The sequence below is a fragment of the Cherax quadricarinatus genome, chromosome 92, assembly GCF_038502225.1.
Source record: "Cherax quadricarinatus isolate ZL_2023a chromosome 92, ASM3850222v1, whole genome shotgun sequence".
In the NCBI taxonomy this organism is placed as follows: domain Eukaryota; kingdom Metazoa; phylum Arthropoda; class Malacostraca; order Decapoda; family Parastacidae; genus Cherax; species Cherax quadricarinatus.
In genome coordinates, this window is record NC_091383.1 from 2315811 (window position 1) to 2459989 (window position 144179).

Consider the following 144179-nt stretch of genomic DNA (forward strand, 5'->3'; position numbering starts at 1 on the left):
GTCAACACCATCAAGACTAGTAGCCATCACTATCAGGGCTAGTAGTCAGCATCTTCAAGTTGGTTAGACTGATTACATCATCTCTGGTCTGCAGTAAATAAACTCTGTATTGACTTAAAAAAAGTTGCTGGCTTGTGAAAAAAATATTAAAAATAAATACCCAGGTGTTTTACATACAGTAAACTTTGAGTATAATGGACTAATCTGAGGCGGGATTGTCAGAGTGTCCATCAAGTCGGATAAATGTTGAAAAATTTTAAAATATGTAACGAAGTACTCTACTGTACACCTAATGTAGTACTGTAAACATTACAGGAGTTAAAAGTACAATTTATCCAGTAGACTCTACTCATAATTTTCAAAGTCCAATATATCGAAGGTTTACTGTACATCTTGATCCATCAGCTTGTTGGTATTGCATACCATTAATATTAAGAGGGGAACATTGGTCCAATGAAGGTTTGTTCTGCATTATGGGGTCTTTCCATCACTTGCTGGCAGTGCGAGCGTTGCATCTACATTATTAACTCGTATGTGATATTAGGTAACAATCTTAGTTCTGTGATGGACGCTTTTTGTATGCTGGAACTCGATGAATAATTCACATTGCTTACTAGAGATGTAGCTAATTACTTTTCTTCCTTGTATGAAACATTTGCCTGTACTGTACCTACTAGGAGTTGAGATGAGGATGTTGAGTCAGGATGAGTAAGATAGGCGAGTTGGAATGAGTAACGTAGGTGATTCGGGATGAGTAAGGTAGGCGAGTTGGGATGAGTGAGGTAGGTGAGTTGGGATGAGTAAAGTAGGTGAGTTGGGATGAGTGAGTTAGGATGAATATGGTAGGTGAGTTAGTATTTTTCACTTTAACCCTTAAACGGTCCAAACATAGATATACATTCACTCGCGCAGCGCCCCAAATTTTTTGAGAGAAAAAACAAAATTTTTTAATAGGAAAAAAGAGTATGTGGTACCCAGGCGTTCCCAATTTTTTTCATATGGCGCACACTGAGTGCACACACCCATTCTCTCATGTCTAGGCATATCGTGCCAATGTTGAATGAATGACGAAGGAAACGTATATATACGTTTGGGGTGCTACGTGAAAGAACGTATATATACGTTTGGACCGTTTAAGGGTTTTTATTAATAAAGACTAAACTTGCTTAAAATTGTTTTAAATGTTGTAACATTACTGGACCCTTAGATAATTAATGAAAACAACCAAGGGAGGGTGATCCAAGAAGAAAACACACTTACCATCACTCATCCAGTAGCTATCTTGCCACAAGTGTGTACACATCATAATTCCAGTAATACTACTACCCAACATCTTTGGTTATCATTCCTGTGTTGGTACTAAAGTTTTTTTTCCTTCTCCAGAATCTAAGGTTAACCAGTTTTGTCTTCAATCCCTTCATAAGTGTTACCTTGCTCACACTCAGTGGCACACCAAGCCATAAAAATCACTAACCAAACTCCTATCAAGTACATTCATAAGCACTTGAAGATTCCTTTACCTCCTCCCTCCAAAATTTTTTGTTTATGATCCCTATTCCCTCCTTTTCTCTTCCCCCAAGATTTATATGCCCTCCTAGCTAGTCTGTTTATCCATCTTTTCTGAATATGCAAACCACCTCAACAACCTCTCCTCAGCCCTCTGAATAATACTTTTCATAATCTCCAAGCTCTGAATTCTCTGCATGATATTCACAATATATTGCCATCAAGCACATCTTCACTACCTCCAGCCTCCTCACTGCAGTGTTGAAAACCCATACCTAACACTTTACAAGTGTTCGTACCACTATACAGTGGACCCCCGGTTTACGATATTATTTCATTCCAGAAGTATGTTCAGGTGCCATTACTGAACGAATTTGTTCCCATAAGGAATATTGTGAATTAGTCTGTTTTAGACCCCCAAACATACACGTACAAACGCACTTACATAAATACACTTACATAATTGGTCGCATTGGGAGGTGATCGTAAACCGGGGGTCCACTGTACTTTGGTATAGTCCCCCTTTTGCCTCCATGGATAAAGTTCTTAAATCTCTGCAGATATATCAGTGTACCACCCATTTATGTTTCCCTTATCAGTTTTATGGTTTGCCTCTTGCTTCATAGATCCACCTGCCAATAAGTTGACTCCAAAATATTTAAATACATTTACTTTGGTTATTCCAAAATTCCTGAGCATATTTTGAAAGAAATTCTACAGCTGAATTTTTATTTAATAGTGTTGTTAAGTCAGAAGAAAATGGACACATAACCAGACATAATGTGGTGAAGGAAGGATGGTGTAATGGGGTGATACATACTAATAGGTTCAAACAAGGTTGCTTCCACCCAGAGAAAAAAGCTGGTTGGTTGGTGGTGAATCAAAGGTGAGAGAGAGCCAGAGGAGGCTTGTGATTGGTGAGGGATCAAGAGAGAAAGAGAGAGAGAGAAGACTTGAGTGGTGGTGGATCAAGGTGAGAGAAAGGCAAAGCTCGTGATTGGTGATGGATCAAGCATGAGAGTGAGATGATGAATCAAGGGTGAAAGACAGAGAGGTTTGTGAAGGTGATGGTTCAAGGGCTTGTGCTCTGATTGGTGGTGTCAAGGGGAAGAGAGAGGGCTTGTAATTGATTTTTGGATTTTCTCTCTTGCTTTTTTGGCTCAAATTTATTTATTTTTTGGTTGTCTGGTACCTGTGTAGAATTTTTTCCAGTCTTGCAATACATATTGGGAATATGAATTTTGATCTTGACCTGTTTTCTTAATTGTTTCATTTGTGTTGATAACATGACCAAGTTGACTTGGTGGGAACATCAGTGCCTGCACTCTGAAGGAGGGGCTGGGATGTTGCAGTCAGTGGGTGGGGATGTTGCAGCCACTGGGTGAGGATGTTGCAGTCAGTGGGTGGGGATGTTGCAGCCACTGGGTGGGGATGTTGCAGTCAGTGGGTGGGGATGTTGCAGCCATTGGGTGGGGATGTTGCAGTCAGTGGGTGAGGATGTTGCAGTCAGTGGGGTAATCTAATTGTGGTGTCAACCTATCTGTGGAAAAACGGAGATTGAATGAACGCTGGGAATGTTTTCTTCTTTGGGTCACCCTGACGGAACATAGCCATGGTCCTACAAAACATCATTCACCCTTTTGGGTTTAGCCAGGGAGACCTGAAGTAAAAAGTCTTGGATATAGGGACCTAGTAAATACAAGGAAGTACAGTAACTTAGTTGTGCATTCTTAGGGTCCCAGCAATTATTGTTACAATATACGAGGCAGTGTGGATAGCATAGTAAGGTTCATCTTGGCATCTTTGGTTTAAAGAATGTATGTATATGTAGTACATATAAAACACACAGACAAGCAGTTAATTCCTGTACATACAGAAGGTTGTTAATTTACAAAATCCCACTAAGTTGAATATATGCAGTTCCTTGCATCCTTATTCACTACTTTTATTAATTACTTTTTTTTTGCAGTCACTTATTCCCTGCAAACCTGTCAAGTCTCCTATGTTTTTCACTATTATTTTCTATACAAACATCGTGTGTGCAAGTTTCGACCCCTGGTGCCCAAATTGTAAGTCTGGCACCATCTCTCTAGGTATATTTTTGAATGGCGTTTTGAAGACATTTTTATTTTTGCTATTCTTAAGATTTGATAAATTGTCCATTGCGCCTCTTGTTCACACCCAAACTTAGACAAAAATAATAATTTTGCCTTTTATTTAAAGGCCTCTTGGTTCATTTTGATTATGATCTTGTCTTGGTTAAATCAGTGTAATTGTTTTATTTTGCTTATTATCATTAACGTTTTATAATTTTTCCTCTATTGACAGTTAAAATTATATTTGGCTGTCATTGCAAGCGGTGAATTAATACAAAAACAGTCATTGATTTATCTTAGAAAGATCCAATTAAATTTACACTTAAAACGTAAGGAGCACTGCAGTAGGCCTACTGGCCTGTGCTCGGCAGGTTCAAGTCTATGGTCTTGTGCCAGAAGACACAACTGTTGGTCCATTCATTGATTAAGCTTTAAGGATTCAGGTTTGAATTTTTTGTTCAGTAATTGTGTGTATTTTACAGTAATTTTGCAGTAATATAACCTGCTGCACTAAGTCATCTTTTGAGTTATAAAAGAGCCATGTTTTTGATATTCTTGAATACTCACTCAAGGTGCTGAAAGAGGGAAGTAAAGTCAACTTTTATTAATCTCTATGTAGTGCATTTCTCTTCTTCCAAATGCATATGAAAATGTGGACTCAGAATTGAGTAGTATGAAGTGTAAAGGCCATTTCGTGTGCTATTCAATTTTGGATGAGTTTTTAATTGCATTTAGAAAATATTACACAGTACAGTGGACCCCCGGTTAACGATATTTTTTCATTCCAGAAGTATGTTCAGGTGCCAGTACTGACCGAATTTGTTCCCATAAGGAATATTGTGAAGTAGATTAGTCCATTTCAGACCCCCAAACATACATGTACAAACACACTTACATAAATACACTTACATAATTGGTCGCATTGGGAGGTGATCGTTAAGCGGGGGTCCACTGTATTACACAGTATAGATGAGCTTTACGAGAGCTTACAGTATGTCCGAGTATTAAGTATTCTGGAGCTTGTATGCCAGTTTGCTTCTGTGTATCTTAAGTCGCAATGCTGCGGCTGCAACACTTCACAACTAACCTGCATTTGGAGATAAGTCTTTAGACATTGCTTTAGCCATAACACAAATACCAGACTCTCAAGGTCTTTACACACTTGCAAAGAAATACAGAACTGGTAGGACTTGAATCCATGGCTAGTGGGTCCCAAAACTATCATGTCAGTGTGTTATCCACTGGACAATACAGCCCCAAGAAGAATCGTCCAACTAGGTATATTTCTGTATACCATAGGGAGGTTAGCATGGGCCACCACTGTGACCACAAGTGCAGGATTTTACAGCTGCATCCCACACCTGCATGGCTAGAGCACACCACAGCCAAGCTGGTGGGAAATTCATCTAAAAATCTGCATTTGTGGTCACAGTGATGGCCCATGCTAACATTCCTATAATGTACAGAAATACACTTAGCTGAACGAATCTTGTTAGGTAAGTATGGTCCATAGCACACTGACCTGCACGTTTAAAGACCCACCGTGCCATGAGTTCAAACCCCACCCATTCTCTGACTTGACGTTAATATTTATTCCATGCAGTTTTTGCAAAACTGGATGCCTTTAATAGACATGAAACTCCCTGATTATGAATAGCATTTTGACAAGTTATAAACCAAGATTAATGGAACATAAATACATATTTTACTTACCATATGCGTATTCAAAGTTATTAATATATATTTTTAAATACTGGCCGTCTCCTGTATAAATAAATGTAAAAAGTTTTTATTTTTACTTTTAGTAATTTTTACAGGAGTTACTAGCCCCTCGTTCCCATATTAACAATATACATAGTATAAAATGATTACTTATGAATATAAGGATAAATATACCTAAACTTAGATTAAAAAAAATGAAGCGTGGCACTGTGGTTTAGGGTGGATCAAAACCATGTAAAGACCCTTATGGGTTTAGCACATAGTTTTGATTGTAATAATAAAACCATATGTAAAGATTTATCTCTAATTTGTCAGTGTAGAATATCTCTCTCCCTGTTCTAAGTATATAATATACTATATGTCTTCCCTCTTTAAATTTTGTAATGCACAATTTAGTTGTACATCTTGAAAGTTTTATTAAAAGTTCCATATTAAAGTCAGCCGTGATTGAAGTTCTTTATCAAGTTTTATTCTTTATGATGTATTCCTGTGAATGTTTATGCCAAGTGTGTAAGTGAGGTAGCCGATGAAGTTGTATGAAATCCGCATCGTAGCGGAGATAGTTAACGGTCTGATGGCGTGTTAATGGTGTTGGAGTCTGTGTTTCTCTCTGTAAACAGGAAAAAACTAATTTCTTTCGTTAATTTTATATTTTTTAAGCAACTCTTAACAATGGTCAACTTTTCCTCCTAGTGCCGACTGGTTTTTATGCTAAAACCAATTTCTGTACGTGTGTTATTTTGGTCAGTATGTTAATAAAACAGTATGTGGTTTATGGCATTTTATTGAAAGTTTGTGGTCCATCAGGGATGTTACTAATTCTCATCCTATCAATAAAATGCCTTAGACTTTATTTTGTATCTCACTGACACACTTCTTGGTGCAGTCCACCCTCGATATAAAAATTTGATGAGCCAAGTTTGACCACTTACAATATTTGCATCATCGTCAACAAAAGTAAGAAAGATTGTTGTGCTAAACAGTCACTTGACTGACAATCTTGAGTCAGGGATGTATGGGAGGATAAACTGTTTGTTGTGGGGATGAACAACTTGAAGTTGATTAGCAGGGAGATATTTTAAAATTGTATTTGAGCTTCCTGTCTGCTTCTGGGAGCTGGATGCCAGTCTCAGTGAGCTGGACGTTGATTCCTGGGGGCTGGATGCCAGTCTCAGTGAGCTGGACGTTGATTCCTGGAGGCTGGAAGCCAGTCTCAGTGAGCTGGACGTTGATTCCTGGGGGCTGGATGCCAGTCTCAGTGAGCTGGACGTTGATTCCTGGGAGCTGGATGCCAGTCTCAGTGAGCTGGATGTTGATTCCTGGAGGCTGGATGCCAGTCTCAGTGAGCTGGACGTTGATTCCTGGGAGCTGGATGCCAGTCTCAGTGAGCTGGACGTTGATTCCTGGGAGCTGGATGCCAGTCTCAGTGAGCTGGACGTTGATTCCTGGAGGCTGGATGCCAGTCTCAGTGAGCTGGACATTGATTCCTGGGAGCTGGATGCCAGTCTCAGTGAGCTGGACGTTGATTCCTGGAGGCTGGATGCCAGTCTCAGTGAGCTGGACGTTGATTCCTGGAGGCTGGATGCCAGTCTCAGTGAGCTGGACATTGATTCCTGGGAGCTGGATGCCAGTCTCAGTGAGCTGGACGTTGATTCCTGGAGGCTGGATGCCAGTCTCAGTGAGCTGGACGTTGATTCCTGGAGGCTGGATGCCAGTCTCAGTGAGCTGGACGTTGATTCCTGGAGGCTGGATGCCAGTCTCAGTGAGCTGGACGTTGATTCCTGGAGGCTGGATGCCAGTCTCAGTGAGCTGGACGTTGATTCCTGGAGGCTGGATGCCAGTCTCAGTGAGCTGGACATTCGTTCCTGGGGGCTGGATGTTGGCCCCAGGGAGCTGGACGTTGGCCCCAGGGAGCTGAACGTCGGCCCCAGGGAGCTGAACGTCGGCCCCAGGGAGCTGGACGTTGTATTTTTTGTATCTTTCCTCTTCCACCAAGGTGAAAGACCATGAAAAAGAAACACTTTTACAAAAACATCATTCATTTGCTTGCTGTCTTTCCTTGTGTAACAATAACAACATTAGATTTTAAGTTGATGTTCCAAATGTACAACAAAATACTGAACCAGTTTGTCTAAATATCCAATTTACTTCATTCATTTGGTCATTTTTGGCTAGTCATTTCTTAAACATCTGTTAAGGATAAAGTATGTATTTTACTCTATTTTTTTTTTAAATTACTGATACTTATTAAGGACCTAATGGTAATTTTGGGCAAAACTTTGGTGTTTTATTATTTTTTATTAGAGTTTAGGTCAGCATTTGGTGGTCAGTTTGCCAGATGATCCATTGGTCTTTTGAGATAATGGTATCCATTTAGGGCAGATAATGGCATCCATTTAGGGCAGATAATGGTATCCATTAAGGGCAGTTGGTCACTGAAAAGTACTGGTTTGGCCCTTAGAATTTTAACCTACACATTGTACACACATCAGAAGAACATTGTACACACAACACAAGAACATTGTACACACAGAAGAACATTGTACACACAACACAAGAACATTGTACACACAGAACAACATTGTACACACATCAGAAGAACATTGTACACACACAGAAGAACATTGTACACACACAGAAGAACATTGTACACACACAGAAGAACATTGTACACACACAGAAGAACATTGTACACACACAGAAGAACATTGTACACACGTCAGAAGAACATTGTACACACATCAGAAGAACATTGTACACACGTCAGAAGAACATTGTACACACGTCAGAAGAACATTGTACACACGTCAGAAGAACATTGTACACACGTCAGAAGAACATTGTACACACGTCAGAAGAACATTGTACACACAACACAAGAACATTGTACACACATCAGAAGAACATTGTACACACAGAAGAACATTGTACACACAGAAGAACATTGTACACACACCAAGAGACCTAAACTGGCGTGTGAACACAGCCAGATTTATGGGGTTTAATCTTGCCAAGTCATTTAGTAATTTGAATAGTGGGTCCCAAGAGCTGGAGCTAAACTCTAAATTACACACACAAACTTTACAAATACACACCAACTTGTACAACAACTTGGCATGTGCACAGCTTACCTTCTTTAGTTACAAACTGTTCATATACCAACACAAACAGTTTGCTTTATTTGAAGAAGACTCACGGCAAGACTGGTCATACCATTGATGCAGTTCACTCTATTAAAATTAAAGCAATAGTTCAAATCATAGGTTTAAATATGTTCACTATTATATAAATTAAATATGACTGAAGTCATAATGTAAATTAAATATGACAAAGTCTTAAAAATTCCTAGTTATTGATGTGTTACAGTACAGTGGACCCCCGCATAACAATTACCTCCAAATGCGTCCAATTATGTAAGTGTATTTATGTAAGTGCGTTTGTTCGTGTATGTTTGGGGGTCTGAAAGGAATAATCTACTTCACAATATTCCTTATGGGAATAAAATCGGTCAGTACTGGCACCTGAACATACTTATGGAGTGAAAAAATATCGTTAACCGGGGGTCCACTGTATATTGTTGCCTCTATATTTTTTTATCATTTGCAAATGTTTTTTATATAAATTTCATTTAGTACCTGAGTCTTCATTAAATAGTAAGTGTTGAATCTTAAATATTATGTATAATTTCAAAAAGGAAATTGATCTTTAATAGATCCTGGTGGGTTGTTGTGTGACCCCCAAGGTGAGTGCTGGAGTCAGGAAGCTGACAAAGACTCGGCTGCACTGATTGAGAGTTTTAAAAGCTGTGTATGTTCTTTATTGTATGTGTACGAAGCTTTGTGATAGTGCGTACACACTACCAGTTAATTTTTATTATTATTATTATTATTATTATTATTAACACATCAGCCGTCTCCCACCAAGGCAGGGTGACCCGAAAAAGAAAAACTTTCATCACTCACTTCATCACTGTCTTGCCAGAAGCGCACTTACACTACAGTTATAAAACTGGTACATTAACACCCATCCTTCAGAGTGCAGACACTGTACTTCCCACCTCCAGGACTCAGGTCCAGCCTGCCAGTTTCCCTGACTCCCTGCATTTAATATTCTTAGGAAAATGCTTCGTCTCACTAATGATAGAGCGGCAGGACTTTGCAGTGTTATATAACGGAGAAGTGTGAGGGGCATACATTCATGGGGGGGGGGATGCCAAGCCCATAGGTAACAAACATCTGGGGAATAGGTAATTAGGCTTGTAGCCATTTCCCTTGAAAAGGATTTAGGCATATTGTGAGTTAGTTTTGTTTAAAAAATCTGGTGCAAACTACCACATGGAGAAATTCTGGAGTAATGTTTTCTGTGTTGTGTAGGCATTGGTAAGTGTGTTGATAATGGTATAAAATACCAACAAGTTGATGATCAAGACACACGTTCAGCAGTTGGGTATGTTTATTGTTGAAATGTTTCACCTACACAGTAGACTTGTTTAGTCAAATACAGAGGCAGCAGAGTGGTAGTGGAATGAAGATAATACAGTGGACCCCCGGTTAACGATATTTTTTCATTCCAGAAGTATGTTCAGGTGCCAGTACTGACCGAATTTGTTCCCATAAGGAATATTGGGAAGTAGATTAGTCCATTTCAGACCCCCAAACATACACATACAAACGCACTTACATAAATACACTTACATAATTGGTTGCATTGGGAGGTGATCGTTAAGGGGGGGTCCACTGTATAATCAGTCCATCACCCTTGGAGAAAAAAGTTAATGGTCTAATTACATTATCTTCACTACTACACTGCTGCCTCTGTATTTGACTTAACAAGCCTACTGTGTAGGTCAGACATTTCAACAATAAACATACCCAACTGCTGCCCATATTTTAATCATTATTGATGAGTGCAATTGTCTCACGCAGAAAGATAAAGTATAAAAGATATACTAATTAGAAACAATGGCAGGTGATGGTAATTAGGTACAGTACTAGGTAGCATTTCAGGGATATCCTCTGCTCACCTAATGTGTTTATTCCAAAGAAATGATTTAATTCTTGGTTAACAACCTTCATTATCATTTTCTGTAAACGAAGAGACTTTGTAGAAACAGTTTTGTGTGAACAATGTTTTGCTCTAGAACTTGATCAAGTTGTGATGAAACATTACACTGAGTGAATGATGAATTGAACACATGTTCAGCATGTATTCCTTGATGTTGCTGTGTCTGACAAGTTGCATATCAGTGGTATTTGATAGCAACAAGATGATGAATTAGACGCATGCTCAACATCTGGGGGATTCCTTGATGTTGCTGTGTCTGATGAGTTGCACATCAGTGGTATTCATTAGCACCAGATGATGAATTAGACACATATTCAACATACGAGTGAAATATTACCCCTGTTCAAGCTTCTACAGTCTCTACTATCATTGGCAGTAGGTCATTTTGACCTATCATTCTCTGTAGTGATAACCTACCATTAATGGTCTGATTTTTGTGTGTAACGAGCAGGTTTAAGCTGAAGATTACTGTTACATCCCTCTCAATGCTGCTCATAGCAGTGATGTGGAATGTTTGTGTTTATTTGCTAGTTATATTGCAAGTTAAAATGTCTAGCATGACAGTCTGTTGACTTACGCCAGTTGCAACAAATAACATGCAAGTATCAGTAATGTGAGGTGCAAAAGGTTTTTGGATGCTGTTAAAACCCTAGACAATGTTTTGATATATGTATGTACCTTTTGTATATGGCCAGTGTATTGGAAGAGTGACGAGAGGCAACACTGTAGTCCTCTTCTCCAATATACTACAGTGAAACTGTAAAACATTGTGAATATCATCCTATTAACTGTATCATGTGGTGCTACTAAGATGGACAAATGGCACTTGTGAAAATGTATATTGTGAAAATAGTTGGGCCTTAAGCTGTAGCACCACCGTCAGGCTTGTTCATCGGATACACGGCATTGCTCACTATGTCATTAACAACCCCAAGGTAAAAACCTAACGACTGCCGTTGAATAAATGAAACACTGGATGGAGACTTGACCCAATAATTTATACTTATAAACCAGGGAATAGGTTAGGTTTGAATTTATGGCAAGTGAGTCGTAAAACTCCAGGCTTGTGCGTAAACCCTGGTTTATTTCCAGTCGTGTTATTACGATTTTGAGAGTCACGCTTTTAGCAAACCCAGCACTGCCACCTCAGGCTGAGTGGTTGCAACACCAAGTCAGCAATGTCGGTGGACTACAATTCACATCTCCATCCAGACTTTCATTTATTCACGTCTCGAACAAATTTGTAGTTGGTTCTTCCTTGAATAATTTAGATTGAGGCTGTTTTGAATGTATATCAGATATGAAGACATGATGATAGTGTTTCTCGGTGATTCCCATGAACAAGTTGTTTTCATTTCATCTATGTTACAAATCATATAATCTCCCCAGTTGAACATAAACCCATACCATGCCTTTAAATATCTGTATAGCAACACTTAGTTTCCTTTGCATCAAAGACCATATCATTTTCATATATTTTTAATTTATCTTTCTGTTTTGACTATTATTTCTTTACACTCTGACTCAGGTGAGAGATAACTTACACTGGTCCAGGTGAGAGATAACTTACACTCTGGCCCAGGTGAGAGGTGACTTACACTCTGGCCCAGGTGGGAGATAACTTACACTCTGGCCCAGGTGAGAGATAACTTACACTCTGGCCCAGGTGAGAGGTGGCTTACTCTGGCCCAGGTGAGAGATAACTTACACTCTGGCCCAGGTGAGAGGTGGCTTACTCTGGCCCAGGTGAGAGATAACTTACACTCTGGCCCAGGTGAGAGATAACTTACATGTACAGTACTTACTTTCACACATTCCTTACCTACATAACCTGTCCAAATATCCCTTACATATATACCCTGTCTCCACATACCAACATACCCTGTCCTCCACACACTGGACCTACGTTGTCATTATTCCCATGAACCTCCAAGACCTGCACCACCATACATTCACAAATCATTCTATTTCTTTTTCCAGTTCAGGCAGTGTTAATTTATATCCCTTTCGAAAGATTATAAATTCTGTATTTTCCAGCACATAAGGCGCACAGTGTTCCCAAGCAGTTGTAATGTTAGTAAACATCTGATAAAGCCTAACTTGAGGCCTACCCTTGATCCTGATCTTCACTATATAAACCTCAGGCTGACTTTCCAAGACCTCTTTATATGGGTGGGGAAAAGCGTGCCTTATATGCAAGAAAATACAGTACTGCCTCTGATCTTAATTGTGTGTGTGTGTGTGTGTGTGTGTGTGTGTGTGTGTGTGTGTGTGTGTGTGTGTGTGTGTGTGTGTGTGTGTGTGTGTGTGTGTGTGGATGTGTGGGTGTGCAGGTTCTGTCTTAATCTTGCAGTAAGTTATTTCCCCATTACGTACATTCTCTTCCTTCACTTCAAAACATGCTTCATGGCGCAAATGAATGTAAGAGATTTTCTTCTTAATAAAATTGTGATGATAATTGTTTTTTCATTTCCTTATACCGCTATGTTACTTTCAGAAATATGACTCAAATAAAATACAAATGAAAAATCTAAATCTGATTTTAAATACAGTGGTTCCCCGAGTTACGAACTTAATTCTTTCCAGAAAGCTGTTCCAGTGCCATTACCGAATGAATTTGTACTCAGAAGGAATAATGTAAATTAGATTAGCCAATTTCAGACCCCCAAAAATACATAAAAGCACTTACAAAAATACAGTGGACCCCCGCATAACGATTACCTCCGAATGCGACCAATTATGTAAGTGTATTTATGTAAGTGCGTTTGTACGTGTATGTTTGGGGTGTGAAATGGACTAATCTACTTCACAATATTCCTTATGGGAACAAATTCGGTCAGTACTGGCACCTGAACATACTTCTGGAGTGAAAAAATATCGTTAACCGGGGGTCCACTGTACACAAAAGCACTTACAAAAATACACAAAAGCACTTACAAAAATACACAAAAGCACTTACAAAAATACACAAAAGCACTTACAAAAATACACAACAGCACTTACAAAAATACACAAAAGCACTTACAAAAATACACAAAAGCACTTACAAAAATACACAAAAGCACTTACAAAAATACACAAAAGCACTTACAAAAATACACAAAAGCACTTACAAAAATACACAAAAGCACTTACAAAAATACACAAAAGCACTTACAAAAATACACAAAAGCACTTACAAAAATACACAAAAGCACTTACAAAAATACACAAAAGCACTTACAAAAATACACAAAAGCACTTACAAAAATACACAAAAGCACTTACAAAAATACACAACAGCACTTACAAAAATACACAACAGCACTTACAAAAATACACAAAAGCACTTACAAAAATACACAAAAGCACTTACAAAAATACACAAAAGCACTTACGAAAATACACAAAAGCACTTACAAAAATACACAAAAGCACTTACAAAAATACACAAAAGCACTTACAAAAATACACAAAAGCACTTACAAAAATACACAAAAGCACTTACAAAAATACACAAAAGCACTTACAAAAATACACAAAAGCACTTACAAAAATACACAAAAGCACTTACAAAAATCACTTTTACATAATTGTTTGAGGTGGGAAGTGTTGGAAATTCGAGGTACCACTGTACACAGTTTAGAGAAACCATTAAGTTGATAATCAAGATGTTTGTGCAACATATCTTTGTAGAAACATCAGGGCAGCCAGTGGCTTGTTCAGTCCAATGCTCAGCGTTCTATAACCCTGTCGGGTTTAGTGCATAATTTTGATTATACAGTGGACCCCCGCATAACGATTACCTCCGAATGCGACCAATTATGTAAGTGTATTTATGTAAGTGCGTTTGTACGTGTATGTTTGGGGGTGTGAAATGGACTAATCTACTTCACAATATTCCTTATGGGAACAAATTCGGTCAGTACTGGCACCTGAACATACTTCTGGAGTGAAAAAATATCGTTAACCGGGGGTCCACTGTAATAGGTTCAATGCAGAAAAGTTGGAGAATAAGAAAATTGAGATAATCAGTCCCTCAGGCTGGAGTCAGTGTGTTCATCAGTTCCAGGCTGAGGGACTGATTACTTCAAACAACAACAACAACTCACATATCACCTTTCTCTGCACTGGACTGATGAAGTCACCGGCTGGTGAAACTTTCCCAGAATAGTCTCTTATTGACTCTAGATTGCAATATTACTCACCACTAAGAGATCACCCACACCATGGGTATGTGGGCACTACCACCCACACCATGGGTATGTGGGCACTACCACCCACACCATGGGTATGTGATCACTACCCCGCACACCATGGGTATGTGGTCAATACCACCCACACCATGGGTATGTGATCACTACCCCACACACCATGGGTATGTGATCACTACCACCCACACCATGGGTATGTGATCACTACCACCCACACCATGGGTATGTGGGCACTACCACCCACACCATGGGTATGTGATCACTACCACCCACACCATGGGTATGTGGGCACTACCACCCACACCATGGGTATGTGATCACTACCACCCACACCATGGGTATGTGGGCACTACCACCCACACCATGGGTATGTGGGCACTACCACCCACACCATGGGTATGTGGGCACTACCACCCACACCATGGGTATGTGGGCACTACCACCCACACCATGGGTATGTGATCACTACCACCCACACCATGGGTATGTGATCACTACCACCCACACCATGGGTATGTGATCACTACCACCCACACCATGGGTATGTGATCACTACCACCCACACCATGGGTATGTGATTACTACCACCCACACCATGGGTATGTGGGCACTACCACCCACACCATGGGTATGTGATCACTACCACCCACACCATGGGTATGTGGGCACTACCACCCACACCATGGGTATGTGATCACTACCACCCACACCATGGGTATGTGGGCACTACCACCCACACCATGGGTATGTGATCACTACCACCCACACCATGGGTATGTGATCACTACCACCCACACCATGGGTATGTGGGCACTACCACCCACACCATGGGTATGTGATCACTACCACCCACACCATGGGTATGTGGGCACTACCACCCACACCATGGGTATGTGATCACTACCACCCACTCCATGGGTATGTGGGCACTACCACCCACACCATGGGTATGTGATCACTACCACCCACACCATGGGTATGTGGGCACTACCACCCACACCATGGGTATGTGATCACTACCACCCACACCATGGGTATGTGGGCACTACCACCCACACCATGGGTATGTGGGGTATGTGGGCACTACCACCCACACCATGGGTATGTGGGCATACCACCCACACCATGGGTACACTACCCCCACACCATGGGTATGTGGGCACTACCACCCACACCATGGGTATGTGTTCACTACCACCCACACCATGGGTATGTGATCATCACTACCACCCCCACACCATGGGTATGTGGGCACTACCACCCACACCACGGGTATGTGATCACCCACACCATGGGTACCACCCCCACACCATGGGTATGTGATCACTACCACCCACACCATGGGTATGTGGGCACTACCACCAACACCATGGGTATGTGGGCATTACCACCCACACCATGGGTATGTGGGCACTACCACCCACACCATGGACATGTGGTCACTACCACCCACACCATGGGTATGTGGTCACTACCACCCCCCCATGGGTATGTGATCACTACATGGGTATGTGGGCACTCCACCCACATCATACCACCCCCCACACCATGGGTATGTGATCACTACCACCCACACCATGGGTATGTGATCACTACCACCCACACCATGGGTATGTGATCACTACCACCCACACCATGGGTATGTGATCACTACCACCCACACCATGGGTATGTGGGCACTGGGTATGTGGGCACTCCACCCCCACACCATGGGTATGTGATCACTACCACCCACACCATGGGTATGTGGGCACTACCACCCACACCATGGGTATGTGATCACTACCACCCACACCATGGGTATGTGGGCACTACCACCCACACCATGGGTATGTGATCACTACCACCCACACCATGGGTATGTGATCACTACCACCCACACCATGGGTATGTGGGCACTACCACCCACACCATGGGTATGTGATCACTACCACCCACACCATGGGTATGTGGGGTATGTGTGCACTACCACCCACACCATGGGTATGTGATCACTACCACCCACACCATGGGTATGTGGGCACTACCACCCACACCATGGGTATGTGATCACTACCACCCACACCATGGGTATGTGATCACTACCACCCACACCATGGGTATGTGATCACTACCACCCACACCATGGGTATGTGATCACTACCACCCACACACACCATGGGTATGTGGGGGTATGTGATCACTACCACCCACACCATGGGTATGTGATCACTACCACCCACACCATGGGTATGTGATCACTACTACCCACACCATGGGTATGTGATCACTACCACCCACACCATGGGTATGTGGTCACTACCACCCACACCATGGGTATGTGGTCACTACCACCCACACCATGGGTATGTGGTCACTACCACCCACACCATGGGTATGTGATCACTACCACCCACACTATGGGTATGTGGGCACTACCACCCACACCATGGGTATGTGATCACCACCCACACCATGGGTATGTGGTCATTACCACCCACACCATGGGTATGTGATCACTACCACCCACACCATGGTTATGTGAGCACTACCACCCACACCATGGGTATGTGGGCACTACCACCCACACCATGGGTATGTGGGCACTACCACCCACACCATGGATATGTGGGCACTACCACCCACACCATGGGTATGTGGTCACTACCACCCACACCATGGGTATGTGATCACTACCACCCACACCATGGGTATGTGGGCACTACCACCCACACCATGGGTATGTGCGCACTACCACCCACACCATGGGTATGTGATCACCACCCACACCATGGGTATGTGATCACTACCACCCACACCATGGTTATGCGAGCACTACCACCCACACCATGGGTATGTGATCACCACCCACACCATGGGTATGTGATCACTACCACCCACACCATGGTTATGTGAGCACTACCACCCACACCATGGGTATGTGGTCACTACCACCCACACCATGGGTATGTGGGCTCTACCACCCACACCATGGGTATGTGGGCACTACCACCCACACCATGGGTATGTGATCACTACCACCCACACCATGGGTATGTGGGCACTACCACCCACACCATGGGTATGTGGGCACTACCACCCACACCATGGGTATGTGGGCACTACCACCCACACCATGGGTATGTGGGCATTACCACCCACACCATGGGTATGTGATCACCACCCACACCATGGGTATGTGATCACTACCACCCACACCATGGGTATGTGGGCACTACCACCCACACCACGGGTATGTGATCACCACCACCCACACCATGGGTATGTGATCACTACCACCCACACCATGGGTATGTGGGCACTACCACCCACACCATGGGTATGTGGGCACTACCACCCACACCATGGGTATGTGGGCACTACCACCCACACCATGGACATGTGATCACTACTACCCACACCAGTGGTATGTGGTCATTACCACCCACACCATGGGTATGTTGTCACTACCACCCCCACCATGGGTATGTGGTCACTACGACCTACACCATGGGTATGTGGGCACTACCACCCACATCATGGGTATGTGATCACCACCACCCACATCATGGGTATGTGATCACCACCACCCACACCATGGGTATGTGATCGCTACCACCCACACCATGGGTATTTGGGCACTACCACCCACACCATGGGTATGTGGTCACTACCACCCACACCATGGGTATGTGATCACTACCACCCACACCATGGGTATGTGGGCACTACCACCCACACCATGGGTATGTGGGCACTACCACCCACACCATGGGTATGTGATTACTACCACCCACACCATGGGTATGTGGGCACTACCACCCAAACCATGGGTATGTGGGCACTACCACCCACACCATGGGTATGTGATCACTACCACCCACACCATGGGTATGTGGGCACTACCACCCACATCACGGGTATGTGATCACCACCATCCACACCATGGGTATGTGATCACTACCACCCACACCATGGGTATGTGGGCACTACCACCCACACCATGGGTATGTGATCACTACCACCCACACCATGGGTATGTGGGCACTACCACCCACACCATGGGTATGTGATCACTACCACCCACACCATGGGTATGTGGGCACTACCACCCACACCATGGGTATGTGGGCACTACCACCCACACCATGGGTATGTGGGCACTACCACCCACACCATGGGTATGTGATCACTACCACCCACACCATGGGTATGTGGTCACTACCACCCACACCATGGGTATGTGGGCACTACCACCCACACCATGGGTATGTGGGCACTACTACCCACACCATGGGTATGTGATCACTACCACCCACACCATGGGTATGTGATCACTACCACCCACACCATGGGTATGTGATCACTACCACCCACACCATGGGTATGTGGGCACTACCACCCACACCATGGGTATGTGATCACTACCACCCACACCATGGGTATGTGGGCACTACCACCCACACCATGGGTATGTGGGCACTACCACCCACACCATGGGTATGTGGGCACTACCACCCACACCATGGGTATGTGATCACTACCACCCACACCATGGGTATGTGATCACTACCACCCACACCATGGGTATGTGGGCACTACCACCCACACCATGGGTATGTAGGCACTACCACCCACACCATGGGTATGTGGGCACTACCACCCACACCATGGGTATGTGATCACTACCACCCACACCATTGGTATGTAGGCACTACCACCCACACCATGGGTATGTAGGCACTACCACCCACACCATGGGTATGTGATCACTACCACCCACACCATGGGTATGTGGGCACTACCACCCACACCATGGGTATGTGATCACTACCACCCACACCATGGGTATGTAGGCACTACCACCCACACCATGGGTATGTGGGCACTACCACCCACACCATGGGTATGTGATCACTACCACCCACACCATGGGTATGTGATCACCTCCCACACCATGGGTATGTGATCACTACCACCCACACCATGGGTATGTGATCACTACCACCCACACCATGGGTATGTGGGCACTACCACCCACACCATGGGTATGTAGGCACTACCACCCACACCATGGGTATGTGGGCACTACCACCCACACCATGGGTATGTGATCACTACCACCCACACCATTGGTATGTAGGCACTACCACCCACACCATGGGTATGTAGGCACTACCACCCACACCATGGGTATGTGATCACTACCACCCACACCATGGGTATGTGGGCACTACCACCCACACCATGGGTATGTGATCACTACCACCCACACCATGGGTATGTAGGCACTACCACCCACACCATGGGTATGTAGGCACTACCACCCACACCATGGGTATGTGATCACTACCACCCACACCATGGGTATGTGGGCACTACCACCCACACCATGGGTATGTGATCACTACCACCCACACCATGGGTATGTGGGCACTACCACCCACACCATGGGTATGTGATCACTACCACCCACACCATGGGTATGTGATCACTACCACCCACACCATGGGTATGTGGGCACTGCCACCCACACCATGGGTATGTGATCACTACCAACCACACCATGGGTATGTGATCACTACCACCCACACCATGGGTATGTGGGCACTACCACCCACACCATGGGTATGTGATCACTACCACCCACACCATGGGTATGTAGGCACTACCACCCACACTATGGGTATGTGGTCACTACTACCCACACCATGGGTATGTGATCACTACCACCCACACCATGGGTATGTAGGCACTACCACCCACACCATGGGTATGTGATCACTACCACCCACACCATGGGTATGTAGGCACTACCACCCACACTATGGGTATGTGGTCACTACCACCCACACCATGGGTATGTGATCACTACCACCCACACCATGGGTATGTAGGCACTACCACCCACACCATGGGTATGTGATCACTACCACCCACACCATGGGTATGTGATCACTACCACCCACACCATGGGTATGTGATCACTACCACCCACACCATGGGTATGTAGGCACTACCACCCACACCATGGGTATGTAGGCACTACCACCCACACCATGGGTATGTGATCACTACTACCCACACCATGGGTATGTGGGCACTACCACCCACACCATGGGTATGTGATCACTACCACCCACACCATGGGTATGTAGGCACTACCACCCACACCATGGGTATGTGATCACTACCACCCACACCATGGGTATGTAGGCACTACCACCCACACCATGGGTATGTGATCACTACTACCCACACCATGGGTATGTGGGCACTACCACCCACACCATGGGTATGTGATCACTACCACCCACACCATGGGTATGTAGGCACTACCACCCACACCATGGGTATGTGATCACTACCACCCACACCATGGGTATGTAGGCACTACCACCCACACCATGGGTATGTGATCACTACTACCCACACCATGGGTATGTGGGCACTACCACCCACACCATGGGTATGTGATCACTACCACCCACACCATGGGTATGTAGGCACTACCACCCACACCATGGGTATGTGATCACTACCACCCACACCATGGGTATGTAGGCACTACCACCCACACCATGGGTATGTGATCACTACTACCCACACCATGGGTATGTGGGCACTACCACCCACACCATGGGTATGTGATCACTACCACCCACACCATGGGTATGTAGGCACTACCACCCACACCATTGGTATTGATAGAAAGTGGCAGCAAAGTGGATAGATAGATCTTGTGGGTAATAGACATGTAGATAGATAAATTAATAAAGTAAAAACTAGTGTAATAGATAGTAAATAGATAAACAGGTAGATATAGAGATCTATAACTATATTTATATACCTGAAATAGACGTTTATAGTTACATATAATTAATTCCTTTTTACACATTATTAAGATTAACTCGTATATAATTAGTTATGATAAAAATTAATATTAACTCAGAAAGATTTATGTAATAATTAAGAATTAAAACAAGTTTATTTAATAATTAAAACAAGTTTATTTATTTAATAATTAAAACAATTTTATTTAATAATTAAAACAATTTTTCAATATTTTGTTTCATTTTCGGCTAATTTGTACGTCGCGTTGTCAAGGTCATTATATCCGGTTTATGTAATAGTGACTTTAATATTATTCTATTAACTTTTATGAACTTTTAAGTGTCCTAATAGGAAAGTTTAGTGTTAGTTTATTTGTTTGTGATAGTTAAATGTGGAAAACTGTGTTTATTAGGTTTATTTTGTGTTAAAATAAGGAAAAAACAGGTGAAGTAGAGGTTGTGTAAGCTGGAAATAATTAGTAAAGTGTTGACAAGTCTGTCTTATATTATCCTCAGATATTATCCTCTGGTCAGTATTACCCGCTATATTACCCTATTTTCCTGCTATGTTACCTCCCTGGAGCGCTAAACCCTCACGTTGCTGCCCTGGAGAGGCCTAATATAGGCCGCTAAGGGCTTAAAATTGTCTTAATAAAGAGGTTAGACAATATTGTCCCTTGCGGGTTTAGCGCTTTTCTATAATAATTGTACCTTGGAGGTTTAGCGCTTACTTTCGTGTATTAATAATTGACCCTTGCAGGTTTAGCGCTTACTTTCGTGTATTAATAATTGACCCTTGCAGGTTTAGCGCTTACTTTCGTGTATTAATAATTGACCCTTGCAGGTTTAGCGCTTACTTTCGTGTATTAATAATTGACCCTTGCAGGTTTAGCGCTTACTTTCGTGTATTAATAATTGACCCTTGCAGGTTTAGCGCTTACTTTTGTATTATAATGCTGGACAATATTGCTTTGCGTTACTCCTGAGGCTCTTCATCCGAGGAAGTGGAGCTGATCCTCTCCTCTTCCTTGGATCAAACATGACCTTCTGTTCAGCAGGCGCTATGCACCTCCCTTAAGGGTTTAGCGCTTCCCCCTGAATACATGTTGATGAGGTTATATTTAAGTGGGTTGGGGAGGTTATAAGTGGGTTAGGGAGGTTATAAGTGGGTTGGGGAGGTTATAAGTGGGTTGGAGAGGTTATAAGTGGGTTAGGGAGGTTATAAGTGGGTTGGGGAGGTTATAAGTGGGTTAGGGAGGTTATAAGTGGGTTAGGGAGGTTATAAGTGGGTTAGGGAGGTTATAAGTGGGTTGGGGAGGTTATAAGTGGGTTAGGGAGGTTATAAGTGTGTTAGGGAGGTTATAAGTGGGTTGGAGAGGTAATAAGTGGGTTAGGGAGGTTATAAGTGGGTTGGGGAGGTTATAAGTGGGTTAGGGAGGTTATAAGTGGGTTAGGGAGGTTATAAGTGGGTTAGGGAGGTTATAAGTGGGTTGGGGAGGTTATAAGTGGGTTAGGGAGGTTATAAGTGGGTTAGGGAGGTTATAAGTGGGTTGGAGAGGTTATAAGTGGGTTAGGGAGGTTATAAGTAGGTTAGGGAGGTTATAAGTGGGTTGGAGAGGTTATAAGTGGGTTAGGGAGGTTATAAGTGGGTTAGGGAGGTTATAAGTGGGTTGGGGAGGTTATAAGTGGGTTGGGGAGGTTATAAGTGGGTTAGGGAGGTTATAAGTGGGTTGGGGAGGTTATAAGTGGGTTAGGGAGGTTATAAGTGGGTTAGGGAGGTTATAAGTGGGTTGGGGAGGTTATAAGTGGGTTGGGGAGGTTATAAGTGGGTTAGGGAGGTTATAAGTGGGTTGGAGAGGTTATAAGTGGGTTACGGAGGTTATAAGTGGGTTAGGGAGGTTATAAGTGGGTTGGGGAGGTTATAAGTGGGTTAGGGAGGTTATAAGTGGGTTGGAGAGGTTATAAGTGGGTTAGGGAGGTTATAAGTGGGTTAGGGAGGTTATAAGTGGGTTGGGGAGGTTATAAGTGGGTTAGGGAGGTTATAAGTGGGTTGGAGAGGTTATAAGTGGGTTAGGGAGGTTATAAGTGGGTTAGGGAGGTTATAAGTGGGTTAGGGAGGTTATAAGTGGGTTAGGGAGGTTGTAAGTAGGTTAGGGAGGCTATAAGTGGGTTGGGGAGGTTATAAATGGGTTGGGAGGTTATAAGTGGGTTGTTAGGTTAGTGGGTTAGGGAGGTATAAGTGGGTTGGGAGGTTAGTGGGTTAGGTTATAAGTGGGTTAGGGTGGGTTAGGGAGGTTATAAGTGGGTTAGGGAGGTTATAAGTGGGTTGGAGAGGTTATAAGTGGGTTGGGGAGGTTATAAGTGGGTTGGGGAGGTTATAAGTGGGTTAGGGAGGTTATAAGTGGGTTAGGGAGGTTATAAGTGGGTTAGGGAGGTTATAAGTGGGTTGGAGAGGTTATAAGTGGGTTAGGGAGGTTATAAGTGGGTTAGGGAGGTTATAAGGGGGTTAGGGAGGTTATAAGTGGGTTGGGGAGGTTATAAGTGGGTTAGGGAGGTTATAAGTGGGTTGGGGAGGTTATAAGTGGATTAGGGAGGGTATAAGTGGGTTGGGGAGGTTATAAGTGGGTTGGGGAGGTTACAAGTGGGTTGGGGAGGTTATAAGTGGGTTAGGGAGGTTATAAGTGGGTTGGGGAGGTTATAAGTGGGTTGGGGAGGTTATAAGTGGGTTAGGGAGGTTATAAGTATGTTAGGGATGTTATAAGTGGGTTGGGGAGGTTATAAGTGGGTTAGGGAGGTTATAAGTGGGTTGGGGAGGTTATAAGTGAGTTGGGGAGGTTATAAGTGGGTTAGGGAGGTTATAAGTGGGTTGGGGAGGTTATAAGTGGGTTGGGGAGGTTATAAGTGGGTTGGGGAGGTTATAAGTGGGTTGGGGAGGTTATAAGTGGGTTAGGGAGGTTATAAGTGGGTTAGGGAGGTTATAAGTGGGTTAGGGAGGTTATAAGTGGGTTACGGAGGTTATAAGTGGGTTGGGAGGTTATAAGTGGGTTGGGGAGGTTATAAGTGGGTTAGGGAGGTTATAAGTGGGTTGGGGAGGTTATAAGTGGGTTGGGGAGGTTATAAGTGGGTTGGGGAGGTTATAAGTGGGTTAGGGAGGTTATAAGTGGGTTGGGGAGGTTATAAGTGGGTTAGGGAGGTTATAAGTGGGTTGGGGAGGTTATAAGTGGGTTAGGGAGGTTATAAGTGGGTTAGGGAGGTTATAAGTGGGTTGGGGAGGTTATAAGTGGGTTAGGGAGGTTATAAGTGGGTTGGGGAGGTTATAAGTGGATTAGGGAGGTTATAATGGGGTTAGGGAGGTTATAAGTGGGTTAGGGAGGTTATAAGTGGGTTGGGGAGGTTATAAGTGGGTTAGGGAGGTTATAAGTGGGTTAGGGAGGTTATAAGTGGGTTGGGGAGGTTATAAGTGGGTTGGGGAGGTTATAAGTGGGTTAGGAAGGTTATAAGTGGGTTGGGGAGGTTATAAGTGGGTTAGGGAGGTTATAAGTGAGTTAGGGAGGTTATAAGTGGGTTGGGGAGGTTATAAGTGGGTTAGGGAGGTTATAAGTGGGTTAGAGAGGTTATAAGTGGATTAAGGAGGTTATAAGTGGGTTAGGGAGAGTATGAGTGAGTTGGGGAGAGTATGAGTGGGTTAGGAAGAGTATAAGTAGGTTAGGGAGAGTATGAGTGGGTTGGGGAGAGTATGAGTGAGATGGCCAGAGTATGAGTGGGTTGGGGAGAGTATAAGTTTGTTAGGGAGAGTATAAGTGGTTAGGGAGAGTATGAGTGGGTTAGGGAGAGTATGAGTGGGTTAGGGAGAGTATGAGTGGGTTGGGGAGAGTATGAGTGTGTTAGGGAGGGTTAAAATGAGTTAGGGATGATTTAAATGGGTTAGGAAGGGCTTAACTGGGTTAAGCATTGTGATCCAAGGAAGTAGATCCACCCCTAACATTCCTTGGATCCAACCTCACTGATCTCGTCCAAATTTAAAAGCTGTACCTATAAAATGCAACGTTCTTTAAGCTTTTGAGCGATGTATGACCCATGTGGGTTTACCACTTACTTATGATTATAATAATAATGTTATTAAAATATTTATTTCCGTGTTTTGCGGCTTATAAGACTTGTTTTAGTTTCGACGGCTCGGCATCGGATGTAACTGAGAGAGCTACAGACCCCCACCCCCCACCCCAGACTTGTAGCTCCCGTCACTGACCTTCAATATATAAGAGATAAGATAAGATTTCGTTCGGATTTTTAACCCCGGAGGGTTAGCCACCCAGGATAACCCAAGAAAGTCAGTGCGTCATCGAGGACTGTCTAACTTATTTCCATTGGGGTCCTTAATCTTGTCCCCCAGGATGCGACCCACACCAGTCGACTAACACCCAGGTACCTATTTGCTGCTAGGTGAACAGGACAACAGGTGTAAGGAAACGTATCGAAATGTTTCCACCCGCCGGGAATCGAACCCGGGCCCTCCGTGTGTGAAGCGGGAGCTTTAGCCACCAGGCCACCGGGCCACCGGGCCACACATAGGATGCAGGCTGGTTTTTGGAGACATTTTATGGGAAAAATCATGCGTCTAATATGCCATGAAGTACGTTAATTCAACATGATACAATTTCATATTCATTACCAAGTCACTTTATGCAAAGCATTTCTAGCACACTATTACTAGTAACATTTATGAAGGGGTTCAGGGAAACCGGCAGGCCGGACTTGAGTCCTGGAGATGGGAAGTACAGTGCCTGCACTCTGAAGGAGGGGTGTTAATGTTGCAGTTTAAAAACTGTAGTGTAAAGCACCCTTCTGGCAAGACAGTGATGGAGTGAATGATGGTGAAAGTTTTTCTTTTTCGGGCCACCCTGCCTTGGTGGGAATCGGCCAGTGTGATATTAATAAAATAAAATACAGTGGACCCTCGACCAACGATGGCATCGACTAACGTTAAAAAACTCGACTAACGATAATCGTTCTCGGGTACCAATTAATATCGTTAGTCGAGGGTCCACTGTATTACTAGTGCTAGTTTAAGTGGTTAGGTACAGGTACATATACATACAATTATCATACATAGTGTAAGTTACCCACCAGGATAATCCCAGTGGAAGAAAGTCACTTTGACTTTCTTGGGTTATCTTGGTACGTAATTTACATATACTATGTTGCTGTGTACGATAATTTCTGTGATTGTATTTGTGTGTATCTGAGTAAACTAACTACTAACCCAAAAAGGTCCTGGAGTGTACCTTACATAATTGTTCGAGTTGGGAGCTGTATGGAACTCTGGGTACCACTGTACTTATGTGTACCTGTGCTTGAATAATCTTACATTCCTATCATAAGCATGATGGGTCATGATTGATGATAATGATATTTTTCAACTTTTTCAAAGCTCTTGTTTGATGTAATTCTAAATGGTAATGCATCTTCTTGTTTTTCCAGATGTCATCCAAGCCCAAATGACTCCATTTATTTCATAACAAATCAGCATGGATGAGCACAAGCTTGAAGACCAGCTGAGACCAAATATTGATAGAAGTGTGGATGGTGAACATTCATCCACGTCCTTGGAAATTGTGGTTTCTTGCAATACTCCAGAGACGAAAATTGAGCGGGATATATCCAATGCAGAGGATTTAGGAGACTGTCAGATTTCTGCTAGTGATAATTGCACTCTGCCAGATGTCGAGTCGTGTATTCATCCATTGGGTTCTATAAAAGCTGATACTGCTAGAAGTTGTCGGTTGAATGCTGCGAGTGTGTCGGAAAAATTAACTGAATCAGGAGCCGGGGAAGAGGACAGAATATTAGACAAAGATGACAAGGATTTAGAAAGATTTTCCATCAATAGTTTTTTAAATGATGATAGTGTTGTGGAATTTTCTGTTGAAAATACTATAAATACAGAGCCAGAAGAAACCAAAATATTTTTCGAGCAAAAAACAGAACGTGAAAGTCACGACACTGAAACAGATAAACTGAGTCGGCCCAGCTCTTCCGAAAGTGATAAAATATCATCATCATCATCGCGTTCAGTTCATGATGAGCCACAAAATTCAAACTATCTTCTCACAGAGATTGAAAGTCTGTTGACTGCATCGGATGGATGCAGTCCCGACTCTGACTTTGAGATCAGTAAAGTTGACTTCTCTTCCGCCCCCAAAGAAAATCTGATGAAAATTTTGTCGTGCTTGTTAGATGAGTGTGATTCATTAAAGAGAGATAAAGCAAGGTAAAAACTCCCATAACGAATGATTCCTTTAGGGTTTAGCACTTTCCACAAATGTACAATATATATACAGTGGACCCCCGGTTAACGATATTTTTTCACTCCAGAAGTATGTTCAGGTGCCAGTACTGACCGAATTTGTTCCCATAAGGAATATTGTGAAGTAGATTAGTCCATTTCAGACCCCCAAACATACACGTACAAACGCACTTACATAAATACACTTACATAATTGGTCGCATTTGGAGGTGATCGTTATGCGGGGGTCCACTGTAGTTAGTTCTTCATGATGTTAATGTGTTCTTGAAGATCATTTGGAACTTGAAACCTATTGTCCCATAGACATCCATGTTACAATCAGAGATGTGTTCCTGACTTTGTCCCATAGACATCCATGTTACAATCAGAGATGTGTTCCTGACTTTGTCCCGTAGACATCCATGTTACAATCAGAGATGTGTTCCTGACTTTGTCCCATAGTCATCCATGTTAATAAGAACATAAGAAAGGAGGAACACTGCAACAGGCCTGTTGGCCCATACAATCAGAGATGTGTTCCTGACTTGTGATAGTACTTATCTAATTTTTGTTTTTTTTGTTTTCTAAAAATAAAATAAAGCATTAAACAGGACTCCCTCCCTCCCTCCCTCCCTCCCTCCCACTTGCTTATTGTCTTTCCTCTTGCATTCTCTGCCTCATATTTCCTCCCTCGTATTCCCTCCTTTGTATTCCTTCCCTCGTATTCCCTCCCTCATATTCCCTCCCTCGTATTTCCTCCCTCATATTCCCTCCCTTGTATTCCCTCCCTCGTATTCCCTCCCTTGTATTCCGTCCCTCGTATTCCGTCCCTCGTATTCCCTCCCTCGTATTTCCTCCCTCATATTCCCTCCCTTGTATTCCCTCCCTCGTATTCCCTCCCTTGTATTCCGTCCCTCGTATTCCCTCCCTCATATTCCCTCCCTCGTATTTCCTCCCTCATATTCCCTCCCTCGTATTCCGTCCCTCGTATTCCCTCCCTTGTATTCCCTCCCTTGTATTCCGTCCCTCGTATTCCCTCCCTCATATTCCCTTCCTCGTATTCCCTCCCTCATATTACCTCGTAAGTATTCCCCCTCACCTAAGATTCTCTACATAACCAGTCACTCCCATGTGTAATATTAAATATCATAATTTTTTGCACAGACAATGTATCATATGGAGATAAAGAATTGTAAATTAGGAGACGTGAAGTAGCACAGGCCACAGGAAGATAATTCTCACAACAAGCAGCAGATACATTTTTTAAATACATTTTTTAACTTACAGGTTAGAGGGAGAGGTGGACAGGCTGGAGGCCGACCACTCCTCCCAGGTGTATGAAGCACAGATACAAGCGTTGGAGAAAACTCTAGCACAAGTAAATATTATAATAGCTACACCTACCATCCGACTTACGACCTGCTCGACTTACGACCTGCTCGACTTACGACCACTCGACTTACGACCGTGTTTTTTATGCCAAATTTCTGGGAAATAAATGACTGTTTGTGTTGTACACAGTGTTTATCCTAAACCTTACAGTATAAAACACAGTACTAACACCATAAAAAGTAAAGTGAAACATGAAATACCAAAATAAAACAATAAAATAAAGTCATTACAAAAATGTTTTATTGATATTCGGTAGTAAAGTTCAACTTACGACCATTCCGACTTACGACCGGTTTCTCGGAACCGAATTCGGTCGTAAGTCGGATGGTAGGTGTATTTGCTAAATATTTGTATTTCTCATATGTTGCAATAATAGAAATATTGTTCTATTGTGTATTAATGTGTATTTGTGTATATATATATTTGTGTGTATAATTACCATTCTTTATATGTAAGCACTAAATGTATGTATATTTTATATAGTATGTATACAAGTACAGTAATGTGTATGTCCGCTTGGAAATACATGCCAATTAATGTATATTTGAACTGTGATGTCAACACTTATAACACAGCAATTGATGTTGAATGAGTTTCCTCTTTTTTTGGGTCACCCAACCTTGGTGAGAGATGACCAGTCTGTTAAAAGTACAATGATAATGATGACAATAATAATAATATATATGCACACAAGCTCTAGGTTGCAAGAACAACTGTCAACGAATAAACGGAAGAATGGACGAGAAGCTTGAACCACGGTCCGGAAATTGACATTCCAACGCTCTACTGTCTAGGCTAACCCAGACCTTTAATAGGATGTGACCTTGAGGGGGATAAGAATAGATCTACTGTTCCAGCTCCTGGGCCCAGGGAAGAAATTCAGTTGGGTTACAGTTGGTGCCACTGACGGAGAGTAATACTGTAAGTACGTATTACCTCCGAATCCTTCCTGTTAGAGGCCTGGGTTAGCCTCAACGGTAGTGTCAGACTGTCAATTAACCCTTAAACGGTCCAAACGGTTAATGTTGCAGTTTAAAAACTGTAGTGTAAAGCACCCTTCTGGCAAGACAGTGATGGAGTGAATGATGGTGAAAGTTTTTCTTTTTCGGGCCACCCTGCCTTGGTGGGAATCGGCCGGTGTGATAATAATAATAATAAAAAAAGTAGATCTACTTTTTTTTACAATTTTTCAAATATAACAAAAAAAAAAGTAGATAAAAGTTTTTTTTACACATTTTCAAATGTAAAACAAAAAAGATCTACATTTTTACATACTTTCAGATGTTGAAAAAACGTATATATACGTTTGGACCGTTTAAGGGTTAACAGACTGCGGTTCAAGCCTCTTGACCTTCTGTTTGTTATAACATAATTAGACTTTATTTGTATATATTATTAACATCATCGCTATCATTGTACTTTTAACAGACTGGTCATCTCCCATTAAAGTGCGGTGACCCAAGAAAAGAGGAAACACATTCATTCATCATTCATTCAGTTGCCCTTTGTCCACCCTTCTGTTTATTCACAAATGCACTTATATATACGTAGGCACAAGCTGACTCGTGCAGCTGGCAAGAGAAACTACAACAAGCTGAGGAGAATTACATGAAGGAAAATATCAAGATTCGGTGCGACCTGACGGCTCGTCTAGAGTACATGACCAAAGAGTACGAAGCTGCCAACAGGGACAAAGAGTCCATGGTGATTAAATATGCTACATCAGAGAGAGAGGTTAGTAGTACTCTGGCAGTGAAATAAAATATGTTAACTTAGTAATGATGATAGAATTACTGACAAAATATTAGGTAAATAGACAGTAATGGAACTACAATGGACCCCCGGTTTACGATATTTTTTCATTCCAGAAGTATGTTCAGGTGCCAGTACTGACCGAATTTGTTCCCATAAGGAATATTGTGAAGTAGATTAGTCCATTTCAGACCCCCAAACATACATGTACAAACGCACTTACATAAATACACTTACATAATTGGTCGCATTGGGAGCTGATCGTAAACCGGGGGTCCACTGTAATGTGACATTTTATTGTGGCATCGTTTTGCTCTCCAAATTCCCTCGAGGGAAGTTCCTTGATGCTGGTGAGGGGCTCTTGATCTAGGGAATTGGATCTGTGCTCCGGTTCCCTGAATTGTCTCAATACCCTCCATCCCTTTCCCCCACGTGCGCTGTATAATCCTACGGGTTTAGTGCTCCCCCATGATTTTAGTAATAATATAATGCTCTCCAAATTCAAAATTCAAATTCGGATTTTTGTTTCTTTGCATACTGTACAATGTGTGATTACAGAAAGAAACACATATCTGGGCAGAGGTGCCCAGATATGTCAGTTTAGATGTCACTCCAAACAGCCAATATCTCAAACCTCTCCTTTAACCCTTAAACTGTCCAAGCAGATCTATGTTCACATGCGTAGTGCTCCAAAAGTAGATCTACGTTTTTTTTACATACACTGGACCCCCGCCTTACCATCAGCTCCCAACTCGACCAATTATGTAAGTGTATTTTTGTACGTGCTTTTGTACGTATATTTTTGGGAGTCTGAAACTGACTAATCTAATTCACAATATTCCTTATGGGAACAAATTTGGTCGGTAACGGCACCCGAACAGACTTCTTGAATGAAATAATATCGTAAGGCGGGGGTCCACTGTATTTTCAAATATAACCAAAAAAAAAAGTAGATCAAAGTTTTTTTACACGTTTTCAAATGTAAAAAAAGAAAAGAAGATCTACTTTGTTTTACATACTTTCAAATGTTGAAAAAACGTATATATACGTTTGGACAGTTCAAGGGTTAAAGTGCAGGCATTGTACCTCCCACCTCCAGGACTCGAGTCTGGCTAACCGGTTTCCCTGAATCCATTTACGAAATATTACCCTGTTCACACTCCAGCAGCTCGCCAGGTTCCAAAAACCATTTGTCTCCATTCATTCCTCTCTGTGATTATTATTTCCTCAGGTAATAGTGGCCAAGAAGCAGAAGGAAGCAGTTGAGAAGAAGATGAAGGAAATGGAGAAGGAGAGAGAGCAACTAGTCAGTAAGAACAAGATGTTGATATCAGAGCGCGCTCGTATCTGCCAGACTCTGGACACTAAGGTGGGTCACAAGTGGGCCACAAGTGGGCCACAAGTGGGCCACAAGTGAAGCACCAGGCCTCAGTCCTGGAGTGGGTTAGACATTGAGTTTGTTACCTTACGCCTTATGGGTTCTTCGATGTTGTAGGTACCTCACATCTAATCCTCAGGTTCACTTAAAAGTTACTAGGTACCTGGGTGCTATAGATTCTTCTTATTGCTTCAACCATTTCTATTTCTGCTACTACTTCTACCACTGTAGGACCCTTGTGGGTCCAGCACTTAGTTTCAATAATAATAATACAGTGGACCCCCGACTAACGATCAGCTCCCAACTTGACCAATTATGTAAGTGTATTTTTGTAAGTGCTTTTGTAGGTGTATTTTTGGGGGTCTGAAATGGACTAATCTAATTCACAATATTCCTTATGGGAACAAATTCGGTCTATAACGGCACCCGAACAGACTTCTGGATTGAAATAATATCGTTAGTCGGGGGTCCAATGTACTTCTACCATTTCCAGTAATAATAATAATGGAGCTAGTAACCACTTCTCCTGTATAAATTACTAATTTAATAAGAAGAAAACTAGACCTAAATAATAATAATAGAAAAAACTAGACATTGAATAATAATAATACTAATAATAATATTTTGACAGGTGCAGAAAAATAATTGGTATCAACGGGAGGTGGAGAGGCTGAAGGAAGATATCAACAGCCGAGATATCAAGATCAAATGGGCGCAGACTAAGCTCAAGGCTGAGATGGAGGCACACCAGGTACCAGCACTTTTGCTTAGGGTCAGCTGGCCACCACTAACAGCCTGGTTGATTGTGCACACTGTACTATATTTAGTGGATGGAGGATCAAGCCTTTGCCACTCGTGTGATGATTGATCTCTAAGAGGTTTCTCTGTTTCCTTTGCTCACACCAGTACCTTTGCTCACACCAGTACCTTTGCTCACACCAGTACCTTTGCTCACACCAGTACCTTTGCTCACACCAGTACCTTTGCTCACACCAGTACCTTTGCTCACGCCAGTACCTTTGTTCATGCCAGTACCTTTGCTCACACCAGTACCTTTGCTCACACCAGTACCTTTGCTCACACCAGTACCTTTGCTCACACCAGTACCTTTGCTCACACCAGTACCTTTGCTCACACCAGTACCTTTGCTCTCACCAGCACCTTTGCTCTCACCAGTACCTTTGCTCTCACCAGTACCTTTGCTCACACCAGTACCTTTGCTCTCACCAGTACCTTTGTTCACACCAGTACCTTAGCTCACACCAGTACCTTTGCTCACACCAGTACCTTTGCTTACACCAGTACCTTTGCTCACACCAGTACCTTTGCTCTCACCAGCACCTTTGCTCTCACCAGTACCTTTGCTCTCACCAGTACCTTTGCTCACACCAGTACCTTTGCTCTCACCAGTACCTTTGTTCACACCAGTACCTTAGCTCACACCAGTACCTTTGCTCTCACCAGTACCTTTGCTCTCACCAGTACCTTTGCTCACACCAGTACCTTTGCTCTCACCAGTACCTTTGTTCACACCAGTACCTTAGCTCACACCAGTACCTTTGCTCACACCAGTACCTTTGCTCTCACCAGTACCTTTGTTCACACCAGTACCTTAGCTCACACCAGTACCTTTGCTCACACCAGTACCTTTGCTCACACCAGTACCTTTGCTCCCTCAAAAGCCTGAACCTACTAAATGTACGAGACATACACTCATATTATTATGCCTACTATATATACAGAACATTAAACCCCAATATAAACCCTCCAGTTAAGCTTCACTTTGATAGCTATAACAGAACGCATAGTCACAATACAAGGCACAAGGCACTCTTCAACATCCCTCGTGTCCGTCTTGCACTACGCAGAAATGCAATGTTGGTAGGTAAGACACATAGGCAACATTTAGGAAACTTTATTTTGAAACGTTTCGCCTACACAGTAGGCTTCTTCAGTCGAGTACAGAAAGTAGGCAGGAACAGTAGAGATGTGAAGATGATGTAATCAGTCCATCACCCTTGAAGTCGTAGATTTGAGGTTGTCAGTCCCTCAGCCTGGAGAAGTTCTGTTCCAAAGTCTGGAACTATCTGAAGATCAAGCGACAGTGAGGAGACTTAAATACTGTCGGAAGGAGAGGTGCAGAGTAGTAGTAGTAGTGAGAATGTACATTAAGGGCTCGAAGATCTGAAATTCACTACGTGAACCGGTAAAGGATCCCCCGACAACATACAAATTTAAGGCTATGTATAAAAAAAATCGCGTCTCTCAATACTAACTAAACCAACCTAAATAACTTTTAATTGATTTACCTGGAGTTTACCTGGAAAGAGTTCCGGGGGATTGTTTTTCTTATGTTCAACTTCAAGATAATTATTCGTATTAACCTCCACCTTGACTACCTCATATTAGTATTAAGATAAAGATTTATTAATATGTTAATCACTCTTATCTAATAGTGAGTTTCTTTGTACTTAACAAATCAAAATTGTAATTACACTTTGTAATCTTTGCAAAGAAATAAAATCTTCATTCTTTCCTTTGCTGACTCTGGCCAGACACAGTCACACGAGCTTGCTTGGTGCTCAAGCTGCTATCATTTAAAACCACTTCTACTTAACGTTATCATTCATAAGAAAAAACGACCACAATAAATTGAATTTTGAGCAGTATAAAGTCATGGAGTTGAAAAATTATCAAATACAGTGGAACCTCAAATATCGAACTTTCTTCGGTCCAGAAGTCTGTTCGAGTGCCTTTACCGAATGAATTTATTCCCATCAGGAATAATGTAAATTAGATTAGTCCATTTCAGACCCTTAAAAATACACTTATAAAAGCACTTACAATAATACACTTACATAATTGGTTGTGTTGGGAGCAGTTCGATTTTTGAGGTTCCACTGTAAATGAATTTATTGACTGGTTGCACTTCAAATTAAAACTGAAATTGTTTAATTCTTTTCTGCAGTACAGTCTCTCCTCACTTAGCGACGTACTTGTTTATCAACGCCTCGGACTTACGACAGGCTGACTGACCAGTATTTATACCTAAATAATGTATATTAGAGCTGATTTTCTCTGTTCTGTTTATTACAGTATACAGTACACTACTGTATAAATATTTAGAAATATACCAGAAATGTTATAAATAGTGCAAAGGTGGCATTAAAACAACATCACAAAGGTGGCATTAAAACAACATCACAAAGGTGGCATTAAAACAACATCACAAAGGTGGCATTAAAACAACATCACAAAGGTGGCATTAAAACAACATCACAAAGGTGGCATTAAAACAACATCAAAGATGGCTGACACAAACCCACTACCATTATAGTATGATCCTCACTTAGCGACAAATTTGTTTACCGACGTGGTCTTAGGAACAGAACTCCGTCATTCAGTGATATCAGATAATATACTTTACATGTCATAAAGTATCGTAAAGTAGAAAATAAAGGCGTTAATATGCAGTGCATTTTGGATAAACTGATTTTAATTCTTAAAGACTGCTTAAGAACTAGATACAGTCAATTCTCTTATAAGCTCCTCTATGTAGTGCAGTGTTTTATGAGATTATTTTTTTTTTTTTCCCAACAAGTCGGCCGTCTCCCACCGAGGCACGGTGACCCACCGAGGCAGGGTGACCCAGAAAAAAAGAAAATCCCCCAAAAGAAAATACTTTCATCATCATTCAACACTTTCACCACACTCGCACATTATCACTGTTTTTGTAGAGGTGCTCAGAATACAACAGTTTAGAAGCATATACCTATAAAAATACACAACATATCCCTCCAAACTGCTAATATCCCAAACACCTCCTTTAGAGTGCAGGCATTGTACTTCCCATTTCCAGGACTCAAGTCTGACTATATAAAAATAACCGGTTTACCCAAGTCCCTTCACTAAATATTACCCTGCATGTGCATCTGAAATTGAAAGGTGTATATTTGCTGTTTAAAGTGATGTCTAGACTGGTATCTGCGTGCCTCTGGCAAGACAGTGATAGTGTGAATGATGGCGAAATATTTCTTTTTCGGGTCGCCCGGCCTCGGTGGGAGGTGGCCAGTGTATTAAAAAAAATATTCTGTAAAGCTTTTCCATTCACTGTTCAATATTATATATACTTTTTCAGTGACGTCTACAAAAAACCTGTGCTGTTTAGAGAGCCTTTATAAGAGTTTACTGTAATTGCTACTCAGAATTTGTTGGGATAACTGAGGTAATTTCCCCACCATAAATTAATAGTGGGTATTTACTAATGAAAGAAATGTGATTATAGACTGTTACATACTTGTATTATTAGTTAATGATCCAAGTGGGCCATTAACAGGGTTTGTGTTATTAGTTAATGGTCCAAGTGGACCATTAAATGTTTCTATTATTAGCTAATGGTCCAAGTTGAACCCAAACGTTGTCATAAGTTTTAGTCTATGGTTTAGTGCACCTCGTGAATGTAATAATGAACTTTGTTTATACAGGAAGGCCCCACTTACACAGCAGGTAGGTTCTTGGTTACTGTAGGGCCCCACTTATACAGCAGGTTAGGTTCCTGGCTACTGTAGAGCCCCACTTATACAGCAGGTTAGGTTCCTGGCTACTGTAGAGCCCCACTTATACAGCAGGTTAGGTTCCTGGCTACTGTAGAGCCCCACTTATACAGCAGGTTAGGTTCCTGGCTACTGTAGAGCCCTACTTATACAGTAGGTTAGGTTCCTGGCTACTGTAGAGCCCCACTTATACAGTAGGTTCTGAGCTACTGCTGTAAAGTGAAACATATCCTAATATTTTTTTTTTTAATGCATATTAAGACCTAATAACATATTTACACTGTCATATAATAAGCTAGCATAGAGCTAGGCCTAAAAAATGCATATACAGTAAACATAACTTACCTTAAAATATTTTTGTTCTTAGCTTATGGTGAATATGTTGTAGGAAGTCTAAATAAATGAAGACTGGGTATAATTGAAAACTGCTGTATTAGTGAAACACTGTAAAGCAAAATGCTGTAAAGTGAAACACTGTAAAGCAAAATGCTGTATTAGTGAAACACTGTAGAGCAAAATGCTGTAAAGTGAAACACTGTAAAGCAAAATGCTGTAAAGTGAAACACTGTAAAGCAAAATGCTGTAAAGTGAAACACTGTAAAGCAAAATGCTGTAAAGTGAAACACTGTAAAGCAAAATGCTGTATAGTGGAACACTGTAAAGCAAAATGCTGTAAAGTGAAACACTGTAAAGCAAAATGCTGTAAAGTGAAACACTGTAAAGCAAAATGCTGTAAAGTGAAACACTGTAAAGCAAAATGCTGTAAAGTGAAACACTGTAAAGCAAAATGCTGTAAAGTGAAACGCTGTAAAGCAAAATGCTGTAAAGTGAAACATTGTAAAGCAAAATGCTGTAAAGTGAAACACTGTAAAGCAAAATGCTGTAAAGTGAAACACTGTAAAGCAAAATGCTGTAAAGTGAAGCACTGTAAAGCAAAATGCTGTAAAGTGGAGCACTGTAAAGCAAAATGCTGTAAAGTGAAGCACTGTAGAGCAAAATGCTGTAAAGTGGAGCACTGTAGAGCAAAATGCTGTAAAGTGGAGCACTGTAAAGCAAAATGCTGTAAAGTGGAGCACTGTAAAGCAAAATGCTGTAAAGTGACACCAAGGCAGGGTGGCCGACCAAGGCAGGGTGGCCCACCAAGGCAGGGTGGCCCACCAAGGCAGGGTGGCCCACCAAGGCAGGGTGGCCGACCAAGGCAGGGTGGCCGACCAAGGCAGGGTGGCCCACCAAGGCAGGGTGGCCCACCAAGGCAGGGTGGCCGACCAAGGCAGGGTGGCCCACCAAGGCAGGGTGGCCGACCAAGGCAGGGTGGCCGACCACCACAGGGTGGCCACCAAGGCAGGGTGGCCGACCAAGGCAGGGTGGCCGACCAAGGCAGGGTGGCCACCAAGGCAGGGTGGCCCACCAAGGCAGGGTGGCCCACCAAGGCAGGGTGGCCGACCAAGGCAGGGTGGCCGACCAAGGCAGGGTGGCCGACCAAGGCAGGGTGGCCCACCAAGGCAGGGTGGCCCACCAAGGCAGGGTGGCCCACCAAGGCAGGGTGGCCACCACGGCAGGGTGGCCCACCAAGGCAGGGGGGCCACCACGGCAGGGTGGCCACCAAGGCAGGGTGGCCCACCAAGGCAGGGTGGCCCACCAAGGCAGGGTGGCCACCAAGGCAGGGTGGCCCACCAAGGCAGGGTGGCCCACCAAGGCAGGGTGGCCACCAAGGCAGGGTGGCCCACCAAGGCAGGGTGGCCCACCAAGGCAGGGTGGCCGACCAAGGCAGGGTGGCCACCAAGGCAGGGTGGCCCACCAAGGCAGGGTGGCCCACCAAGGCAGGGTGGCCGACCAAGGCAGGGTGGCCGACCAAGGCAGGGTGGCCACCAAGGCAGGGTGGCCGACCAAGGCAGGGTGGCCGACCAAGGCAGGGTGGCCACCAAGGCAGGGTGGCCCACCAAGGCAGGGTGGCCGACCAAGGCAGGGTGGCCGACCAAGGCAGGGTGGCCCACCAAGGCAGGGTGGCCGACCAAGGCAGGGTGGCCGACCAAGGCAGGGTGGCCGACCAAGGCAGGGTGGCCCACCAAGGCAGGGTGGCCCACCAAGGCAGGGTGGCCGACCAAGGCAGGGTGGCCCACCAAGGCAGGGTGGCCCACCAAGGCAGGGTGGCCGACCAAGGCAGGGTGGCCGACCAAGGCAGGGTGGCCGACCAAGGCAGGGTGGCCGACCAAGGCAGGGTGGCCCACCAAGGCAGGGTGGCCCACCAAGGCAGGGTGGCCCACCAAGGCAGGGTGGCCCACCAAGGCAGGGTGGCCGACCAAGGCAGGGTGGCCGACCAAGGCAGGGTGGCCCACCAAGGCAGGGTGGCCCACCAAGGCAGGGTGGCCGACCAAGGCAGGGTGGCCGACCAAGGCAGGGTGGCCGACCAAGGCAGGGTGGCCGACCAAGGCAGGGTGGCCGACCAAGGCAGGGTGGCCGACCAAGGCAGGGTGGCCGACCAAGGCAGGGTGGCCGACCAAGGCAGGGTGGCCCACCAAGGCAGGGTGGCCCACCAAGGCAGGGTGGCCGACCAAGGCAGGGTGGCCCACCAAGGCAGGGTGGCCCACCAAGGCAGGGTGGCCGACCAAGGCAGGGTGGCCGACCAAGGCAGGGTGGCCGACCAGGGAAGGGTGGCCGGCACCAAGGCAGGGTGGCCCACCAAGGCAGGGTGGCCCACCAAGGCACCAAGGCAGGGTGGCCGGCACCACCAAGGCAGGGTGGCCGACCAAGGCAGGGTGGCCCACCAAGGCACCACCAAGGCAGGGTGGCCCAACAAGGCAGGGTGGCCACCAAGGCAGGGTGGCCGACCAAGGCAGGGTGGCCCACCAAGGCAGGGTGGCCGGCACCAAGGCAGGGTGGCCCACCAAGGCAGGGTGGCCCCACCAAGGCAGGGTGGCCAAGGCAGGGTGGCCGACCAAGGCAGGGTGGCCCACCAAGGCAGGGTGGCCGGCACCAAGGCAGGGTGGCCGACCAAGGCAGGGTGGCCGACCAAGGCAGGGTGGCCGACCAAGGCAGGGTGGCCAAGGCAGGGTGGCCACCAAGGCAGGGTGGCCCACCAAGGAAGGGTGGCCACCAAGGCAGGGTGGCCCACCAAGGCAGGGTGGCCCACCAAGGCAGGGTGGCCCACCAAGGCAGGGTGGCCGACCAAGGCAGGGTGGCCGACCAAGGCAGGGTGGCCCACCAAGGCAGGGTGGCCGACCAAGGCAGGGTGGCCGACCAAGGCAGGGTGGCCGACCAAGGCAGGGTGGCCGACCAAGGCAGGGTGGCCGACCAAGGCAGGGTGGCCGACCAAGGCAGGGTGGCCGACCAAGGCAGGGTGGCCCACCAAGGCAGGGTGGCCGACCAAGGCAGGGTGGCCCACCAAGGCAGGGTGGCCGACCAAGGCAGGGTGGCCGACCAAGGCAGGGTGGCCGACCAAGGCAGGGTGGCCGACCAAGGCAGGGTGGCCGACCAAGGCAGGGTGGCCGACCAAGGCAGGGTGGCCGACCAAGGCAGGGTGGCCGACCAAGGCAGGGTGGCCGACCAAGGCAGGGTGGCCGACCAAGGCAGGGTGGCCGACCAAGGCAGGGTGGCCGACCAAGGCAGGGTGGCCCACCAAGGCAGGGTGGCCCACCAAGGCAGGGTGGCCGACCAAGGCAGGGTGGCCGACCAAGGCAGGGTGGCCACCAAGGCAGGGTGGCCGACCAAGGCAGGGTGGCCGACCAAGGCAGGGTGGCCGACCAAGGCAGGGTGGCCGACCAAGGCAGGGTGGCCGACCAAGGCAGGGTGGCCGACCAAGGCAGGGTGGCCGACCAAGGCAGGGTGGCCGACCAAGGCAGGGTGGCCCACCAAGGCAGGGTGGCCGACCAAGGCAGGGTGGCCGACCAAGGCAGGGTGGCCGACCAAGGCAGGGTGGCCGACCAAGGCAGGGTGGCCGACCAAGGCAGGGTGGCCGACCAAGGCAGGGTGGCCACCAAGGCAGGGTGGCCCACCAAGGCAGGGTGGCCCACCAAGGCAGGGTGGCCCACCAAGGCAGGGTGGCCCACCAAGGCAGGGTGGCCGACCAAGGCAGGGTGGCCCACCAAGGCAGGGTGGCCCACCAAGGCAGGGTGGCCCACCAAGGCAGGGTGGCCACCAAGGCAGGGTGGCCCACCAAGGCAGGGTGGCCGACCAAGGCAGGGTGGCCCACCAAGGCAGGGTGGCCACCAAGGCAGGGTGGCCCACCAAGGCAGGGTGGCCCACCAAGGCAGGGTGGCCCACCAAGGCAGGGTGGCCCACCAAGGCAGGGTGGCCGACCAAGGCAGGGTGGCCACGAAGGCAGGGTGGCCCACCAAGGCAGGGTGGCCCACCAAGGCAGGGTTGCCCACCAAGGCAGGGTGGCCACCAAGGCAGGGTGGCCGACCAAGGCAGGGTGGCCACCAAGGCAGGGTGGCCCACCAAGGCAGGGTGGCCCACCAAGGCAGGGTGGCCCACCAAGGCAGGGTGGCCCACCAAGGCAGGATTACCACCAAGGCAGGGTGGCCCACCAAGGCAGGGTGGCCACCAAGGCAGGGTGGCCCACCAAGGCAGGGTGGCCCACCAAGGCAGGGTGGCCCACCAAGGCAGGGTGGCCCACCAAGGCAGGGTGGCCCACCAAGGAATGGTGGCCCACCAAGGCAGGGTGGCCCACCAAGGCAGGGTGGCCCACCAATGCAGGGTGGCCCACCAAGGCAGGGTGGCCCACCAAGGCAGGGTGGCCCACCAAGGCAGGGTGGCCCACCAAGGCAGGGTGGCCCACCAAGGCAGGGTGGCCCACCAAGGCAGGGTGGCCCACCAAGGCAGGGTGGCCCACCAAGGCAGGGTGGCCCACCAAGGCAGGGTGGCCCACCAAGGCAGGGTGGCCCACCAAGGCAGGGTGGCCCACCAAGGCAGGGTGGCCCACCAAGGCAGGGTGGCCCACCAAGGCAGGGTGGCCGGCACCAAGGCAGGGTGGCCCACCAAGGCAGGGTGGCCCACCAAGGCACCAAAGGCAGGGTGGCCCACCAAGGCAGGGTGGCCCACCAAGGCAGGGTGGCCCACCAAGGCAGGGTGGCCCACCAAGGCAGGGTGGCCCACCAAGGCAGGGTGGCCCACCAAGGCAGGGTGGCCGACCAAGGCAGGGTGGCCGACCAAGGCAGGGTGGCCCACCAAGGCAGGGTGGCCCACCAAGGCAGGGTGGCCCACCAAGGCAGGGTGGCCGACCAAGGCAGGGTGGCCCACCAAGGCAGGGTGGCCCACCAAGGCAGGGTGGCCCACCAAGGCAGGGTGGCCCACCAAGGCAGGGTGGCCCACCAAGGCAGGGTGGCCCACCAAGGCAGGGTGGCCCACCAAGGCAGGGTGGCCGACCAAGGCAGGGTGGCCGACCAAGGCAGGGTGGCCCACCAAGGCAGGGTGGCCCACCAAGGCAGGGTGGCCCACCAAGGCAGGGTGGCCGACCAAGGCAGGGTGGCCCACCAAGGCAGGGTGGCCCACCAAGGCAGGGTGGCCCACCAAGGCAGGGTGGCCCACCAAGGCAGGGTGGCCCACCAAGGCAGGGTGGCCCACCAAGGCAGGGTGGCCCACCAAGGCAGGGTGGCCCACCAAGGCAGGGTGGCCCACCAAGGCAGGGTGGCCCACCAAGGCAGGGTGGCCCACCAAGGCAGGGTGGCCGACCAAGGCAGGGTGGCCGACCAAGGCAGGGTGGCCCACCAAGGCAGGGTGGCCCACCAAGGCAGGGTGGCCCACCAAGGCAGGGTGGCCCACCAAGGCAGGGTGGCCCACCAAGGCAGGGTGGCCCACCAAGGCAGAGTGGCCCACCAAGGCAGGGTGGCCCAAGGCAGAGTGGCCCACCAAGGAAGGGTGGCCCACCAAGGCAGGGTGGCCCAAGGCAGGGTGGCCCACCAAGGCAGGGTGGCCCACCAAGGCAGGGTGGCCCACCAAGGCAGGGTGGCCCACCAAGGCAGGGTGGCCGACCAAGGCAGGGTGGCCGACCAAGGCAGGGTGGCCCACCAAGGCAGGGTGGCCGACCAAGGCAGGGTGGCCCACCAAGGCAGGGTGGCCGACCAAGGCAGGGTGGCCCACCAAGGCAGGGTGGCCCACCAAGGCAGGGTGGCCCACCAAGGCAGGGTGGCCCACCAAGGCAGGGTGGCCCACCAAGGCAGGGTGGCCCACCAAGGCAGGGTGGCCGACCAAGGCAGGGTGGCCCACCAAGGCAGGGTGGCCCACCAAGGCAGGGTGGCCCACCAAGGCAGGGTGGCCACCAAGGCAGGGTGGCCCACCAAGGCAGGGTGGCCCACCAAGGCAGGGTGGCCCACCAAGGCAGGGTGGCCCACCAAGGCAGGGTGGCCCACCAAGGCAGGGTGGCCCACCAAGGCAGGGTGGCCCACCAAGGCAGGGTGGCCCACCAAGGCAGGGTGGCCCACCAAGGCAGGGTGGCCCACCAAGGCAGGGTGGCCCACCAAGGCAGGGTGGCCCACCAAGGCAGGGTGGCCCACCAAGGCAGGGTGGCCCACCAAGGCAGGGTGGCCCACCAAGGCAGGGTGGCCCACAAAGGCAGGGTGGCCCACCCAGGCAGGGTGGCCCACCAAGGCAGGGTGGCCCACCAAGGCAGGGTGGCCCACCACGGCAGGGTGGCCCACCAAGGCCGGGTGGCCCACCAAGGCAGGGTGGCCCACCAAGGCAGGGTGGCCCACCAAGGCAGGGTGGCCCACCAAGGCAGGGTGGCCCACCAAGGCAGGGTGGCCGACCAAGGCAGGGTGGCCCACCAAGGCAGGGTGGCCCACCAAGGCAGGGTGGCCAACCAAGGCAGGGTGGCCCAGCAAGGCAGGGTGGCCGACCAAGGCAGGGTGGCCCACCACGGCAGGGTGGCCCAGGGTGGCCAAGGCAGGGTGGCCCACCAAGGCAGGGTGGCCCACCAAGGCAGGGTGGCCCACCAAGGCAGGGTGGCCCACCAAGGCAGGGTGGCCACCAAGGCAGGGTGGCCCACCAAGGCAGGGTGGCCCACCAAGGCAGGGTGGCCCACCAAGGCAGGGTGGCCCACCAAGGCAGGGTGGCCCACCAAGGCAGGGTGGCCCACCAAGGCAGGGTGGCCCACCAAGGCAGGGTGGCCCCCAAGGCAGGGTGGCCCACCAAGGCAGGGTGGCCCACCAAGGCAGGGTGGCCCACCAAGGCAGGGTGGCCCACCAAGGCAGGGTGGCCACCAAGGCAGGGTGGCCCACCAAGGCAGGGTGGCCCACCAAGGCAGGGTGGCCCACCAAGGCAGGGTGGCCCACCAAGGCAGGGTGGCCCACCAAGGCAGGGTGGCCCACCAAGGCAGGGTGGCCCACCAAGGCAGGGTGGCCCACCAAGGCAGGGTGGCCCACCAAGGCAGGGTGGCCCACCAAGGCAGGGTGGCCCACCAAGGCAGGGTGGCCCACCAAGGCAGGGTGGCCGACCAAGGCAGGGTGGCCCACCAAGGCAGGGTGGCCGACCAAGGCAGGGTGGCCCACCCAGGCAGGGTGGCCCACCAAGGCAGGGTGGCCCACCAAGGCAGGGTGGCCCACCAAGGCAGGGTGGCCCACCAAGGCAGGGTGGCCCACCAAGGCAGGGTGGCCCACCAAGGCAGGGTGGCCCACCAAGGCAGGGTGGCCCACCAAGGCAGGGTGGCCCACCAAGGCAGGGTGGCCCACCAAGGCAGGGTGGCCCACCAAGGCAGGGTGGCCCACCAAGGCAGGGTGGCCCACCAAGGCAGGGTGGCCGACCAAGGCAGGGTGGCCGACCAAGGCAGGGTGGCCCACCAAGGCAGGGTGGCCCCACCAAGGCAGGGTGGCCGACCAAAGGCAGGGTGGCCCACCAAGGCAGGGTGGCCCACCAAGGCAGGGTGGCCCACCAAGGCAGGGTGGCCCACCAAGGCAGGGTGGCCCACCAAGGCAGGGTGGCCCACCAAGGCAGGGTGGCCCACCAAGGCAGGGTGGCCCACCAAGGCAGGGTGGCCCACCAAGGCAGGGTGGCCCACCAAGGCAGGGTGGCCCACCAAGGCAGGGTGGCCCAGGGTGGCCACCAAGGCAGGGTGGCCCACCAAGGCAGGGTGGCCCACCAAGGCAGGGTGGCCCACCAAGGCAGGGTGGCCCACCAAGGCAGGGTGGCCCACCAAGGCAGGGTGGCCCACCAAGGCAGGGTGGCCCACCAAGGCAGGGTGGCCCACCAAGGCAGGGTGGCCCACCAAGGCAGGGTGGCCCACCAAGGCAGGGTGGCCCACCAAGGCAGGGTGGCCCACCAAGGCAGGGTGGCCCACCAAGGCAGGGTGGCCCACCAAGGCAGGGTGGCCGACCAAGGCAGGGTGGCCGACCAAGGCAGGGTGGCCGACGAAGGCAGGGTGGCCCACCAAGGCAGGGTGGTTGACCAAGGCAGGGTGGCCCACCAAGGCAGGGTGGCGAACCAAGGCAGGGTGGCCGACCAAGGCAGGGTGACCCACCAAGGCAGGGTGGCCCACCAAGGCAGGGTGGCCACCAAGGCAGGGTGGCCACCAAGGCAGGGTGGCCCACCAAGGCAGGGTGGCCCACCAAGGCAGGGTGGCCCACCAAGGCACCAAGGCAGGGTGGCCCACCAAGGCAGGGTGGCCCACCAAGGCAGGGTGGCCCACCAAGGCAGGGTGGCCGACCAAGGCAGGGTGGCCCACCAAGGCAGGGTGGCCCACCAAGGCAGGGTGGCCGACCAAGGCAGGGTGGCCCACCAAGGCAGGGTCGCCCACCAAGGCAGGGTGGCCCACCAAGGCAGGGTGGCCGACCAAGGCAGGGTGGCCCACCAAGACAGGGTGGCCCACCAAGGCAGGGTGGCCGACCAAGGCAGGGTGGCCCACCAAGGCAGGGTGGCCGACCAATGCAGGGTGGCCCACCAAGGCAGGGTGGCCCACCAAGGCAGGGTGGCCCACCAAGGCAGGGTGGCCCACCAAGGCAGGGTGGCCCACCAAGGCAGGGTGGCCCACCAAGGCAGGGTGGCCCACCAAGGCAGGGTGGCCCACCAAGGCAGGGTGGCCCACCAAGGCAGGGATACGTCTGTTTATTATTAATTCTTTATCTTGGCTTCTCTCAAGGCAGGTTCCTTGATGGTGTTAGGAGACTGTTGAATCTACAAATTGTAATTATCCCCTACTTCCTTGGATCAGACAAAATTTTTATGACCGTATGGGTTTAGCACTCTCCCCTAAATCTAACAAAAATAATAATAATAATTTAGGCCATTTGCCACTACAGGAGGGCCCCACTTATACAGCAGGTTAGGTTCCTGTGTACTGTAGGGCCCCACTAACACAGCAGATTAGGTTCTGGGCTACTGCTGTACAGGAGGACCCCACTTATACAGCAGGTTAGGTTCCAGGGTACTGCTGTACGTACATAGAACCGCTTCATAAGAGCGCTGACTGTAGATTTATTACCCTTTTTCGTAGATATGCAGCTTAAGGAGGAGAAAGCCCGGCTTATCATGGAGCGGCAAGCTAACGAGAGCAGAGGGTCTGCTTTCAACCGGCTGTCAGCAGAGTTGGAGGCTCTGAAGCTGAAGCGCGCATCTCTGCTGGAGGAATCTACATCTCTGAAAAAGAAAGTCAGTAGTGGATGGTAGAAACAATTTTTTGGGGATAGAAAAATAATATACAGCATATGAGTCTACTGAAAATACACTTACAGATTTATAAAGCCAGTAGTATAATTGTAGTTATTGTCTCTATAATGACTAGTATAATTATAGTTATTATCTATGTAATGCCTGTAGTATAATCATAGTCATTTCCTCAATAATGACAGTGGTATAATCTTTGATAATATTTGCATAGGTGGCGACTTACGAGGCGGAACGGAGTGAAACTGAGAAATTGTTTACAAGTTTACGCAGTGAAGTGACGGCATCACGACAGGAGGCGGCAGACCTCAGTCACCAGCTGTCTAACTCAACACATCTCCAGCAGCAGCTTAACAGGTATTTTTATGCTAAAATATATTGTAGATTGACACCAATAGACTCCTGGCTGTCTTCAAGACCCTTGGCTGTCTTCAAGACCCCTGGCTGTCTTCAAGACCCCTGGTTGTCTTCAAGACCCCTGGCTGTCTTCAAGACCCCTGGCTGTCTTCAAGACCTCTGGCTGTCTTCAAGACCCCTGGCTGTCTTCAAGACCCCTGGCTGTCTTCAAGACCCCTGGCTGTCTTCAAGACCCCTGGTTGTCTTCAAGACCCCTGGCTGTCTTCAAGACCCCTGGCTGTCTTCAAGACCCCTGGCTGTCTTCAAGACCCCTGGCTGTCTTCAAGACCTCTGGCTGTCTTCAAGACCTCTGGCTGTCTTCAAGACCTCTGGCTGTCTTCAAGACCTCTGGCTGTCTTCAAGACCCCTGGCTGTCTTCAAGACCTCTGGCTGTCTTCAAGACCTCTGGCTGTCTTCAAGACCTCTGGCTGTCTTCAAGACCCCTGGCTGTCTTCAAGACCCCTGGCTGTCTTCAAGACCTCTGGCTGTCTTCAAGACCTCTGGCTGTCTTCAAGACCCCTGGCTGTCTTCAAGACCCCTGGTTGTCTTCAAGACCTCTGGTTGTCTTCAAGACCTCTGGCTGTCTTCAAGACCTCTGGCTGTCTTCAAGACCTCTGGCTGTCTTCAAGACCTCTGGCTGTCTTCAAGACCTCTGGCTGTCTTCAAGACCCCTGGCTGTCTTCAAGACCCCTGGCTGTCTTCAAGACCCCTGGTTGTCTTCAAGACCCCTGGCTGTCTTCAAGACCCCTGGCTGTCTTCAAGACCCCTGGCTGTCTTCAAGCCCCTGGCTGTCTTCAAGACCCCTGGTTGTCTTCAAGACCCCTGGCTGTCTTCAAGACCTCTGGCTGTCTTCAAGACCCCTGGCTGTCTTCAAGACCCCTGGCTGTCTTCAAGACCCCTGGTTGTCTTCAAGACCCCTGGCTGTCTTCAAGACCCCTGGCTGTCTTCAAGACCCCTGGCTGTCTTCAAGACCCCTGGTTGTCTTCAAGACCCCTGGCTGTCTTCAAGACCTCTGGCTGTCTTCAAGACCCCTGGCTGTCTTCAAGACCCCTGGCTGTCTTCAAGACCCCTGGTTGTCTTCAAGACCCCTGGTTGTCTTCAAGACCCCTGGCTGTCTTCAAGACCCCTGGTTGTCTTCAAGACCCCTGGCTGTCTTCAAGACCCCTGGCTGTCTTCAAGACCCCTGGCTGTCTTCAAGACCCCTGGTTGTCTTCAAGACCCCTGGCTGTCTTCAAGACCCCTGGTTGTCTTCAAGACCCCTGGCTGTCTTCAAGACCCCTGGCTGTCTTCAAGACCCCTGGCTGTCTTCAAGACCCCTGGCTGTCTTCAAGACCCCTGGCTGTCTTCAAGACCTCTGGCTGTCTTCAAGACCTCTGGCTGTCTTCAAGACCTCTGGCTGTCTTCAAGACCTCTGGCTGTCTTCAAGACCTCTGGCTGTCTTCAAGACCTCTGGCTGTCTTCAAGACCCCTGGTTGTCTTCAAGACCTCTGGCTGTCTTCAAGACCTCTGGCTGTCTTCAAGACCTCTGGCTGTCTTCAAGACCTCTGGCTGTCTTCAAGACCTCTGGCTGTCTTCAAGACCTCTGGCTGTCTTCAAGACCCCTGGCTGTCTTCAAGACCCCTGGCTGTCTTCAAGACCCCTGGCTGTCTTCAAGACCCCTGACTGTCTTCAAGACCCCTGGCTGTCTTCAAGACCCCTGGCTGTCTTCAAGACCCCTGGCTGTCTTCAAGACCCCTGACTGTCTTCAAGACCCCTGGCTGTCTTCAAGACCCCTGGTTGTCTTCAAGACCCCTGGCTGTCTTCAAGACCCCTGGCTGTCTTCAAGACCCCTGGCTGTCTTCAAGACCCCTGGTTGTCTTCAAGACCCCTGGCTATCTTCAAGACCCCTGGCTGTCTTCAAGACCCCTGGCTGTCTTCAAGACCCCTGGTTGTCTTCAAGACCCCTGGCTGTCTTCAAGACCCCTGGCTGTCTTCAAGACCCCTGGCTGTCTTCAAGACCCCTGGTTGTCTTCAAGACCCCTGGCTATCTTCAAGACCCCTGGCTGTCTTCAAGACCCCTGGCTGTCTTCAAGACCCCTGACTGTCTTCAAGACCCCTGGCTGTCTTCAAGACCCCTGGCTGTCTTCAAGACCCCTGGTTGTCTTCAAGACCCCTGGCTATCTTCAAGACCCCTGGTTGTCTTCAAGACCCCTGGTTGTCTTCAAGACCCCTGGCTGTCTTCAAGAAGAAGCTGGACCAGCCAGGTTGTGGTTCCTACGTTGGTTTACTTGCGGCCAGCAGTAACAACCTGGTTGATTAGGTCCTGATCCACCACCAGGCCTGGTCATGAACTGGGACACGGGAGCATTGACCCCTGAAACACCCTGCAGGTATACTCCAGGTATTGGCACAGAGCAAAATTCACTACACTTTAGTCGCAGATGTTCACTAAGAATTGTATTTTGTTCAGCATATTTGCAAAATAACCACTGTGAAAAAAATAGTTTCCAAGCACTTTTGTGATTTCTCACATCATTTTTTTTCACAGTGGTTATTTTTTTTCACAGTGGTTATTTTTTTCACAGTGGTTATTTTTTTTCACAGTGGTCATTTTTTTTTTTTCACAGTGGTTATTTTGCATATTGTGATATCACCTGTTTACTGTGATCTTATTGCATTAATCCCTATTTTTTTTAATTATTCTTGCCTGGTGGTGAAAAGGTTACATGCAGTTTTAATGACCCTAGTTTAGTCTGTAGGTTTTAAACCCCCATAAACCAACCAATGTGTTTGTAAGTCCTTGACTTACAAACACGTTGGGGACCTTCTGAATTGTACTTATTATACACAATACAGAATTTTGTATATTATACACAATACAGAATTGTGCATATTATACACAATACAGAATTGTGTATATTATACACAATACAGAAGATTCTCAATGTATGTGTAAGTCAAGGAGTTACTATAATAATATCCACGTTGCAGGGAGCGTGAAGAGGTGGCCACGGCGAACCGGGAGATTGATCGGCTACAAGCTAACAACAACGAGATAGAGAGCGAACTTCTCGCCTGCCGACAAAAGGAAGCGGAACTGCTAGCCTTCACGCAGAAATTGACCGACAAGAATGTACAGATTCAGAGTCAATTCTCCGCACTTCAGTCGAAGGTAAAACCATTAAAAGGCTTGAATGTTATGTTAGGTGCTCCTACTTATGATGAGGCCATGTTCCAGTGAACCAATCGTGAGTTAACAACATCGTATGTCAAATATTAATACAGGGGAACCTGGGTTTTCATATGCCCTAGTTTGTTTGTAAAACTTTAGTTATTCTCTATAAGACGTATTTTTTGTTAATATTTTTGGGTATCTCGAATGGGTTAATTGGATTTACATTATTTCTTATGATAAATATTAAAAAAATACATTTTATACAGAATAACTATACAGTGGACGCCCGGTATTCGATGGCATCGGTATTCTATAAATCCTGTATTCGATGCATTATATCGCAAAAAATTTTCCTCGGTATTCGATTGAAAACCCGATATTCGATACGATTTGTACGAGACCTGTCCACGTGTGGCCTGAACTGCCCCGTGTGTGCCAGTGTTTACAAGCCAGCCAGTGTGCGCGCATCTAAGGATACATTCAGTACATTCCATATTATCCATATTATCACTGTGTTTGGTGCTTGTTTCTGCAAAATAAGTCACCATGGGCCCCAAGAAAGCCTCTAGTGCCAACCCTGTGGTAAAAAGGGTGAGAATTAGTATGGAAATTAAGAAAGATTTTGAAGGGTTTGGGGCTAACCCTGAGAAGCCTATGCCAGTTGTGGAATCCATTGTGCCTACTTCAAAAATTAAGGAAATGTGTACACAGTGGGTTGAAGTGCAAACCTTTATGGATGAAAATCACCCTAACACAGCTATTGCAAGCCGTGCTGGTGACTATTACAATGACACTCTCCCATCTCATCAATCATCACCAGATCTTCATTAAAGGTAAGTGTCAATTATTTTATTGTTATTGTAATTATTCTATTGCATTAAACTTAATATTTCATGTAGTAAAATTTTTTTTTTCATACTTTTGGGTGTCTTGCATGGATTAATTTGATTTCCATTATTTCTTATGAGGAAAATTGATTCGGTTTTCGATATTGTCGGTATTCGATGAGCTCTCAGGAACGGATTAATATCGAATACCGGGGGTCCACTGTAGTTTTACATACAAACTACGGCATACGAAAACCCAGGTTCCACTGTATGTGATAAATAAACAAATACAGTAATTACTGTAACTAAATACAAGTATCGTAAAGTAAATAAATGAATATAAGTTTATCCTATTAAAAGTACAGTACAAAAAACAAGATTTTTGCATTGTAAAGTTGAAATATCGTAAGTTGAACCATCGTAAAGGAGCATTTGTATAAACATTCAATAAAGATGGGGGCGATGGTGTTGTAGTTTCGAGTGCCATTGTAACCATTATAACACTGAACTTAAATTATTATTATAATGTTGGTAGAAGGGATTCTGGGAAACCGGTTAGCCGGACTTGAGTCCTGGAGGTGGGAAGTACAATGGCTACACTTTTAAGGAGGGGCTAGGGATATTGGCTGTTCGGAGTGACATCTAAACTGTTGTAGCCGAGTGCCTCTGCTGAGACAGCTATTATGTATAAATGATGGTGAAAGTGTTGAATGATAGTGAAAGTGTTTCTTTTTTGGGTCACCCTGCCTTGGTGGAAGACAGCCGTTGTGTCAAAAAAAATGTTATTTAAAAGGCCACATGTGCAACTAATGCAACGTTTTATTGTAGCAATGTTCTGCGAAATGTTGCCACAATAGCATGTCACATTAGTTGCCTTGTGTCCTTTTACCTAAATTATTTTGATAATGGTACACAATGAACATAGAATCATGTGAGGTTGACTCTCTGATCTATGGGTTTTTTGTTATTTTTCCAGCCATGATACGGGTTTTATTCATGAATTTGTTTTGTGATTCATCATGTTCCATCTTTCTCCACACAGACGCAACTGATGGAACTTGTGCAAACGGAGATGAAAGCAGAATTAGACGAGCTCAAGGTGCAGAAGTTGAAATTGAAGACAGACCTTGCTAAAGAAAATCAAACACACATTTCCGAGGTTAGTGTTGATACAAAACATCCAGCATTTCTTTCTGCAGTATTAGAATGTAGTTTTGCATTTTACACACTTGGTCCACCACTAGTAGGAGAGAACAGTTCCAGCTAGCGTGATTCCTCCCTCGTGATAATGCCCATTGTCTTCGTGAATGGCCCCTAAATTCAACCCAAACCAGGGAACAGGTGGGGTTTAAATCCATGACAAGTGAGTGGTAAGACTCACAGGCCAGTGTATAAAGCACTGGACCAGCTGGCTACAGTAACATTCGTTCAACTAGGTACAGCAAGTCCTCAACTTACACACATACAGTGGACCCCCGCATAACGATCACCTCCAAATGCGACCAATTATGTAAGTGTATTTATGTAAGTGCGTTTGTACGTGTATGTTTGGGGGTCTGAAATTGACTAATCTACTTCACAATATTCCTTATGGTAAAAAATTCGGTCAGTACTGGCACCTGAACATACTTCTGGAATGAAAAGAGTTCGTTAACCGGGGGTCCACTGTATTGGGGACCTCCTGAGTTGTGTATAATAATATATAATAATGATATTATACACAGTGATAATATAATGATGATGATATTCACAATATAGAATATTCTCAACATGCTTGTAAGTTTATGACTTACTGTGTACAGTGGACCCCCGGTTAACGAACTTTTTTCATTCCAGAAGTATGTTCAGGTGCCAGTACTGACCGAATTTTTTCCCATAAGGAATATTGTGAAGTAGGTTAGTCCATTTCAGACCCCCAAACATACACGTACAAACGCACTTACATAAATACACTTACATAATTGGTCGCATTCGGAGGTAATCGTTATGCGGGGGTCCACTGTATTTCTATACACCATAGGCAGGTTTATCTGTTCTGTGGTTTGTTACCAGTCATGTTATGACTTCATGATTCAAAATCAACCTTGGAATTTCATTCAGAATAACCATAGGGACCTTAAACTCAAGGAAAGCTTTAATGAACAACTGGCATTAAATCGACAAGAATGGTAGAGCGATGGACCTTGTACTGCCAGCACCATGGTTCTCCATCCATGGTTCTCCATCCATGGTTCTCCATCCATGGTTCTCCATCCATGGTTCTCCATCCATGGTTCTCCATCCATGGACCTCCATCCATGGTCCTCCATCCATGGTCTTCCATCCATGGTCCTCCATCCATGGTTCTCCATCCATGGTTCTCCATCCATGGTTCTCCATCCATGGACCTCCATCCATGGTCCTCCATCCATGGTCTTCCATCCATGGTCCTCCATCCATGGTTCTCCATCCATGGTCCTCCATCCATGGTTCTCCATCCATTCCTCAATAATGATATTGTGACTTTTCTCCATTTGTTTAACATTGGTGTTTTTTGCTTGTTGACGTAATGTTCGTATTTGTCTTACAGTTAGAGCAGCTCAGACGGCAGCTAGCGGGGAGATCGGAAGAGGTGAGACAGTTGACTACCAAAGTTATGGAACTTGAAAACGAGATCCAGGTGCTTAACAAGAAGCATAATAACTCTTTAAAAGTGAGTACCAGATAGTTCTAGGTAGATTGAGGACCATGTGAAGTAAGTACGTACCAGGTGTAGCAAGTACCAGGTGGAGCAAGTACCAGGTGGAGCAAGTACCAGGTGTAGCAAGTACCAGGTGTAGCAAGTACCAGGTCTTCTCACATGATACATTCTGGCTCATAAACTGAACATACCTGGAGAGAGTTCTGGGGGTCAGCGCCCCCACGGCCCGGTCCGTGACCAGGCCTCATGGTGGATCAGGGCCTGATCAACCAGGCTGTTACCTCGCTAACACTGCGCTTTTCATATTCATGTTTGTAGAGTGCGGCCAGCAGGACTGGGCCGCGGGGGCATTGACCCCCGAAACCCTCTCCAGGTAAACTCCAGGTAAGTGCAACTAATGTGACGTTTCATTGTGGCAACGTTTTGCTCTCCAAGCTTGACAAAGCTCCTGGAGAGCAAAACATTGCCACAATAAAATGTCACATTAGTTGCATTTGCGTCCTTTTACTTTACATTTCTTTTTTTTAACACATCGGCCGATTCCCACCAAGGCAGGGTGTCCACCAAGGCAGGGTGTCCACCAAGGCAGGGTGTCCACCAAGGCAGGGTGTCCACCAAGGCAGGGTGTCCACCAAGGCAGGGTGTCCACCAAGGCAGGGTGTCCACCAAGGCAGGGTGTCCACCAAGGCAGGGTGTCCACCAAGGCAGGGTGTCCACCAAGGCAGGGTGGTCACCAAGGCAGGGTGGTCACCAAGGCAGGGTGGTCACCAAGGCAGGGTGGTCACCAAGGCAGGGTGGTCACCAAGGCAGGGTGGTCACCAAGGCAGGGTGGTCACCAAGGCAGGGTGGTCACCAAGGCAGGGTGGTCACCAAGGCAGGGTGGTCACCAAGGCAGGGTGGTCACCAAGGAAGGGTGGTCACCAAGGCAGGGTGGTCACCAAGGCAGGGTGTCCACCAAGGCAGGGTGTCCACCAAGGCAGGGTGTCCACCAAGGCAGGGTGTCCACCAAGGCAGGGTGGTCACCAAGGCAGGGTGGTCACCAAGGCAGGGTGGTCACCAAGGCAGGGTGGTCACCAAGGCAGGGTGGTCACCAAGGCAGGGTGGTCACCAAGGCAGGGTGGTCACCAAGGCAGGGTGGTCACCAAGGCAGGGTGCCCACCAAGGCAGGGTGTCCACCAAGGCAGGGTGTCCACCAAGGCAGGGTGGTCACCAGGCAGGGTGGTCACCAAGGCAGGGTGGTCACCAAGGCAGGGTGGTCACCAAGGCAGGGTGGTCACCAAGGCAGGGTGGTCACCAAGGCAGGGTGGTCACCAAGGCAGGGTGGTCACCAAGGCAGGGTGGGCAGGGTGTCACCAAGGCAGGGTGGTCACCAAGGCAGTCACCAAGGCAGGGTGGTCACCAAGGCAGGGTGGTCACCAAGGCAGGGTGGTCACCAAGGCAGGGTGGTCACCAAGGCAGGGTGGTCACCAAGGCAGGGTGGTCACCAAGGCAGGGTGGTCACCAAGGCAGGGTGGTCACCAAGGCAGGGTGGTCACCAAGGCAGGGTGGTCACCAAGGCAGGGTGGTCACCAAGGCAGGGTGGTCACCAAGGCAGGGTGGTCACCAAGGCAGGGTGGTCACCAAGGCAGGGTGGTCACCAAGGCAGGGTGGTCACCAAGGCAGGGTGGTCACCAAGGCAGGGTGGTCACCAAGGCAGGGTGGTGGTCACCAAGGCCGGGTGGCCACCCCGGCCGGGTGGTCACCAAGGCAGGGTGGTCACCAAGGCAGGGTGGTCACCAAGGCAGGGTGGTCACCAAGGCAGGGTGGTCACCAAGGCAGGGTGGCCACCAAGGCACCAAGGCAGGGTGGTCACCAAGGCAGGGTGGTCACCAAGGCAGGGTGGTCACCAAGGCAGGGTGGTCACCAAGGCAGGGTGGTCACCAAGGCAGGGTGGTCACCAAGGCAGGGTGGTCACCAAGGCAGGGTGGTCACCAAGGCAGGGTGGTCACCAAGGCAGGGTGGTCACCAAGGCAGGGTGGTCACCAAGGCAGGGTGGTCACCAAGGCAGGGTGGTCACCAAGGCAGGGTGGTCACCAAGGCAGGGTGGTCACCAAGGCAGGGTGGTCACCAAGGCAGGGTGGTCACCAAGGCAGGGTGGTCACCAAGGCAGGGTGGTCACCAAGGCAGGGTGGCCCACCAAGGCAGGGTGGTCACCAAGGCAGGGTGGTCACCAAGGCAGGGTGGTCACCAAGGCAGGGTGGTCACCAAGGCAGGGTGGCCACCAAGGCAGGGTGGTCACCAAGGCAGGGTGGTCACCAAGGCAGGGTGGTCACCAAGGCAGGGTGGTCACCAAGGCAGGGTGGTCACCAAGGCAGGGTGGTCACCAAGGCAGGGTGGTCACCAAGGCAGGGTGGTCACCAAGGCAGGGTGGTCACCAAGGCAGGGTGGTCACCAAGGCAGGGTGGTCACCAAGGCAGGGTGGTCACCAAGGCAGGGTGGTCACCAAGGCAGGGTGGTCACCAAGGCAGGGTGGTCACCAAGGCAGGGTGGTCACCAAGGCAGGGTGGTCACCAAGGCAGGGTGGTCACCAAGGCAGGGTGGTCACCAAGGCAGGGTGGTCACCAAGGCAGGGTGGTCACCAAGGCAGGGTGGTCACCAAGGCAGGGTGGCCACCAAGGCAGGGTGGTCACCAAGGCAGGGTGGCCACCAAGGCAGGGTGGTCACCAAGGCAGGGTGGTCACCAAGGCAGGGTGGTCACCAAGGCAGGGTGGTCACCAAGGCAGGGTGGTCACCAAGGCAGGGTGGTCACCAAGGCAGGGTGGTCACCAAGGCAGGGTGGTCACCAAGGCAGGGTGGTCACCAAGGCAGGGTGGTCACCAAGGCAGGGTGGTCACCAAGGCAGGGTGGTCACCAAGGCAGGGTGGTCACCAAGGCAGGGTGGTCACCAAGGCAGGGTGGTCACCAAGGCAGGGTGTCCACCAAGGCAGGGTGGTCACCAAGGCAGGGTGGTCACCAAGGCAGGGTGGTCACCAAGGCAGGGTGGTCACCAAGGCAGGGTGGTCACCAAGGCAGGGTGGTCACCAAGGCAGGGTGGTCACCAAGGCAGGGTGGTCACCAAGGCAGGGTGGTCACCAAGGCAGGGTGGTCACCAAGGCAGGGTGGTCACCAAGGCAGGGTGGTCACCAAGGCAGGGTGGTCACCAAGGCAGGGTGGTCACCAAGGCAGGGTGGTCACCAAGGCAGGGTGGTCACCAAGGCAGGGTGGTCACCAAGGCAGGGTGGTCACCAAGGCAGGGTGGTCACCAAGGCAGGGTGGTCACCAAGGCAGGGTGGCCACCAAGGCAGGGTGGTCACCAAGGCAGGGTGGTCACCAAGGCAGGGTGGTCACCAAGGCAGGGTGGTCACCAAGGCAGGGTGGTCACCAAGGCAGGGTGGTCACCAAGGCAGGGTGGTCACCAAGGCAGGGTGGTCACCAAGGCAGGGTGGTCACCAAGGCAGGGTGGTCACCAAGGCAGGGTGGTCACCAAGGCAGGGTGGTCACCAAGGCAGGGTGGTCACCAAGGCAGGGTGGTCACCAAGGCAGGGTGGTCACCAAGGCAGGGTGGTCACCAAGGCAGGGTGGTCACCAAGGCAGGGTGGTCACCAAGGCAGGGTGGTCACCAAGGCAGGGTGGTCACCAAGGCAGGGTGGTCACCAAGGCAGGGTGGTCACCAAGGCAGGGTGGTCACCAAGGCAGGGTGGTCACCAAGGCAGGGTGGTCACCAAGGCAGGGTGGTCACCAAGGCAGGGTGGTCACCAAGGCAGGGTGGTCACCAAGGCAGGGTGGTCACCAAGGCAGGGTGGTCACCAAGGCAGGGTGGTCACCAAGGCACCAAGGCAGGGTGGTCACCAAGGCAGGGTGGTCACCAAGGCAGGGTGGTCACCAAGGCAGGGTGGTCACCAAGGCAGGGTGGTCACCAAGGCAGGGTGGTCACCAAGGCAGGGTGGTCACCAAGGCAGGGTGGTCACCAAGGCAGGGTGGTCACCAAGGCAGGGTGGTCACCAAGGCAGGGTGGTCACCAAGGCAGGGTGGTCACCAAGGCAGGGTGGTCACCAAGGCAGGGTGGTCACCAAGGCAGGGTGGTCACCAAGGCAGGGTGGTCACCAAGGCAGGGTGGTCACCAAGGCAGGGTGGTCACCAAGGCAGGGTGGTCACCAAGGCAGGGTGGTCACCAAGGCAGGGTGGTCACCAAGGCAGGGTGGTCACCAAGGCAGGGTGGTCACCAAGGCAGGGTGGTCACCAAGGCAGGGTGGTCACCAAGGCAGGGTGGTCACCAAGGCAGGGTGGTCACCAAGGCAGGGTGGTCACCAAGGCAGGGTGGTCACCAAGGCAGGGTGGTCACCAAGGCAGGGTGGTCACCAAGGCAGGGTGGTCACCAAGGCAGGGTGGTCACCACCAAGGCAGGGTGGTCACCAAGGCAGGGTGGTCACCAAGGCAGGGTGGTCACCAAGGCAGGGTGGTCACCAAGGCAGGGTGGTCACCAAGGCAGGGTGGTCACCAAGGCAGGGTGGTCACCAAGGCAGGGTGGTCACCAAGGCAGGGTGGTCACCAAGGCAGGGTGGTCACCAAGGCAGGGTGGTCACCAAGGCAGGGTGGTCACCAAGGCAGGGTGGTCACCAAGGCAGGGTGGTCACCAAGGCAGGGTGGTCACCAAGGCAGGGTGGTCACCAAGGCAGGGTGGTCACCAAGGCAGGGTGGTCACCAAGGCAGGGTGGTCACCAAGGCAGGGTGGTCACCAAGGCAGGGTGGTCACCAAGGCAGGGTGGTCACCAAGGCAGGGTGGTCACCAAGGCAGGGTGGTCACCAAGGCAGGGTGGTCACCAAGGCAGGGTGGTCACCAAGGCAGGGTGGTCACCAAGGCAGGGTGGTCACCAAGGCAGGGTGGTCACCAAGGCAGGGTGGTCACCAAGGCAGGGTGGCCACCAAGGCAGGGTGGTCACCAAGGCAGGGTGGTCACCAAGGCAGGGTGGTCACCAAGGCAGGGTGGCCCACCAAGGCAGGGTGGTCACCAAGGCAGGGTGGTCACCAAGGCAGGGTGGTCACCAAGGCAGGGTGGTCACCAAGGCAGGGTGGTCACCAAGGCAGGGTGGTCACCAAGGCAGGGTGGTCACCAAGGCAGGGTGGTCACCAAGGCAGGGTGGTCACCAAGGCAGGGTGGTCACCAAGGCAGGGTGGTCACCAAGGCAGGGTGGTCACCAAGGCAGGGTGGTCACCAAGGCAGGGTGGTCACCAAGGCAGGGTGGTCACCAAGGCAGGGTGGTCACCAAGGCAGGGTGGTCACCAAGGCAGGGTGGTCACCAAGGCAGGGTGGTCACCAAGGCAGGGTGGTCACCAAGGCAGGGTGGTCACCAAGGCAGGGTGGTCACCAAGGCAGGGTGGTCACCAAGGCAGGGTGGTCACCAAGGCAGGGTGGTCACCAAGGCAGGGTGGTCACCAAGGCAGGGTGGTCACCAAGGCAGGGTGGTCACCAAGGCAGGGTGGTCACCAAGGCAGGGTGGTCACCAAGGCAGGGTGGTCACCAAGGCAGGGTGGTCACCAAGGCAGGGTGGTCACCAAGGCAGGGTGGTCACCAAGGCAGGGTGGTCACCAAGGCAGGGTGGTCACCAAGGCAGGGTGGTCACCAAGGCAGGGTGGTCACCAAGGCAGGGTGGTCACCAAGGCAGGGTGGTCACCAAGGCAGGGTGGTCACCAAGGCAGGGTGGTCACCAAGGCAGGGTGGTCACCAAGGCAGGGTGGTCACCAAGGCAGGGTGGTCACCAAGGCAGGGTGGTCACCAAGGCAGGGTGGTCACCAAGGCAGGGTGGTCACCAAGGCAGGGTGGTCACCAAGGCAGGGTGGTCACCAAGGCAGGGTGGTCACCAAGGCAGGGTGGTCACCAAGGCAGGGTGGTCACCAAGGCAGGGTGGTCACCAAGGCAGGGTGGTCACCAAGGCAGGGTGGTCACCAAGGCAGGGTGGTCACCAAGGCAGGGTGGACCACCAAGGCAGGGTGGTCACCAAGGCAGGGTGGTCACCAAGGCAGGGTGGTCACCAAGGCAGGGTGGTCACCAAGGCAGGGTGGTCACCAAGGCAGGGTGGTCACCAAGGCAGGGTGGTCACCAAGGCAGGGTGGTCACCAAGGCAGGGTGGTCACCAAGGCAGGGTGGTCACCAAGGCAGGGTGGTCACCAAGGCAGGGTGGTCACCAAGGCAGGGTGGTCACCAAGGCAGGGTGGTCACCAAGGCAGGGTGGTCACCAAGGCAGGGTGGTCACCAAGGCAGGGTGGTCACCAAGGCAGGGTGGTCACCAAGGCAGGGTGGTCACCAAGGCAGGGTGGTCACCAAGGCAGGGTGGTCTCACAGGCTGGGTGGTCACCAAGGCAGGGTGGTCACCAAGGCAGGGTGGTCACCAAGGCAGGGTGGTCACCAAGGCAGGGTGGTCACCAAGGCAGGGTGGTCACCAAGGCAGGGTGGCCACCAAGGCAGGGTGGTCACCAAGGCGGGGTGGTCACCAAGGCAGGGTGGTCACCAAGGCAGGGTGGCCACCAAGGCAGGGTGTCCACCAAGGCAGGGTGGCCCACCAAGGCAGGGTGGTCACCAAGGCAGGGTGGTCACCAAGGCATGGTGGTCACCAAGGCAGGGTGGTCACCAAGGCAGGGTGGTCACCAAGGCAGGGTGGTCACCAAGGCAGGGTGGTCACCAAGGCAGGGTGGTCACCAAGGCAGGGTGGTCACCAAGGCAGGGTGGTCACCAAGGCAGGGTGGTCACCAAGGCAGGGTGGTCACCAAGGCAGGGTGGTCACCAAGGCAGGGTGGCCCACCAAGGCAGGGTGGCCCACCAAGGCAGGGTGGTCACCAAGGCAGGGTGGTCACCAAGGCAGGGTGGTCACCAAGGCAGGGTGGTCACCAAGGCAGGGTGGTCACCAAGGCAGGGTGGTCACCAAGGCAGGGTGGTCACCAAGGCAGGGTGGTCACCAAGGCAGGGTGGCCCACCAAGGCAGGGTGGTCACCAAGGCAGGGTGGTCACCAAGGCAGGGTGGTCACCAAGGCAGGGTGGTCACCAAGGCAGGGTGGTCACCAAGGCAGGGTGGTCACCAAGGCAGGGTGGTCACCAAGGCAGGGATGTCACCAAGGCAGGGTGGTCACCAAGGCAGGGTGGTCACCAAGGCAGGGTGGTCACCAAGGCAGGGTGGTCACCAAGGCAGGGTGGTCACCAAGGCAGGGTGCCCACCAAGGCAGGGTGTCCACCAAGGCAGGGTGGTCACCAAGGCAGGGTGGTCACCAAGGCAGGGTGGTCACCAAGGCAGGGTGGTCACCAAGGCAGGGTGGTCACCAAGGCAGGGTGGTCACCAAGGCAGGGTGGTCACCAAGGCAGGGTGGTCACCAAGGCAGGGTGGTCACCAAGGCAGGGTGGTCACCAAGGCAGGGTGGTCACCAAGGCAGGGTGGTCACCAAGGCAGGGTGGCCACCAAGGCAGGGTGGTCACCAAGGCAGGGTGGCCACCAAGGCAGGGTGGTCACCAAGGCAGGGTGGTCACCAAGGCAGGGTGGTCACCAAGGCAGGGTGGTCACCAAGGCAGGGTGGTCACCAAGGCAGGGTGGTCACCAAGGCAGGGTGGTCACCAAGGCAGGGTGCCCACCAAGGCAGGGTGTCCACCAAGGCAGGGTGTCCACCAAGGCAGGGTGGTCACCAAGGCAGGGTGGTCACCAAGGCAGGGTGGTCACCAAGGCAGGGTGGTCACCAAGGCAGGGTGGTCACCAAGGCAGGGTGGTCACCAAGGCAGGGTGGTCACCAAGGCAGGGTGTCCACCAAGGCAGGGTGGTCACCAAGGCAGGGTGGTCACCAAGGCAGGGTGGTCACCAAGGCAGGGTGGTCACCAAGGCAGGGTGGTCACCAAGGCAGGGTGGTCACCAAGGCAGGGTGGTCACCAAGGCAGGGTGGCCCACCAAGGCAGGGTGGTCACCAAGGCAGGGTGGTCACCAAGGCAGGGTGGTCACCAAGGCAGGGTGGTCACCAAGGCAGGGTGGTCACCAAGGCAGGGTGGTCACCAAGGCAGGGTGGTCACCAAGGCAGGGTGGTCACCAAGGCAGGGTGGTCACCAAGGCAGGGTGGTCACCAAGGCAGGGTGGTCACCAAGGCAGGGTGGTCACCAAGGCAGGGTGGTCACCAAGGCAGGGTGGACCACCAAGGCAGGGTGGTCACCAAGGCAGGGTGGTCACCAAGGCAGGGTGGTCACCAAGGCAGGGTGGTCACCAAGGCAGGGTGGTCACCAAGGCAGGGTGGTCACCAAGGCAGGGTGGTCACCAAGGCAGGGTGGTCACCAAGGCAGGGTGGTCACCAAGGCAGGGTGGTCACCAAGGCAGGGTGGTCACCAAGGCAGGGTGGTCACCAAGGCAGGGTGGTCACCAAGGCAGGGTGGTCACCAAGGCAGGGTGGTCACCAAGGCAGGGTGGTCACCAAGGCAGGGTGGTCACCAAGGCAGGGTGGTCACCAAGGCAGGGTGTCCACCAAGGCAGGGTGGTCACCAAGGCAGGGTGTCCACCAAGGCAGGGTGGTCACCAAGGCAGGGTGGTCACCAAGGCAGGGTGGTCACCAAGGCAGGGTGGTCACCAAGGCAGGGTGGTCACCAAGGCAGGGTGGTCACCAAGGCAGGGTGGTCACCAAGGCAGGGTGGTCACCAAGGCAGGGTGGCCACCAAGGCAGGGTGGTCACCAAGGCAGGGTGGCCCACCAAGGCAGGGTGGCCACCAAGGCAGGGTGGTCACCAAGGCAGGGTGGTCACCAAGGCAGGGTGGTCACCAAGGCAGGGTGGCCCACCAAGGCAGGGTGGTCACCAAGGCAGGGTGGTCACCAAGGCAGGGTGGTCACCAAGGCAGGGTGGTCACCAAGGCAGGGTGGTCACCAAGGCAGGGTGGTCACCAAGGCAGGGTGGTCACCAAGGCAGGGTGGCCACCAAGGCAGGGTGGTCACCAAGGCAGGGTGGTCACCAAGGCAGGGTGTCCACCAAGGCAGGGTGTCCACCAAGGCAGGGTGGTCACCAAGGCAGGGTGGTCACCAAGGCAGGGTGGTCACCAAGGCAGGGTGGTCACCAAGGCAGGGTGGTCACCAAGGCAGGGTGGTCACCAAGGCAGGGTGGTCACCAAGGCAGGGTGGCCACCAAGGCAGGGTGGTCACCAAGGCAGGGTGGTCACCAAGGCAGGGTGGTCACCAAGGCAGGGTGGTCACCAAGGCAGGGTGGTCACCAAGGCAGGGTGGTCACCAAGGCAGGGTGGTCACCAAGGCAGGGTGGCCACCAAGGCAGGGTGGCCCACCAAGGCAGGGTGGCCCACCAAGGCAGGGTGGCCCACCAAGGCAGGGTGGCCCACCAAGGCAGGTTGGTCACCAAGGCAGGGTGGTCACCAAGGCAGGGTGGTCACCAAGGCAGGGTGGTCACCAAGGCAGGGTGGTCACCAAGGCAGGGTGGTCACCAAGGCAGGGTGGCCACCAAGGCAGGGTGGTCACCAAGGCAGGGTGGTCACCAAGGCAGGGTGGTCACCAAGGCAGGGTGGTCACCAAGGCAGGGTGGTCACCAAGGCAGGGTGGTCACCAAGGCAGGGTGGTCACCAAGGCAGGGTGGCCACCAAGGCAGGGTGGTCACCAAGGCAGGGTGGTCACCAAGGCAGGGTGGTCACCAAGGCAGGGTGGTCACCAAGGCAGGGTGGTCACCAAGGCAGGGTGGCCACCAAGGCAGGGTGGTCACCAAGGCAGGGTGGTCACCAAGGCAGGGTGGTCACCAAGGCAGGGTGGTCACCAAGGCAGGGTGGCCACCAAGGCAGGGTGGTCACCAAGGCAGGGTGGTCACCAAGGCAGGGTGGTCACCAAGGCAGGGTGGTCACCAAGGCAGGGTGGTCACCAAGGCAGGGTGGTCACCAAGGCAGGGTGGTCACCAAGGCAGGGTGGTCACCAAGGCAGGGTGGTCACCAAGGCAGGGTGGTCACCAAGGCAGGGTGGCCACCAAGGCAGGGTGGTCACCAAGGCAGGGTGGTCACCAAGGCAGGGTGGTCACCAAGGCAGGGTGGTCACCAAGGCAGGGTGGTCACCAAGGCAGGGTGGTCACCAAGGCAGGGTGGCCCACCAAGGCAGGGTGGTCACCAAGGCAGGGTGGTCACCAAGGCAGGGTGGTCACCAAGGCAGGGTGGGCAGGGTGGTCACCAAGGCAGGGTGGCCCACCAAGGCAGGGTGGCCACCAAGGCAGGGTGGTGGCCACCAAGGCAGGGTGGCCCACCAAGGCAGGGTGGCCCACCAAGGCAGGGTGGCCCACCAAGGCAGGGTTGCAAGGCAGGGTGGCCCACCAAGGCAGGGTGGCCCACCAAGGCAGGGTGGTCACCAAGGCAGGGTGGTCACCAAGGCAGGGTGGTCACCAAGGCAGGGTGGTCACCAAGGCAGGGTGCCCACCAAGGCAGGGTGTCCACCAAGGCAGGGTGGTCACCAAGGCAGGGTGGTCACCAAGGCAGGGTGGTCACCAAGGCAGGGTGGCCCACCAAGGCAGGGTGGTCACCAAGGCAGGGTGTCCACCAAGGCAGGGTGGCCCACCAAGGCAGGGTGGCCCACCAAGGCAGGGTGGCCCACCAAGGCAGGGTGGTCACCAAGGCAGGGTGGTCACCAAGGCAGGGTGGCCACCAAGGCAGGGTGGCCACCAAGGCAGGGTGGTCAAGGCAGGGTGGTCACCAAGGCAGGGTGGCCCGAAAAAGAAAAACTTTCACCATCATTCACTCCATCACTGTCTTGCCAGAAGGGTGCTTTACACTACAGTTTTTAAACTGCAACATTAACACTAAAACTACAACATTAACACTAAAACTACAACATTAACACTAAAACTACAACATTAACACTAAAACTACAACATTAACACTAAAACTACAACATTAACACTAAAACTACAACATTAACAATAAAACTACAACATTAACAATAAAACTACAACATTAACAATAAAACTACAACATTAACAATAAAACTACAACATTAACACTAAAACTACAACATTAACAATAAAACTACAACATTAACAATAAAACTACAACATTAACACTAAAACTACAACATTAACAATAAAACTACAACATTAACACTAAAACTACAACATTAACACTAAAACTACAACATTAACACTAAAACTACAACATTAACAATAAAACTACAACATTAACAATAAAACTACAACATTAACAATAAAACTACAACATTAACACTAAAACTACAACATTAACACTAAAACTACAACATTAACACTAAAACTACAACATTAACACTAAAACTACAACATTAACACTAAAACTACAACATTAACACTAAAATTACAACATTAACACTAAAATTACAACATTAACACTAAAACTACAACATTAACACTAAAATTACAACATTAACACTAAAACTACAACATTAACACTAAAACTACAACATTAACACTAAAACTACAACATTAACACTAAAACTACAACATTAACACTAAAACTACAACATTAACACTAAAACTACAACATTAACACTAAAACTACAACATTAACATTAAAACTGCAACATTAACATTAAAACTACAACATTAACAATAAAACTACAACATTAACAATAAAACTACAACATTAACATTCCCTCCTTCAATATATTCACGTTTATTATTTTCAGAATTTCTTTGCTTTTAAGATGTTTTTTGGCAGAGTTTAAAAAAAAAAAAAATTTGTTTTTACATTGGTATTTTTTTAGAACTAGTACTAATGTTCACTTAATAAATGATAGTATAAATATATTTTTAGGCTTTTATATGTCCTAGCAAGTGAAAAAAAAATTGTGATTCGCCGTAAGGCAATATTCACTTTACGGTAGAAAATATTTGCTTTTTGGTGGTGAATATTTGCTTTTTGGTGGTGAATATTTGCTTTTTGGTGGTGAATATTTGCTTTATGGTGGTGAATATTTGCTTTTTGGTGGTGAATATTTGCTTTATGGTGGTGAATATTTGCTTTTTGGTGGTGAATATTTGCTTTTTGGTGGTGAATATTTGGTGGTGAATATTTGCTTTTTGGTGGTGAATATTTGCTTTTTGGTGGTGAATATTTGCTTTTTGGTGGTGAATATTTGCTTTTTGGTGGTGAATATTTGCTTTTTGGTGGTGAATATTTGCTTTTTGGTGGTGAATATTTGCTTTTTGGTGGTGAATATTTGCTTTTTGGTGGTGAATATTTGCTTTTTGGTGGTGAATATTTGCTTTTTGGTGGTGAATATTTGCTTTTGGTGGTGAATATTTGCTTTTTGGGGGTGAATATTTGCTTTTTGGTGGTGAATATTTGCTTTTTGGTGGTGAATATTTGCTTTTTGGTGGTGAATATTTGCTTTTTGGTGGTGAATATTTGCTTTTTGGTGGTGAATATTTGCTTTTTGGTGGTGAATATTTGCTTTTTGGTGGTGAATATTTGCTTTTTGGTGGTGAATATTTGCTTTATGGTGGTGAATATTTGCTTTTTGGTGGTGAATATTTGCTTTTTGGGGGTGAATATTTGCTTTTTGGTGGTGAATATTTGCTTTTTGGTGGTGAATATTCACTTTATGGTGGTGAATATTCACTTTACAGCAGTATTAGTGAGGATCTTCTTCTTCTTTCAACACACCGGCCGTATCCCACCGAGGCAGGGTGGCCCAAAAAGAAAAACAAAAGTTTTTCCTTTCACATTTAGTAACATATACAGGAGAAGGGGTTACTAGCCCCTTGCTTCCGGTATTTTAGTCGCCTCTTACAACATGCATGACTTACGGAGGAAGAATTCTGTTCCACTTCCCCATGGAGAATTAGTGAGGATAATAATTAATAATAATTTATTTCTACAAGTACATGTACTGTATAGGGATTTGTTCTATAATTTTTCCATGTTCTCATTTCTTGACTTAAGAAGTTAATCCAGATTTTTTGTTAGTTAATCCTCAGTGAACTTTGAAAGGATTTTAGAGAGTAAATCTTACGTAATAATGTTGTTCGAATTACCGACAGTATGTTAGGTAAAAGGACACAGGTGCAACTAATGCGGCATTTTATTGTGGCAACGTTTCACTCTCCAGGAGCAATAAACCCCTGCCATCACATAGCTGCTACCACCACTACTGCCATCACATAGCTGCTACCACCACTACTGCCACCACAAGTACTACTACTACTACTACTGTCTACGATGATTATATTATGATTTGCACCTCACTTTATACCTGTATACAGTAAGTCCTCAAGTTGCAAACACATTGAGAATCATCTGTATCGTGTATATATCATTATTACCGTATTTCGCGGCTTATTAGATGCATTTTTTCCATAAAATGTCTCCAATCACCAGCCTGTGTCCTATAAACTGAAGGTCAGTGACGGGAGCTATAAGTTTGGGGTGTGGGGTGGGCTGTAGCTCTCCAAGTTATGTCCAATGCCGAGCCGTTGATACTGAAGTCTTATAAGCCACAAATATTATTATTATACACAATTCAGGAGGTCCCCAATGTATCTGTAAGTTGAGGACTTATAATATACCCTCTGTATTGTTTGTAACGGCTTGACAAAGTTCCTGGAGAGTGAAACTTTACCGTAATCAAACGTCACATTAATTGCACTTGTGTCCTTGTACCTAACAGTAAATGCTATGAGAGCATTTTAAGTTAATCCTCACCTTGGTAAGATTTTAGAGTTGATTTTGATTGATGTTTGACAGGACATCACCCGGGAGATGCAGAAACTCCGGAAGCGTTTAGCGATCCAAGAGAACAGCCCTGGCGGAGGTAGCGGAGTCGGCAGCGGAGTCGTGTCGAGTGGACGGTCGTCTCAGTCGGCAACTCCGCATGACTCCTTATCTCAGGGGTCAAGAGCTTCTTCCAACACTTCCCTTAATACCATCGAATACCAGAGTACCAATGGTAGCAGTCCTCATTCTCAGGTGAGTGTTGTATGGTAAGAATCCACACTTGTAATCCACACTTGTAATCCACACTTGTAATCCACACTTGTAATCCACACTTGTAATCCACACTGGCAATCCACACTCACAGTGATTATTTTTCCTGTTTTTTTTTACTGTTCGTGCTGGGGTGACAGGATGCAGTAAACTTTGTTGTAAATCTGTAATTGTGTTTGCAAAATGTACATCCGATGTTGAAGAGTGCACAGAAAGGTACATCCAAGGTTGAAGAGTGCACAGAAAGGTATATCCAAGGTTGAAGAGTGCACAGAAAGGTACATCCAAGGTTGAAGAGTGCACAGAAAGGTATATCCAAGGTTGAAGAGTGCACAGAAAGGTACATCCAAGGTTGAAGAGTGCACAGAAAGGTATATCCAAGGTTGAAGAGTGCACAGAAAGGTACATCCAAGGTTGAAGAGTGCACAGAAAGGTACATCCAAGGTTGAAGAGTGCACAGAAAGGTACATCCAAGGTTGAAGAGTGCACAGAAAGGTACATCCAAGGTTGAAAAGTGCACAGAAAGGTACATCCAAGGTTGAAGAGTGCACAGATGGGTACATCCAAGGTTGAAGAGTGCACAGAAAGGTACATCCAAGGTTGAAGAGTGCACAGAAAGGTACATCCAAGGTTGAAGAGTGCACAGAAAGGTACATCCAAGGTTGAAGAGTGCACAGAAAGGTACATCCAAGGTTGAAGAGTGCACAGAAAGGTACATCCAAGGTTGAAGAGTGCACGGAAAGGTACATCCAAGGTTGAAGAGTGCACAGAAAGGTACATCCAAGGTTGAGTGCACAGAAAGGTACATCCAAGGTTGAAGAGTGCACAGAAAGGTACATCCGATGTTGAAGAGTGCACAGAATTTACATCCTATGTTGAAGAGTGCACAGAAAGGTACATCCAAGGTTGAAGAGTGCACAGAAAGGTACATCCAAGGTTGAAGAGTGCACAGAAAGGTACATCCAAGGTTGAAGAGTGCACAGAAAGGTACATCCAAGGTTGAAGAGTGCACAGAAAGGTATATCCAAGGTTGAAGAGTGCACAGAAAGGTACATCCAAGGTTGAGGAGTGCACAGAAAGAAGAAGATTTCGTTCGGATTTTTAACCCCGGAGGGTTAGCCACCCAGGATAACCCAAGAAAGTCAGTGCGTCATCGAGGACTGTCTAACTTATTTCCATTGGGGTCCTTAATCTTGTCCCCCAGGATGCGACCCACACCAGTCGACTAACACCCAGGTACCTATTTGCTGCTAGGTGAACAGGACAATAGGTGTAAGGAAACGTGTCGGAATTTTCACCCGCCGGGAATCGAACCCAGGCCCTCCGTGTGTGAAGCGGGAGCTTTAGCCACCAGACCACCAGGCCACCCAATTTACAGTATGATGTTTATGGATGACACCATGGGAGAAGCTCCGGTGACTGGAGTCTCCCTTATATGTGGTTTAAGATCAAAATCCCCCAACACATAATGGCTCCTGCCGGAGGAATTGCCTGCGTATTAGAGCCAGATTTATTATATTTATATTATAAATGATAATATTTATGCCATTATCTCTTCAAGATGAAGATCTTGAAGTGTATGTCATCTAATGTAAAAAAAAATTGTACCTCTAAATCTGCTAGACTAACCTAAATTATATTTCTTGTAATTACAGTGGACCCCCGGTTAACGAACTTTTTTCACTCCAGAAGTATGTTCAGGTGCCAGTACTGACCGAATTTTTTCCCATAAGGAATATTGTGAATTAGATTAGTCCATTTCAGACCCCCAAACATACACGTACAAACGCACTTACATAAATACACTTACATAATTGGTCGCATTCGGAGGTGATCGTTATGCGGGGGTCCACTGTATATACAATGACATATTTAATCTACTTAAATATTCATTCATTATGTACCCATTGATTCAGTTTTATTTGTATATATTTAATGTCTTTAAATACGTATATGTAATGTTTATTTCCCTTGTGGTATTAAGCTTAAGCTTGCCAGAAAGGCTCTACATAACCGTGGGTTTCTGCACATACAACCAAATATCATCCGTCTCTGTATAAACATTACAGTGGTACCTCAAGTTCTGAACACGTCCTAACTTGAACAATTATGTAAGTGTATTTTTGTAAGTGTATTTTTGGGGGTATGAAATGAACTCATCTAATTTACATTATTCCTTATGGGAACAAATTAGTTTAGTATTGGCACTCGAACAGCCTTCTGGAACGAATTAAGTTCGTAACTCGGGGTACCACTGTATATCATGTGCAAATACAGTGGACCCCAGGTTAACGATATTTTTTCACTCCAGAAGTATGTTCAGGTGCCAGTACTGACCGAATTTGTTCCCATAAGAAATATTGTGAAGTAGATTAGTCCATTTCAGACCCCCAAACATACACGTACAAACGCACTTACATAAATACACTTACATAATTGGTCACATTCAGAGGTAATCGTTATGCGGGGGTCCACTGTATATCTGACTTTGAATTTGAGTGACACTTTGTGTTTCTGGAACCATCAGCACATACAAGTGCTTTTTCTAATGTCTGTAATTACATTTTAGGACTCTCTGCCACCTCTTCACGACCCAATTGTGACCCAGCAGCTACTCGTTGACCGAATTATAAAACTCCAGAAGTCTGCCGCCCGACGCTCGGAAAAAATTGAGTTCCTGGAGGAGCATATTTCTCACTTAGTGTCGGAGGTGAAGAAGAAGTCTCGTATTATCCATCATTATATTATGAAGGAAGAGGCAGGAGCCCTGGCAAATTCTGCCTCAGATGACTCCAAGGTAAAACTCGTATTTTTTTTTTTCAACAAGTCGGCGTCTCCCACCGAGGCAGGATGACCCAAAAAAGAAAGAAAATCCCCAAAAAGAAAATACTTTCATCATCATTCAACACTTTCACCACACTCACACATTATCACTGTTTTTGCAGAGGTGCTCAGAATACAACAGTTTAGAAGTATATACTATAAAAATACACAACATATCCCTCCAAACTGCCAATATAACAGTAAATGTAACAGTAAAATATAACCTAACCTAATATAACATAAACTAGCCTAGCCTAGCTTAGTTTAACATCAGCTGACTTTAAGGTAACTCTTAATGTAACAGTAAAATGTAACCTAACCTAACCTGTAATAAGTATATCCTTTCTATAGTTTATAATTTAAACATGGTAGTTTCCCCAGGTCTATAATTTTAACATGAAGATCCTAATGACTTGATAATGATGATAATAACTTGATAAAGATCTGATAAATATTGGATGAACTCTTACAATAGCATTTACAAAACAATTATAGTGTGTAGATGAAGTTTGTAAGGCATCTAACAGTACCTTTAATATTCCCAACTTAGGTTGGGATGGTTTCAACTTAGGTTGGGATGGTTTCAACTTAGATTGGGATGGTTTCAACTTAGGTTGGGATGGTTTCAACTTAGGTTGGAATGGTTTCAACTTAGGTTGGGATGGTTTCAACTTAGGTTGGGATGGTTTCAACTTAGGTTGGAATGGTTTCAACTTAGGTTGGGATGGTTTCAACTTAGATTGGGATGGTTTCAACTTAGGTTGGGATGGTTTCAACTTAGGTTGTTTTCAACTTAGTTTGTTATGGTTTCAACTTAGCTTGGTATGGTTTCAACTTAGGTTGGGATGGTTTCAACTTAGCTTGGGATGGTTTCAACTTAGGTTGGGATGGTTTCAACTTAGGTTGGGATGGTTTCAACTTAGGGGAATGGTTTCAACTTAGATTGATTGGGATGGTTTCAACTTAGGTTGGGATGGTTTCAACTTAGATTGGGATGGTTTCAACTTAGGTTGGGATGGTTTCAACTTAGATTGGGATGGTTTCAACTTAGATTGGGATGGTTTCAACTTAGATTGGGATGGTTTCAACTTAGGTTGGGATGGTTTCAACTTAGATTGGGATGGTTTCAACTTAGGTTGGGATGGTTTCAACTTAGGTTGGGATGGTTTCAACTTAGGTTGGGATGGTTTCAACTTAGGTTGGGATGGTTTCAACTTAGATTGGGATGGTTTCAACTTAGGTTGGGATGGTTTCAACTTAGGTTGGGATGGTTTCAACTTAGGTTGGGATGGTTTCAACTTAGGTTGGGATGGTTTCAACTTCCTTAGGTTGGGATGGTTTCAACTTAGGTTGGGATGGTTTCAACTTAGATTGGGATAATTCCTAATTAGGCTGAGATTATTTTAACTTATGTTTAATTTCAACTTAGGAACTTTGGGATAATTTCAACTTAAGCTTGGATAATTGCAGCTAGGCTTGAATACCTTAGGCTTTCGTTACCTGTTCAGATTTACTAATGATATCCTGGTGTTAGTCTTCCATTGCAAACGGTGGACGAGTGCAAAGAAAGAGCCAGGTGAGTGCATCTTGCAACACTGCAGAAGTTAAATCAGTGTTTTTACATGTTTTTACATGTTTTTGCTCAAGGCAGCTATTGAATGAGTGATGGTGAATGCTGTTTCTTCTTTACCTCACCCTACCTTGTGGGAGAAGAATATCTGTTATTTTCCGGAATGGTGTTTTGAATGTCCGTTTTTCACCAAAAATTATATTTTTCGTTTTTATAAATATGAAACGAAGGTTTAGATTAAAGTTTCAGGACTGAGAGAGAAGACAGAATAATTTTTGACATATTAGAGAGAATATTGGATAATTTTTGACATATATGAGAGAGAAGGCAGGATTATTCTCCACATATATGAGAAGGAAGATAGGATAATTCCCCACATGTAAGAGAGGTTTTAATAAGACGATTGCTGGCAGGCTGAGCTGATGCGTCACGGAGGTATCATGGCGTCGGTGTACGGGTCAGCGCCGCGCGATGGATCCATGACCCTGGAACTCTCTCTGGAGATCAACAGGAAGTTACAGGCAGTTCTGGAAGACACCTTACTCAAGAATATCACCTTAAAGGTATGTGATAGGGCTTCAGCAGGACATCATTAACATCTGATGTCACTCTATAATACAATGCAGTACAATACAACACAATGCAGTACAATACAACACAATACAATACAACTTAATTTCTTTCCTGCAGTACAGGGGGGCCCCACTTCACAGTGCTTTGCTTTACAGTGCATCTGGGTGAGGCAACGCTCTTGTCTCACTCAGAGTGTCCGTGGTTCAATCTCCGGCACGGGTGAAAACTTTGCATACGTTTCCTTGTACTTGCTGTCCCCTTCACCTAGCAAGCAAGTAGGTACCTGGGTGGTAGGTGACTGGTATTGGTGGCATCCTGGGGGACAAGATTGAAGAACCACAATGGAAATAGAACACAGTACAACTTCCTCCACTACCACCAGCCTCCTCCACTACCACCAGCCTCCTCCACTACCACCAGCCTCCTCCACTACCACCAGCCTCCTCCACTACCACCAGCCTCCTCCACTACCACCAGCCTTCTCCACTACCACCAGCCTCCTCCACTACCACCAGCCTCCTCCACTACCACCAGTCCTCCACTACACCAGCCTCCTCCACTATCCTCCACTACCACCAGCCTCCTCCACTACCACCAGCCTCCTCCACTACCACCAGCCTCTCCACTACCACCAGCCTCCTCCACTACCACCAGCCTCCTCCACTACCACCAGCCTCCTCCACTACCACCAGCCTCCTCCACTACCACCAGCCTCCTCCACTACCACCAGCCTCCTCCACTACCACCAGCCTCCTCCACTACCACCAGCCTCCTCCACTGTCACGAGCCTCCTCCACTACCACCAGCCTCCTCCACTGTCACCAGCCTCCTCCACTACCACCAGCCTCCTCCACTACCACCAGCCTCCTCCACTACCACCAGCCTCCTCCACTACCACCAGCCTCCTCCACTACCACCAGCCTCCTCCACTACCACCAGCCTCCTCCACTACCACCAGCCTCCTCCACTACCACCAGCCTCCTCCACTACCACCAGCCTCCTCCACTGTCACCAGCCTCCTCCACTACCACCAGCCTCCTCCACTGTCACCAGCCTCCTCCACTACCACCAGCCTCCTCCACTACCACCAGCCTCCTCCACTACCACCAGCCTCCTCCACTACCACCAGCCTCCTCCACTACCACCAGCCTCCTCCACTACCACCAGCCTCCTCCACTACCACTAGCCTCCTCCACTACCACCAGCCTCCTCCACTGACACCAGCCTCCTCCACTACCACCAGCCTCCTCCACTGTCACCAGCCTCCTCCACTACCACCAGCCTCCTCCACTACCACCAGCCTCCTCCACTACCACCAGCCTCCTCCACTACCACCAGCCTTCTCCACTACCACCAGCCTCCTCCACTACCACCAACCTCCTCCACTACCACCAGCCTTCTCCACTACCACCAGCCTCCTCCACTACCACCAGCCTCCTCCACTACCACCAGCCTCCTCCACTACCACCAGCCTCCTCCACTACCACCAGCCTTCTCCACTACCACCAGCCTCCTCCACTACCACCAGCCTCCTCCACTGTCACCAGCCTCCTCCACTACCACCAGCCTCCTCCACTACCACCAGCCTCCTCCACTACCACCAGCCTCCTCCACTACCACCAGCCTCCTCCACTACCACCAGCCTCCTCCACTACCACCAGCCTCCTCCACTGTCACCAGCCTCCTCCACTACCACCAGCCTCCTCCACTAACACCAGCCTCCTCCACTACCACCAGCCTCCTCCACTGTCACCAGCCTCCTCCACTACCACCAGCCTCCTCCACTACCACCAGCCTCCTCCACTACCACCAGCCTCCTCCACTACCACCAGCCTCCTCCACTACCACCAGCCTCCTCCACTACCACCAGCCTCCTCCACTACCACCAGCCTCCTCCACTACCACCAGCCTCCTCCACTACCACCAGCCTCCTCCACTACCACCAGCCTCCTCCACTACCACCAGCCTCCTCCACTACCACCAGCCTCCTCCACTACCACCAGCCTCCTCCACTACCACCAGCCTCCTCCACTACCACCAGCCTCCTCCACTGTCACCAGCCTCCTCCACTACCACCAGCCTCCTCCACTACCACCAGCCTCCTCCACTACCACCAGCCTCCTCCACTACCACCAGCCTCCTCCACTACCACCAGCCTCCTCCACTACCACCAGCCTCCTCCACTACCACCAGCCTCCTCCACTACCACCAGCCTCCTCCACTACCACTAGCCTCCTCCACTGTCACCAGCCTCCTCCACTACCACCAGCCTCCTCCACTGTCACCAGCCTCCTCCACTACCACCAGCCTCCTCCACTACCACCAGCCTCCTCCACTACCACCAGCCTCCTCCACTACCACCAGCCTCCTCCACTACCACCAGCCTCCTCCACTACCACCAGCCTCCTCCACTACCACCAGCCTCCTCCACTACCACCAGCCTCCTCCACTACCAGCAGCCTCCTCCACTACCACCAGCCTCCTCCACTACCACCAGCCTCCTCCACTACCACCAGCCTCCTCCACTACCACCAGCCTCCTCCACTACCACCAGCCTCCTCCACTACCACCAGCCTCCTCCACTACCACAAGCCTCCTCCACTACCACCAGCCTCCTCCACTACCACCAGCCTCCTCCACTACCACCAGCCTCCTCCACTACCACCAGCCTCCTCCACTGTCACCAGCCTCCTCCACTACCACCAGCCTCCTCCACTACCACCAGCCTCCTCCACTACCACCAGCCTCCTCCACTACCAGCAGCCTCCTCCACTGTCACCAGCCTCCTCCACTACCACCAGCCTCCTCCACTACCACCAGCCTCCTCCACTACCACCAGCCTCCTCCACTACCACCAGCCTCCTCCACTACCACCAGCCTCCTCCACTACCACCAGCCTCCTCCACTACCACCAGCCTCCTCCACTACCACCAGCCTCCTCCACTACCACCAGCCTCCTCCTACCACCAGCCTCCTCCACTACCACCAGCCTCCTCCACTACCACCAGCCTCCTCCACTACCACCAGCCTCCTCCACTACCACCAGCCTCCTCCACTACCACCAGCCTCCTCCACTACCACCAGCCTCCTCCACTACCACCAGCCTCCTCCACTACCACCAGCCTCCTCCACTACCACCAGCCTCCTCCACTACCACCAGCCTCCTCTACTGTCACCAGCCTCCTCCACTACCACCAGCCTCCTCCACTACCACCAGCCTCCTCCACTACCACCAGCCTCCTCCACTACCACCAGCCTCCTCCACTACCACCAGCCTCCTCCACTACCACCAGCCTCCTCCACTACCACCAGCCTCCTCCAGTACCACCAGCCTCCTCCACTACCACCAGCCTCCTCCACTACCACCAGCCTCCTCCACTACCACCAGCCTCCTCCACTACCACCAGCCTCCTCCACTACCACCAGCCTCCTCCACTACCACCAGCCTCCTCCACTACCACCAGCCTCCTCCACTACCACCAGCCTCCTCCACTACCACCAGCCTCCTCCACTACCACCAGCCTCCTCCACTACCACCAGCCTCCTCCACTACCACCAGCCTTCTCCACTACCACCAGCCTCCTCCACTACCACCAGCCTCCTCCACTACCACCAGCCTCCTCCACTACCACCAGCCTCCTCCACTACCACCAGCCTCCTCCACTACCACCAGCCTCCTCCACTACCACCAGCCTCCTCCTGACTGCAACATTCACTTCTATATAACAGTGTTGTTACCACTGTGAAGGACAGTCAGTACCGTGACTGGAACAATACACAAATACCCACCACACAGGAAACTGATGCTTGACTTAAGAAATCGTAATGACACGATTGCAAATAAACCATACCCCCGGCCGGGATTGAACCCGCGGTCATAGAGTGTAGAAATATACCTAGTTGGACGAATCTTATTGTGGCTAGCTGGTCTAGTGGCTAACGCGACGGGCTGGAGTTTTGAGACTCTATGACCGCGGGTTCTATCCCCGCCGGGGGTATGGTTTAACTGATGCTTGTGATGTTTCACACCCACTTGGACGAAAACATCGCTGTACATTTCTCCCATATGCAGGTTATTGGTGTAATTTTACCACTGTGCTACATTTCACCTCATTTTTCCCTTGATGAGTAAATTCCTCCCCACAGATGTCTCAACACACATTGTTATCTTCGTCTGGTGTGTGCTTCACCATCCACTCACATCCACTACTTAATATCCAAACTTGTATACTCCATCCCTCCATACTCCCTAAATACTCTCTCCCTCCCATACTCCCTCACTTCCTTCATCCTCCCTCCCTCCCATACTCCCTCACTTCCTCCATCTTTTCTCCCTCCCATACTCCCTCACTTCCTCCATCCTCCCTCCCTCCCATACTCCCTCACTTCCTCCATCTTTCCTCCCTCCCATACTCCCTCACTTCCTCCATCCTCCCTCCCTCCCATACTCCCTCACTTCCTCCATCTTTCTCCCTCCCATACTCCCTCACTTCCTCCATCCTCCCTCCCTCCCATACTCCCTCACTTCCTCCATCTTTCCTCCCTCCCATACTCCCTCACTTCCTCCATCCTCCCTCCCTCCCATACTCCCTCACTTCCTCCATCTTTCTCCCTCCCATACTCCCTCACTTCCTCCATCCTCCCTCCCTCCCATACTCCCTCACTTCCTCCATCTTTCCTCCCTCCCATACTCCCTCACTTCCTCCATCTTCCCTCCCTCCCATACTCCCTCACTTCCTCCATCTTCCCTCCCTCCATACTCCCTCAATTCCTCCATCTTCCCTCCCTCCATACTCCCTCACTTCCTCCATCTTCCCTCCCTCCCATACTCCCTCACTTCCTCCATCTTCCCTCCCTCCATACTCCCTCACTTCCTCCATCTTCCCTCCCTCCATACTCCCTCACTTCCTCCATCTTCCCTCCCTCCATACTCCCTCACTTCCTCCATCTTTCCTCCCTCCCATACTCCCTCACTTCCTCCATCTTCCCTCCCTCCATACTCCCTCACTTCCTCCATCTTCCCTCCCTCCCATACTCCCTCACTTCCTCCATCTTCCCTCCCTCCATACTCCCTCACTTCCTCCATCTTCCCTCCCTCCATACTCCCTCACTTCCTCCATCTTCCCTCCCTCCCTCCATACTCCCTCACTTCCTCCATCTTCCCTCCCTCCATACTCCCTCACTTCCTCCATCCTCCCTCCCTCCATACTCCCTCACTTCCTCCATATTCCCTCCCTCCATACTCCCTCACTTCCTCCATCTTCCCTCCCTCCATACTCCCTCACTTCCTCCATCTTCCCTCCCTCCATACTCCCTCCCTCCATCCTCCCTCCCTCCATACTCCCTCCCTCCATCCTCCCTCCCTCCATCCTCCCTCCCTGCACATCCCTCCATACTCCCTCCCTCCATCCTCACTTCCTCCATCCTCCCTCCCTCCCATACTCCCTCACTTCCTCCATCTTCCCTCCCTCCATACTCCTTCCCTCCATCCTGATATTTTATCAATTTTATTAATATATGTAAATGTTTTCTGCCACAGGAGAACCTCAACACCCTGGGAGATGAGATTGCTAAGATATCCCGCCAGAACCAGGAGCTGGAGTCTCATAAATAACAACACCAGGAGCTGGAAGTCCCATAAGTGATGTATGGGGAGTGGAGAGTCATTGTAGACTTATCTCTATGGTGAAGCTGTAAACCCATAAGGGTGGTGTAGCACCTAGGTCATGGGGGAGGTTAATCACGTTTGATCCATAGTAAGGGCTACATGGCTCCATTTCCTTGGATCAAGGGGCCTCCACCAGCATGACTGCCTTGTGACATGGTGGTGACAGGCACCTTGGCGCCTTGGTCAAGGGCTCTTGATCCAGTGAATGGGAGCTTCCCCCTCCATTCCCTTATGCCACATCAAATTGCTATCCCCATTCACCAGGGACTGTACAACTCATACAGGTTTAGCGCTTCCCCTATGACGTGGGTCCGTGCACAAGATTCACGAATACAAGATAGGCCTAAAATAATGTCCTCAGTCAATATTATATAAATATATTTATAACATATTACAGTTTTTTAAGCCTTCTACAAGTATAATTACCAGTGACTAAGTGAATGATGGTGGAACTGTTTCTTCTGTTTGGGTAGGAGACAGTCACTGGGTTAAATTGCAACAATGGACTCTTATGATTTTCTTGTGTGAGTGATCTGAGTGGAGGAGAGTGGGTTTTAAGGATTCCATGTGCTGTTAGAGTGTGAGTGAGGCTGTGTTTGTGTGAAGGATGAGTGAGGATGTTACAGTCCTGGAGGTGGGAAGTACAGTACCTGCACTCTGAAGGATGAGTGAGGATGTTACAGTCCTGGAGGTGGGAAGTACAGTACCTGTACTCTGAAGGATGAGTGAGGATGTTACAGTCCTGGAGGTGGGAAGTACAGTACCTGTACTCTGAAGGATGAGTGAGGATGTTACAGTGCTGGAGGTGGGAAGTACAGTGCCTGTACTCTGACGGATGAGTGAGGATGTTACAGTCCTGGAGGTGGGAAGTACAGTACCTGTACTCTGAAGGATGAGTGAGGATGTTACAGTCCTGGAGGTGGGAAGTACAGTACCTGTACTCTGAAGGATGAGTGAGGATGTTACAGTCCTGGAGGTGGGAAGTACAGTACCTGTACTCTGAAGGATGAGTGAGGATGTTACAGTGCTGGAGGTGGGAAGTACAGTACCTGTACTCTGAAGGATGAGTGAGGATGTTACAGTCCTGGAGGTGGGAAGTACAGTACCTGTACTCTGAAGGATGAGTGAGGATGTTACAGTCCTGGAGGTGGGAAGTACAGTACCTGTACTCTGAAGGATGAGTGAGGATGTTACAGTGCTGGAGGTGGGAAGTGCAGTGCCTGCACTCTGAAGGATGAGTGAGGATGTTACAGTCCTGGAGGTGGGAAGTACAGTACCTGTACTCTGAAGGATGAGTGAGGATGTTACAGTCCTGGAGGTGGGAAGTACAGTGCCTGTACTCTGAAGGATAAGTGAGGATGTTACAGTCCTGGAGGTGGGAAGTACAGTACCTGTACTCTGAAGGATGAGTGAGGATGTTACAGTCCTGGAGGTGGGAAGTACAGTACCTGTACTCTGAAGGATGAGTGAGGGTGTTACAGTCCTGGAGGTGGGAAGTACAGTACCAGCACTCTGAAGGATGAGTGAGGATGTTACAGTCCTGGAGGTGGGAAGGACAGTACCTGTACTCTGAAGGATGAGTGAGGATGTTACAGTCCTGGAGGTGGTAAGTACAGTACCTGTAATCTGAAGGATGAGTGAGGATGTTACAGTGCTGGAGGTGGGAAGTACAGTACCTGTACTCTGAAGGATGAGTGAGGATGTTACAGTGCTGGAGGTGGGAAGTACAGTACCTGTACTTTGAAGGATGAGTGAGGATGTTACAGTCGTGGAGGTGGGAAGTACAGTACCTGTACTCTGAAGGATGAGTGAGGATGTTACAGTCGTGGAGGTGGGAAGTACAGTACCTGTACTCTGAAGGATGAGTGAGGATGTTACAGTCGTGGAGGTGGGAAGTACAGTACCTGTACTCTGAAGGATGAGTGAGGATGTTACAGTCGTGGAGGTGGGAAGTACAGTACCTGTACTCAGAAGGATGAGTGAGGATGTTACAGTCGTGGAGGTGGGAAGTACAGTACCTGTACTCTGAAGGATGAGTGAGGATGTTACAGTCCTGGAGGTGGGAAGTACAGTACCAGCACTCTGAAGGATGAGTGAGGATGTTACAGTGCTGGAGGTGGGAAGTACAGTACCTGTACTCTGAAGGATGAGTGAGGATGTTACAGTCCTGGAGGTGGGAAGTACAGTACCTGTACTCTGAAGGATGAGTGAGGATGTTACAGTCGTGGAGGTGGGAAGTACAGTACCTGTACTCTGAAGGATGAGTGAGGATGTTACAGTCCTGGAGGTGGGAAGTACAGTACCTGTACTCTGAAGGATGAGTGAGGATGTTACAGTGCTGGAGGTGGGAAGTACAGTACCTGTACTCTGAAGGATGAGTGAGGATGTTACAGTCCTGGAGGTGGGAAGTACAGTACCTGTACTCTGAAGGATGAGTGAGGATGTTACAGTCCTGGAGGTGGGAAGTACAGTACCTGTACTCTGAAGGATGAGTGAGGATGTTACAGTCCTGGAGGTGGGAAGTACAGTTCCTGCACTCTGAAGGATGAGTGAGGATGTTACAGTCCTGGAGGTGGGAAGTACAGTACCTGTACTCTGAAGGATGAGTGAGGATGTTACAGTCCTGGAGGTGGGAAGTACAGTACCTGTACTCTGAAGGATGAGTGAGGATGTTACAGTCCTGGAGGTGGCAAGTACAGTACCTGTACTCTGAAGGATGAGTGAGGATGTTACAGTCCTGGAGGTGGGAAGTACAGTACCTGTACTCTGAAGGATGAGTGAGGATGTTACAGTCCTGGAGGTGGCAAGTACAGTACCTGTACTCTGAAGGATGAGTGAGGATGTTACAGTCCTGGAGGTGGGAAGTACAGTACCTGTACTCTGAAGGATGAGTGAGGATGTTACAGTCCTGGAGGTGGGAAGTACAGTACCTGCACTCTGAAGGATGAGTGAGGATGTTACAGTCCTGGAGGTGGGAAGTACAGTACCTGCACTCTGAAGGATGAGTGAGGATGTTACAGTCCTGGAGGTGGGAAGTACAGTACCTGCACTCTGAAGGATGAGTGAGGATGTTACAGTCCTGGAGGTGGGAAGTACAGTACCTGTACTCTGAAGGATGAGTGAGGATGTTACAGTCCTGGAGGTGGGAAGTACAGTACCTGTACTCTGAAGGATGAGTGAGGATGTTACAGTCCTGGAGGTGGGAAGTACAGTACCTGTACTCTGAAGGATGAGTGAGGATGTTACAGTCCTGGAGGTGGGAAGTACAGTACCTGCACTCTGAAGGATGAGTGAGGATGTTACAGTGCTGGAGGTGGGAAGTACAGTACCTGTACTCTGAAGGATGAGTGAGGATGTTACAGTCCTGGAGGTGGGAAGTACAGTACCTGTACTCTGAAGGATGAGTGAGGATGTTACAGTCCTGGAGGTGGGAAGTACAGTACCTGTACTCTGAAGGATGAGTGAGGATGTTACAGTGCTGGAGGTGGGAAGTACAGTACCTGTACTCTGAAGGATGAGTGAGGATGTTACAGTCTTGGAGGTGGGAAGTACAGTACCTGTACTCTGAAGGATGAGTGAGGATGTTACAGTCCTGGAGGTGGGAAGTACAGTACCAGCACTCTGAAGGATGAGTGAGGATGTTACAGTCCTGGAGGTGGGAAGTACAGTACCTGTACTCTGAAGGATGAGTGAGGATGTTACAGTCCTGGAGGTGGGAAGTACAGTACCTGTACTCTGAAGGATGAGTGAGGATGTTACAGTGCTGGAGGTGGGAAGTACAGTACCTGTACTCTGAAGGATGAGTGAGGATGTTACAGTCCTGGAGGTGGGAAGTACAGTACCTGCACTCTGAAGGATGAGTGAGGATGTTACAGTCCTGGAGGAGGGAAGTACAGTACCTGTACTCTGAAGGATGAGTGAGGATGTTACAGTGCTGGAGGTGGGAAGTACAGTGCCTGTACTCTGAAGGATGAGTGAGGATGTTACAGTCCTGGAGGTGGGAAGTACAGTACCTGTACTCTGAAGGATGAGTGAGGATGTTACAGTCCTGGAGGAGGGAAGTACAGTACCTGTACTCTGAAGGATGAGTGAGGATGTTACAGTCCTGGAGGTGGGAAGTACAGTACCTGTACTCTGAAGGATGAGTGAGGATGTTACAGTCCTGGAGGTGGGAAGTACAGTACCTGTACTCTGAAGGATGAGTGAGGATGTTACAGTCCTGGAGGTGGGAAGTACAGTACCTGTGCTCTGAAGGATGAGTGAGGATGTTACAGTCCTGGAGGTGGGAAGTACAGTACCTGTACTCTGAAGGATGAGTGAGGATGTTACAGTCCTGGAGGTGGGAAGTACAGTACCTGTACTCTGAAGGATGAGTGAGGATGTTACAGTCCTGCAGGTGGGAAGTACAGTACCTGTACTCTGAAGGATGAGTGAAGATGTTACAGTCCTGGAGGTGGGAAGTACAGTACCTGTACTCTGAAGGATGAGTGAGGATGTTACAGTCCTGCAGGTGGGAAGTACAGTACCTGTACTCTGAAGGATGAGTGAGGATGTTACAGTCCTGGAGGTGGGAAGTACAGTACCTGTACTCTGAAGGATGAGTGAGGATGTTACAGTCCTGGAGGTGGGAAGTACAGTACCTGTGCTCTGAAGGATGAGTGAGGATGTTACAGTCCTGGAGGTGGGAAGTACAGTACCTGTACTCTGAAGGATGAGTGAGGATGTTACAGTCCTGGAGGTGGGAAGTACAGTACCTGTACTCTGAAGGATGAGTGAGGATGTTACAGTCCTGCAGGTGGGAAGTACAGTACCTGTACTCTGAAGGATGAGTGAGGATGTTACAGTCCTGGAGGTGGGAAGTACAGTACCTGTACTCTGAAGGATGAGTGAGGATGTTACAGTCCTGCAGGTGGGAAGTACAGTACCTGTACTCTGAAGGATGAGTGAGGATGTTACAGTCCTGGAGGTGGGAAGTACAGTACCTGTACTCTGAAGGATGAGTGAGGATGTTACAGTCCTGGAGGTGGGAAGTACAGTACCTGCACTCTGAAGGATGAGTGAGGATGTTACAGTCCTGGAGGTGGGAAGTACAGTACCTGCACTCTGAAGGATGAGTGAGGATGTTACAGTCCTGGAGGTGGGAAGTGCAGTACCTGCACTCTGAAGGATGAGTGAGGATGTTACAGTCCTGGAGGTGGGAAGTACAGTAAATGTACTCTGAAGGATGGGTGAGGATGTTACAGTCCTGGAGGTGGGTAGTACAGTACCTGTACTCTGAAGGATGAGTGAGGATGTTACAGTCCTGGAGGTGGGAAGTACAGTACCTGCACTCTGAAGGATGAGTGAGGATGTTACAGTCCTGGAGGTGGGAAGTACAGTACCTGTACTCTGAAGGATGAGTGAGGATGTTACAGTCCTGGAGGTGGGAAGTACAGTACCTGTACTCTGAAGGATGAGTGAGGATGTTACAGTCCTGGAGGTGGGAAGTACAGTACCTGTACTCTGAAGGATGAGTGAGGATGTTACAGTCCTGGAGGTGGGAAGTACAGTACCTGCACTCTGAAGGATGAGTGAGGATGTTACAGTCCTGGAGGTGGGAAGTACAGTACCTGTACTCTGAAGGATGAGTGAGGATGTTACAGTCCTGGAGGTGGGAAGTACAGTACCTGTACTCTGAAGGATGAGTGAGGATGTTACAGTCCTGGAGGTGGGAAGTACAGTACCTGTACTCTGAAGGATGAGTGAGGATGTTACAGTCCTGGAGGTGGGAAGTACAGTACCTGTACTCTGAAGGATGAGTGAGGATGTTACAGTCCTGGAGGTGGGAAGTACAGTACCTGTACTCTGAAGGATGAGTGAGGATGTTACAGTCCTGGAGGTGGGAAGTACAGTACCTGTACTCTGAAGGATGAGTGAGGATGTTACAGTCCTGGAGGTGGGAAGTACAGTACCTGTACTCTGAAGGATGAGCGAGGATGTTACAGTCCTGGAGGTGGGAAGTACAGTACCTGCACTCTGAAGGATGAGTGAGGATGTTACAGTCCTGGAGGTGGGAAGTACAGTACCTGTACTCTGAAGGATGAGTGAGGATGTTACAGTCCTGGAGATGGGAAGTACAGTACCTGTACTCTGAAGGATGAGTGAGGATGTTACAGTCCTGGAGGTGGGAAGTACAGTACCTGTACTCTGAAGGATGAGTGAGGATGTTACAGTCCTGCAGGTGGGAAGTACAGTACCTGTACTCTGAAGGATGAGTGAGGATGTTACAGTCCTGGAGGTGGGAAGTACAGTACCTGTACTCTGAAGGATGAGTGAGGATGTTACAGTCCTGGAGGTGGGAAGTACAGTACCTGTACTCTGAAGGATGAGTGAGGATGTTACAGTCCTGGAGGTGGGAAGTACAGTACCTGTACTCTGAAGGATGAGCGAGGATGTTACAGTCCTGGAGGTGGGAAGTACAGTACCTGCACTCTGAAGGATGAGTGAGGATGTTACAGTCCTGGAGGTGGGAAGTACAGTACCTGTACTCTGAAGGATGAGTGAGGATGTTAAAGTCCTGGAGGTGGGAAGTACAGTACCTGTACTCTGAAGGATGAGTGAGGATGTTACAGTCCTGGAGGTGGGAAGTACAGTACCTGTACTCTGAAGGATGAGTGAGGATGTTACAGTCCTGCAGGTGGGAAGTACAGTACCTGTACTCTGAAGGATGAGTGAGGATGTTACAGTCCTGGAGGTGGGAAGTACAGTACCTGTACTCTGAAGGATGAGTGAGGATGTTACAGTCCTGGAGGTGGGAAGTACAGTACCTGTACTCTGAAGGATGAGTGAGGATGTTACAGTCCTGGAGGTGGGAAGTACAGTACCTGCACTCTGAAGGATAAGTGAGGATGTTACAGTCCTGGAGGTGGGAAGTACAGTACCTGTACTCTGAAGGATGAGTGAGGATGTTACAGTCCTGGAGGTGGGAAGTACAGTACCTGTACTCTGAAGGATGAGTGAGGATGTTACAGTCCTGGAGGTGGGAAGTACAGTATCTGTACTCTGAAGGATGAGTGAGGATGTTACAGTCCTGGAGGTGGGAAGTACAGTGCCTGTACTCTGAAGGATGAGTGAGGATGTTACAGTCCTGGAGGTGGGAAGTACAGTACCAGCACTCTGAAGGATGAGTGAGGATGTTACAGTCCTGGAGGTGGGAAGTACAGTACCTGCACTCTGAAGGATGAGTGAGGATGTTACAGTCCTGGAGGTGGGAAGTACAGTACCTGTACTCTGAAGGATGAGTGAGGATGTTACAGTCCTGGAGGTGGGAAGTACAGTACCAGCACTCTGAAGGATGAGTGAGGATGTTACAGTCCTGGAGGTGGGAAGTACAGTACCTGTACTCTGAAGGATGAGTGAGGATGTTACAGTCCTGGAGGTGGGAAGTACAATACCTGTACTCTGAAGGATGAGTGAGGATGTTACAGTCCTGGAGGTGGGAAGTACAGTACCTGCACTCTGAAGGATGAGTGAGGATGTTACAGTCCTGGAGGTGGGAAGTACAGTACCTGTACTCTGAAGGATGAGTGAGGATGTTACAGTCCTGGAGGTGGGAAGTACAGTACCTGTACTCTGAAGGATGAGTGAGGATGTTACAGTCCTGGAGGTGGGAAGTACAGTACTTGTACTCTGAAGGATGAGTGAGAATGTTACAGTCCTGGAGGTGGGAAGTACAGTACCAGCACTCTGAAGGATGAGTGAGGATGTTACAATCCAGGAGGTGGGAAGTACAGTACCTGTACTCTGAAGGATGAGTGAGGATGTTACAGTCCTGGAGGTGGGAAGTACAGTACCTGCACTCTGAAGGATGAGTGAGGATGTTACAGTCCTGGAGGTGGGAAGTACAGTACCTGTACTCTGAAGGATGAGTGAGGATGTTACAGTCCTGGAGGTGGGAAGTACAGTACCTGCACTCTGAAGGATGAGTGAGGATGTTACAGTGCTGGAGGTGGGAAGTACAGTACCTGCACTCTGAAGGATAAGTGAGGATGTTACAGTCCTGGAGGTGGGAAGTACAGTACCTGTACTCTGAAGGATGAGTGAGGATGTTACAGTCCTGCAGGTGGGAAGTACAGTACCTGTACTCTGAAGGATGAGTGAGGATGTTACAGTCCTGGAGGTGGGAAGTACAGTACCTGTACTCTGAAGGATGAGTGAGGATGTTACAGTCCTGCAGGTGGGAAGTACAGTACCTGTACTCTGAAGGATGAGTGAGGATGTTACAGTCCTGGAGGTGGGAAGTACAGTACCTGTACTCTGAAGGATGAGTGAGGATGTTACAGTGCTGGAGGTGGGAAGTACAGTACCTGTACTCTGAAGGATGAGTGAGGATGTTACAGTCCTGGAGGTGGGAAGTACAGTACCTGTACTCTGAAGGATGAGTGAGGATGTTACAGTCCTGGAGGTGGGAAGTACAGTACCAGCACTCTGAAGGATGAGTGAGGATGTTACAGTCCTGGAGGTGGGAAGTACAGTACCAGCACTCTGAAGGATGAGTGAGGATGTTACAGTCCTGGAGGTGGGAAGTACAGTACCTGTACTCTGAAGGATGAGTGAGGATGTTACAGTCCTGGAGGTGGGAAGTACAGTACCTGCACTCTGAAGGATGAGTGAGGATGTTACAGTCCTGGAGGTGGGAAGTACAGTACCTGCACTCTGAAGGATGAGTGAGGATGTTACAGTCCTGGAGGTGGGAAGTACAGTACCTGTACTCTGAAGGATGAGTGAGGATGTTACAGTCCTGGAGGTGGGAAGTACAGTGGCTGTACTCTGAAGGATGAGTGAGGATGTTACAGTGCTGGAGGTGGGAAGTACAGTACCTGTACTCTGAAGGATGAGTGAGGATGTTACAGTCCTGGAGGTGGGAAGTACAGTGCCTGTACTCTGAAGGATGAGTGAGGATGTTACAGTCCTGGAGGTGGGAAGTACAGTACCTGCACTCTGAAGGATGAGTGAGGATGTTACAGTCCTGGAGGTGGGAAGTACAGTATGTGTACTCTGAAGGATGAGTGAGGATGTTACAGTCCTGGAGGTGGGAAGTACAGTACCTGCACTCTGAAGGATGAGTGAGGATGTTACAGTCCTGGAGGTGGGAAGTACAGTACCTGCACTCTGAAGGATGAGTGAGGATGTTACAGTCCTGGAGGTGGGAAGTACAGTACCTGCACTCTGAAGGATGAGTGAGGATGTTACAGTCCTGGAGGTGGGAAGTACAGTACCTGCACTCTGAAGGATGAGTGAGGATGTTACAGTCCTGGAGGTGGGAAGTACAGTACCTGTACTCTGAAGGATGAGTGAGGATGTTACAGTCCTGGAGGTGGGAAGTACAGTACCTGTACTCTGAAGGATGAGTGAGGATGTTACAGTCCTGGAGGTGGGAAGTACAGTACCTGTACTCTGAAGGATGAGTGAGGATGTTACAGTCCTGGAGGTGGTAAGTACAGTACCTGTACTCTGAAGGATGAGTGAGGATGTTACAGTCCTGAAGGTGGGAAGTACAGTACCTGTACTCTGAAGGATGAGTGAGGATGTTACAGTCCTGGAGGTGGGAAGTACAGTACCTGTACTCTGAAGGATGAGTGAGGATGTTACAGTCCTGGAGGTGGGAAGTACAGTACCTGTACTCTGAAGGATGAGTGAGGATGTTACAGTCCTGGAGGTGGGAAGTACAGTGCCTGTACTCTGAAGGATGAGTGAGGATGTTACAGTCCTGGAGGTGGGAAGTACAGTACCTGTACTCTGAAGGATGAGTGAGGATGTTACAGTCCTGGAGGTGGGAAGTACAGTACCTGTACTCTGAAGGATGAGTGAGGATGTTACAGTCCTGGAGGTGGGAAGTACAGTGCCTGTACTCTGAAGGATGAGTGAGGATGTTACAGTCCTGGAGGTGGGAAGTACAGTGCCTGTACTCTGAAGGATGAGTGAGGATGTTACAGTCCTGGAGGTGGGAAGTACAGTGCCTGTACTCTGAAGGATGAGTGAGGATGTTAGAGCACAGAGAGTCGTCTTAAATACGTCGACACACTTCTGGCAAACACAGCTATTGAACGAATGACGGTAAATGTAATTCTTCTTGTTTCCAAGTCACTGCCGCTGCAAGAGACAGACAACATGTTAAGAAAACCGGCAGTTCAGAGCTACACATCATCACTCAGGAAACGTACTCAAGTAAGATAAGATTTCGTTCGGATTTTAACCCCGGAGGGTTAGCCACCCAGGAAAGTCAGTGCGTCATCGAAGACTGTCTAACTTATTTCCATTGGGGTCCTTAATCTTGTCCCCCAGGATGCGACCCACACCAGTCCACTAACACCCAGGTACCTATTTGCTGCTAGGTGAACAGGACAACAGGTGTAAGGAAACGTGTCGAATGTTTCCACCCGCCGGGAATCGAACCCGGGCCCTCCGTGTGTGAAGCGAGAGCTTTAGCCACCAGGCCACCGGGCTGGTGGCTCAAGGGAGGTTCTTTGATGCTAGTGACGGGCTCTTGATCTAGGGAATTGGATGTGTGCTTCAGTTCCTCGATTAACCCTGAATACCTTCCACCCCACACAGGCACTCTATAATCCTACGGGTTTAGTGCTCCCCCCTTAATTATAATAATCAGCAATTGAATGAATAATGGTAAATGTGTTTTTTTCTATTTAATTCACCTTAATAGAGATTGTCAGGGTAAAAGATGCCCTTTATGACCCCAAAATTATACAACTTATGATGGTTCAATTTACAGAGCTCTGATTTATGATGGTTCAATTTACAGAGCTCTGATTTATGACGGTTCAATTTACAGAGCTCTGATTTATGATGGTTCAATTTACAGAGCTCTGATTTATGATGGTTCAATTTACAGAGCTCTGATTTATGATGGTTCAATTTACAGAGCTCTGATTTATGACGGTTCAATTTACAGAGCTCTGATTTACGACGGTTCAATTTACAGAGCTCTGATTTACGACGGTTCAATTTACAGAGCTCTGATTTATGATGGTTCAATTTACAGAGCTCTGATTTACGATGGTTCAATTTACAGAGCTCTTATTTATGATGGTTCAATTTACAGAGCTCTGATTTACGATGGTTCAATTTACAGAGCTCTGATTTATGATGGTTCAATTTACAGAGCTCTGATTTACGATGGTTCAATTTACAGAGCTCTGATTTATGATGGTTCAATTTACAGAGCTCTGATTTACGATGGTTCAATTTACAGAGCTCTGATTTACGACGGTTCAATTTACAGAGCTCTAATTTACGACGGTTCAATTTACAGAGCTCTGATTTATGATGGTTCAATTTACAGAGCTCTGATTTACGACGGTTCAATTTACAGAGCTCTGATTTATGATGGTTCAATTTACAGAGCTCTGATTTACGACGGTTCAATTTACAGAGCTCTGATTTATGATGGTTCAATTTACAGAGCTCTGATTTACGACGGTTCAATTTACAGAGCTCTGATTTATGATGGTTCAATTTATAGAACTCTGATTTATGATGGTTCAATTTACAGAGCTCTGATTTACGATGGTTCAATTTACAGAGCTCTGATTTATGATGGTTCAATTTACAGAGCTCTGATTTACAACGGTTCAATTTACAGAGCTCTGATTTATGATGGTTCAATTTACAGAGCTCTGATTTACGATGGTTCAATTTACAGAGCTCTGATTTACGATGGTTCAATTTACAGAGCTCTGATTTACGATGGTTCAATTTATAGAGCTCTGATTTATGACGGTTCAATTTACAGAGCTCTGATTTACAACGGTTCAATTTACAGAGCTCTGATTTACGACGGTTCAATTTACAGAGCTCTGATTTATGATGGTTCAATTTACAGAGCTCTGATTTATGATGGTTCAATTTACAGAGCTCTGATTTACGACGGTTCAATTTACAGAGCTCTGATTTATGATGGTTCAATTTACAGAGCTCTGATTTATGACGGTTCAATTTACAGAGCTCTGATTTACAACGGTTCAATTTACAGAGCTCTGATTTACAACGGTTCAATTTACAGAGCTCTGATTTACAACGGTTCAATTTACAGAGCTGTGATTTACAACGGTTCAATTTACAGAGCTGTGATTTACAACGGTTCAATTTACAGAGCTGTGATTTACAACGGTTCAATTTACAGAGCTCTCATTTACAACGGTTCAATTTACAGAGCTCTGATTTACAACGGTTCAATTTACAGAGCTGTGATTTACAACGGTTCAATTTATAGAGCTCTGATTTACAACGGTTCAATTTACAGAGCTCTGATTTATGATGGTTCAATTTACAGAGCTCTGATTTATGATGGTTCAATTTACAGAGCTCTGATTTACAACGGTTCAATTTACAGAGCTCTGATTTATGATGGTTCAATTTACAGAGCTCTGATATACAACGGTTCAATTTACAGAGCTCTGATTTATGATGGTTCAATTTACAGAGCTCTGATTTATGATGGTTCAATTTAGAGCTCTGGTTTACGACTGTTCAATTTACAGAGCTGATTTACAACAGTGCCCCCTCAAGGGAGGTTCCTTGATGCTGGTGAGGGGCTCTTGATCTAGGGAATTGGATCTGTGCTCCAGTTCCCTTGATTAACCCTGAATGCCTTCCACCCCTCCCCCCCCCTACAGGCGCTCTATAATCTTACGAGTTTAGCGCTCCCCATGAGTATAATAATTACAAGGGGCCAATTTACAGAGCTCTGATTTACAACGGTTCAATTTACAGAGCTCTGATTTACAACGGTTCAATTTAGAGCTCTGGTTTACGACGGAATAATTTACAGAGCTGATTTACTGTGTATCCAGCATACAGTGATCCACACTTCTCTTGTTCCAAGGAAATGGATCAATCCTTCCATCACTTCATGATCGCCTCCCATTACCTTTATACTTACATGACCCCTTCGGGTTTAGCATAGAGTGAAACATGATAAAGCTCTACGCACAGAAATATAAAGCTCTATGCAGTGAAACATAAAGCTCTACAAGAGAAAAACAAAGCTCTACACAGAGAAACAAAGCTCTACACAGTAACAGCACTGTAACACCCTGTGTAACACCCTGTCTAAAACGTCCTGTGTATCAACACCCTGTGTAACACCCTGTCTAAAACATTCTGTGTATCAACACTCTGTGTAACACCCTGTCTAAAACGTCCTGTGTATCAACACTCTGTGTAACACCCTGTCTAAAACGTCCTGTGTATCAACACCCTGTGTAACACCCTGTCTAAAACGTCCTGTGTATCAACACCCTGTGTAACACCCTGTCTAAAACGTCCTGTGTATCAACACTGTGTAACACCCTGTCTAAAACGTCCTGTGTATCAACACTCTGTGTAACACCCTGTCTAAAACGTCCTGTGTATCAACACTCTGTGTAACACCCTGTCTAAAACGTCCTGTGTATCAACACTCTGTGTAACACCCTGTCTAAAACATCCCGTGTATCAACACTCTGTGTAACACCCTGTCTAAAACATCCCGTGTATCAACACTGTGTAACACCCTGTCTAAAACATCCCGTGTATCAACACTCTGTGTAACACCCTGTCTAAAACATCCCGTGTATCAACACTCTGTGTAACACCCTGTCTAAAACATTCTGTGTATCAACACTCTGTGTAACACCCTGTCTAAAACATTCTGTGTATCAACACTCTGTGTAACACCCTGTCTAAAAACATCCTGTGTATCAACACTCTGTGTAACACCCTGTCTAAAAACATCCCGTGTATCAACACTCTGTGTAACACCCTGTCTAAAAACATCCCGTGTATCAACACTCTGTGTATCAACACCCTGTGTAACACCCTGTCTAAAAACATCCCGTGTATCAACACTCTGTGTATCAACACCCTGTGTTGTGATGTAGTCCAGCTGGGCTTGTGAGGTCTCTGGGGAGACCTAATTTAACCAATTATATGGTCACCTTGCCTTGGCAAACGTCTGTCAGCCTTTTGGGCTTAAGACTGAGGTCTTTCGTTCTGGACGGCGTCCCCTCAAGGAAGGTTCCTTGATGTTGGTGAGGAGCTCTTGATTTAGGGAATTGGATCTGTGCTCCAGTTCCCCGAATTAAGCCTGAATGCCTTCCACATCCCCCCCAGGCGCTGTATAATCCTCTGGGTTTAGCGCTTCCCCTTGAATATAATAATAATAATCTGGACGGCGTCAGACCTCAGCGTCAGATCAACACCACGTGTGCACACCTCATTGTGGGGGGTGCTTGGACCACCATATAAGCCCAAGGAAAAGCATGATCGGGCATTGATCATCGACGACCTTATCAAGACACAGTCGTTCCTCACCTCAAGAAGTGCAAGATTTGCACATGTGTCTTAATTTATCAACATGTCGGTTCTCTGAACCATTCATCTACAATCCTGTCAGACACTGCAACTTCTTGGGATCTTAATACTTGGGAATTCTTCGCTTGCCTAATTCTTGGGCACGACCTACTTCCACATTGAACAAATGTGACACCACCTATGACTGCTGCACCTCTCCTGCCAACGGTTTATAAGCTCCTTCTCAGCTCATATGCCGTATTCTATTCTAGACTGATGGACTGAACACATCGACTCAAGGTTGAGGGACTGATTTCCTCATTCTCCTCCTGTTCTTCAAGTTTCTCCTACGTATGGACTGATGAAGCCACTGTGTGGCGAAACGTTTCATCAATAAAGTTCCCCAAGATTTGCACATGTGTCTAATTTAAACTTGCCCTTGGTGCCGCTGTAAAGACTTTCCTACAGGTTAAATTTACAGCGATCCACTCGACGAAAGACTCATTCATCGTCGTCTGTACTGACCGTTATGAAGCCTCAAAGGTGATGGGCGACACCTCTATGAAAACCCTCAGAGACCGAGAGTTCACCATCTCCCCTTCCCTTTTTTTTGCTGGCGAAATGTTCCGTTTTCGTCAAACGGCTGGACAAACTCGTCACTTCTTTATCGACTGAGGATCTCAAGACCTCTATCGAGGAACAAAATACCTGGGCGTCGACTGAACATATCACCAAAATCCCCAACACCTCTACAATGATCAAGCTAACCTTCTCCAACATCGATATGGCTATTGTAGATGAATGGTTCAGAGAACCGACATGTTGATAAATTAGACACATGTGCAACTCTTGGGTATCTTTATTGAGGAAACGTTTCGCCACACAGTGGCTTCATCAGTCCATACATAGGAGAAACTTGAAGAACAGGAGGAGAATGAGGTAATCAGTCCCTCAACCTTGAGTCGATGTGTTCAGTCCATCAATCTTGAATAGAATACGGCTACTAGAGCACTGTCTGACGGCCTAGCTATCTCCTACTATCATATCCATCCAAGTCGCATAGAACCCGAACGTTTCGCCCACATCTCGCCATGCTGGACCTGCTACTCCTATCACCACTCAACGCCTGACTGTCCTCTGAAAGGGACAGTTTCTCCTATGTATGGACTGATGAAGTCACTGTGTGGCGAAACGTTTCCTCAATACAGATACCCAAGAGTTGCACAAGTGTCTAATTTATCAACGTGTCGGTTCCCTGAACCATTCATCTACAATCACTGTACAAACTGTGGTAAAGACGGCCATGACTTCAAGGAATGTTTTAATACCACTACCTCTCCTACCTTGGAGCAAAATGCCCTCTACGTAAACAAGTCCTGTCTAAGAAAATCATTGAAGAAACCAAGAAGAACAACCCTAAATTGCCAACATACGCCGCCATTGCAAAAATTCAATCAGATACCACCGATAGCACCTAAAATCGGTACCTGACAAGCCGGGCTGTGGTTCGTACGTTGGTTTGCGTGCAGCCAGCAGTAACAGCCTGATTGATCAGGCTCTGATCCACCAGGAGGCCTTGTCACAGACCGGACCGCAGGGGCGTTGACCCCCGGAACTCTCTCCAGGTAAACTCCAGGAACTCCTTCCAGCTACACAACAATCATCTCCACCCAGCCAGTCCCTCTCTGCTCCATCCAAGGTGCTATACTGTATGATGTATGCACACCTCACTAATGCTGCAAACCCTGGCTCATTCAACACAACAATCAATGAACTGTTTCGCCTAAACAACATGCCAAACTTCAACTTTCCAGACTCGCCACCATCACAAGACCTCCTCAAGCTAATTCCAGACATTGTTAACTTCACCTCAACCCCTGGATGAGGGACTGACAACCTCAAAATTCTACGACTTCAAGGGTGATGGACTGATTACATCGTCTTCACATCTCTACTGTTCCTGCCTACTTTCTGTATTCGACTGAAGAAGCCTACTGTGTAGGCGAAACGTTTCGGAATAAAGTTGCCTAACTGTTGCCTATGTGTCTTACCTGCCACCCCTGGTCCTACTCGTATCTCTGACCAAGACTCTACTCCAGAACCAACACCACCGTCTACTGCCACCTTTCACCACCCACCACCAGCCCAACAAACCACAACCGACCAACACTCCCTGCCTCCTCTCAACACAGTCACAGAAGACGAAATAGAACCAGAACATTATGTACAACCCTCGGACAACGACGAAGTAGTAGTCGAAGAAGTAACCGAAGAAGAAACCACAGGCAACCGTTACCTAAGCCAAGCCTTTAATGGGTCTCTAACCTTCTACACCACCCACAACCTCCCAACCGAAATGAGCGCAGCTGATATGCTCCACTTAATGAAATAAGGAGCTGTTAAGTACACCTGCACCAAACCTCACCAAATTCCTTTTGAAAACGCACTATCTTACCTCGTGACGAATCTGAACTGCTCCAACCTCAGAATGCAACTATTCCACATGTCCAAGAGAGACTTCAAAAGACTCAAGAGTGGCTCCATCACCAGCGAAGTGTAGCCAAACACACAACACGCTTCCGCAACACATAACGTGAGTCTCCCGACACCTGACGTCCAAACCAGCTCTTCACCTCAGCCTGAAGCATATCAGCCAGCGAGCACTGTCTGCAGTCTGCTCTCTCCTCCATGTCCTCAACATGCCCTCTCCACACTGCCTCGCAGTGCCACGCAGCTGGGTTTAGCCCTGGCTCTTTCATCTACAACTCAAGACCTTCCTCTCACCGACTATTCTTCGTCTGTCCACACTTCCCCACTCACCCACCGGAGTCCCAACAGAAGAGCCTGCTATGTGTGTTCTCAATGTCTGTCCCACGATCGCCTTCGCTGCTGGGTTAAGCCCTGGCTCTATTTTTACAACTAAGAACACTCCTCTCCAGCACTATTTTTCGTCTGTCCCGTCTTCCCCGCTCATCCCATTTGGGATCTTACCTGAACTTTCGTTCGTTCGTTCGTTCATGATCGGGAGATTCGTGCAGAGCTCTGGCCTGGGTGCAGAGAGCTGAGCAGAGAGGCTTCAAGCGGAGCTGCTGCTGGGGTGCAGAGCTCCTGAGCAGAGAGTCGAGTGGAGCTGCTGCTGGGGTGCAGAGCTCCTGAGCAGAGACTTCGAGCGGAGCTGCTGCTGGGGTGCAGAGCTCCTGAGCAGAGACTTCGAGCGGAGCTGCTGCTGGAGTGCAGAGCTCCTGAGCAGAGACTACGAGCAGAGCTGCTGCTGGGGTGCAGAGCTCCTGAGCAGAGACTTCGAGCGGAGCTGCTGCTGGGGTGCAGAGCTCTTGAGCAGAGACTTCGAGCGGAGCTGCTGCTGGGGTGCAGAGCTCCTGAGCAGAGACTATGAGCGGAGCTGCTGCTGGGGTGCAGGGCTCGGGAGAAGGCTGCTGAAGTCTCTGGAGGAGACTGTTGGAGACATTGGGCAGAGTACTGGCTTGGCGCAGTACTCGTGCTGTGTAGGTCTTGGGACCTGTGGCTTAGTTCCTGTAGTGAACTGTCCTCTGAACTATTTGTAAGTTACATTCATTTTGGTCAAGTTGATTGTGTTCCCTGTCTCACTGCTTATGTGTACCATCCCATTTATCTAAACCAATGATGTTCTCCTGTTCCCAAATATATTATTGTACAAGGACTTAATAATAAACTGTGAGTAGAATAGTAATGTTCACTGTCCCCGTTATTTACTCATTTATTCACTAGTTTATTTAAAGTAGTGAGAGGGTGAGTAGTGTGGTGGGTAGAGTACAGTGAGAGGGTGAGTAGTGTGGTGGGTAGAGTACAGTGAGAGGGTGAGTAGTGTGGTGGGTAGAGTACAGTGAGAGGGTGAGTAGTGTGATGGGTAGAGTACAGTGAGAGGGTGAGTAGTGTGGTGGGTAGAGTACAGTGAGAGGGTGAGTAGTGTGGTGGGTAGAGTACAGTGAGAGGGTGAGTAGTGTGGTGGGTAGAGTACAGTGAGAGGGTGAGTAGTGTGGTGGGTAGAGTACAGTGAGAGGGTGAGTAGTGTGGTAGGTAGAGTACAGTGAGAGGGTGAGTAGTGTGGTGGGTAGAGTACAGTGAGAGGGTGAGTAGTGTGGTGGGTAGAGTACAGTGAGAGGGTGAGTAGTGTGATGGGTAGAGTGCAGTGAGAGGGTGATTAGTGTGGTGGGTAGAGTACAGTGAGAGGGGGAGTAGTGTGATGGGTAGAGTACAGTGAGAGGGTGAGTAGTGTGGTGGGTAGAGTACAGTGAGAGGGTGAGTAGTATGGTGGGTAGAGTACAGTGAGAGGGTGAGTAGTGTGGTGGGTAGAGTACAGTGAGAGGGTGAGTAGTGTGGTGGGTAGAGTACAGTGAGAGGGTGAGTAGTGTGGTGGGTAGAGTGCAGTGAGAGGGTGAGTAGTGTGGTGGGTAGAGTACAGTGAGAGGGTGAGTAGTGTGGTGGGTAGAGTACAGTGAGAGGGTGAGTAGTGTGGTGGGTAGAGTGCAGTGAGAGGGTGAGTAGTGTGGTGGGTAGAGTACAGTGAGAGGGTGAGTAGTGTGGTGGGTAGAGTGCAGTGAGAGGGTGAGTAGTGTGGTGGGTAGAGTACAGTGAGAGGGTGAGTAGTGTGGTGGGTAGAGTACAGTGAGAGGGTGAGTAGTGTGGTGGGTAGAGTACAGTGAGAGGGTGAGTAGTGTGGTGGGTAGAGTACAGTGAGAGGGTGAGTAGTGTGGTGGGTAGAGTACAGTGAGCGGGTGAGTAGTGTGATGGGTAGAGTACAGTGAGAGGGTGAGTAGTGTGGTGGGTAGAGTACAGTGAGAGGGTGAGTAGTGTGGTGGGTAGAGTACAGTGAGAGGGTGAGTAGTGTGGTGGGTAGAGTACAGTGAGAGGGTGAGTAGTGTGGTGGGTAGAGTACAGTGAGAGGGTGAGTAGTGTGGTGGGTAGAGTACAGTGAGAGGGTGAGTAGTGTGATGGGTAGAGTACAGTGAGAGGGTGAGTAGTGTGGTGGGTAGAGTAATGAGAGGTGGAGGTGTAGTCACCAGTGACATCACATTAGGTGGCCCGGTGGCCTGGTGGCCCGGTGGCCCGGTGGCCCGGTGGCCTGGTGGCTAAAGCTCCCGCTTCACACACGGAGGGCCCGGGTTCGATTCCCGGTGGGTGGAAACATTTCGACACGTTTCGTTACACCTGTTGTCCTGTTCACCTAGCAGCAAATAGGTACCTGGGTGTTAGTCGACTGGTGTGGGTCGCATCCTGGGTGTTAGTGGACTGGTGTGGGTGGCATCCTGGGTGTTAGTGGACTGGTGTGGGTCACATCCTGGGTGTTAGTGGACTGGTGTGGGTGGCATCCTGGGTGTTAGTGGACTGGTGTGGGTGGCATCCTGGGTGTTAGTGGACTGGTGTGGGTCACATCCTGGGTGTTAGTGGACTGGTGTGGGTGGCATCCTGGGTGTTAGTGGACTGGTGTGGGTGGCATCCTGGGTGTTAGTCGACTGGTGTGGGTGGCATCCTGGGGGACAAGATTAAGGACCACAATGGAAATAAGTTAGACAGTCCTCGATGACGCACTGACTTTCTTGGGTTATCCTGGGTGGCTAACCCTCCGGGGTTATCCTGGGTGGCTAACCCTCCGGGGTTATCCTGGGTGGCTAACCCTCCGGGGTTATCCTGGGTGGCTAACCCTCCGGGGTTATCCTGGGTGGCTAACCCTCCGGGGTTATCCTAGGTGGCTAACCCTCCGGGGTTAAAAATCCCAACGAAATCTTATCTTATCTTATCTTATCTTATCTTGGCCATGGTGGTGTTATACAGGTTTTGCTGGCCATGGTGGTGTTATACAGGGTGGTGCTGGCCATGGTGGTGTTATACAGGGTTTTGCTGGCCATGGTGGTGTTATACAGGGTGTTGCTGGCCATGGTGGTGTTATACAGGGTGTTGCTGGCCATGGTGGTGTTATACAGGGTGTTGCTGGCAATGGTGGTATTATACAGGGTTTTGCTGGCCATGGTGGTGTTATACAGGGTGGTGCTGGCAATGGTGGTGTTATGCAGGGTGTTGCTGGCCATGGTGGTGTTATACAGGGTGGTGCTGGCCATGGTGGTGTTATACAGGGTTTTGCTGGCCATGGTGGTGTTATACAGGGTGTTGCTGGCCATGGTGGTGTTATACAGGATGTTGCTGGCAATGGTGGTATTATACAGGGTTTTGCTGGCCATGGTGGTGTTATACAGGGTGGTGCTGGCCAGGGTGGTGTTATACAGGGTGTTGCTGGCCATGGTGGTGTTATACAGGGTGTTGCTGGCCATGGTGATGTTATACAGGGTGGTGCTGGCCATGGTGGTGTTATACAGGGTGTTGCTGGCGATGGTGGTGTTATTCAGGGTGTTGCTGGCCATGGTGGTGTTATACAGGGTTTTGCTGGCCATGGTGGTGTTATACAGGGTGTTGCTGGCCATGGTGGTGTTATACAGGGTGGTGCTGGCCATGGTGGTGTTATACAGGGTGTTGCTGGCTATGGTGGTGTTATACAGGGTGTTGCTGGCCATGGTGGTGTTATACAGGTTTTGCTGGCAATGGTGGTGTTATACAGGATTTTGGTGGCCATGGTGGTGTTATACAGGGTGTTGCTGGCCATGGTGGTGTTATACAGGGTGGTGCTGGCCATGGTGGTGTTATGCAGGGTGTTGCTGGCAATGGTGGTGTTATACAGGATTTTGCTGGCTATGGTGGTGTTATGCAGGGTGTTGCTGGCCATGGTGGTGTTATACAGGGTTTTGCTGGCCATGGTGGTGTTATACATTATTTTGCTGGCCATGGTGGTGTTATACAGGGTGGGGCTGGCCATGGTGGTGTTATACAGGATTTTGCTGGCCATGGTGGTGTTATACAGGGTGTTGCTGGCCATGGTGGTGTTATTCATGGTGTTGCTGGCCATGGTGGTGTTATACAGGGTTTTGCTGGCCATGGTGGTGTTATACAGGGTGTTGCTGGCCATGGTGGTGTTATACAGGGTGTTGCTGGCCATGGTGGTGTTATACAGGGTTTTTGCTGGCAATGGTGGTGTTATACAGGATTTTGCTGGCCATGGTGGTGTTATACAGGGTGTTGCTGGCCATGGCGGTGTTATACAGGGTGTTGCTGGCCATGGTGGTGTTATACAGGGTGTTGCTGGCCATGGTGGTGTTGTACATTGTGTTGCTGGCCATTGTGGTGTTATACAGGGTGGTGCTGGCCATGGTGGTGTTATACAGGGTGTTGCTGGCCATGGTGGTGTTATACAGGGTGTTGCTGGCCATGGTGGTGTTATACAGGGTGGTGCTGGCATGGTGTTGTTATACAGGGTGTTGCTGGCCTTGGTGTTGTTATACAGGGTGTTGCTGGCCTTGGTGTTGTTATACAGGGTGGTGCTGGCCATGGTGGTGTTATACAGGGTGTTGCTGGCCTTGGTGTTGTTATACAGGGTGGTGCAGGCCATGGTGTTGTTATACAGGGTGTTGCTGGCCTTGGTGTTGTTATACAGGGTGTTGCTGGCCATGGTGGTGTTATACAGTGTGGTGCTGGCCATGGTGTTGTTATATAGGGTGGTGCTGGCCATGGTGGTGTTATACAGGGTTGTGCTGGCCATGGTGGTGTTATACAGGGTGGTGCTGGCCATGGTGGTGTTATACAGGGTGGTGCTGGCCATGGTGGTGTTATACAGGGTGGTGCTGGCCATGGTGGTGTTATACAGGGTGGTGCTGGCCATAGTGGTGTTATACAGGGTGGTGCTGGACATGGTGGTATTACAGGGTGTTTCGGGCCATGGTGGTGTTATACAGGGTGTTGCTGGCCATGGTGGTGTTATACAGGGTGGTGCTGGCCATAGTGGTGTTATACAGGGTGTTGCTGGCCATGGTGGTGTTATACAGGGTGTTGCTGGCCATGGTGGTGTTATACAGGGTGGTGCTGGCCATGGTGGTGTTATACAGGGTGTTGCTGGCCATGGTGGTGTTATACAGGGTGGTGCTGGCCATAGTGGTGTTATACAGGGTGTTGCTGGCCATGGTCGTGTTATACAGGGTGTTGCTGGCCATGGTGGTGTTATACAGGGTGGTGCTGGCCATGGTGGTGTTATACAGGGTGTTGCTGGCGTTTTGTTGTTTCACAGGGTGTTGATACACGGGGTGTTGTTGTACAGCTTGTTGATACACAGGGTGTTGATACACAGGGCATTGTTGCACAGGGTGTTGATACACGGGGTGTTGATACACGGGGTGTTGATACACAGGGTGTTGATACACGGGGTGTTGATACACAGGGCGTTGTTGCACAGGGTGTTGATACACAGGGCGTTGTTGCACAGGGTGTTGATACACGGGGTGTTGATACACGGGGTGTTGATACACAGGGCGTTGTTGCACAGGGTGTTGATACACAGGGCGTTGTTGCACAGGGTGTTGATACACGGGGTGTTGATACACGTGGTGTTGATACACAGGGCGTTGTTGCACAGGGTGTTGATACACAGGGCGTTGTTGCACAGGGTGTTGATACACGGGGTGTTGATACACGTGGTGTTGATACACAGGGCGTTGTTGCACAGGGTGTTGATACACAGGGCGTTGTTGCACAGGGTGTTGATACACGGGGTGTTGATACACGGGGTGTTGATACACAGGGCGTTGTTGCACAGGGTGTTGATACACAGGGCGTTGTTGCACAGGGTGTTGATACACGGGGTGTTGATACACGGGGTGTTGATACACAGGGCGTTGTTGCACATGGTGTTGATACACAGGGCGTTGTTGCACAGGGTGTTGATACACGGGGTGTTGATACACGGGGTGTTGATACACAGGGCGTTGTTGCACATGGTGTTGATACACAGGCCGTTGTTGCACAGGGTGTTGATACACGGGGTGTTGATACACGTGGTGTTGATACACAGGGCGTTGTTGCACAGGGTGTTGATACACAGGGCGTTGTTGCACAGGGTGTTGATACACGGGGTGTTGATACACGGGGTGTTGATACACAGGGCGTTGTTGCACAGGGTGTTGATACACAGGGCGTTGTTGCACAGGGTGTTGATACACGGGGTGTTGATACACGGGGTGTTGATACACAGGGCGTTGTTGCACAGGGTGTTGATACACAGGGCGTTGTTGCACAGGGTGTTGATACACGGGGTGTTGATACACGGGGTGTTGATACACAGGGCGTTGTTGCACAGGGTGTTGATACACAGGGCGTTGTTGCACAGGGTGTTGATACACGGGGTGTTGATACACGGGGTGTTGATACACAGGGCGTTGTTGCACAGGGTGTTGATACACAGGGCGTTGTTGCACAGGGTGTTGATACACAGGGCGTTGTTACACAGGGTGTTGATAATCAGGGTGCTGTTACACTGTCATGTAGGGGGTATTGGAACGTAAGCATAATCGGGGAATATGGGAGTAAGGGAGTATGTATAGGCAGGGGATAGGCAGGTGAGGCGGCAGGAGAGATGATTAGCGGAGGTAGGTAGGAGAGATGATTAGTGGAGGTAGGTAGGAGAGATGATTAGTGGAGGTAGGCAGGAGAGATGATAAGCGGAGGTAGGCAGGAGAGATGATTAGTGGAGGTAGGTAGGAGAGATGATTAGCGGAGGTAGGTAGGAGAGATGATAAGCGGAGGTACGTAGGAGAGATGATTAGCGGAGGTAGGTAGGAGAGATGATAAGCGGAGGTAGGTAGGAGAGATGATTAGCGGAGGTAGGTAGGAGAGATGATTAGCGGAGGTAGGTAGGAGAGATGATTAGCGGAGGTAGGCAGGAGAGATGATTAGTGGAGGTAGGTAGGAGAGATGATTAGTGGAGGTAGGCAGGAGAGATGATAAGCGGAGGTAGGCAGGAGAGATGATTAGTGGAGGTAGGTAGGAGAGATGATTAGCGGAGGTAGGTAGGAGAGATGATAAGCGGAGGTAGGTAGGAGAGATGATTAGCGGAGGTAGGTAGGAGAGATGATAAGCGGAGGTAGGTAGGAGAGATGATTAGCGGAGGTAGGTAGGAGAGATGATTAGCGGAGGTAGGTAGGAGAGATGATTAGCGGAGGTAGGCAGGAGAGATGATTAGTGGAGGTAGGTAGGAGAGATGATTAGTGGAGGTAGGCAGGAGAGATGATAAGCGGAGGTAGGCAGGAGAGATGATTAGTGGAGGTAGGTAGGAGAGATGATTAGCGGAGGTAGGTAGGAGAGATGATAAGCGGAGGTAGGTAGGAGAGATGATTAGCGGAGGTAGGTAGGAGAGATGATTAGCGGAGGTAGGCAGGAGAGATGATTAGTGGAGGTAGGTAGGAGAGATGATTAGCGGAGGTAGGTAGGAGAGATGATAAGCGGAGGTAGGTAGGAGAGATGATTAGCAGAGGTAGGTAGGAGAGATGATTAGCGGAGGTAGGTAGGAGAGATGATTAGCGGAGGTAGGCAGGAGAGATGATTAGTGGAGGTAGGTAGGAGAGATGATTAGCGGAGGTAGGTAGGAGAGATGATTAGCGGAGGTAGGCAGGAGAGATGATTAGTGGAGGTAGGCAGGAGAGATGATTAGCGGAGGTAGGTAGGAGAGATGATTAGTGGAGGTAGGTAGGAGAGATGATTAGCGGAGGTAGGTAGGAGAGATGATAAGCGGAGGTAGGTAGGAGAGATGATTAGCGGAGGTAGGTAGGAGAGATGATTAGTGGAGGTAGGTAGGAGAGATGATTAGCAGAGGTAGGTAGGAGAGATGATTAGCGGAGGTAGGTAGGAGAGATGATTAGTGGAGGTAGGTAGGAGAGATGATTAGCGGAGGTAGGCAGGAGAGATGATTAGCGGAGGTAGGTAGGAGAGATGATTAGTGGAGGTAGGTAGGAGAGATGATTAGCGGAGGTAGGCAGGAGAGATGATTAGCGGAGGTAGGTAGGAGAGATGATTAGTGGAGGTAGGTAGGAGAGATGATTAGCGGAGGTAGGCAGGAGAGATGATTAGTGGAGGTAGGTAGGAGAGATGATTAGTGGAGGTAGGTAGGAGAGATGATTAGCAGAGGTAGGTAGGAGAGATGATAAGCGGAGGTAGGTAGGAGAGATGATTAGCGGAGGTAGGCAGGAGAGATGATTAGCGGAGGTAGGTAGGAGAGATGATTAGTGGAGGTAGGTAGGAGGGATGATTAGCGGAGGTAGGTAGGAGAGATGATTAGCGGAGGTAGGCAGGAGAGATGATTAGCGGAGGTAGGTAGGAGAGATGATTAGCGGAGGTAGGCAGGAGAGATGATTAGCGGAGGTAGGTAGGAGAGATGATTAGTGGAGGTAGGTAGGAGAGATGATTAGCGGAGGTAGGTAGGAGAGATGATTAGCGGAGGTAGGCAGGAGAGATGATTAGCGGAGGTAGGTAGGAGAGATGATTAGCGGAGGTAGGCAGGAGAGATGATTAGCGGAGGTAGGCAGGAGAGATGATTAGCGGAGGTAGGTAGGAGAGATGATTAGCGGAGGTAGGTAGGAGAGATGATTAGCGGAGGTAGGCAGGAGAGATGATTAGCGGAGGTAGGTAGGAGAGATGATTAGCGGAGGAAGGCAGGAGAGATGATTAGCGGAGGTAGGCAGGAGAGATGATTAGCGGAGGTAGGTAGGAGAGATGATAAGCGGAGGTAGGTAGGAGAGATGATTAGCGGAGGTAGGTAGGAGAGATGATTAGTGGAGGTAGGTAGGAGAGATGATTAGCGGAGGTAGGTAGGAGAGATGATTAGCAGAGGTAGGTAGGAGAGATGATTAGTGGAGGTAGGTAGGAGAGATGATAAGCGTAGGTAGGTAGGAGAGATGATTAGCGGAGGTAGGTAGGAGAGATGATTAGTGGAGGTAGGTAGGAGAGATGTTTAGCGGAGGTAGGTAGGAGAGATGATTAGTGGAGGTAGGTAGGAGAGATGATTAGCGGAGGTAGGTAGGAGAGATGATTAGCGGAGGTAGGTAGGAGAGGTGATTAGCGGAGGTATTTAGTAGAGATGATTAGCGGAGGTAGGTAGGAGAGATGATTAGCTGAGGTAGGTAGGAGAGATGATTAGCGGAGGTAGGTAGGAGAGATGATTAGCGGAGGTAGGTAGGAGAGATGATTAGTGGAGGTAGGTAGTAGAGATGATTAGCGGAGGTAGGTAGGAGAGATGATTAGCGGAGGTAGGTAGTAGAGATGATTAGCGGAGGTAGGTAGGAGAGATGATTAGCGGAGGTAGGTAGGAGAGGTGATTAGCGGAGGTATTTAGTAGAGATGATTAGCGGAGGTAGGTAGGAGAGATGATTAGCGGAGGTAGGTAGTAGAGATGATTAGCGGAGGTAGGTAGGAGAGATGATTAGCGGAGGTAGGTAGGAGAGATGATTAGCGGAGGTAGGTAGGAGAGGTGATTAGCGGAGGTATTTAGTAGAGATGATTAGTGGAGGTAGGTAGGAGAGATGATTAGCGGAGGTAGGTAGTAGAGACGATTAGCGGAGGTAGGTAGGAGAGATGATTAGCTGAGGTAGGTAGTAGAGATGATTAGCGGAGGTAGGTAGGAGAGGTGATTAGCGGAGGTATTTAGTAGAGATGATTAGCGGAGGTAGGTAGGAGAGATGATTAGCGGAGGTAGGTAGGAGATGATTAGCGGAGGTAGGTAGGAGAGATGATTAGCGGAGGTAGGTAGGAGAGATGATTAGCGGAGGTAGGTAGGAGAGATGATTAGCGGAGGTAGGCAGGAGAGATGATTAGTGGAGGTAGGTAGGAGAGATGATTAGCGGAGGTAGGTAGGAGAGGTGATTAGCGGAGGTATTTAGTAGAGATGATTAGCAGAGGTAGGTAGGAGAGATGATTAGCGGAGGTAGGTAGTAGAGATGATTAGCAGAGGTAGGTAGGAGAGATGATTAGCGGAGGTAGGAAGGAGAGATGATTAGCGGAGGTAGGTAGGAGAGATGATTAACGGAGGTAGGTAGTAGAGATGATTAGCGGAGGTAGGTAGGAGAGATGATTAGCGGAGGTAGGTAGGAGAGATGATTAGCGGAGGTAGGTAGGAGAGATGATTAGCGGAGGTAGGTAGTAGAGATGATTAGCGGAGGTAGGTAGGAGAGATGATTAGCGGAGGTAGGTAGGAGAGATGATTAGCGGAGGTAGGTAGGAGAGATGATTAGCGGAGGTAGGTAGGAGAGATGATTAGCGGAGGTAGGTAGTAGAGATGATTAACGGAGGTAGGTAGTAGAGATGATTAGCGGAGGTAGGTAGGAGAGATGATTAGCGGAGGTAGGTAGGAGAGATGATTAACGGAGGTAGGTAGTAGAGATGATTAGCGGAGGTAGGTAGGAGAGATGATTAGCGGAGGTAGGTAGGAGAGATGATTAGCGGAGGTAGGTAGGAGAGATGATTAGCGGAGGTAGGTAGTAGAGATGATTAGCGGAGGTAGGTAGGAGAGATGATTAGCGGAGGTAGGTAGGAGAGATGATTAGCGGAGGTAGGTAGGAGAGATGATTAGCGGAGGTAGGTAGGAGAGATGATTAGCGGAGGTAGGTAGGAGAGATGATTAGCGGAGGTAGGTAGTAGAGATGATTAGCGGAGGTAGGTAGGAGAGATGATTAGCGGAGGTAGGTAGGAGAGATGATTAGCGGAGGTAGGTAGGAGAGATGATTAGCGGAGGTAGGTAGTAGAGATGATTAGCGGAGGTAGGTAGTAGAGATGATTAGCGGAGGTAGGTAGGAGAGATGATTAGCGGAGGTAGGTAGGAGAGATGATTAGCGGAGGTAGGTAGTAGAGATGATTAGCGGAGGTAGGTAGTAGAGATGATTAGCGGAGGTAGGTAGGAGAGATGATTAGCGGAGGTAGGTAGGAGAGATGATTAGCGGAGGTAGGCAGTAGAGATGATTAGCGGAGGTAGGTAGTAGAGATGATTAGCGGAGGTAGGTAGTAGAGATGATTAGCGGAGGTAGGTAGTAGAGATGATTAGCGGAGGTAGGTAGTAGAGATGATTAGCGGAGGTAGGTAGGAGAGATGATTAGCGGAGGTAGGTAGTAGAGATGATTAGCGGAGGTAGGTAGGAGAGATGATTAGCGGAGGTAGGTAGTAGAGATGATTAGCGGAGGTAGGTAGGAGAGGTGATTAGCGGAGGTAGGTAGTAGAGATGATTAGCGGAGGTAGGTAGGAGAGATGATTAGCGGAGGTAGGTAGTAGAGATGATTAGCGGAGGTAGGTAGGAGAGATGATTAGCGGAGGTAAGATAAGATAAGATAAGATAAGATTTCGTTGGGATTTTTAACCCCGGAGGGTTAGCCACCCAGGATAACCCCGGAGGGTTAGCCACCCAGGATAACCCCGGAGGGTTAGCCACCCAGGATAACCCCGGAGGGTTAGCCACCCAGGATAACCCCGGAGGGTTAGCCACCCAGGATAACCCCGGAGGGTTAGCCACCCAGGATAACCCCGGAGGGTTAGCCACCCAGGATAACCCCGGAGGGTTAGCCACCCAGGATAACCCCGGAGGGTTAGCCACCCAGGATAACCCCGGAGGGTTAGCCACCCAGGATAACCCCGGAGGGTTAGCCACCCAGGATAACCCCGGAGGGTTAGCCACCCAGGATAACCCCGGAGGGTTAGCCACCCAGGATAACCCCGGAGGGTTAGCCACCCAGGATAACCCCGGAGGGTTAGCCACCCAGGATAACCCCGGAGGGTTAGCCACCCAAGATAACCCCGGAGGGTTAGCCACCCAGGATAACCCCGGAGGGTTAGCCACCCAGGATAACCCCGGAGGGTTAGCCACCCAGGATAACCCCGGAGGGTTAGCCACCCAGGATAACCCCGGAGGGTTAGCCACCCAGGATAACCCCGGAGGGTTAGCCACCCAGGATAACCCCGGAGGGTTAGCCACCCAGGATAACCCCGGAGGGTTAGCCACCCAGGATAACCCCGGAGGGTTAGCCACCCAGGATAACCCCGGAGGGTTAGCCACCCAGGATAACCCCGGAGGGTTAGCCACCCAGGATAACCCCGGAGGGTTAGCCACCCAGGATAACCCCGGAGGGTTAGCCACCCAGGATAACCCCGGAGGGTTAGCCACCCAGGATAACCCCGGAGGGTTAGCCACCCAGGATAACCCCGGAGGGTTAGCCACCCAGGATAACCCAAGAAAGTCAGTGCGTCATCGAGGACTGTCTAACTTATTTCCATTGTGGTCCTTAATCTTGTCCCCCAGGATGCCACCCACACCAGTCCACTAACACCCAGGATGCCACCCACACCAGTCCACTAACACCCAGGATGTGACCCACACCAGTCCACTAACACTTAGGATGCCACCCACACCAGTCCACTAACACCCAGGATGTGACCCACACCAGTCCACTAACACCCAGGATGCGACCCACACCAGTCCACTAACACCCAGGATGCCACCCACACCAGTCCACTAACACCCAGGATGTGACCCACACCAGTCCACTAACACCCAGGATGCCACCCACACCAGTCCACTAACACCCAGGATGTGACCCACACCAGTCCACTAACACCCAGGATGCCACCCACACCAGTCCACTAACACCCAGGATGCCACCCACACCAGTCCACTAACACCCAGGATGCCACCCACACCAGTCCACTAACACCCAGGATGCGACCCACACCAGTCGACTAACACCCAGGATGCCACCCACACCAGTCCACTAACACCCAGGATGTGACCCACACCAGTCCACTAACACCCAGGATGCCACCCACACCAGTCCACTAACACCCAGGATGCCACCCACACCAGTCCACTAAAACCCAGGATGTGACCCACACCAGTCCACTAACACCCAGGATGCGACCCACACCAGTCCACTAACACCCAGGATGCCACCCACACCAGTCCACTAACACCCAGGATGTGACCCACACCAGTCCACTAACACCCAGGATGCCACCCACACCAGTCCACTAACACCCAGGATGCCACCCACACCAGTCCACTAACACCCAGGATGCGACCCACACCAGTCGACTAACACCCAGGTACCTATTTGCTGCTAGGTGAACAGGACAACAGGTGTAACGAAACGTGTCGAAATGTTTCCACCCACCGGGAATCGAACCCGGGCCCTCCGTGTGTGAAGCGGGAGCTTTAGCCACCAGGCCACCGGGCCACCGGGCCACCGGGCCACCAGGCCACCGGGCCACCTAATGTGATGTCACTGGTGACTACACCTCCACCTCTCATTACTCTACCCACCACACTACTCACCCTCTCACTGTACTCTACCCACCACACTACTCACCCTCTCACTGTACTCTACCCACACACTACTCACCCTCTCACTGTACTCTACCCACCACACTACTCACCCTCTCACTGTACTCTACCCACCACACTACTCACCCTCTCACTGTACTCTACCCACCACACTACTCACCCTCTCACTGTACTCTACCCACCACACTACTCACCCTCTCACTGTACTCTACCCAGCACACTACTCACCCTCTCACTGTACTCTACCCACCACACTACTCACCCTCTCACTGTACTCTACCCACCACACTACTCACCCTCTCACTGTACTCTACCCACCACACTACTCCCCCTCTCACTGTACTCTACCCACCACACTACTCACCCTCTCACTGTACTCTACCCACCACACTACTCCCCCTCTCACTGTACTCTACCCACCACACTACTCACCCTCTCACTGCACTCTACCCACCACACTACTCACCCTCTCACTGTACTCTACCCACCACACTACTCACCCTCTCACTGCACTCTACCCAGCACACTACTCGCCCTCTCACTGTACTCTACCCACCACACTACTCACCCTCTCACTGTACTCTACCCACCACACTACTCACCCTCTCACTGTACTCTACCCACCACACTACTCACCCTCTCACTGTACTCTACCCACCACACTACTCACCCTCTCACTGTACTCTACCCATCACACTACTCACCCTCTCACTGTACTCTACCCACCACACTACTCACCCTCTCACTGTACTCTACCCACCACACTACTCACCCTCTCACTGTACTCTACCCACCACACTACTCACCCTCTCACTGTACTCTACCCACCACACTACTCACCCTCTCACTGTACTCTACCCACCACACTACTCACCCTCTCACTGTACTCTACCCACCACACTACTCACCCTCTCACTGTACTCTACCCACCACACTACTCACCCTCTCACTGTACTCTACCCACCACACTACTCACCCTCTCACTGTACTCTACCCACCACACTACTCACCCTCTCACTGCACTCTACCCACCACACTACTCACCCTCTCACTGTACTCTACCCACCACACTACTCACCCTCTCACTGCACTCTACCCACCACACTACTCACCCACACCAGTCCACTAACACTCAGGATGCCACCCACACCAGTCGACTAACACCCAGGATGCCACCCACACCAGTCCACTAACACCCAGGATGCCACCCACACCAGTCCACTAACACCCAGGATGCCACCCACACCAGTCCACTAACACCCAGGATGCCACCCACACCAGTCCACTAACACCCAGGATGCCACCCACACCAGTCCACTAACACCCAGGATGTGACCCACACCAGTCCACTAACACCCAGGATGCCACCCACACCAGTCCACTAACACCCAGGATGTGACCCACACCAGTCCACTAACACCCAGGATGCCACCCACACCAGTCCACTAACACCCAGGATGCCACCCACACCAGTCCACTAACACCCAGGATGTGACCCACACCAGTCCACTAACACCCAGGATGCCACCCACACCAGTCCACTAACACCCAGGATGCCACCCACACCAGTCCACTAACACCCAGGATGCCACCCACACCAGTCCACTAACACCCAGGATGCCACCCACACCAGTCCACTAACACCCAGGATGCCTCCCACACCAGTCCACTAACACCCAGGATGCCACCCACACCAGTCCACTAACACCCAGGATGCCACCCACACCAGTCCACTAACACCCAGGATGTGACCCACACCAGTCCACTAACACCCAGGATGCCACCCACACCAGTCCACTAACACCCAGGATGTGACCCACACCAGTCCACTAACACCCAGGATGCCACCCACACCAGTCCACTAACACCCAGGATGCTACCCACACCAGTCCACTAACACCCAGGATGCTACCCACACCAGTCAACTAACACCCAGGATGCCACCCACACCAGTCCACTAAGACCCAGGATGCCACCCACACAAGTCCACTAACACTCAGGATGCCACCCACACTAGTCCACTAACACCCAGGATGCCACCCAAACTAGTCCACTAACACCCAGGATGCCACCCACACCAGTCCACTAACACCCAGGTACCTATTTGCTGCTAGGTGAACAGGACAACAGGTGTAAGGAAACGTGTCGGAATGTTTCCACCCGCCGGGAATCGAACCCGGGCCCTCCGTGTGTGAAGCGGGAGCTTTAGCCACCAGGCCACCGGGCCAACAACACCCTGTATAACACCACCATGGCCAGCAACACCCTGTATAACACCACCATGGCCAGCAACACCCTGTATAACACCACCATGGCTAGCACCACTCTGTATAACACCACCATGGCCAGCAAAACTCTGTATAACACCACCATAGCCAGCAACACCCTGTATAACACCACCATGGCCAGCACCACCCTGTATAACAACACCATATCCAGCACCACCCTGTATAACACCACCATGGCCAGCAACACCCTGTATAACAACACCATGGCCAGCACCACACTGTATAACACCACCATGGCCAGCAACACCCTGTATAACAACACCAAGGCCAGCAACACCCTGTATAACAACACCATGGCCTGCACCACCCTGTATAACAACACCAAGGCCAGCAACACCCTGTATAACAACACCATGGCCAGCACCACCCTGTATAACAACACCAAGGCCAGCAACACCCTGTATAACAACACCAAGGCCAGCAACACCCTGTATAACAACACCATGCCAGCACCACCCTGTATAACACCACCATGGCCAGCAACACCCTGTATAACACCACCATGGCCAGCAACACCCTGTATAACACCACCATGGCCAGCACCACCCTGTATAACACCACCATGGCCAGCAACACCCTGTACAACACCACCATGGCCAGCAACACCCTGTATAACACCACTATGGCCAGCAACACCCTGTATAACACCGCCATGGCCAGCAACACCCTGTACAACACCACCATGGCCAGCAAAATCCTGTATAACACCACCATTGCCAGCAAAAACCCTGTATAACACCACCATGGCCAGCAACACCCTGTATAACACCACCATGGCCAGCAACACCCTGTATAACACCACCATGGCCAGCAAAACCCTGTATAACACCACCATGGCCAGCAACACCCTGAATAACACCACCATGGCCAGCAACACCCTGTATAACACCACCATAGCCAGCAAAATCCTGTATAACACCATCATGGCCAGCACCACCCTGTATAACACCACCATGGCCAGCACCACCCTGTATAACACCACCATGGCCAGCACCACCCTGTATAACACCACCATGGCCAGCACCACCCTGTATAACACCACCATGGCCAGCAAAACCCTGTATAACACCACCATGGCCAGAAACACCCGGCATAACACCACCATAGCCAGCAAAATCCTGTATAACACCACCATTGCCAGCAACACCCTGCATAACACCACCATAGCCAGCACCACCCTGTATAACACCACCATGGCCAGCAACACCCTGTATAACACCACCATGGCCACCAAAATCCTGTATAACACCACCATTGCCAGCAAAACCTGTATAACACCACCATGGCCAGCAACACCCTGTATAACACCACCATGGCCAGCAACACCATGTATAACACCACCATGGCCAGCACCACCCTGTATAACACCACCATGGCCAGCAACACCCTGTATAACACCACCATGGCCAGCAAAACCCTGTATAACACCACCATGGCCAGCAACACCCTGAATAACACAACCATGGCCAGCAACACCCTGTATAACACCACCATGGCCAGCACCACCCTGTATAACATCACCATGGCCAGCAACACCCTGTATAACACCACCATGGCCAGCAACACCCTGTATAACACCACTATGGCCAGCACCACCCTGTATAACACCACCATGGCCAGCAAAACCCTGTATAATACCACCTTTGCCAGCAACACCCTGTATAACACCACCATGGCCAGAAACACCCTGTATAATACCACCATGGCCAGCAAAACCCTGTATAACACCACCATGGCCAGCACCACCCCATATAACACCACCATGGCCAGCAACACCCTGCATAACACCATCATTGCCAGCAACACCCTGTATAACACCAACATGGCCAGCAACACCCTGTATAACACCACCATGGCCAGCACCACCATGTATAACACCACCTTGGCCAGCACCACCCTGTATAACACCACCATGGCCAGCAATACCTGTATAACACCACCATGGCCAACAACACCCTGTATAACACCACCATGGCCAGCAACACCCTGTATAACACCACCATGGCCAGCACCACCCTGTATAACACCACCATGGCTAGCACCACTCTGTATAACACCACCATGGCCAGCAACACCCTGTATAACACCATCATTGCCAGCAACACCCTGTATAACACCACCATGACCAGCAACACCCTGTGTAACATCACCACGGCCAGCACCACCCTATATAACACCACCATGGCCAGCAACACGCTGTATAACACCACCATGGCCAGCACCACCCTGTATAACACCACCATGGCCAGCAACACCCTGTATAACACCACCATGGCCAGCAACACCCTGTATAACAACACCATGGCCAGCACCACCCTGTATAACACCACCATGGCCAGCAACACCCTGCATAACACCACCATGGCCAGCAACACCCTGTATAACACCACCATGGCCAGCAACACCCTGTATAACACCACCATGGCCAGCAACACACTGTATAACAACACCATAGCCAGCACTACCCTGTATAACACCACCATGGCCAGCAACACCCTGCATAACACCACCATGGCCAGCAACACCCTGTATAACACCACCATGGCCAGCAACACCCTGTATAACACCACCATGGCCAGCAACACCCTGTATAACACCACCATGGCCAGCAACACCCTGTATAACACCACCATGGCCAGCAACACCCTGTATAACACCACCATGGCCAGCAACACCCTGTATAACACCACCATGGCCAGCAACACCCTGTATAACACCACCATGGCCAGCAACACCCTGCATAACACCACCATGGCCAGCACCACCCTGTATAAGACCTCCATGGCCAGCAACACCTTGTATAACACCACCATGGCCAGCAACACCCTGTATAACACCACCATGGCCAGCAACACCCTGTATAACACCCAATGGCCAGCAACACCCTGTATAACACCACCATGGCCAGCAACACCCTGTATAACACCACCATGGCCAGCAACACCCTGTATAACACCTCCATGGCCAGCAACACCCTGTATAACACCACCATGACCAGCACCACCCTGTATATCACCACCATGGCCAGCAACACCCTGTATAACACCACCATGGCCAGCAACACCCTGTGTAACACCACCATGGCCAGCAACACCCTGTATAACACCACCATGGCCAGCAACACCCTGTATAACACCACCATGGCCAGCAACACCCTGTATAACACCACCATGACCAGCAACACCCTGTATAACACCACCATGGCCAGCAACACCCTGTATAACACCACCATGGCCAGCAACACCCTGTATAACACCACCATGACCAGCAACACCCTGTATAACACCACCATGGCCAGCAACACCCTGTATAACACCACCATGGCCAGCAACACCCTGTATAACACCACCATGGCCAGCAACACCCTGTATAACACCACCATGGCCAGCAACACCCTGTATAACACCACCGTGGCCAGCACCACCCTGTATAACACCACCATGGCCAGCACCACCAGCTGTATAACACCACCATGGCCAGCAACACCCTGTATAACACCACCATGGCCAGCAACACCCTGTACAACAACACCATGGCCAGCAACACCCTGTATAACAACACCATGGCCAGCAACACCCTGTATAACACCACCATGGCCAGCACCACCCTGTATAACAACACCAAGGCCAGCAACACCCTGTATAACAACACCAAGGCCAGCAACACCCTGTATAACAACACCATGCCAGCACCACCCTGTATAACACCACCATGGCCAGCAACACCCTGTATAACACCACCATGGCCAGCAACACCCTGTATAACACCACCATGGCCAGCACCACCCTGTATAACACCACAATGGCCAGCAACACAATGTATAACACCACCATGACCAGCAACACCCTGTATAACACCACCATGGCCAGCAACACCCTGTATAACACCACCATGGCCAGCAACACCCTGTATAACACCACCCTGGCCAGCAACAGCCTGTAGAACACCACCATGGCCAGCAAAAACCCTGTATAACACCACCATGGCCAGCAACACCCTGTATAACACCACCATGGCCAGCAACACCCTGTATAACACCACCATGGCCAGCAAAACCCTGTATAACACCACCATGGCCAGCAACACCATGAATAACACCACCATGGCCAGCAACACCCTGTATAACACCACCATGGCCAGCAACACCCTGTATAACACCACCATGGCCAGCAACACCCTGTATAACACCACCATGGCCAGCAACACCCTGTATAACACCACCATGGCCAGCAACACCCTGTATAACACCACCATGGCCAGCAACACCCTGTATAACACCACCATGGCCAGCAACACCCTGTATAACACCACCATGGCCAGCAACACCCTGTATAACACCACCATGGCCAGCAACACCCTGTATAACACCACCATGGCCAGCAACACCCTGTATAACACCACCAAGGCCAGCAACACCCTGTATAACACCACCATGGCCAGGAACACCCTGTATAACACCACCAAGGCCAGCAACACCCTGTATAACACCACCAAGGCCAGCAACACCCTGTATAACACCTCCATGGCCAGCAACACCCTGTATAACACCACCATGACCAGCAACACCCTGTATAACACCACCATGGCCAGCAACACCCTGTATAACACCACCATGGCCAGAAACACCCTGTATAACACCACCATGGCCAGCAACACCCTGTATAACACCACCATAGCCAGCAACACCCTGTATAACACCACCATGACCAGCAACACCCTGTATAACACCACCATGGCCAGCAACACCCTGTATAACACCACCATGGCCAGCAACACCCTGTATAACACCACCATGGCCAGCAACACCCTGTATAACACCACCATGGCCAGCAACACCCTGTACAACACCACCATGACCAGCAACACCCTGTATAACACCACCATGGCCAGCAACACCCTGTATAACACCACCATGGCCAGCAACACCCTGTATAACACCACCATGGCCAGCAACACCCTGTACAACACCACCATGACCAGCAACACCCTGTATAACACCACCATGGCCAGCAACACCCTGTACAACACCACCATGACCAGCAACACCCTGTATAACACCACCATGGCCAGCAACACCCTGTATAACACCACCTTGGCCAGCAACACCCTGTATAACACCACCAAGGCCAGCAACACCCTGTATAACACCACCATGGCCAGCAACACCCTGTATAACACCACCATATCCAGCAACACCCTGTATAACACCACCAAGGCCAGCAACACCCTGTATAACACCACCATGGTCAGCAACACCCTGTATAACACCACCATGGCCAGCAACACCCTGTATAACACCACCATGACCAGCAACACCCTGTATAACACCACCATGGCCAGCAACACCCTGTATAACACCACCATGGCCAGCAACACCCTGTATAACACCACCATGGCCAGCAACACCCTGTATAACACCACCATGGCCAGCAACACCCTGTATAACACCACCATGGCCAGGAACACCCTGTATAACACCACCATGGCCAGCAACACCCTGTATAACACCACCATGGCCAGCAACACCCTGTATAACACCACCATGGCCAGCAACACCCTGTATAACACCACCATGGCCAGCAACACCCTGTATAACACCACCATGGCCAGGAACACCCTGTATAACACCACCATGGCCAGCAACACCCTGTATAACACCACCATGGCCAGCAACACCCTGTATAACACCACCAAGGCCAGCAACACCCTGTATAACACCACCATGGCCAGCAACACCCTGTATAACACCACCATGGCCAGCAACACCCTGTATAACACCACCAAGGCCAGCAACACCCTGTATAACACCACCATGGCCAGCAACACCCTGTATAACACCACCAAGGCCAGCAACACCCTGTATAACACCACCAAGGCCAGCAACCCCCTGTATAACACCACCATGGCCAGCAACACTCTGTATAACACCACCATGGCCAGCAACACCCTGTATAACACCACCAAGGCCAGCAACACCCTGCATAACACCACCAAGGCCAGCAACACCCTGTATAAGACCTCCATGGCCAGCAACACCCTGTATAACACCACCATGACCAGCAACACCCTGTATAACACCACCATGGCCAGCAACACCCTGTATAACACCACCATGGCCAGCAACACCCTGTATAACACCACCATGACCGGCAACACCCTGTATAACACCACCATGACCAGCAACACCCTGTATAACACCACCATGGCCAGCAACACCCTGTACAACACCACCATGACCAGCAACACCCTGTATAACACCACCATGGCCAGCAACACCCTGTATAACACCACCATGACCAGCAACACCCTGTATAACACCACCATGGCCAGCAACACCCTGTATAACACCACCATGGCCAGCAACACCCTGTATAACACCACCATGACAAGCAACACCCTGTATAACACCTCCATGGCCAGCAACACCCTGTATAACACCACCATGGCCAGCAACACCCTGTATAACACCACCAAGGCCAGCAACACCCTGTATAACACCACCATGGTCAGCAACACCCTGTATAACACCACCATGGCCAGCAACACCCTGTATAACACCACCATGACCAGCAACACCCTGTATAACACCACCATGGCCAGCAACACCCTGTATAACACCACCATGGGGAGCAACACCCTGTATAACACCACCATGGCCAGCAACACCCTGTATAACACCACCATGGCCAGCAACACCCTGTATAACACCACCATGGCCAGCAACACCCTGTATAACACCACCATGGCCAGCAACACCCTGTATAACACCACCATGGCCAGCAACACCCTGTATAACACCACCATGGCCTGCAACACCCTGTATAACACCACCATGGCCAGCAACACCCTGTATAACACCACCATGGGGAGCAACACCCTGTATAACACCACCATGGCCAGCAACACCCTGTATAACACCACCATGGGGAGCAACACCCTGTATAACACCATGGCCATGGCCAGCAACACCCTGTATAACACCACCATGGCCAGCAACACCCTGTATAACACCACCATGGCCAGCAACACCCTGTATAACACCACCATGGCCAGCAACACCCTGTATAACACCACCATGGCCAGCAACACCCTGTATAACACCACCATGGCCAGCAACACCCTGTATAACACCACCATGGGGAGCAACACCCTGTATAACACCACCATGGCCAGCAACACCCTGTATAACACCACCATGGCCAGCAACACCCTGTATAACACCACCATGGCCAGCACCACCCTGTATAACACCACCATGGCCAGCACCACCCTGTATAACACCACCATGGCCAGCAACACCCTGTATAACACCACCATGGCCAGCAACACCCTGTATAACACCACCATGGCCAGCAACACCCTGTATAACACCACCATGGCCAGCAACACCCTGTATAACACCACCATGGCTAGCAACACCCTGTATAACACCACCATGGCCAGCAAGACCCTGTATAACACCACCATGGCCAGCAACACCCTTTACAACACCACCATGGCCAGCAACACCCTGTATAACACCACCATGACCAGCAACACCCTGTATAACACCACCATGACCAGCAACACCCTGTATAACACCACCATGACCAGCAACACCCTGTATAACACCACCATGGCCAGCAACACCCTGTATAACACCACCATGGCCAGTAACCTCAAGCCCACTTCCCACAATCACCCATAAATCAAAAAATCCTCCTCTACAAAATACCTGCCAACGTTCAGCACAATTCCCCCTGGAATTTTTGGACAGTATGAGAGGGCGGCTGATGTTATATTCTTGTACGTGATTTCTGTACGTTGAATATTGCTCCCAGAAGTTACCTGTGTACCTGTCATATACCTGTGCCCGGTTTCTAGTATTTTTCTAGCTTTTCTGTGCTGCCTTGGGCCATGTTTTTGATTGGCTGGGCCGCAGTTCCTGGACCGCTGGTCCACTTCAGAGTGACTTGTGAGGTGCTTAGGATGGTTTGGTATTGTGGGTTGTAAACTGTTGTAGTTGTGGTATTGTGGGTTGTAAACTGTTGTAGTTATGGTATTGTGGGTTAGTTGTGAATTGTTGTAGTTGTGGTATTGTGGGTTAGTTGTGAATTGTTGTAGTTATGGTATTGTGGGTTGTGAATTGTTGTAGTTTAGTATTGTGTGTTAGTTGTGAATTGTTGTAGTTGTGGTATTGTGGGTTAGTTGTGAATTGTTGTAGTTATGGTATTGTGGGTTAGTTGTGAGTTGTTGTAGTTGTGGTATTGTGGGTTAGTTGTGAATTGTTGTAGTTATGGTATTGTGGGTTAGTTGTGAATTGTTGTAGTATTGTGGGTTAGTTGTGAATTGTTGTAGTTGTGACACTGTGGGTTAGTTGTGAATTGTTGTAGTTGTGGTATTGTGGGTTAGTTGTGAATTGTTGTAGTTGTGGTATTGTGGGTTAGTTGTGAATTGTTGTAGTTGTGGTATTGTGGGTTAGTTGTGAATTGTTGTAGTTATGGTATTGTGGGTTAGTTGTGAATTGTTGTAGTTGTGGTATTGTGGGTTAGTTGTGAATTGTTGTAGTTGTGGTATTGTGGGTTAGTTGTGAATTGTTGTAGTTGTGGTATTGTGGGTTAGTTGTGAATTGTTGTAGTTGTGGTATTGTGGGTTAGTTGTGAATTGTTGTAGTTGTGGTACTGTGGGTTAGTTGTGAATTGTTGTAGTTGTGGTATTGTGGGTTAGTTGTGAATTGTTGTAGTTATTGTATTGTGGGTTAGTTGTGAATTGTTGTAGTTGTGGTATTGTGGGTTAGTTGTGAATTGTTGTAGTTGTGGTATTGTGGGTTAGTTGTGAATTGTTGTAGTATTGTGGGTTAGTTGTGAATTGTTGTAGTTGTGGCATTGTGGGTTGTGAATTGTTGTAGTTGTGGTATTGTGGGTTAGTTGTGAATTGTTGTAGTTGTGGTATTGTGGGTTAGTTGTGAATTGTTGTAGTTGTAGTATTGTGGGTTAGTTGTGAATTGTTGTAGTTGTGGTATTGTGGGTTAGTTGTGAATTGTTGTAGTTGTGGTATTGTGGGTTAGTTGTGAATTGTTGTAGTATTGTGGGTTAGTTGTGAATTGTTGTAGCTATGGTATTGTGGGTTGTGAATTGTTGTAGTTATGGTATTGCGGGTTAGTTGTGAATTGTTGTAGTTATGGTATTGTGAGTTGTGAATTGTTGTAGTTATGGTATTGTGGGTTAGTTGTGAATTGTTGTAGTTGTGGTATTGTGGGTTGTGAATTGTTGTAGTTGTGGTATTGTGGGTTAGTTGTGAATTGTTGTAGTTGTGGTATTGTGGGTTAGTTGTGAATTGTTGTAGTTATGGTATTGTGGGTTGTGAATTGTTGTAGTTATGGTATTGTGGGTTAGTTGTGAATTGTTGTAGTTATGGTATTGTGGGTTAGTTGTGAATTGTTGTAGTTATGGTATTGTGGGTTAGTTGTGAATTGTTGTAGTTATGGTATTGTGGGTTGTGAATTGTTGTAGTTATGGTATTGCGAGTTAGTTGTGAATTGTTGTAGTTATGGTATTGTGGGTTAGTTGTGAATTGTTGTAGGTATGGTATTGCGAGTTAGTTGTGAATTGTTGTAGTTATGGTATTGTGGGTTAGTTGTGAATTGTTGTAGTTATGGTATTGTGGGTTAGTTGTGAATTGTTGTAGTTATGGTATTGTGGGTTGTGAATTGTTGTAGTTATGGTATTGCGAGTTAGTTGTGAATTGTTGTAGTTATGGTATTGTGGGTTAGTTGTGAATTGTTGTAGGTATGGTATTGCGAGTTAGTTGTGAATTGTTGTAGTTATGGTATTGTGGGTTAGTTGTGAATTGTTGTAGTTATGGTATTGTGGGTTAGTTGTGAATTGTTGTAGTTGTGGTATTGTGGGTTGTGAATTGTTGTAATTGTGGTATTGTGGGTTAGTTGTGAATTGTTGTAGTTATGGTATTGTGGGTTAGTTGTGAATTGTTGTAGTTGTGGTATTGTGGGTTAGTTGTGAATTGTTGTAGTTGTGGTATTGTGGGTTAGTTTTGAATTTTTGTAGTTATGGTATTGTGGGTTGTGAATTGTTGTAGTTGTGGTATTGTGGGTTAGTTGTGAATTGTTGTAGTTGTGGTATTGTGGGTTAGTTGTGAATTTTTGTAGTTATGGTATTGTGGGTTGTGAATTGTTGTAGTTGTGGTATTGTGGGTTAGTTGTGAATTGTTGTAGTTATGGTATTGTGGGTTAGTTGCGAATTGTTGTAGTTATGGTATTGTGGGTTAGTTGTGAATTGTTGTAGTTGTGGTATTGTGGGTTGTGAATTGTTGTAGTTGTGGTATTGTGGGTTAGTTGTGAATTGTTGTGGTCGTGGTATTGTGGGTTGTGAATTGTTGTATTCATGGTATTGTGGGTTATTTGTGAATTGTTGTAGTTGTGGTATTGTGGGTTGTGAATTGTTGTAGTTGTGGTATTGTGGGTTAGTTGTGAATTGTTGTGGTCGTGGTATTGTGGGTTGTGAATTGTTGTATTCATGGTATTGTGGGTTAGTTGTGAATTGTTGTAGTTATGGTATTGTGGGTTAGTTGTGAATTGTTGTAGTTATGGTATTGTGGGTTGTGGATTGTTGTAGTTATGGTATTGTGGGTTAGTTGTGAATTGTTGTAGTTATGGTATTGTGGATTAGTTGTGAATTGTTGTAGTTATGGTATTGTGGGTTAGTTGTGAATTGTTGTAGTTATGGTATTGTGGGTTAGTTGTGAATTGTTGTAGTTATGGTATTGTGGGTTGTGGATTGTTGTAGTTATGGTATTGTGGGTTAGTTGTGAATTGTTGTAGTTATGGTATTGTGGGTTAGTTGTGAATTGTTGTAGTCATGGTATTGTGGGTTAGTTGTGAATTGTTGTAGTTATGGTATTGTGGGTTAGTTGTGAATTGTTGTAGTCATGGTATTGTGGGTTAGTTGTGAATTGTTGTAGTTATGGTATTGTGGGTTAGTTGTGAATTGTTGTAGTTATGGTATTGTGGGTTGTGAATTGTTGTAGTTATGGTATTGTGGGTTAGTTGTGAATTGTTGTAATCATGGTATTGTGGGTTAGTTGTGAATTGTTGTAGTTATGGTATTGTGGGTTAGTTGTGAATTGTTGTAGTTATGGTATTGTGGGTTAGTTGTGAATCGTTGTAGTTATGATATTGTGGGTTAGTTGTGAATTGTTGTAGTTGTGGTTTTGTAGGTTAGTTGTGAATTGTTGTAGTTGTGGTATTGTGGGTTAGTTGTGAATTGTTGTAGTTGTGGTATTGTGGATTGTGAATTGTTGTAGTTATGATATTGTGGGTTAGTTGTGAATTGTTGTAGTTATGATATTGTGGGTTAGTTGTGAATTGTTGTAGTTATGGTATTGTGGGTTAGTTGTGAATTGTTGTAGTTATGGTATTGTGGGTTGTGAATTGTTGTAATTATGGTATTGCGGGTTAGTTGTGAATTGTTGTAGTTATGGTATTGTGAGTTGTGAATTGTTGTAGTTTTGGTTTTGTGGGTTAGTTGTGAATTGTTGTAGTTGTGGTATTGTGGGTTAGTTGTGAATTGTTGTAGTTATGGTATTGTGGGTTAGTTGTGAATTGTTGTAGTTGTGGTATTGTGGGTTAGTTGTGAATTGTTGTAGTTATGGTATTGTGGGTTGTGAATTGTTGTAGTTATGGTATTGTGGGTTAGTTGTGAATTGTTGTAGTTGTTTTATTGTGGGTTGTGAATTGTTGTAGTTGTGGTATTGTGGGTTAGTTGTGAATTGTTTTAGTTGTGGTATTGTGGGTTAGTTGTGAATTGTTGTAGTTGTGGTATTGTGGTTTAGTTGTGAATTTTTGTAGTTATGGTATTGTGGGTTGTGAATTGTTGTAGTTATGGTATTGTGGGTTAGTTGTGAATTGTTGTAGTTGTTTGATTGTGGGTTGTGAATTGTTGTAGTTGTGGTATTGTGGGTTAGTTGTGAATTGTTTTAGTTGTGGTATTGTGGGTTAGTTGTGAATTGTTGTAGTTGTGGTATTGTGGGTTAGTTGTGAACTGTTGTAGTTATGGTATTGTGGGTTGTGAATTGTTGTAGTTTAGTATTGTGTGTTAGTTGTGAATTGTTGTAGTCATGGTATTGTGGGTTAGTTGTGAATTGTTGTAGTTATGGTATTGTGGGTTAGTTGTGAATTGTTGTAGTTATGGTATTGTGGGTTGTAAATTGTTGTAGTTATGGTATTGTGGGTTAGTTGTGAACTGTTGTAGTTATGGTATTGTGGGTTAGTTGTGAATTGTTGTAGTTATGGTATTGTGGGTTAGTTGTGAATTGTTGTAGTCATGGTATTGTGGGTTAGTTGTGAATTGTTGTAGTTATGGTATTGTGGGTTGTAAATTGTTGTAGTTATGGTATTTGGGTTAGTTGTGAATTGTTGTAGTTATTGTATTGTGGGTTAGTTGTGAATTGTTGTAGTTGTTTTATTGTGGGTTGTGAATTGTTGTAGTTGTGGTATTGTGGGTTAGTTGTGAATTGTTTTAGTTGTGGTATTGTGGGTTAGTTGTGAATTGTTGTAGTTATGGTATTGTGGGTTGTGAATTGTTGTAGTTTAGTATTGTGTGTTAGTTGTGAATTGTTGTAGTCATGGTATTGTGGGTTAGTTGTGAATTGTTGTAGTTATGGTATTGTGGGTTAGTTGTGAATTGTTGTAGTTATGGTATTGTGGGTTGTAAATTGTTGTAGTTATGGTATTGTGGGTTAGTTGTGAACTGTTGTAGTTATGGTATTGTGGGTTAGTTGTGAATTGTTGTAGTTATGGTATTGTGGGTTAGTTGTGAATTGTTGTAGTCATGGTATTGTGGGTTAGTTGTGAATTGTTGTAGTTATGGTATTGTGGGTTGTAAATTGTTGTAGTTATGGTATTTGGGTTAGTTGTGAATTGTTGTAGTTATGGTATTGTGGGTTAGTTGTGAATTGTTGTAGTTGTTTTATTGTGGGTTGTGAATTGTTGTAGTTGTGGTATTGTGGGTTAGTTGTGAATTGTTTTAGTTGTGGTATTGTGGGTTAGTTGTGAATTGTTGTACTTATGGTATTGTGGGTTGTGAATTGTTGTAGTTCAGTATTGTGTGTTAGTTGTGAATTGTTGTAGTCATGGTATTGTGGGTTAGTTGTGAATTGTTGTAGTTATGGTATTGTGGGTTAGTTGTGAATTGTTGTAGTTATGGTATTATGGGTTAGTTGTGAATTGTTGTAGTTGTGGTATTGTGGGTTAGTTGTGAACTGTTGTAGTTATGGTATTGTGGGTTAGTTGTGAATTGTTGTAGTTGTGGTATTGTGGGTTAGTTGTGAATTGTTGTAGTTATGGTATTGTGGGTTAGTTGTGAATTGTTGTAGTTATGGTATTGTGGGTTAGTTGTGAATTGTTGTAGTTATGGTATTGTGGGTTAGTTGTGAATTGTTGTAGTTATGGTATTGTGGGTTAGTTGTGAATTGTTGTAGTTGTGGTATTGTGGGTTAGTTGTGAACTGTTGTAGTTATGGTATTGTGGGTTAGTTGTGAATTGTTGTAGTTGTGGTATTGTGGGTTAGTTGTGAATTGTTGTAGTTATGGTATTGTGGGTTAGTTGTGAATTGTTGTAGTTGTGGTATTGTGGGTTAGTTGTGAATTGTTGTAGTTATGGTATTGTGGGTTGTGAATTGTTGTAGTTATGGTATTGTGGGTTAGTTGTGAATTGTTGTAGTTGTTTTATTGTGGGTTGTGAATTGTTGTAGTTGTGGTATTGTGGGTTAGTTGTGAATTGTTTTAGTTGTGGTATTGTGGGTTAGTTGTGAATTGTTGTAGTTGTGGTATTGTGGTTTAGTTGTGAATTTTTGTAGTTATGGTATTGTGGGTTGTGAATTGTTGTAGTTATGGTATTGTGGGTTAGTTGTGAATTGTTGTAGTTGTTTGATTGTGGGTTGTGAATTGTTGTAGTTGTGGTATTGTGGGTTAGTTGTGAATTGTTTTAGTTGTGGTATTGTGGGTTAGTTGTGAATTGTTGTAGTTGTGGTATTGTGGGTTAGTTGTGAACTGTTGTAGTTATGGTATTGTGGGTTGTGAATTGTTGTAGTTTAGTATTGTGTGTTAGTTGTGAATTGTTGTAGTCATGGTATTGTGGGTTAGTTGTGAATTGTTGTAGTTATGGTATTGTGGGTTAGTTGTGAATTGTTGTAGTTATGGTATTGTGGGTTGTAAATTGTTGTAGTTATGGTATTGTGGGTTAGTTGTGAACTGTTGTAGTTATGGTATTGTGGGTTAGTTGTGAATTGTTGTAGTTATGGTATTGTGGGTTAGTTGTGAATTGTTGTAGTCATGGTATTGTGGGTTAGTTGTGAATTGTTGTAGTTATGGTATTGTGGGTTGTAAATTGTTGTAGTTATGGTATTTGGGTTAGTTGTGAATTGTTGTAGTTATGGTATTGTGGGTTAGTTGTGAATTGTTGTAGTTGTTTTATTGTGGGTTGTGAATTGTTGTAGTTGTGGTATTGTGGGTTAGTTGTGAATTGTTTTAGTTGTGGTATTGTGGGTTAGTTGTGAATTGTTGTAGTTATGGTATTGTGGGTTGTGAATTGTTGTAGTTTAGTATTGTGTGTTAGTTGTGAATTGTTGTAGTCATGGTATTGTGGGTTAGTTGTGAATTGTTGTAGTTATGGTATTGTGGGTTAGTTGTGAATTGTTGTAGTTATGGTATTGTGGGTTGTAAATTGTTGTAGTTATGGTATTGTGGGTTAGTTGTGAACTGTTGTAGTTATGGTATTGTGGGTTAGTTGTGAATTGTTGTAGTTATGGTATTGTGGGTTAGTTGTGAATTGTTGTAGTCATGGTATTGTGGGTTAGTTGTGAATTGTTGTAGTTATGGTATTGTGGGTTGTAAATTGTTGTAGTTATGGTATTTGGGTTAGTTGTGAATTGTTGTAGTTATGGTATTGTGGGTTAGTTGTGAATTGTTGTAGTTGTTTTATTGTGGGTTGTGAATTGTTGTAGTTGTGGTATTGTGGGTTAGTTGTGAATTGTTTTAGTTGTGGTATTGTGGGTTAGTTGTGAATTGTTGTACTTATGGTATTGTGGGTTGTGAATTGTTGTAGTTCAGTATTGTGTGTTAGTTGTGAATTGTTGTAGTCATGGTATTGTGGGTTAGTTGTGAATTGTTGTAGTTATGGTATTGTGGGTTAGTTGTGAATTGTTGTAGTTATGGTATTATGGGTTAGTTGTGAATTGTTGTAGTTGTGGTATTGTGGGTTAGTTGTGAACTGTTGTAGTTATGGTATTGTGGGTTAGTTGTGAATTGTTGTAGTTATGGTATTGTGGGTTAGTTGTGAATTGTTGTAGTTATGGTATTGTGGGTTAGTTGTGAATTGTTGTAGTTATGGTATTGTGGGTTAGTTGTGAATTGTTGTAGTTGTGGTATTGTGGGTTAGTTGTGAACTGTTGTAGTTATGGTATTGTGGGTTAGTTGTGAATTGTTGTAGTTGTGGTATTGTGGGTTAGTTGTGAATTGTTGTAGTCATGGTATTGTGGGTTAGTTGTGAATTGTTGTAGTTATGGTATTGTGGGTTAGTTGTGAATTGTTGTAGTCATGGTATTGTGGGTTAGTTGTGAATTGTTGTAGTTATGGTATTGTGGGTTAGTTGTGAATTGTTGTAGTTATGGTATTGTGGGTTAGTTGTGAATTGTTGTAGTTATGGTATTGTGGTTAGTTGTGAATTGTTGTAGTTATGGTATTGTGGGTTAGTTGTGAATTGTTGTAGTTATGGTATTGTGGGTTAGTTGTGAATTGTTGTAGTTATGGTATTGTGGGTTAGTTGTGAATTGTTGTAGTTGTGGTATTGTGGGTTAGTTGTGAACTGTTGTAGTTATGGTATTGTGGGTTAGTTGTGAATTGTTGTAGTTGTGGTATTGTGGGTTAGTTGTGAACTGTTGTAGTTATGGTATTGTGGGTTAGTTGTGAATTGTTGTAGTCATGATATTGTGGGTTAGTTGTGAATTGTTGTAGTTATGGTATTGTGGGTTAGTTGTGAATTGTTGTAGTCATGGTATTGTGGGTTAGTTGTGAATTGTTGTAGTTATGGTATTGTGGGTTGTAAATTGTTGTAGTTATGGTATTTGGGTTAGTTGTGAATTGTTGTAGTTATGGTATTGTGGGTTAGTTGTGAATTGTTGTAGTTATGGTATTGTGGGTTAGTTGTGAATTGTTGTAGTTATGGTATTGTGGGTTAGTTGTGGGATTGTTGTAGTTATGGTATTGTGGGTTAGTTGTGGGATTGTTGTAGTTATGGTATTGTGGGTTAGTTGTGAATTGTTGTAGTTATGGTATTGTGGGTTAGTTGTGAATTGTTGTAGTTATGGTATTGTGGGTTAGTTGTGAATTGTTGTAGTTACATTACAGATCGTCCCAGGTCATCCCAGGTCATCCCAGGTCATCCCAGGTCATCCCAGGTCATCCAAGGTCATCCCAGGTCATCCAAGGTCATCCCAGGTCATCCCAGGTGGTCACAGGTCGCTCATTGTCATCCCAAGTCGTGCCGGGTCATCCCCGGACGTCCCAGGTCATCCTAGATCGTCTCAGGTAATCCCAAGACGTCCTAGGTCATCCCAAGTCATTCCAGGTCATCCCAGGTCGTTTCAGGTCATCCCAGATCGTCCCAGGTCATTCCAGGTCGTACCAATTCATCCTACGTCGTCCCAGGACATCCCAGATCGTTCCAGGTCATCCCAAGTAATTCCAAGTCATCCTAGGTTGTCCCAGGACATCTCAGGTCGTCCCAAGTTATCCCAGGTCGTTACAGATCTTTTCAAATTGTTTCAGGTCGTCCCAAGACATCTCAGATTGTCGAAGGGCGTCCCAGGTCGTTCCTGGCATTTCCAGATTGTCAAAGGTCATCCCAGATCGTCTCAAGACATCCTAGGTTGTCCCAGGTCATTCCAAGTCATCCCAGGTCGTCCCAGTACATCTCAGGAAGTCCCAAGTGGCTTCAGGTCTTCCCACTTCGTCCCAGGTCATCACAAGTCGTCAAGGTCATCCCATGTCGTCCCAGGTCATCCGAGGTCATCCCAAGCCTTCCCTGGATATCTCAGGTCGTCCCAGATCATCTCAGGTGGTCCCAGGTCATCTGAGGTTGTACAGGTTATCCAAGGATATTAAAAGTCACCCAGGTCGTCGCAGAACATCTCAGGTCTTTCCAGGTCATTCCAAATTGTCACAGGTAACACAGGTCGTAAAAGATTATCCAAGGTAATCTCACGTAATCAGAGGTCATCCCAAGTCGTCACAGGTCGTCAAAGGTCATCCAACGTCATCCCAAATCGCCGAAGGTCATCCCAGGTCTTCCGAGGACATTTCAAGTCATCCCAGGTCGCCATACGACATCACAGGTCGTCCAAACTCATCCCAACTCGTCCCAGGTCATTCCCGTCTCCCCAGGACATATTACTCACAGGTCTTCTCAGGTCATCACACGTCGTCCCAGGTCATCCCTGCCTCTCTCCTACTCTACCTGCCTCCCTGCTACTCTACCTGCCTACCTGCTACTCTCCCTGCTTCCCTCCTACTCTACCTGCCTCCCTGCTACTCTCTCTGCCTCCCTGCTACTCTACCTGCCTCCCTGCTACTCTCCCAGCCTACCTGCTACTCTCCCTGCCTCCCTGCCTCCCTGCCTCCCTGCCTCCCTGCTACTCTCCTTGCCTCCCTGCTACTCTCCTTGCGTCCCTGCTACTCCTGCTACTCTCCCTGCCTCCTTGCTACTCTCCCTGCCTCACTGCTACTCTACCCGCATACCTGCTACTCTCCCTGCCTCCCTGCTACTCTACGTGCTACTCTTCCTGCCTCCCTGCCTCCCTGCTACTATATTTGTCTCCCTGCTACTCTATTTGCCTCCCTGCTACTCTATTTGCCTCCATGTTACTCTCCCTGCCTCCCTGCTACTCTACCTGCCTACATGCTACTCTCCCTGCCTACCTGCTACTCTCCCTGCCTACGTGCTACTCTCCCTGCCTATCTGCTACTATTCCTGCCTCTGTGCTACTCTCCCTGCCTACTTGCTACTCTCCCTGCCTACCTGCTACTCTTCCTGCCTACCTGCTACTCTCCCTGCCTACCTGCTACTCTCCCTGGCTTCCTGCTACTCTCCCTGCCTACCTGCTACTCTCCCTGCCTACCTGCTACTCTCCCTGCTTTCCTGATACTCTCCCTGCCCACCTGTTACTCTCCCTGCCTCGCTGCTACTGTTATTACTGTTCTTACGGCTGAACAGCGGTTTAGTGCCGATGAAGGTAGCGTAGGTAGCAATGATACGGCCGTGGACTAGTTTGGCTTTAATTGGATAGGAGTGAGTACACAAAGGGCAGTGTGAGGGAGTGACCGCAAGCCAGTCCGTGGAGGGGGAGCACTTGTGCCTATCAGGTTGGTCGGCCAGGGAGTGAGGGCGAATGGGCTCAGCCTCCCACTGACCTGGGTGAGCCTACAGAGGGCAGCACTTAAATGCCGTGAAATATAAACTAGTCAGAACAGACGGCTTAGGCTCTCTGTTCTGACAGTACAGGCTGTCTACATTTGCTCGGCCACGCACCTCGCGTCGTCCCGACGCGACAATACTGGTGGGCCCGTAGGTATAAAGGAATTACTTACACTAGCTACCCCAGAGAAGGACTGGCTTTAGCTCACTTGTAAATCAAAAATGGACATAAAAATCCAACAGGCAAAAAACAAAAAAAACTCTCCCATCCAGGGGAAGAGAAAGCTAGTTTGCCCGCGCTGGTTCATTGAGGAGAGAGTCCGGAGACGTCAGCACTGGAACTAAAATCTTGTATACACAGGTTGTCTGCAGGGCTGAACATCAGTTGAGCACTCGTCTACGAACGTTGTTGCTCCCTCACATCTGCGAACAATGACTGACAGTAGCATTTCCCAAGGTGTGACATATGACTCGAAGGGCAGCACTGCCCTGACTGTAATATAGGCTTTTGAAAGACACTGGGTGCACATACCTACAATAATACTATATCCATGGAATTCATTATACTCTGGGTACCCTTCTGAAAGTATTTACATAATTACAACTTGCTATACAATGTGTGTGTATTTATACCAATTTCTGCAAGCAAACAATTAGCATAACTAGCGTAGGAGTCAGACAAGTCAGTAGGTACGTCAATGTCACAGAAATGTACTGTTGTCCTGGGTCGCAGGCCATAAGTATGGAGCCTTACTGGGCCGTCTTCAGTAACAGTAGTAGTGGGAGAAGGGTAGACGGGTTGTCCCTAGCGTTGGTCTGATTGTGGCGTTGCAACGCACACGACTCCAGCTCTGCTTCGGCCTGCACATGGTCCACATACTTCATGTGATCAAGGTGGGCTTCCTTGATAGTTCCCGTAGCAATCTCCCTCACCTCGAACTTATTGCCACGGAGCTGTCGTAGGACACGGTAAGGACCCACGAATTTTGGGACAAGTTTGTGCATACCTGGGGTCTGCGCTGGGTTAAGCAACATAACTTTGCAACCTGGTTCCACTTTGCTTTCCTTGGCGAGGGCATTGCGCTCAGACGTGAACCTATCAGTAGCTTGCATAAGGTTCTGTCGTACCCGCTGGAAGACAAGCTGCGTTGTCCGCATCTTTACTACACTGGGGTTATCAGTGTCGTAAGTAGGTCGAGCTGGAGCAAACAGAATTTCGTATGATAAGCGCTTGTCATAGCCATACAAAGCGAAATGAGGTGTCTCACCGATGGAGATGTTGAGGGAGGAGGTTAATGTACACTGAACATCTGGGATAGCCTCATCCCATGTAGTACAACTTGGGTTAACAGTTACCCTGAGCACCTCCAGGTCTTTGCGATTTGTACGTTCAGCAAGACCATTACTCGCAGGGTGGTGTGGAGCTACTGGCGCTTGGTGAATGTTAAATCTGGAGCAAAGATCCTGCATGATGGCATTTATGAACTCAGACCCATTGTCCGACAGAAGGACAAGTGGGCAAGTATGACGGAGGACAACATGCTCACGGAAAGCGTTAGCAACAGTCTGGGCAGTTTTATCAGGAATGGGCACTAATTCACTGTACCGCGTCAAGTTATCTACCATTACAAGCAGGTGCTTGTTTCCCTTCTCCGAGATAGAGAAGTTCGTCAACAGGTCGACAGAAGTTCTCTCCCAGGGCTCCTTTGTAATGGGATACTTTAGAATGGGGTTAGGACCTGTAATGGCACCCTTGTGCTGTAGGCAGACAACACACTGGTGTACATGCTTGGCAATGTCCGCTGCCATCTTAGGCCAGAAATATTTCATTCGTGCCTGTTTGATACAGCGGTCCTTCCCGGGGTGCGCTACACCTGGGACATTGTGGATCAACCTAAGAGTAGCTGGTATCATGGACTCTGGTATCACCAGTTGGTATACGGTTCTGCCGGGGTCCACCAGCTGTGCAACACGGCACAGTACTCCCTGGTTGACCACCAAATCCTTCAGTGGAACGGGAGACTTGACCTGTAAGTCAACGTCCTCCTTGGTCAGGAAACGAAGGACTGGAGACCACACAGGGTCCTGCCGTTAGGTTCTCTCGAGATCCTCAACAGAGAACGAGTTTTCGACACTCACGAATGCTATATGCCTCGACAGGGCATCAGCTACAACATTTTGCTTACCTGGGACCTAGCAAATTTCAGGGTTGTAGTCACTGAACGTGAGCGACCACCGAGCAAGCTTACCCGAGAGGTTCTTATTAGTAAAAAGGGCCAACAAAGGTAGATGATCTGTGTAAATCTTGATAGGATAATGATAGATAATATCCCGAAAATGACTCAGGGCCCATACAGTGGCTAAAGCTTCTAGCTCTGTCACTGAATAATTGACTTCCGCTTTAGTAAGGACACGGCTAGCATAGGCAGTAGGCTGTTGCTTACCATTAGATTCCTGTAACAAGACTGCACCGATGTCAACTTTGCTGGCATCAGTCGTCAAGGTGCCTTGGTGAAATCAGGGAATCTAAGGGATGGCGCAGATGTTAACTTGTTCTTAATTCAGAGTGACAAAAGGTGGTTCTTGATCACAAGTCCACTCAAAAGGGGCGTCCTTGAGTAAGCGTGTCAGGGGTGCAGCAATGGTGGAGAAACCTGCTACTCTCCCTGCCTTTCTGCTGCTCTCCCTGCCTACCTGCCACTCTCCCTGCCTTCCAGCTACTCTCCCTGCCTACCTGCCACTCTCCCTGCCTTCCAGCTACTCTCCCTGCCTACCTGCCACTCTCCCTGCCTTTCTGCTGCTCTCCCTGCATACCTGCTACTCTCACTACCTTCCTGCTACTTTCACTGCCTTCCTGCTACTCTCCCTGCTACTCTCCCTGCCTTCCTGCTACTCTCCCTGCAATCCTGCTACTCTCCCTGACTTCCTGCTACTCTCCCTGCCTACCTGCTACTCTCCCTGCCTTCCTGCTACTCTCCCTGCCTACCTGCTACTCTCCCTGCCTTCCTGCTACTCTCCCTGCCTACCTGCTACTCTCCCTGCCTTCCTGCTACTCTCCTTGCCTACCTGCTACTCTCCCTGCCTACCTGCAACTCTCCCTGCTTACCTGCTACTCTCCCTGCCTACCTGCCACTCTCCCTGCCTTCCTGCTACTCTCCTTGCCTACCTGCCACTCTCCCTGCCTACCTGCCACTCTCCCTGCCTATCTGCCACTCTTCCTGCCTACCTGCCACTCTCCCTGCCTACCTGCTACTCTCCCTGCCTTCCTGCTACTCTCCTTGCCTACCTGCTACTCTCCCTGCCTACCTGCTACTCTCCCTGCTTTCCTGCTACTCTTCTTGCCTACCTGCTACTCTCCCTGCCTACCTGCTACTCTCCCTGCCTACCTGCCACTCTCCCTGCCTACCTGCCACTCTCCCTGCCTACCTGCTACTCTCCTTGCCTACCTGCTACTCTCCCAGCCTACCTGCTACTCTCCTTGCCTACCTGCTACTCTCCCAGCCTTCCTGCTACTCTCCTTGCCTACCTGCTACTCTCCCAGCCTACCTGCTACTCTCCCTGCCTTCCTGCTACTCTCCCTGCCTTCCTGCTACTCTCCTTGCCTACCTGCTACTCTCCCAGCCTACCTGCTACTCTCCCTGCCTTCCTGCTACTCTCCTTGCCTACCTGCTACTCTCCTTGCCTACCTGCCACTCTCCCTGCCTTCCTGCTACTCTCCCTGCCTTCCTGCTACTCTCCCTGTCTTCCTGCTACTCTCCTTGCCTACCTGCTACTCTCCCAGCCTACCTGCCACTCTCCCTGCCTTCCTGCTACTCTCCTTGCCTACCTGCTACTCTCCTTGCCTACCTGCCACTCTCCCTGCCTACCTGCTACTCTCCCTGCCTTCCTGCTACTCTCCCTGTCTTCCTGCTACTCTCCTTGCCTACCTGCTACTCTCCCAGCCTACCTGCTACTCTCCCTGCCTTCCTGCTACTCTCCTTGCCTACCTGCTACTCTCCTTGCCTACCTGCCACTCTCCCTGCCTACCTGCTACTCTCCCTGCCTTCCTGCTACTCTCCCTGTCTTCCTGATACTCTCCTTGCCTACCTGCTACTCTCCCAGCCTACCTGCCACTCTCCCTGCCTTCCTGCTACTCTCCTTGCCTACCTGCTACTCTCCTTGCCTACCTGCCACTCTCCCTGCCTACCTGCTACTCTCCCTGCCTTCCTGCTACTCTCCCTGTCTTCCTGCTACTCTCCTTGCCTACCTGCTACTCTCCCAGCCTACCTGCTACTCTCCCTGCCTTCCTGCTACTCTCCTTGCCTACCTGCTACTCTCCTTGCCTACCTGCCACTCTCCCTGCCTACCTGCTACTCTCCCTGCCTTCCTGCTACTCTCCCTGCCTTCTTGCTGCTCTCCCTGCCTTCCTGCTACTCTCCCTACCTACGTGATACTCTTCCTGCCTACCTGCCTTCCTGCTACTCTCCCTGCCTCCCTCATACTCTCCCTGTCTGCCTGCTACTCTCCCTGCCTACCTGACACTCTCCCTGCCCCTCTGCTACTCTCCCTGCCTCCCTGCTACTCTCCCTGCCTTCCTGCTACTCACTTTGCCTTCCTGCTACTCTCCCTGCCTACCTGATATTCTCCCTCCCTACCTGATACTCTCCTTGCCTTCCTGCTACTCTCCCTGCCTACCTGATACTCTCCCTGCCTCCCTGCTACTCTCCCTGCCTACCTGCTACTCTCCCTTCCTTCCTGCTACTCTACCTGCCTTCCTGCTACTCTCCCTGTCTACCTGCTACTCTCCCTGCTTTCCTGCCTCTCTCCCTGCCTTCCTGCTTCTCTCCCTGCCTTCCTGCTACTCTCCCTGCCTACCTACTACTCTCCCTGAATTCCTGCTGCTCTCTCTGCATCCTGCTATTCTCCCTGCCTTCCTGCTACTCTCCCTGCCTTCCTGCTACTCTCCCTGCCTTCCTGCTACTCTCCCTGCATACCTACTACTCTCCCTGCTTACATGCTACTCTCCCTGCCTTCCTGCTAATCTCCCTGCCTTCCTGCTAATCTGTCTGTCTTCCTGCTACTCTCCCTGCCTACCTGCTACTCTCCCTGACTTCCGGCTGCTCTCCCTGCCTACTTACTACTCTCCCTGCATACCTGCTACTCTCCCTGCCTATCTCATATTCTCCCTGTCTCCCTGCTACTATCCCTGCCTCCCTTCTACTCTCCCTGCCTCCAAGCTACTTTCTCTGCCTCCCTGCTACTCTCCCTGCCTCCCTGCTACTCTCCCTGCGTTCCTGCTGTTTTTCCTGTGTATTTGCTACTCTCCCTGCCTCCCTGCTACTCTCCCTGCCTCCATGCTACTATCCCTGCCTACCTGCTACTCTCCCTGCCTACCTGATAATCTTCCTGCCTACCTGATACTCTCCCTGAATACCTGATACTCTCCCTGCCTTCCTGCTACTCTCCCTGTCTACCAGCTACTCTCCCTGCTTTTCTGCCTCTCTCCCTGCGTTCCTGCTTCTCTCCCTGCCTTCCTGCTACTCTCCCTGCCTACCTACTACTCACCTTGCCTACCTGCTACTCTCCCAGCCTACCTCAAACTCTCCCTGAATTCCTGCTGCTCTCCCTGCATCCTGCTATTCTCCCTGCCTTCCTGCTACTCTCCCTGCCTTCCTGCTACTCTCCCTGCCTTCCTGTTACTCTCCATGCCTACCTACTACTCTCCCTGCTTACATGCTACTCTCCCTGCCTTCCTGCTAATCTCCCTGCCTTCCTGCTAATCTGTCTGTCTTCCTGCTACTCTCCCTGCCTACCTGCTACTCTCCCTGCCTTCCTGCTACTCTCCCTGCCTTCCTGTTACTCTCCATGCCTACTTACTACTCTCCCTGCATACCTGCTACTCTCCCTGCCTATCTCATATTCTCCCTGTCTCCCTGCTACTCTCCCTGCCTCCAAGCTACTTTCTCTGCCTCCCTGCTACTCTCCCTGCCTCCCTGCTACTCTCCCTGCCTCCCTGCTACTCTCCCTGCGTTCCTGCTGTTTTTCCTGTGTATTTGCTACTCTCCCTGCCTCCCTGCTACTATCCCTGCCTTCCTGCTGCTCTCCCTGTTTACCTCATACTCTCAGTCCCTACCTGCTACTCTCCCTGCCTACCTGATAATCTTCCTGCCTACCTGATACTCTCCCTGAATACCTGATAATCTCCCTGCCTTCCTGCTACTCTCCCTGCCTACCTGATACACTCCCTCCATACCTGTTACTCTCCCTGACTACCTGATACTCTCCCTGCCTACCTGATGCTCTCCCTGCCTACCTGATGCTCTCCCTGCCTACCTGATACTCTCCCTGCCTACCTGATACTCTCCCTGAATACCTGATAATCTCCCTGTTTACCTGATACTCTCCTTGCCTACCTTCTACGCTCCCTGCCTACCTGCTACTCTCCCTGCCTACCTTCTACTCTCCCTGCCTTCCTGCTACTCTCCCTGCCTACCTTCTACTCTCCCTGCCTCCCTGCTACTCTCCCTGCCTACATGCTACTCCCCCTGCCTACCTGATACTCTCCCTGCCTACCTGATATTCTCCCTGCCTACCTGACACTCTCTCTGAATACCTGATACTCTCCCTGCCTCCCTGCTACTCTCCCTGCCTACATTCTACTCCCCTGCCTTTCTGCTACTCTCCCTGCCTACCTGATACTCTCCCTTCCTACCTGCTACTCTCCCTGCCTACCAGATATTCTCCATGCCTTCCTGCTACTCTCCCTGAATACCTCATACTCTCCCTGCCTACCTAATACTCTCCCTTCCTGCCTGCTACTCTCCCTGCCTCCCTTCTACTCTCCCTGCCTTGCTGCTACTCTCCCTGCCTCTCTTCTACTCTCCCTGCCTCTCTGCTACACTCCCTGCCTCCCTGCTACTCTCCCTGCCTCCCTTCTACTCTCCCTGCCTTGCTGCTACTCTCCCTGCCTCTCTTCTACCATCCCTGCCTCTCTGCTATTCTCCCTGTCTACCTACTACTCACCCTGCCTTTCTGCTACTCTCCCTGCCTCCCTTCTACTCTCCATGTCTAACTACTACTCTCACTGCTTTCCTGCTACTCTCCCTGAGTACCTAATACTCTCCCTGCCTACCCTCTACTCCCCCTGTTTAACTGATATTCTCCCTGCCTTCCTGCTACTCTCCCTGCCAATCTCATACTCTCCTTGCTTTCCTGCTACTCCTCCTGCGTACCTGATACTCTCCCTGCCTGCCTGCTACACTCCCTGCCTCCCTGCTACTCTCCCTGAAGCACTGCAACTCTCTTTGCATCCCTGCTACTCTCCCTGCCTCCCTGCCACTCTCTCTGCCTTGCTGCTACTCTCCCTGCCTCTCATCTACTCTCCCTGCCTCTCTGCTACTCTACCTGCCTCTCTGCTACTCTCCCTGCCTCTCTGCTACTCTACCTGCCTCTCTGCTACTCTCCCTGCCTCTCTGCTTCTCTCCCTGCCTCTCTGCTACTCTACCTGCCTTCTTTCTACTCTCCCTGCCTCTCTGCTACTCTGCCTGCCTCTCTGCTACTCTCCCTGCCTTCTTTCTACTCTCCCTGCCTCTCTGCTACTCTACCTGCCTCTCTGCTACTCTACCTGCCTCTCTGCTACTCTCCCTGCCTCTCTGCTACTCTCCCTGCCTTCTTTCTACTCTCCCTGCCTCTCTGCTACTCTCCCTGCCTCTCTGCTACTCTCTCTGCCTTCTTTCTACTCTCCCTGCCTCTCTGCTACTCTCCCTGCCATCTTTCTACTCTCCCTGCCTCTCTGCTACTCTCCCTGCCTCTCTACTACTCTCTCTGCCTTCTTTCTACTCTCCCTGCCTCTCTGCTACTCTCCCTGCCTTCTTTCTACTCTCCCTGCCTCTCTGCTTCTCTCCCTGCCTCTCTGCTACTCTCCCTGCCATCTTTCTACTCTCCCTGCCTCTCTGCTTCTCTCCCTGCCTCTCCGCTACTCTCCCTGCCCCCTTTCTACTCTCCCTGCCTCTCTGCTACTCTACCTGCCTCTCTGCTACTCTCCCTGCCTCTCTGCTACTCTCCCTGTCTCTCTGCTACTCTCCCTGCCTCTCTGCTACTCTCCCTGCCTCTCTGCTACTCTCCCTGCCAACTTTCTACTCTCCCTGCCTCTCTGCTACTCTACCTGCCTCTCTGCTACTCTCCCTGCCTCTCTGCTACTCTCCCTGCCTCTCTGCTACTCTCCCTGCCAACTTTCTACTCTCCCTGCCTCTCTGCTACTCTACCTGCCTCTCTGCTACTCTCCCTGCCTTCTTTCTACTCTCCCTGCCTCTCTGCTTCTCTCCCTGCCTCTCTGCTACTCTCCCTGCCATCTTTCTACTCTCCCTGCCTCTCTGCTTCTCTCCCTGCCTCTCCGCTACTCTCCCTGCCCCCTTTCTACTCTCCCTGCCTCTCTGCTACTCTACCTGCCTCTCTGCTACTCTCCCTGCCTCTCTGCTACTCTCCCTGTCTCTCTGCTACTCTCCCTGCCTCTCTGCTACTCTCCCTGCCTCTCTGCTACTCTCCCTGCCAACTTTCTACTCTCCCTGCCTCTCTGCTACTCTACCTGCCTCTCTGCTACTCTCCCTGCCTCTCTGCTACTCTCCCTGCCTCTCTGCTACTCTCCCTGCCAACTTTCTACTCTCCCTGCCTCTCTGCTACTCTACCTGCCTCTCTGCTACTCTACCTGCCTCTCTGCTTCTCTCCCTGGCCCCTTTCTACTCTCCCTGCCTCTCTGCTACTCTCCCTGCCTCTCTGCTACTCTACCTGCCTCTCTGCTACTCTCCCTGCCTCTCTGCTTCTCTCCCTGGCCCCTTTCTACTCTCCCTGCCTCTCTGCTACTCTCCCTGCCAACTTTCTACTCTCCCTGCCTCTCTGCTACTCTACCTGCCTCTCTGCTACTCTACCTGCCTCTCTGCTACTCTCCCTGCCTCTCTGCTACTCTCCCTGTCTCTCTGCTACTCTCCCTGCCTCTCTGCTACTCTCCCTGCCTCTCTGCTACTCTCCCTGCCAACTTTCTACTCTCCCTGCCTCTCTGCTACTCTACCTGCCTCTCTGCTACTCTCCCTGCCTCTCTGCTACTCTCCCTGCCTCTCTGCTACTCTCCCTGCCAACTTTCTACTCTCCCTGCCTCTCTGCTACTCTACCTGCCTCTCTGCTACTCTCCCTGCCTCTCTGCTTCTCTCCCTGGCCCCTTTCTACTCTCCCTGCCTCTCTGCTACTCTCCCTGCCTCTCTGCTACTCTACCTGCCTCTCTGCTACTCTCCCTGCCTCTCTGCTACTCTCCCTGCCTCTCTGCTACTCTCCCTGCCTCTCTGCTACTCTACCTGCCTCTCTGCTACTCTCCCTGCCTCTCTGCTACTCTCCCTGCCTCTCTGCTACTCTCCCTGCCAACTTTCTACTCTCCCTGCCTCTCTGCTACTCTACCTGCCTCTCTGCTACTCTCCCTGCCTCTCTGCTACTCTACCTGCCTCTCTGCTACTCTCCCTGCCTCTCTGCTACTCTACCTGCCTCTCTGCTACTCTCCCTGCCTCTCTGCTACTCTCCCTGCCTCTCTGCTACTCTCCCTGCCTCTCTGCTACTCTACCTGCCTCTCTGCTACTCTCCCTGCCTCTCTGCTACTCTCCCTGCCTCTCTGCTACTCTCCCTGCCAACTTTCTACTCTCCCTGCCTCTCTGCTACTCTACCTGCCTCTCTGCTACTCTCCCTGCCTCTCTGCTACTCTACCTGCCTCTCTGCTACTCTCCCTGCCTCTCTGCTTCTCTCCCTGGCCCCTTTCTACTCTCCCTGCCTCTCTGCTACTCTCCCTGCCTCTCTGCTACTCTACCTGCCTCTCTGCTACTCTCCCTGCCTCTCTGCTACTCTCCCTGCCTCTCTGCTACTCTCCCTGCCTCTCTGCTACTCTACCTGCCTCTCTGCTACTCTCCCTGCCTCTCTGCTACTCTCCCTGTCTCTCTGCTACTCTCCCTGCCTCTCTGCTACTCTCCCTGCCTCTCTGCTACTCTCCCTGCCTCTCTGCTACTCTCCCTGCCTCTCTGCTACTCTCCCTGCTTCACTGCTACTCTTTCTGCCTCTCTGCTACTCTCCCTGCCTCTCTGCTACTCTCCCTGCTTCTCTGCTACTCTCCCTGCCTCTCTGCTACTCTCCCTGCCTCTCTGTTACTCTCCCTGCCTCTCTGTTACTCTACCTGCCTCTCTGCTACTCTCCCTGCCTTTCTGCTACTCTCCCTGCCTCTCTGCTACTCTCCCTGCCTCTCTGCTACTCTCCCTGCCTCTCTGCTACTCTCCCTGCCTCTCTGCTATTCTCCCTGCCTCTCTGCTACTCTCCCTGCCTCTCTGCTACTCTCCCTGCCTCTCTGCTACTCTCCCTGCTTCTCTGCTACTCTCCCTGCCTCTCTGCTACTCTCCCTGCATATCTGCTACTCTCCCTGCCTCTCTGCTACTCTCCCTGCCTTCCTGATACTCTCACTGCCTACCTGATACTCTCTCTGCCTACCTGATACTTTCTCTGCCTACCTGATACTCTCTCTGCCTACCTGATACTCTCTCTGCCTACCTGATACTCTCTCTGCCTACCTGATACTCTCTCTGCCTACCTGATACTTTCTCTGCCTACCTGATACTCTCTCTGCCTACCTGATACTCTCCCTGCCTACGTGATACTCTCCCTGCCTTCCTGATGCTCTCCCTGCCTACCTGATACTCTCCCTGCCTTCCTGATACTCTCACTGCCTACCTGATACTCTCTCTGCCTACCTGATACTCTCCCTCCCTACCTGATACTCTCCCTGCCAACCTGATACTCTCCCTGAATACCTGCTACTCTCCCTGCCTACCTGATACTCTCCCTGCGTACCTGCCACTCCCCCTGCCTACCTGATACTCTCCCTGCCTACCTGATACTCTCCCTGCCTACCTGATACTCTCTTTGCCTCCCTGCTACTCTCCCTGCCTCCAACTACTCTCCCTGCTTCTCTTCTAATCTCCCTGCCCCTCTGCTACTCTCCCTGCCTACCTGCTACTCTCCCTGCCTACCTGCTACATTCCCTGCCTACCTGCTACTCTCCCTGCCTCCCTACTACTCTCCCTGCCTTCTTGCTACTCTCCCTGTCTACCTGCTACTCCCTCTGCCTACCTGCTACTCTCCCTGCCTTCCTGCTACTCCCCCTGCCTACCTAATACTCTATGCCTACGTCCTACTCTCCCTGCCTACCTGATATTCTCCCTGCCTTCCTACTACTCTCCCTGCTTACCTGCTACTCTCCCTGCCTTTCTGCTACTCTCCCTACCTACCTGATACTCTCCCTTCCTACCTGCTACTCTCCCTGCCTACCTGATATTCTCCTTGCCTTCCTGCTACTCTCCCTGAATACCTCATACTCTCCCTGCTTACCTAATACTCTCCCTGCCTTCGTGCTACACCCCATGCCTGTCTGCTACTCTCCCTGCCTCCCTTCTACTCTCCCTGCCTCCCTACTACTCTCCCTGCCTCTCTTCTACTCTCCCTGCCTCTCTGCTATTCTCCCTGTCTACCTGCTACTCACCCTTCCCCTCTGCTACTCTCCCTGCCTCTTTTCTACTCTCCCTGTCTAACTACTACTCTCCCTGCTTTCCTGCTACTCTCCCTGAGTACCTGCTGCTCTCCCTGCCTACCCTCTACTCCCCCTGTTTAACTGATATTCTCCCTGCCTTCCTGCTACTCTCCCTGCCAACCTCATACTCTCCCTGATTTCCTGCTACTCCCCATGCGTACCTGATACTCTCCCTGCCTACCTCATACTCTCCCTGTCTGCCTGCTACTCTTCCTGCCTTCCTGACACTCTCCCTGTTTACCTGATACTCTCCCTGCCTACCTGATACTCTCACTGCCTACCTGATGCTCTCCCTTCCTATCTGATACGCTCCCTGCCTACCTTATACTCTCCCTGCCTTCCTGCTACTCTCCCTGCGTCACTGCAACTCTCCCTGCCTTTTTGCTACTCTCTTTGCGTCCCTGCTACTCTCCCTGCCTCTTTGCTACTGTCCCTGCCTCACTGCTACTCTCCCTGCCTCCCTGCTCCTCTCCCTGCCTTGCTGCTACTCTCTATGATTCTATGCTTCTCTCCCTGCCTCCCTGCTACTCTCTCTGCCTCTCTGCTACTATCCCTGCCTATCTGCTACTCCCAGTGCCTACCTGCTACTCTCCCTGCCTATCTGCTACTCTCCCTTCCTGTCTGCTACACTCCCTGCCTCTCTGCTACTCTCCCTACCTCTCTGCCACTCTCCCTGCTTTGATGCTACTCTCCCTGCCTATTTGCTACTTTCCCTGCCTTTCTGCTACTCTCCCTGCCTCTCTGATACTCTCCCTACCTCCCTGCCACTCTCTCTGCTTTGCTGCTACTCTCCCTGCCTCCCTGCTACTCGCCCTACCTCGTTGCCACTCTCCCTGCTTTGCTGCTACTCTCCCTGTCTCCCTGCTACTCTCCTCGCCTCTCTGCTACTCTCCCTGCCTCCCTACTACTCACCCTACCTCTCTTCTAGTCTCCCTTCCTCTCTGCTACTCTCCCTGCCTTCCTGCTACTCTCCATGCCTACGTGCTACTCTCCCTGCCTACATATTACTCTCCCTGCCTCCCTGCTACTCTCCGTGCCCATCTGCTACTCTCCCTGCTTATCTACTACCCTCCTTGCCTCCTTGCTACTCTCTCTGCCTTCCTGCTACTCTCCCTGCCTACCTGCTACTCTCCCTGCCTCCCTACTACTCACCCTACCTCTCTTCTAGTCTCCCTTCCTCTCTGCTACTCTCCCTCTCTACCTCCTACTCTCCCTGAATTCCTGCTGCTCTACCTGCCTACCTGCTACTCTCCCTGCCCTCCTGCTACTCTCCCTGCCCTCCTGCTACTCTCTCTGCCTACCTGCTACTCTCCCTGCCTACCTGCTACTCTCCCTGCCTCCCTGCTACTCTTCCTGCCTCCCTGCTACTCTCTCTGCCTCCCTGCTACTCTCCCTGCCTCCCTGCTACTTTCCCTGCCTCCCTGCTACTCTCCCTGCCTTCCTGCTACTTTCCCTGCCTCTCTGCTACTCTCCCTGCCTCCCTGCTACTCTCCCTGCCTCCCTGCTACTTTCCCTGCCTCCCTGCTACTCTCCCTGCCTCCCTGCTACTCTCCCTGCCTTCCTGCTACTTTCCCTGCCTCCCTGCTACTCTTCCTGCCTCCCTGCTACTCTCCCTGCCTCCCTGCTACTTTCCCTGCCTCCCTGCTACTCTCCCTGTCTCCCTGCTACTCTCTCTGCCTTCCTGCTACTCTCCCTGCCTCCCTGTCGTCTCAGGACTTCTCAGCCCGTCTCAGATCATTGCAAGTCCTCCAAGGTCGTCACACGACATCTCAGGCCCTCTCAGGTCGGCCCATTATGTCCTTGGTGGTCAAGGTCATCCCAAGTTGTCGCAGGTCATCCCAGGTAATGATAAGTCATCCCAAGTCGTCCCAAGTCGTAAAATGTCATCCCAAGTCGTCCCAGGTCAACCCAAGTCGTCTCAAGTCATCTCAGGTAGTCTCAGGAGGACTCAGGTCGTCCCCGGTCAAACTAGATCATTTCAAGTAATTGCAAGTCGTTCCAGGTCATCCCAGGTCGTTCAAGGTCACCCCAGGTCTTTGTAGATCATCCCAGGTCGTCCAAGGTCATCCCACGTTGTCCAGGTCACCCCAGGTCGTCTCAAGTTATCCTAGGTCGTCCCAGAACATCTGATGTCGTTCCAGGTCATCCCAGGTCATCCCAAGTCATCCTAGGTTGTCCTAGGGCATCTCAGGGCGAGCCAGGTCATCCCAAGTTGTTCCAGTTCATCCAAGGTCGTCTAGGTCGTATGAGTTCGTCCAGATCGTCCTAGGTCGTCCCATAACATCTCAGGTCGTCTTAGGTCATTCCAAGCCATCCAAGGTCGTCCCAGGTCATCCCAGGTCATCCCAGGTCTTTCCTGAACATTCCAGGCAGTCTCAGATCATCCCAAATATCCCATGAATTCTCAGATCGTCCCAGGTCGTACCAGGAAGTCCCAAGTTGTCCCAGGTCACCCCAGGACATCTCAGGTCTTCCAAGATCATCCCAAGTGATCCCAGGTTGTCCCAGGTTATTAAAAATCATACCAGGTAGTCCCACGATATCTCAGATCGTAGCAGGTCATCCGAGGTCGTCCCAGGACATTTCAGGTTTTCCAAGACCATCCTAAGTCGTCTCAGTTCATCACGGGTCGCCCCTGGTCATCCAATGTCGTCCCAGGTAATCCGAGGACATTCCAGGTCAAATCAGGAAGTCAAAGATCATCCCAAGCCATCCCAGGTCATCCCAGGCCTTCCAATATCATTCGACGTCATCCCCGGTCGTCCCAGGACATTTCAGGTCTTCCAAGGTCATTACAAGTCTTGTCACATCATCACAGGTCGTACAAGGTCATTCCAGGTTGCCCTAGGTCTTACGAGGTCATTCCATGTCATCCCAGGTCGTCCCAGTTCTTCCGAGGTCATTCCAAGTCATCCCACGTCGTCCCAGTTCATTCTAGATCGTCTAAGGGGATTCTAAGTCATCCCAGGTCATCCCAGCTCGTCTCAGGTCACCCCAAGTCGTCGCAGGTCATCCCAGGTCGTCCCAACGTATCATAGGTCGTCCCAGAATATCCCACGTTGTTCAAGGTTATCCCAAGTCATCCCAGGTCGTCCCGTGTTATTCCAAGTCACTCTGAGTCATCCCATGTCGTCCCAGGACATCTCAGGTCATCCCAGGTCATCCTAGGCCGTCTCAGGTTATCCCAGGTAGTCGCAAGTCATCCCAGGTCATTCTAAATCATCCCAGGTCGTCTCAGGACATCTCAGGTAGGCCCAGGTCATCTCATGTTGTCTCAGGTCATCCCAAATCG

The 144179-nt window shown here is 49.3% G+C and overlaps 2 protein-coding genes across 9 annotated transcripts in view; both read left to right on the forward strand.

Annotated features, from left to right (window-relative positions):
- Positions 1–12846, forward strand: part of SCAR (wiskott-Aldrich syndrome protein family member 3 SCAR) — a 67470-nt gene extending 54624 nt beyond the window's left edge. For 6 of the 8 annotated variants that reach the window (XR_011394601.1, XM_070104445.1, XM_070104448.1 and 3 more), the window contains one exon: positions 1–12846. This exon is cut by the window's left edge. The gene's annotated coding sequence lies outside the window, so the exon portion shown is untranslated. The other 2 variants (XR_011394602.1, XR_011394603.1) reach the window with 2 other exon arrangements.
- An 8996-nt stretch (positions 12847–21842) lies between these two features.
- LOC128698380 (coiled-coil domain-containing protein 186) lies at positions 21843–78388 on the forward strand. Its single transcript, XM_070104521.1, has 17 exons — positions 21843–21922; positions 26875–27664; positions 28967–29057; positions 30623–30805; positions 32055–32192; positions 32833–33058; positions 33973–34082; positions 46127–46330; positions 46560–46702; positions 49712–49892; positions 51765–51881; positions 53292–53414; positions 67126–67347; positions 69935–70162; positions 71723–71764; positions 72172–72321; positions 77871–78388. Exons 2-17 carry the CDS (start codon positions 26922–26924, stop codon positions 77943–77945), a joined length of 2976 nt encoding a protein of 991 aa, XP_069960622.1. The 5' UTR covers positions 21843–21922; positions 26875–26921; the 3' UTR covers positions 77946–78388.
- The last annotated feature ends 65791 nt before the right edge of the window (positions 78389–144179 follow it).

What these genes read in the sequence shown, in the direction of transcription:
- LOC128698380 (XM_070104521.1), top strand. Translation starts at nt 26,922, where the DNA reads ATGGATGAGCACAAGCTTGAAGACCAGCTGAGACCAAATATTGATAGA. An exon ending in TGGAGAAAACTCTAGCACAA is followed by an intron (nt 29,058 to 30,622) that starts GTAAATATTATA and finishes ATATATACGTAG; the next exon opens with GCACAAGCTGACTCGTGCAG. An exon ending in GTAGCAGTCCTCATTCTCAG is followed by an intron (nt 67,348 to 69,934) that starts GTGAGTGTTGTA and finishes ATTACATTTTAG; the next exon opens with GACTCTCTGCCACCTCTTCA.